The 144,179-nt window shown below is 40.9% G+C and overlaps 1 protein-coding gene and 1 long non-coding RNA gene across 7 annotated transcripts; one reads left to right on the top strand and one right to left on the bottom strand.

The window, feature by feature from the left end:
- Positions 1-50,029: 50,029 nt before the first annotated feature.
- Positions 50,030-63,359, top strand: LOC132344901 (uncharacterized). Its single transcript, XR_009493973.1, has 4 exons — positions 50,030-50,104; positions 51,707-51,864; positions 52,320-52,498; positions 63,275-63,359. It is a non-coding gene; the product is annotated as an uncharacterized lncRNA (long non-coding RNA).
- OMA1 (OMA1 zinc metallopeptidase) lies at positions 50,098-142,301 on the bottom strand. Of its 6 annotated transcripts, none has more exons than XM_024986373.2 (9): positions 142,222-142,280; positions 131,238-131,756; positions 127,745-127,973; positions 122,017-122,190; positions 121,798-121,905; positions 119,100-119,228; positions 115,314-115,388; positions 97,891-98,040; positions 50,098-51,154 (listed from the first exon to the last, which is right to left on the bottom strand). In XM_024986373.2, exons 2-9 carry the CDS (start codon positions 131,735-131,737, stop codon positions 51,137-51,139), a joined length of 1,383 nt encoding a protein of 460 aa, XP_024842141.1. In that variant the 5' UTR covers positions 131,738-131,756; positions 142,222-142,280; the 3' UTR covers positions 50,098-51,136.
- Positions 142,302-144,179: the final 1,878 nt, after the last annotated feature.

The following is a 144,179-nucleotide window of genomic DNA, read 5'->3' as shown; positions in this document are numbered from 1 at the left end:
AGGATGCCTTAGATTCCCTTAGAAATTGAAGTGTGCAGGCAACATGTGGTCAGAAAAATAAAGTGATACAATAAACATGGCATCCTCTGCAGAGTGCTGGCACCCGGTCAGTGCCAAGCTGTACAGTCAGGCCATTCAAGATGGTTGTTCTCTCGAAATTGAGCATAAGTGATGTGGATGAACCCAGAATCTGTCATACAAAATAAGTCAAAAAAAAAAAAACAAAAAATCATATAAAACAACAAAAAAGTCATATTAACATATATAGAGAGAATCTAGAATGATGGTGCTGATGAACCTATTAATATTTACAGGGCAGTAATAAAGATGCAGATATAGAGAAGGGACTTGTGGACACAGTGGGGGAAGGAGAGGGTAGGACAAACGGAGAGAGTAGCATTGACATACGGAGAAGGCAATGGCACCCCCTCCAGTACTCTTGCCTGGAGAATCCCAGGGACGGGGGAGCCTGGTGGGCTGCTGTCTACGGGGTCGCACAGAGTTGGACACAACTGAAGCAACTTAGCAGCAGCAGCAGCAGCAGCAGCAGCAGCAGCGTTGACATATACCATGTATAAAACAGCTAGTGGGCTGCTGCTGTACAGCACAGGGAGCTCAGCTTGGTGCTCTGTGATGACCTAGGGGTGTGGGAAGGGGGATAGCTGGGAGGGAGGCTCATGTGTACATATAGCTGTGTACACATATGTGTACAAGATATATGTGTACATATAGCTGATTCACATTGCTGTACAGCAGAAACTAACATGACATTGTAAAGCAATTATCCTCCAATAAAAAAAAAATTTACTCTTGTAATCTTATAATTTAGGAATAAGACATAATTATATAATTTTTTAAAAGATGGTTGTTCTCTCACTCAGTGCATTCCCCTGCTTGGCCAGGCCCCACTTCACTCACATGACTATCTAATCCACTTAATTATAGGTTTTGATTAGTCCCTGGTAACTGTGAACCCTGCTGCTGCTTCTGCTATGTCACTTCAGTCGTGTCCGACTCTGTGCGACCCCATAGACGGCAGCCCACCAGGCGCCCCCGTCCCTGGGATTCTCCAGGCAAGAACACTGGAGTGGGTTGCCATTTCCTTCTCCAGTGCATGAAAGTGAAAAGTGAAGTTGCTCAGTCGCTCAGTCGTGTCCGACTCTTCACAATCCCATGGACTGCAGCCCACTAGGCTCCTCCGTCCATGGGATTTTCCAGGCAAGAGTACTGGAGTGGGGTGCCATTGTCTTCTCCAGATAATGAAGCGTATGGCGCTGTAATGACCATTTATCATTTTGTATCCCACAGCCTCTTCCTGATGGGAAGAGCAACCCCTCGTTTTCAGATATTGTTCTAAATAATCAATCTAACTAGAGGCTGATATGTTTGGGAGTCTGCTGACCTGGCTCAATTAATTCATGAAAAGGTTGGTCTTGAATCAGGGAAAACCAATCTGACTTCTTCACTGGAACTTTTTAACCAGGGCAAAGGAACCTCTTTCCTTCCTTTTTGTAGAGACTGTGAACTAGAGATATGGGCAGCCAGAAAGTCATGGAGAAGCCAGTCCAAAAGAATGGAGCCAATAGGAAAGGCAAAGCATAACCAAGTATGGTAATGACCACCTTGCAGGTGGTTGTGAGGACAAAACAGGTAAGCCACAAGAAAAGTCTAGCACTGGGCGTGGCCCCTGCTGGCTACTCAATGAGCTGTCTTAACTAAAAGGGTACCAACTCTGAGTTTTGAATGGGAAATGAGAGGATCGGATGATTTCAATCAAAAAGGAGATGGCTTTTAGATTGGGTTTGAAGGAAGGGTTGAATTTCAACTGGGAGGGCTGGATTTTAGGAACTCTCTGGCTCCAGGAGTACCCTGGAGCAGCAGAGAGTCATGAGTAAAAGCCCCCTGGAGAGAGCCTGGCCCGCCCTGGTAAGTCAGTCTGCAAGCCCTCTTCTCCAAAGGAGTTTGCGGAAGAAGCCTGTCTGCCACACTCAGGCTGCAGCCGTGACCTTGCCAGACCCTGGGAGTGACGAGCCCGGAGTCCATGACTATTAACCTTGACACTTGTTTCTGTAGTTTATTGTGACAAGACAATGCAATGGGGTAGGGGGGAGGTAATCAAAAAGCAATTTTGTAGCAGTAAGCTTAAGTGACAAACCTTGCTTTTCCTAAATAAATCACCATTATTCCCATATGGCTCAGGACTGACAACTTGGGTTTCCTTAGTAACTGAGTACTTAGCTAAACCTTGGCCCCGTGCTAGCGACAATGAGCAGCATCTGGAGAGGAGAACTGGTTGCCAAGTCTTTCCCAGAGGCCCCCTCTTTCTTGCAGGTGAGCGAGGTGGCCATTAGCATTCTGGCTTCCACATCCTTGGCGTACACTGTTCTCTGGGGATCCCTGAGGTCTATGACACGTAGTAATTTGTCATTTTGCAGCATCATTAATTTGGTTTTTGAGAGCCATTTGCTTCATCAGTGAGTGGGTTTGAGAACTCCAGCATGCATACCTCAGCATGGCTGTTGAGGTTTACAAGGTAATGCTTGTGAACTGAATTCTAAAAATGTGCAAAATCTGGTTTCTCTGTGACTCATACTTCTAAAAAGGAAAGCCAGGAGCTAATGCTGGTGATGGGAGGGAAGAAAAAGTAATAAAGACAAGGGAAGCAATGGCTCTTAGAAAAGAAAAGCTTTGTAGCCAAAATAATGAGTTCTTGACTGACATTTGCAAACAGTATCTGGATTCACAAGCGTTTCTGAATGTATCCTTTGTGAGGGTTAAATATCGATGTTGCTTTTTAAAAGCTAGTTTCTCTACACCCTACTATATATAAAGCAGATAAATAACAAGTACCTACTGTATAGCATGGGCTTCCCTTGTGGCTCAGCTGGTAGAGAATCTGCCTGCAATGTGGCAGACCTGGGTTCAATCCCTGGGTTGGGAAAATCCCCTGGAGAAGGGAAAGGCTACCCACTCCACTATCCTGGCCTGGAGAATTCCATGGACATTGCATGGGGTCCCAAAGAGTCGGACATGACTGAGCGACTTTCACTTTCACTTTCCCAGGTGGCTCAGCGGTAAAGAATCCACCTGCAATTCAGGAGTTGTGGGTTCGATCCCTGGGTCAGGAAGATCCCCTGGAGAAGGAAATGGCAACCCACTCCAGTATTCTTACCTGGACAATCCCATGGGCAGAAGAGCTTCGAGGGCTATAATCCATGGGGTGGCAAAAGAGTCGGACACGACTTAGTGACTAAACAACAACAACTCTTTGGCAAAGGGAACTATGCTCAGTATCTTATAATAAACTATACGAGAAAAGAATTTGAAAAAAGTGTGTATAACTGAACCACTTTGCTGTACACCTGAAACGAACACAACATTGTAAATCAACTGTAGTTCAATAATAAATAAGTAAAGTTTAAAAATAGACAAAAAATAAAAGCTAGATTCTTTTTTCTTCCTGTTTTCCTCACTTCTGTGTACACACTTACTGAGCCCCTACCCAAGCCATGGGCTTTATACACACAGGCTGCACAGCCCCAGTTCTCAAGACCTGACAGCCTGGGTGGGGAGACAGGCAGGTGGACAGATGGGTTATACCTCCAGGCTGGGAACTCAGAGGTCAGTGTGACCATCCTGGCCTGTGGCTCTAGGGAAGAGCTATGGAGGGAGAGATGTTTGAGCCCAGCCCTGAGAGACAGGGGGGATTTGACATGTGGGACTATGGGCCAATGGCCTGAGGAGTGGTCTGAAGTCTAGTGGGGCTGGAGCATCAAGTCCTTGGAGGCTGCGTGTATGTGGGTTTGGGACAGACGTGGAAGGGCCTGCACTCCACACTCAGAACCCTGCCATGCCAAGATGCCTCCTCCAGGCTGCTGCCACTTACCCTCCAATCCCTGATGCTTCCTGCCTGGGGCGTTTGCTGGAATGGGCTTACCACCCCATTTCCTCCTTCATCAGCACCTACAGCTCTTGCTTTAAACTTCCCTCCCTTGGAAATGATAGACAGCCTCCCATAAACACTCCATCTAAAGTTCCTGTTACTTTTCTTCACAGCCTTTAACAACAACAACATAGAACTCTACATTTATTTTTTAGTTTACTTGTTATGTCTACCTTCTCTCCTAGATTCTAAGTTCCTGGGAAATCAGTGGAAGCTTTTCTTTTTTTGATTCAAGACTGCACCCTCAAAGAGTGTGTCTTTGCACATGGCTGATCCTCAGCAAGTGCTGGCTGAATGAGCTGAAGGAGTGAATGAATGAATGAATGAGTTTAAACTCAGTTTAGAGGTCTCCTCCTCCACCAGACTCCCTTCCAAGACTATCCCATGTGTGTTTCCTAAAGAATGTACTTACCCAATCACAGCACTTACTGATAACACAAAAGTGAAAGCATTTACTTGCTCTCACTGCCCCAGACAAGTACTCCCTAAAGGCAGAGGCCATCTCAGTCTCCCCCATCCAGTGCCTGGCAGAAACTTCTGTTAACCTGGCACTTTGCCCCCATAGTGTTGTTGTTGTTCAGTCGCTCAGTCGTGTCTGACTCTCCTTTGCGACCCCATAACAGCAGTGTTTTCCTGGGTGGCAGGAGGAAGCTGGATGTTTGACCCCATAACAGGACTGTTTTCCTGGGTGGCAGGAAGAAGCTGAATGCATTCTGTGAGCTCTAAATCGCTACCACCGTCCCCAACCTATGGGAGGAGAGGCTGAATGAAATAGGCTTCCTTTGGGGCTCCTCAGTGGGGGCTCCTGCTCTGTGATCCCAGTTCCCTTCCTGTCGATGCCATCAGGAAAGCAGGGCTGGCCCCTCCTGCTGGCTGCCAGCTCTGCCTCAGCATCCTGTCTGCCTCACAGACGCTCCTCTTTGCAAGCTGACTGGTACCCGGAGGCGATTGCCTGTGCTCCTGCGTGCGGATAATGAGGTTGTGGGCTGTGTGAGAAAGCAGAGTTTGAGCAGCCAAGAGTGCCGTCCCATGCTGCCCTCCCCCTCCCATCTCATGCTTTTTCATTTGCACCAAGGGTGCCAGCCAGACTGGAGGGCTTCTCTCAGGAAGGTGCAGGATTGCACATTTGGTGGGTACTTTACATGGAAGGTCTCAAATGCACCTCTTAACAGACAGCCACGGGAGTAAAAAGGGCAGCACAGTGAGAGAAGGGGATGTGTTGCATAGGTTGTGATTTTAAACAGGGTGGTGGGCTACTTCCCGAGAAGGTGACATTTGAGAAGGAATATCAAGGTAGCGAGGGTGTTAACCACATGAATCCCTGGCGGAAGAACATTCCAGGCAGAAGGGACAGTATTGCAAAAGCCCCAAGGTGGGAGCTTACTTGCGTGTCTGAACAACAAGGAGATCATGGAGGTTGGATGGACTGTGTGTGGGCAAGAGTCATAGAAGGTGATATCAGAGGAAAGATTGGGCCACGTAAGCCACGAAGGGATTTTAACTCTGATTGAGTGAAATGGGGTCCATGGTTGGGGTGTGAGCAGAGGAGAGACACAATCTGACTTGAATTTCTAAAGGATTGCTCTTGCTTTGGGGTCAAGTACAGACTTCAGGGGGGCAAGGAAAGGGAGAACTAGTGCAGGAGAAGCTTGACTGATCTAAGAGAGGGCAGCATGGGTGATGCTTTGGATGGGGGTGATGGATGTAGAGAAGGGGGCAAGCAGCAGATCCTGGATAAGGGAGGTAAGCCAGCAGGATGTCCTGTGGTCTTGTTGGAAGTGGGATATGAAAGGAAGATTTTTAAAAGCATAGAGGTCTCCGAGGTTTTTAAAAAGAATGAGAGCAAAAAAAAATGAAGATGCTGTGCATTGAGATGGAGGAAGCTGTAAATGAAACAGATTGAGGAGGAGGCAATATTAAGTTTTATTTTGACTTCTTGAATTTGGGATGTTTATGAATATTGGATTAGCAGAGAGAATTGAGTGGAAGATACAAATTCAAGATCCATCCCCGATACAGATGGCATTTAATGCCATAAGAGGGACTTCCCTGGTGGCTCAGATGGTAAAGAATCTGCCTGCAATGTGGGAGACCCAAGTTCAATCCCTGAGTTGGGAAGATCCCCTGGAGAAGGAAATGGCAACCCAGTCCAGGACTCTTGCCTGGAAAATCCCACGAACAGAGGAGACTGGTGGGCTATAGTCTATGGGGTCGCAAAGAGTTGGACATGACTGAGCGACTAACACACACATGCACAATGCCATAAGAATGGGTAAGTCACCAATGAACGAATGTAGGCGGAGAAAAGAAAAGTCTAGCCTGGCATTTATTAGAAGGTTGCTTTGACACCCAAGAGAAATTACACTCACTGGGAAAATTAAACAAAGTAATTAGCTTCCAATTAAAATAAATAAATTTATATTAAAAAAAAACTAGGTATACACCTACTGTGTGTGTGTGTGTGTGTGCGCATATGTGTGTGTGTGTGTGTGTGTGTGTGTGTGTGTGTGTGTGTGTGTGTGTACTCACTCATGTCCAACTCTTTTGCAACCCCATACACTGTGGCCTGCCAGGATCCTCTGTCCATGGGATTTCCCAGGCAAGAATACTGAAGTGGGTTGCCATCTCCTTCTCCATAGGATCTTCCTGACCCAGGATTGAACCTGAGTCTCCTGAACTAGCAGGTGGATTCTTTACCACTGTGTTATATGACCCAGCAACCCCACTACTGGGTATGTACCCTAAGTAAAGCATAATTGAAAAAGACACATGTACCCCAGTGTTCACTGCAGCACTATTTACAATAGCTAGGACATGGAATCGGAGAAGGCAATGGCATCCCACTCCAGTACTCTTGCCTGGCAAATCCCATGTATGGAGGAGCCTGGTAGGCTGCAGTCTATGGGGTCACGAATAGTCAGATATGACTGAGCGACTGCACTTTCACTTTTCACTTTCATGCATTGGAGAAGGAAATGGCAACCCACTCCAGTGTTCTTGCCTGGAGAATCCCAGGGACGGGGGCGCCTGGTGGGCTGCCGTCTATGGGGTAAAGATGGATAAAGAAGCTACAGTATACATATATATATATATATATATATATATGTATATATATATATATGTATATATATATATACACAATGGAATTTTACTCAGCCATACAAAGGAATGCGCTTGAATCAGTCCCAATGAGGTGGATGAGCCTAGAGTCTATTATAACATAGTGAAGTAAGTCAGAAAGAAAAACAAACACCATATATTAACACATATATATATGGAATCTAAAGGCTTTCCTGGTGGCTCAGATGGTAAAGAATCCTCCTGCAGTGCAGGAGATCAGGGTTCTATTCCTGGGTTGGGAAGATCCCCTGGAGAAGGAGATGGCAACCCACTTTAGTAGTACTGGTGAATCTATTTGCAGGGCAGCAGTGGAGATGAAGACATAAAGTACAGACGTGTGGACACAGCAGGGGAAGCAGAGCGTGGACGAATGGAGAGAGTAGCACGGAAGCATGTACACTACCGTATGGAAAACAGAGAGCCAGCAGGAGTTTGCTGTCTGACTCAGGAAACCCAGACCAGTGCTCCGTGACAACCCAGAGGGGTAACATGGGGTCGGGGTGGGAGGGAGAGGACCTACAGCTGATTTATGTTGATGTACAGCAGAAACCAACACAATATTATAAAAAAATTATCCTTCCATTAAAAATAAACTTTAAAAAATCTATTCTCTGTATGTCCTAGCCCACTCATCCTGTTCATGGGGTTCTCATAGAAAGAAATAGAGGAAAACAATAGAATAGGAAAGACTAAAGATCTCTTTAAGAGAATTAGAGATATGAAGGGAACATTTCATGCAAAGATGGGCTCAATAAAGGACAGAAATGGTATGGACCTAACAGAAGCAGAAGATATTAACAAGAGGTGGCAAGAATATACAGAGAAGGACTGCACAAAAAGATCTTGAAGACCCAGATAACCACAATGGTATGATCACTCACCTAGAGCCAGACATCCTGGAATAAGTTAAATGGGCCTTAGGAAGCATCACTAAAAACAAAGCTAGTGGAGGTGATGGAATTCCAGTTGAGCTATTTCAAATCCTAAAAATGATGCTGTGAAAGTGCCACACTCAGTATAACAGCAAAAACTGTTATATATTTGGAAAACTCGGCAGTGGCCACTTGACTGGAAAAGGTCAGTTTTCATTCTAATCCCAAAGAAAGGCAATGCCAAAGAATGTTCAAACTATCACAAAATTGCACTCATCTCACACGCTAGCAAAGTAATGCTCAACATTCTCCAAGCCAGGCTTCAATAGTACATGAACCAAGAACTTCCAGATATTCAAGATGGATTTATAAAAGGCAGAGGAATCAGAGATCAAATTACTAACATCCATTGCATCATAGAAAAAGCAAGAGAGTTCCAGAAAAACATCTACTTCTTTATTGACTATGCCAAAGCCTTTGACTGTGTGGACCACAACAAACTGTGGAAAATTCTTAAAGAGATGGGAATACCAGACCACTTTACCTGCCTCTTGAAAAATCTGTATGTAGATCAAGAAGCAACAGTTAGAACCAGACATGGAACAACAGACCGGTTCCAAATTGGGAAGGCTGTATACTGTCACCTTGCTTATGTAACTTATATGCAGAGTACATCATGTGAAATGCCAGGCTGGATGAAGCACAAGCTGGAATCAAGATTGCCAGGAAAAATATCAATAACCTCAGATATGCAGATGACACCACTCTTATGGCAGAAAGCAAAGAGGAACTAAAGAGCCTCTTGATGAATGTGAAAGAAGAGAGTGAAAAATCTGGCTTAAAACTCAACATTCAAAAAAACTAAGATCGTGGCATCCAGTCCCATCACTTCATGGCAAACAGATGGGGAAACAATGGAAACAGTGACAGACTTTCTTTTCTTGGTTTCTAAAATCACTCCAGATGGTGACTGCAGCCATGAAATTAAAAGACACTTGCTCCTTGGAAGAAAAGCTATGACAAACCTAGACAGTATTAAAAGGCAGAGACATTATTTTGCTGACAAAGGTCTGTCTAGTCAAAGCTATGGTTTTTCCAGTAGTCATGTATGGATGTGAAAGTTTGACCATAAAGAAACCTGAGTGCTGAATAATTGATACTTTTGAACTGTGGTGTTGGAGAAAATTCTTGAGAGTCCTTTGGACTGCAAGGAGATCCAACCAGTCAGCCCTAAAGGAAATCAGTCTCGAATATTCATTGGAGGACTGATGGTGAAGCTGAAGCTCCAATACTCTGGCCACCTGATGTGAAGAACTGACTCACTGGAAAAGACCCTGATGCTGGGAAATATTGAAGGCAGGAGGAGAAGGGGATGACAGAAGATGAGATGGTTGGATGGCATGACCGACTCAATGGACATGAGTTTGAGCAAGCTCCGGAAGTTGGTGATGGACAGGGAAGCCTGGTGTGTGCTGCAGTCCATGGGAATGCAAAGAGTTGGACTCAACTGAGCAACTGAACTGAACTGAGCCTACTCAGCCCTTTCTCAAACTTCTTTAAAAATAATCTAATTTCACAGTGCCTACTTTCTCCCCACCTAGCAATCTAGCTTGGACTCCAAATATCTACTGAAACTTCATGATCTCAGATCATCAAAGACTTCCAGTAAAGAACCTCAGCTTCAGTCAGCACTGTTTTATGAGCACTCCTACCTTTCAGAAACTCTCACCTCCAGAATATAGGCAATAACACATGACCACAAGCTCTTACATCTTTGAGACTTCGACCCTGTGGACTGCATCACTTTGGACCCTTGGCTTCAGACTGGGCTCTCGATGGAAGACTGCTCAGTGTTGGTTTGTTTTTTCTCTTTCTCCCTGTTTTCTTTCCATATATCTGGAAATGTCATCTTCTTCCTTCAGGCCTCATCTTCACTGAGTTCTGGTAGAGCTTTTTCTTACACTGATTCTAGCTTTTCTTTCTAAGATCTCAGTCACAGATCCCAGTCTCTGTGACTGGATCATCCTTTCCCTGTACACTGAAGGCTGGTGTTCCATCCTCACTAATTTCCTATTCTTTTCTCACACTCTAAGCTGTCAGTGACCTCTTTTATCCCCTGACTTTAACTACCACTCATATGTTATTAAATACCACACCAGTACAGCTCTTTCCCACGCCTTCCCAGGGGCGCAGTGACCTATGTGCCATGTGGGAACTCACTGGACATCTCCAATGGATGCCCCACAGATACCTCCCCATCATCATATCCAGTGGTGAGCTAAGCTTCTGCCTCCACAAAGCCACGAGAATGAGTGAGGTCATTCCCGAGAGCCTATTTTCCTTTGCTCTGTCATCCTTTCTGCCCGGATATCCTCCCTGCTGAGCCCCTTAACCTCTTTAATCCTGGCCCTCCTCCCCATCAGCCTTCTCCGCAAAGAGATAATGTTTTCCTTTTCTGCCACCATTCCCGAGTCTTCACTGACCTCAACATTGTGTCTTGTCACTGGGTGGAGAATCTTCATTATTGATGCCTCAGGCCTAACTCTGTTAATCTGTTCCATCATTTATAAGACAGCTAACCTTAGCACATCTGAGCTATTGAACAAGTATCAGAGGGAATTAGATTTGGTCCCTGACAAGCATGGATCTGTAGTCTGTGGCCTGGGCAAGGCCGCCATGGGGGAGAGAATCAGACAGCTGCCTCTGCTTCTCAAACTAGTATGGTCTTTCTCCCTGGCATAGAAGCCACTCCCAACTCCAGCCTGTTTAACTGAGGTCCTAACATTTGGCTTTCCAGTGGGAGAAAATGCACAAAATTTAGATTTGATGCATAACATTTAAATTTGGTCAGGATTTGAAGTCAGCTCTTCATCTTGGTTGTGAGATCTCAGGCAAGTCACTTCACTGCTCTGAACATGTAAAATGGGCCTAGTGTTCAATTCCTATACCCAGGTATTCCATTGAGAAAATTACACTAAATGCCAAGAATTTTACCAACATTATCTCATGTAATCCTCATGCCATACCATTAGCTAGTTATACTGAGGCACACCCAGTGGAGTTTGGGGGATGAATAAAGGGAGATAATGGAATATTATTCTTTATCCAATGGGATTCTATATAGATGTGAGAGAATGGAACCATCCCCCCAACAGAGCAGCCTAAGATTCCCAATTGGAACAACAAAAACTCAGACCACAACTCAGACCACCATATTCTTAATCTGTTGAGTCTCTCAGCTGCTGTGTATCATTCACCAGCACTCAGTTCCATGTCACAAGGATGAAGCTGGATTCTTCTTAATGGTCTCCTCTCAGCACTGAATTATACCAGAGACAGGAATTAGAAAGTCAAGAAGTATACCAACCTCTCTCAAGAAAAGGTCCAGAAATTCAAAAAAAGAAGAAACACTAGGAAGAGAAGAAGGAAAAGAAACAGTTATGAATTTTTTAATTATCTGCTGAATAATCAAATGATACCATTATAACATGTGACTCTAAAATTACTCTTGGAGATAGAGCATTTAAAGAGAAAAATGTAATGTCCATGATGTCCACAGTTCATTGTTCCTGAGTAAATGGTCCTACCCCACCCCAACCACCCACTGACACCCCAACCCACTTCCCACCCCCCTACACCTCTCCCTGCATCACCCCCTCCCCCAGCCACCAGAATCTAAGTCAGAGCACAGGGAGCCTTTGAACTATTCCTTTCCTTCATCCCCACACCCTACCAGGCACCAATTCCTGTCCATCTGGCATGTAAACTTTCTCTTCATGCCCAGCTCCATGTTCTCTCTCTGTTTCTGGGACCTCCACCACTGCCCAGTCCCTGAGTCTCCAGCCCATCCTCCAGGGAGTCTCCAGAGCTTTCCAAAACACCAAGAAGATCAACTCCTTTCCCTGTTCAGAGTCCTTCTTGTCTCTCTACTGCTCTGGATAATAGTTTTCAAACTTGAATGTGTGTAAGAATCACCAGAGAGCTTGTTAAAGATACAGGTTTAGGTCTTACCCCAGAGATTCTGAATCTGTGAGTTTAAAGAGAGCCTGGGAACCTGCATTTTTAACAAATACCCTGCCCCACTTGGCATTCTGACACATACAGTGTAAATACTACATTTTAAGACAAAGTGGGAAAGCAGGCAGACAGGCAGGCAGACGACCAGACCTGGTGTGAGAACTTGATTCATACTCCTCGGAACAATGCAGACTCCTCGCCATCTGGCCCCTGCCAGAGCCATCTTTCAAGCTGCTGTCCCTTCCCACCCTGTAGAATGTCGGTCCCTCAGTCATGCCTTGTCCTCTGTACCCTGCTTTGTTTTTCTCCAGAACACACGTCACCACCTGACACATTTACAATTATTAATGTGCTTATTTTCTGTCTTGCCTCATTGCAATAGAAGCTTCTAGTGTAAGCAGGAAAATATTTGCTTACTTTCCTATCTCTCATTACCCAGAACAGGGCTTGACACAGAGTAGGTGGTATCTATAAGTATTTGTGCAAGATAGAGCATAAAAGAAGAAACCACTGCGTCCCCTGCCCCTCACCCACACTCCCTTTGAGGAGTGGTGCCACGCCTTCAAGTCACGTGACTCTGAGGAACCTATGGGTGGCAGTGCCCTGCATTCCGCTGGGCTGAGTGAGCACATGACCAGGGCCTGGCCAATCACAGTGGCCCATCTCCATGCCCTCTGTGGTGATAATTCTAGGGGTGGGCACTTGATTCAAGCTGGTCAACTGGTGTTTTTCCCAAGAGTTATGATGAGGACGTGGACATGCAGATATCAGGGACCATATTCCCTACCATCTGCCATAGCAGAAGAGGAAGCCAAGAAGAAATAAACAGAGTCTAGAGATGAACAGAAGGAAGAGCCTGGCTATGTGGAGTCCTCAAGTCCAAGTCTTAAGGCCCTGGTGGCTGCTGTGAGTCTGTTCTGCCATTCTGGAGTCATACCCCACACCCTTTCTGGCTACAGAAGTCATTTCTCAATTTTTACTTCAACTAGTTTGAATTGTTTTCCCTTTGTCTGCAAATGACAGAGTTGCCCAATACATAGTTAATGACAATTTCTTATGAAGTGCTAGGAAGGGAAATGTAAGGTGTGTTCAGAATGAACAACTGGTGGGTCCAACCCAATCTTTTAAAAATTTTTTTCGTTGTTGTACAGCAGAAACTAACACAACATTGTAATTACCCCCCAATTAAAAAAGCAAAAAAAAACAAACAAAAACCCATACACATATATTAACAAGGAAAAGTCGAATACCTAAATAGAAAAGTAAGGAAAGTACAGCTATTTCAGTGAAAAATAAATAAAAATTAATTTTAAAATCTGAAAAAAAAGTAACAAACAAAGACCTATTGCATAGCACAGGGAACTTGTCTCAATTCTTTGCAATAACCTAGATGGAGAAAGAATTTGAAAAAGAATAGATACATGTATATGTATAACTGAGTCACTTTGCTGTACACCTGAAACTGGTTTAGTGGTGGTTTAGTCACTAAGTCGTGTCCGACTCTTGCGATCCCATGGACTATAGACTGTCAGGCTCCTCTGTCCATGGGATTCTCCAGGCAAGAATACTGGAATGGGTTGCCATTTCCTTCTCCAGGAGATCTTCCCAACCCAGGGATCGAACCCAGGTCACCTAAAACTAACACAGCATTATTAATCAACTATACGCCAATAAAAAAAAAACAAAATAGGAACAAAAGACTTTTAACACAATTTTAAATGTTACTTTACATTTAAAATATTGGCAATATTCCCTGTGTTGTACAATACATTCTTAGCCTATCTTACACCCAATAGTTTGAACCTCCCACTCCCCTACTCTCATATGGCCCCTCTCTCCCACCATGGGTAGCCACTAGTTTGAAAGTGAAAGTGTTACTTGCTCAGTCATGTTCAACTCTTTGTGACTCCATGGACTGTAGCCTACCTGGTTCCTCTGTCCATGAGATTTCCCAGGCAAGAATACTGGGGTGGGTTGCCATGTCTTTCACCAGGGCAATCTTCCCAACCCAGGGATCGAACCCAGGTCTCCTGCACTGCAGGCAGATTCTTTACCGTTTGAGCTACCCAGGAAGCCACGAGTTTATTCTCTGCCAGTCTGTTATTTTCACTAGTTTGTTGTATTTTTTAGATTCCACCAAGCTGGTCTTGAGGGTCAGACTGCTTCTCCAAGGAATGGCATCTAGCTGTAGTCTAAAGGACAAAAAGATTCAGCAAGATGAAGTAGGGAAGAGAGGGATCCCAGCAGTGAAGCAGCAGGTATGAAGGACCTTGGCTAGAAGGAGGGAGCTGAAGCATTCAGGACACCAAATATAGGTCAGTGTCATGGACACTGTTGGTCCTCCCCCCCACCCCCCACCCCCTCCACCACCCACCGCATGCTCTGGGATCCCTTCTGTTTCTATGGGATTTGCTACTAGTAGCTTACCTTATACCTGTGGCTGGAGACACCTCACCTGTGTGGAGAGCCAGTGTGCTTTAAAGTCTACATTCTCTTTTAGGTGCCCAATACCAACACCTGACTGGGGTGGAAGAACCAAAACTAGACAAACTCTAGTGATCATGCTGCTGCTGCTGCTGCTAAGTTGCTTCAGTCGTGTCTGATCATAACTATCACCAAAAAAAACCAGACATAGTGGTTACCACTGGGGAGAGAGAAGAGAGAATCAATAAAGAGGTAGGGGAGTAAGAGGTACAAACTATTATGTACAAAATAAGTATGAGGATATATTGTACAACATGGGGAATATAGTCAATATTTTATAATAAATGGAGCATAACCTTTAAAAATTGTGAATCACTATATTGTATACCTGTTACTTACATAATATTGTACAGCAACTGTAGTTGTTCGGTCACTTAGTGGTGTCTAACTCTTTGTAACCCCATGGACTGCAGCACACCAGGCTTCCCTGTCTTCACCATCTCCTAGAGTTTGCTCAAACTCGTCCATTGAGTCAGTGATGCCATCCAACCATCTCATCCACTGTTGTCCCCTTCTCCTCCTGCCTTCAATCTTTCCCAGCATCAGGGTCTTTTCCAATGAGTCAGCTCTTCTCATCAGGTGGCCAAAGGATTGGAGCTTCAGCTTCACATCAGTCCTTCCAGGGAATATTCAGGATTGATTTCCTTTAGGATTGACTGGTTGGATCTCCTTGCAGTCCAAGGGACTCTCAAGAATTTTCTCTAACACTACAGTTCAAAAGCATCAATTCTTCAGCTCAGCTTTTTTTATTGTCCAGCTCTTATATCCGTACATGACTACTGGAAAAACCATAGCTTTGACTAGATGGACCTTTGTCAGCAAAGTAATGTCTCTGCTTTTTAATATGCTGTCTAGGTTTGTCATAGCTTTTCTTCCAAGCAGTAAGTGTCTTTTAATTTCATGTCTGCAGTCACTGTCCACAGTGATTTTGGAATCCAAGAAAAACGTCTGTCACTGTTTCCATTGTTTCCTCATCTATTTGCCATGAAGTGATGGGACCAGATGCCATGATCTTTGTTTTTTGAATGTTGAGATTTAAACCAGGTTTTTCACTCTCCTTTTTCACCTTCACCAAGAGGTTCTTTAATTCCTGCTCTCTTTCTGCCATAGGGGCAATATCATCTGTATATCTGAGGTTTATTGTACCTCAATTAAAAAACAAACTAGACAAACTCTGAGGTATAAATTACACTATACTTTAGCACTTCTTGTGGGATCAGGAGTAGTCTGTGTAACTGAAATTACTTGGCTTCTTCCTGTTCCCTATCTTTTCCCCTGCTTCCTGCAGGGTTCCTCCTGGAACACTCAGAGAAGAAACCATCTGCATGTGACTCTTTGGCTCAGAAAGCACTGTGGAGAGAACCAGATCGAGACAGCCATTGTGGCTGAAGTAGAAGGAGGCTGGGAAGATGGCAGGAGGTGGAATTAGGAGGGGAGGGTCAGGGCATGAATGCTTATGAATCTGTATAGAATCCTGGCCTATATGCCAAGAACAGTGGGCCGCCACTGGAGGCTCTGTAGGTGGCAGAATGTGCATGTGGATGCTAAGCTGCTCAGTTGTGTCTGACTCTGAAACCCTGTGGACTGTAGCCCACCAGGCTCTTCTGCTCATGGAATTCTCCAGGCAAGAACACTGGAGTCTGCTGCCATGCCCTCCTCCAGGGGATCTTCCCAACCAGGGGATCCAACCCAGGTCTTCCATGTCTCCTGCATTTGCAGGTGGGTTCTTTACCCCTAGCGCCACCTGGAAAGCCCTAAGCAGCAGAGTAGCTCTTCCTACTCCCCCACTCAGTACCGTGGACCCCAAAGTTTTCACCACTTCTCAGACAGCCCTTTCACAGCCCATTTGTCAGCTTTGACTTAGGTCTTCCCTCTGCCTCTTCTACTTTCTTACTCAGTTAACTGTGATAGATCCTTCAAGACTCACTTCAAGAATTGCCTCCTCCAGGAAGTCTTCCCTGACCTTCATCAGTCACACTCAATGCCCCCAACCAGGGTTGGACTAGATGCCACTTTTCTGTGCTCCTCCAGCACCCTCTTCTTACTTTTATCATTCAGCTCCCTTTAATGAATGAATTTCTTGGGGGAACCTGCTCAAACATTTTATTACTGATGGGGCAAGTAATCAAAAAAGTTCAGTGCCCTCACCCCTAGATCCTGAGCTTCCTGAGAACTAAAATTGTCCACTTTTTTCTCCTTAAAGTTTTATTCAGTGCCTAGTCAAAATGAAAAATTGCCTACTTGCTCACTATGTGTCAGGCCACTGTCCCAAGCATTTCACATGCCTTGTAATTTATGACAATCCCTTGAGGAAGGTACATGTTATCCCTGTTTTATAAATAAGACAAGTGCGGCACAGAAAGACTAAATAATTCACCCACGAAGATCACACAGCTCGAAAACAGGATTCACAGTCAGAGGGTATTGACTCCAGAACCTGGACTTTTATATATATATATATATATTCAGTTCAGTTCAGTTCAGTCGCTCAGTCGTGTCCGACTCTTTGCGACCCCATGAATCGCAGCACGCCAGGCCTCCCTGTCCATCACCAACTCCCGGAGTTCACTCAGACTCACATCCATTGAGTCAGTGATACCATCCAGCCATCTCATCCTCTGTTGTCCCCTTCTCCTCCTGCCCCCAATGCCTCCCAGCATCAGAGTCTTTTCCAATGAGTCAACTCTTCGCATGAGGTGACCAAAGTACTGGAGTTTCAGATAATATATTATATAATATAATATATAATATATATTATTTTATATATATATATATATATATAATTTATTTATGTTGGCTCTGCTGTGTTCTCATTGCTGCGAGGGCTTTTCTCTAGTTGCTTGTGGCTAGTAGGGGCTATTCTCTAGTTGCAGTGCTCAAGCTTCTCACTGTGGTGGCTTCTCTTGTAGCAGAGCACAGGCTCTATCTAGGTGCCCAGGCTTCAGTCATGGTTTCTGGGCTCTGGAGCACAGGCTCAGGAGCTGTAGCGCCTGGCCTTAGTTGTTCCACAGCATGTGGGATCTTCCTGGTCCAGGGATCGAATCTGTGTCTCCTGTATTGGCAGGCAAATTCTTTACTGCTGAGCCACCAGGGTAGCCCCAGGACCTGACTCTTAAGTAACATGTTAAGGTCAACACACAGCACAGGCATTAAAAAGAGGTGGGCACGATGCTCATATCACTGTTATCCCACAATCTCTGCATTCCTGGCCTCTTTTTGGTCTCCTCCTTCCCCACTGGACCTCATCCTGGTCATGATGATACATGTTTCATCTCCTGCCTGCTTTTTCTCATACGCCTTACCAATCCTCCAAAGTTCCTGTGGCTCCAGCATGCCCTCACAATGGGATGATTCTTGGGATTAGATTCTCACTTAGCTCTGTGTGGTACCACGTGAGATCATTGTCTTCCTGACAAGATTTTAGAGAGGACTAGACACCTTGATGAAATTTTGGAAACCCCCAAGAGGGGTGTCAGCCATGTTTTTTTACATAGCCACGCTGCAGCAGGAATGGAAGGAGAAGAGGATTTCCTGGGAGAATACCGCAGATGCTCCCAGCTGAAATCTGAAGACTGTGAGACCCACACACAAGCCTACACCCTGGGGTCAACTTCGGAGTTTGAGGGGGTGGATGCAGGCGGAGGTGGGGTGGGCAGTTCCTTGCTCTGTTCGCTACTGCCTTATTCAGCTCTCATTAGCATCCTCCTATGTGCAGGGCACCAGGCTAGATGCTGAGTTTACAGAGATGCCTGAGAGAAGGTCAGAGGCCCCAAGGAACTCCAAGCTGAGGCAGAAATTCAGACCAGCTAGCAGACCATTTTAATAAACTGGGGTAGGCACTGTGAGAGGAAGTAGTGGAAACTTAAGAGGAAGGACCCTTGACCTGACCCAGATTGGGAGTATCAGGGAAAACCTCCTAGAAGAGGCCATAAAAAAAAAAAAAAAAAAAAAAAGGAAGGATCAGGACATTACTTCTTATTAAGCTGCATGGTTTTGGGAAAATTGCTTAACCTCTATAAGCTTGAATGATCCTATTTGTATAATGGGAGTAATTGTGTGTACAGCATGGGATTAATGAGATAATTAATGAGATAAGTATGTATCAGCCACACAGCTATCTGTTGAATTTTCACCTAGGGTCAGGCACCGTTCTTTGCATTCTTAGCCCATGTAACCCTAACAACAACTCTTTGATATAGAAACTATCATTAACACCATTTTATAGATGAGAAAGCTGAGGCATTGTCTTAGTTTGAATGAACAAACCAGATGCAGATTGACACAAAGATTCGAGTGCAAATAGTTTATGGAGAGAGGCTTCCTTGGTGGCTCAGGGGTAAAGAACCCGCCAGACAATGCAAGAGACTCGGGTTTGATCCCGAGTTAGGATCCCTAGTTGGGATCCCGAGTTGATTCCTCAGGTTGGGAAGATCCCCTGGAAGAGGGCATGGCAACCCATTCCAGTATTCTTGCCAGGGAAATCCTGTGGACAGAGGAGGCTGGCAGGCTATAGTCCATGAGGTCACAAAGAGTTGAACACAACTTAGTAACTAAACAGCAACAACACAACAAGTTTATGGAGCGGCGCAAAGAACATGATAACAGCAGAGGAAAGGAACATACCAACTACAGGTACATTATTAAGCCAGCTGCTATGGTGGTTGAATAGACCTTAATCCTGCAGAGAATTCTAAGGAATTGTGCAAAACACCTGCGTCATTATCCCAGACAATAAGCAAGGTTGGATATTTATATCCCCATATCTGTCAGTCATTGGTTAAAGGCTGCCCCCAGAAGACTTGGCCTGCAATGTACATTGATAAACTGAGTTCTGGAGGGCCAAGGATAGCTCTCCAACAAAGATGCCGATGCTGGCCACGGAAAGTTGGGTTGGAATGAGTGGGAATACAAAGCGGATGTGAGGAGATAGGCACCAAAAACTGACAATGTCTGCTATAGGTCCCAGAGGCTAAGTAACCTGCCAAGGTCACATAGCTAATAAGTAACAGAACTGAATCTGAACCCAGGCAACTTGGATCCAGAGCTCATTCTATTAACTCCACACTACACTGCTGCTCCTAGATTGTTGGTCACATGAAGTGTAGCATTTATGGTTGTCACTGCCGCCATGATTATTGTTTTTGGTCCTGCCTTTTAGAGATTAAACCCAAGGGCAAGAAGTTGCTATTAATTTTATCATGCATTTTCTTGAAAAAGTTGAGTTTGAGAATGCGGTTCTTTAGTTCAAGCCCTAACTTTGTGCTGCCTACTAGACAGATCATTTCCCCTCTCTAGCCTTGATTTCCTCATTTATAAAAGGTGTCAGATTGGATGATCTCTGTACAAGTCTCCTGTCTGACAGTCTTTACTCCTCTCATATGGCTTTTTCACAAAGTGTAGGGCACCCTAATGGTGAGGACAGGTCAGTGGGTGTCTCCAGCCTGACCATCTCCGCCCCTTCAGACAGCAAGTTCCTGATTAACTGGCACTGATGGTAATTTATGTTCCTACAAAATCCTCCTCATTGGGAACAAGAGAAAATTAAATTGCTCACTGGAGTCGGTAACAGATGGTTGGCTCCATCTTCTTCTGACTAGGACCCCCCCAGAGAGAGTAATTGAGGGCATCCTGTCATACAAAAGGGACCAGAGGGGCTGAGGGAGGCTGAAGGATGGTCGGGAGTCCTCTCCTTGGCACATATGTCATTCTGATGTCTCCCCATTTCTCAGTGAAGGAGAAAATCAAATACAACCCAGAAGGAGCTAAAACAGTTTGTAAATAGGGCACGCTGGGGTGCCTCCAGCTTTTTTTATTCCACTTTATTTTGTTTTGATGTGTATGCATGCACGCACATGTGTGTATACCCCAAAGCCAAGTTGGAGATTTCCCAAGCATCTGGCCCAGGAAACTCAACTTGGCCAGTCCCAGGGGAACCCCTGGATGGATCTAGAGGCTGACTGAGCCCTTCTTGTTCATGCCAGTGCTGGCCCCACTCCCAAAACTCCAAAATGCTAGTTTTAACTGAGAGCTGACACAAGAGTCCCTATTATTACTCAACTGAGGAAGGAGAGGGGCAATCTTTTTCAAGCAATGGTTTCCACCCAGCAACCCATTGACAACATTCATACACACAATCCCACTGGACCTTTTGAAGCTTCCATTTCCTTCCCTTGGTATCCCTTCAGGCCCTTTATGCAAATACCCATCAGAATAGAAGGATCCTCTTTTGAGACCAAAGTCCAGAGAGGCTTTTTTTTTTTTTTTTTTTTTTTGAGAGGGTGTCAAACAAGTACAATTTGGAGCATAAAAGACCTATACTGTCCTATAGACCTAGTTCTAATCCTTACTCTGCCACTAACAAGCTGTGTGGCCTTGGGCAAGTCACTTAACCTCTCTGACCTCACTCTTTTGATCTGTAAGAACATTTTATTTTGAGGATTACGGGAAACAGCATAGGTAAAGCAGCCAACAAAGATATCTGGCATACTGTAGATACTCAGTGTTTATTCAAAGAATTACAGAAGCTCAAGATAAAAACCCCCAAAACCTTTGGAGTCATCCTCCTAGATTTTCTAGTCACTAGTTAGAGACCCGCAAGGTAGACTTTAAATACACCCAGCCCCTCTCTCTTCCTGTGCCCTCCTCATGACAGTTGTGGTGGCTCAGTTCCCCATCACCTCCCACTCCCTCAACACACACATACATGCTTCTCCCATATTACCCCATGAGGCCAGTAAATAATTTAAAGACTGCTCCAATCCATAACCTAGTTTGTGCTCAACAATGCCAAATGTCCTGAAACCAGGAAGCTTCCTGTAACAGCATTCCCCATGCAGTTCATGTAACAAGATTGCTAAAGTTTTGAACAGAGGAAGAAATCACCTATAATTCTACTGCAATAATACCAAATCCTTATTTCATTAGCAAACAAGCTTTCCCATCTTTTCTAATGCTTTTCTTCACTAAAAATTCAGTAAGCCCTGGATTGGCTCCTAGAATAAACAAGTAACATTAGTGGAAAAACTGATGAAATCTGAAAAAAAAAAAAAAAAAAAGTCTGGAGTTTAGTTAATGGTAATGTACCAAAAGTTTTGACAAATATACCACAGTAAAGTAAGATGCTAAAATTAGGGAGATCTAGGTGAGGGATGGACTTACCAGGTGACTCAGTGGTAAAGAACCCACCTGCCAATGCAGGAGACATGGGTTTGATCCCTGGGTTGGGAAGATCCCCTGGAGGAGGACAAGGCAACCCACTCCAATATTCTCGCCTGGGAAATTCCACGGACAGAGAAGCCTGGTGGGCTATAGTCTATGGAGTAACAAAAGAGTTGGACATGACTTAGCGACTAAACAACAACACAAGGTGAAGTGCATGTGGGAACTTGCTGTACTATCTTTGAAAGCTTTCTTTAAAGTCATTCTGAAGTGAAGAGTTCATTTTTTAAAAGACAAGATTTAGAATAGGAGATGTCATGTGTAACACTGTAAATAAATGAACAAACATGTTTTCTCTTCTAAAAAAAAAAACCTTAATAACCAACACTTTTCATTGTTTAAACATAGCAATTATAGTTATCACTTGTTGTTCCTAAATAACAGTTCATCTCAAAATATATCATTTCCATGTTCTTCTGATTCCTGCCACCACTTTCCAGTCTCTGCCTGGAGACTGCCTATTTCACCTCTCCTGCCTCTATTTCAACACCCACGTGTCATTAAACAAACTATTAAATATCTCAGGACTTGGTTTTCTCATCTGTTGCTCAAAACTATCTTCTTTAGGAGGCAGCCTAAATGTCTGTCAACAGATGAATGGGTAAAGAAGATGTGGTACATATATATACTGGGATATTACTCAGTCATGAAAAATGAAGTAATGCCATTCACTTGGAGCAACATGGATGAAACTAGATATTATCATACTAAGTGAAGAAAGTCAAACAGAGAAAGACAAATATCATATGGTACCCGTTATATATGGAATATAAAAAAAAAGTCACAAATGAACTTATTTCCAAAATAGAAACTCACAGACACAGGAAACAAACTTACAGTTATCAAAGGGGAAAGGGGGATGGAGGTGAGGATAAATGAAGAGATGGGATTAACACATATGCACTACTATACATAAAATAGATAACAAACAAGGACCTACTGTATAGCACAGGGAACTATACTCAGTAATTTATAATAACCTGTAAGAGAAAAGAATCTGAAATAGAATACACACACACACACACACACACACACACACACACATATATATATATATATATGCATGCTGTACAACTGAAACTAACACAATATTGTAAATCAACTATATGTGTGCTTAGCCGCCCAGTCCTGTCTGACTCTGCAACCCCGGAACTGCAGCCCACCAGGCTCCTCTGTCCATGCGGATTTTCCAGGCAAGAATACTGGAGTGGGTTGCCATGCCCTCCTCCAGGGGATCTTCCCAATCCATGGATTGAACCCAGGTCTCCCACATTTCAGGCGGATTCTTTACCCACTAAGCCACCAGAGAAGCATAAATCAACTGTACTTCAGTTTAAAAAAGAAAAAAAAAAGAAATCTAAGAGATGATCACTTAAAATACCGTCAGTTGAATACACCAGAGTTACCACATTTTTTAAAAACTCATCTTCCGTGACAGCATTGGCACTATTGGTGTGGGCTGTCATACTACCCTAGAGGCAGAATAAAGCAGGAGAAATAAAAATAGCCAACCAGAACACTTACCATCTGCCAAACTACTGTAAGAGCCTTGCATGTATTACTCATTTAATCCTTGCGTCTGTACTATGAGATAGGGAGTCTCCCTTTAGAGATAAGTATACCTAGGCTCAGAGAAATAAGTATCCAGGATCATTCCTGGCTGACTTGGGCTTGAACCGGGTGGTCTGGCTCCAGACTTGCTCCTCTTAGCGCTGCAGAGCAAGGACAGTTCTAAGCTCTGTCCAGCTCTCACAGCAGCTGGGAGGTTATGGCACCAGCCAGCAAAAGGGATCTGGGAGAGGCCCCACCAGCACCCACTGTAGGGAAGACGGAGAACTGTACGCTGATTTGTACCTGTTTCTGTCCTGAATGGAAACCTATCGCTTCCAATCACATGCCATTGGTCAAAACAAGCCCTTTGGTCATGCCAAACATCCAAGGTTCTGGGCCCAGAAAGAAGAAAACTACAAGTACTGCAGAGTAACGCGAATGTCTGCTGATCATTATTAAAATAAAAGGATCTTCTTAAAAGACTAGAAGCAGTTGGTTAATACTGAAACACAAGTTGATATAATACATATTATCCCCATATAATTATTAAATAAAATAGAATTATATCAGTAGTTTTTGTTGTTATAATTTTTGTTCACAGTTTAACAAATACTTTTCTTCCTCGAATATTTACAAGCTCCACCACTTACTAACTATGTGACCTTCTACCATGGCCAACCATTCCAAGCTGCCTGGGACTGAGGGTTTCCAGTAACATTGGACTTGCAGTGCTAAAATCAGAACAGTCCCAGGCAAACCTAGACAGTTGGTCACCCTACTTTTAACAAGCCTCTTAACCTCCCTAAACCATTTTTTATATTTGTAACATGAAAGGTAATAATATTATTAAAATCTACTTTTGTAAGGTTTCAGTTCAGTCGCTCAGTCATGTCCGACTCTTTGCAACCCCATGAATCGCAGCATGCCAGGCCTCCCTGTCCATCACCAACTCCCAGAGTTCACTGAGACTCACGTCCATCGAGTCAGTGATGCCATCCAGCCATCTCATCCTCTGTCGTCCCCTTCTCCTCCTGCCCCCAATGCCTCCCAGCATCAGGGTCTTTTCCAATGAGTCAACTCTTTGCATGAGGTGGCCAAAGTACTGGAGTTTCAGCTTCAGCATCAGTCCTTCCAATGAACACCCAGGACTGATCTCCTTTAGAATGGACTGGTTGGATCTCCTTGCAGTCCAAGGGACTCTCAAGAGTCTTCTCTAACACCACAATTCAAAAGCATCAATTCTTCGGCACTCAGCTTTCTTCACAGTCCACCTCTCATATCCATACATGACCACAGGAAAAACCATAGGTATATGTAAACACAACAATTTTTTGTGCATGGTAAATTCATTACATTCTGACAATATCATGAACATTATTTCTGCTTTATAGATGAAGACCCTGAAACCCCAGCAGGTGATGAGACTCTCCCAAAAACAACGTGCAACGTTGTTCTTCAGGCTGCAGAGACCAGACACTGCCCTCATCTGGCCCTGCCCAGTGCCGCTGGGCTCTGGCCCCTCTCCGGTCTGCAGGAAGTGTTTCCCTACAACATCCGGATGGTTTCCCTCTCCATAATGTACATTCCCTGTGGTGAGCCTGCGCATGTGCTCCTGGTCTTGCGGCTGTGGAATGTATTCCTTGCTGTTGGATTTAGAAACCCGACTGTATGGCTAGTGATGCTCTCAGAAAAATCTTTCCTGGAGGAATGGGGACTTTCCTTCAGGGACTGATGAATTACAGTTCCCCTGCAGGAGTAGTAATTCCTTGCACTTAGGACGCCTGTTAACACCTAGCAAAGGTCTTCTCCAGCAATCCCTCCACTTGCCATTTCAATGACCCGTGAGAGGACAGAAGAGCTACCACCTTCTTCTTTCCTCAGGTAGGGAAATGCAAGCCCAGGGTAGTGAAGAAGTTCTAGAAGACAGCTCTCCACCCCCACCAGAGTTCTGTTTGCCACAGTTAAGATCGTCAGATAGAAACTCAAAAGTCACTTTCTGCTAAGGTGACCAAATTTTAGCAGACGTTGACATTGTTCTAATTTTCACTGCTAAAGTAACCCATCACAGAACACTCCTACTCCTGGGCAAACCAGGATGGTTGGTTGGTCCATGGCTTCTCGGATTGCCTCTCAAACCACCTCCCGTATTCTGTTGTATGAGTTTATATGCACTCCATGCTTCTCTTTTTAGTACTTATCACAGTTGTAATTACACAGCCAGTTGTGAAATGTGTTATTTTTGTCTTGTCCACTAGACTATAGCTTTAGGCAGGCAATGATCAAATCTGCATCCTTTGCTCCTAGCTCATTATGCAGAGTATTCTCTCAATAGACCTTCCTCAAATAAATGATTACATGAATGAATGAATGAGTCACTCAGTAAATGTTTGTTGTATGAAAATATCTAGTAACCACCTTTGCTCAGATTGACATTTCCCAATATGTCTTCCTTCTGGGACTCACTAATATTAGTAACCAAAAAATAAGTGTTTCCTTGGTAAAATAAGCGCCAGAACTCTGGGTTAAATAAAGTGGATCAGATTTTCTTTATTTTGCAGGGACCTTTGTATTTACCGAGTGAAGTGTATACTATGTTTTCCAGTTTAACCATGAGCTCTTTGAGCAAAGAGCATTTGGAGGACTTATGATCTGAAAAACATCTTTTGAGAAATGCTGGACCAGATAGTGTGTGGACTTGCTGCCAACTCCATTTCCAGTCTCCTCGGGAAGACTGCTGTTATTGCTGTTGTTATTGAGGCCATTGTTCCTTGTCTATGAATAAAAGAAACATGAGGATAAGCTCTGCTTCTCACAAGGCCTGACTCTCCAAACTCCCATACCTTCACCTTCCAAGGCAAACTAATGCTTTATAAAACTAAATCACCGTGATATGCTGGCTTGTTTCCCCGAAATACTCCTGAAGAATGGCAAGACTGTTTCAGCTCTTTTTCCCCAAATCCTCGTATCTCTCTGCAATCACAGACCCCGTGGCCATTTTCAGATAGTGAAAGGCAGCTCTTTGGACATCCCAGCAGATTGGAGTTGGTGACAAAACTCCCTTCATTTCACCATCTAAGAGCTGAGTGCTCAGAGATGAGGAAGCTAGACTCTTGCCTGGCTTGGCAACCTCCCTGGTCATTATTCACAGGTAATGACTGATCAGTCTCCTACAGCCTGCAGAAGAAGAAAAATAAAAGAAGGGGTTTGCTTAGCTGTCATGAATGCTAAAAGAACAGTAGCGAGAGGGGGTAGGGAGGAATAAGTAGCACCTGCTCCTGAGGGGATGAAATAATGGTGTATTTCAAAGTAAATTTAAAACTGTTTTGAAATCTATCAGCCAATGGTAGGGTACAGAGTCATTTGTCAAGATGAAAAATAAGAAGAGAGTTGATCAACTTTTCAGTCTCAGAAAGGGCACGAAGGTAGACTTTGCTGCCAGTGCCAGCTCTTTTCTACATATGTTCATGTATTAATTCCTTCTTTTATTCAACACAGATTTATTGAGAGTTGATTAGCTGTCAAGCACTATGCTAGTAGCCATAGGAGACACAAAGGTCAGCAGAAGAAACACTGCCTCTGCCTTTACAGAACCCCGAGGTCAGTGAAGGAGAGTGTAAACAATCAGGCAGGTGAACCGTGACAAGTGCAATGAAAGAAAAGGAAAGTTATATGGTGCTAGTGACTGATGCTCGGCAAGATGATATGACCTAACATGAGCAATCAGGGGAGGCTTCCTTGAGGAGGTGACGTTTGAGCTGAGCTCTAAAGGATAAGCAGAAAGTCTTTCACTTGGACTTTGTGAAATAGGCATTATAAGGCCCATATCAGCATATTTGGGGCTGTGAGTAGGAGCAAACTCAACTAAAAATAATGTAAGTGAAATGAAATTTATCTTGCATAACAAGAAGACCAGAGGAAGCACAGTTTCTGGGCTGCTCAATTAAGTGGCTTAACAGTGGCATCCAGAACTAGGTTTTTCCATCTTTCCACCTTGTTGTCTTCCTCCCGGGCTTGTGTTTGCAGACTGCACTGTGCAGCCTCATGCGGTGGCTGTCACAACTCTAGGCATCACACAAGGGGCAGCACTGGGAGACAGATGGTGAGTGTGCTCCTCCCCTGAGGCTTTTTCCACTGAAGGAATCCTTTCCCAAAGCTACCAATAGACATTGACTCATGTCTTTTTGGCCAGAATTTCATCCCATGCCCTTTCCTAAAGCAATCAAGGAATTACCACCACAATCAGTGTAGATCAAGACTTCAACTCCTACCCCGCAGAAGTCTGTGATTGTTTAATAGCTAAACAAAGACAGTGTTTATGAGCAAGGTAGAACATAAGAATTTTTCTCACAACCAGTTTTACAATTAGATTTTTGTTTTTCTTTTGGCTGCGCTGGGTCTTTGTTGCAGTGTGTCGGCTCTTGATCGTGACCCTGGGGCTTCTCTAGTTGCAGCCCTTGGGCTCTCTAGTTGTGGAGTGCAGGATCCAGGCCCGCAAGCTCAGTAGCTGCAGCGGGCAGGCTTCTCTCTAGTTGTGGCACATGTGCTTAGTTGCCCTGCAGCATGTAGGGTCTTAGTTCCCCGACACAGGGATTGAACCCATGTACCCTGCCTTGGAGGTGGATTCTTAACCACTGGACCGCCAATTGGGAAGTTGACATCTCAGAGTTAAACAACTTCTCTCCTGCAACTTTAGATTGGAGCATGGATGAATCTGATCCCGATGTCATGCTTTCCTCTCCATCCAATCATGCAGTGAAGGATGGACCAGATTCAGGGAGGCTTCATTCTGTGACGCAAGATCAGGGGCTGGTCCTGCTGTTGAGTCTGCAGGTGAAGGAGCCCCAGTTGTGGGAGGAGACAAGGGGCTGAGAGCAGAGAGGGCCCAACACGTTTTCAAGCTAGAGACTCGGAGACAGGGAACATGAGCAGAAGAAACTACTGTAACTAGAGATCCCATGAGGGTCTCAGAAATGAGACAGGAGTCACAGCTATTAGAACTGAAGTACTAGCAGATGGGCTTGCTGCTGCTGCTGCTAAGTCACTTCAGTCATGTCCGACTCTGTGTGATCCCATAGACGGCAGCCACCAGGCTCCCCCGTCCCTGGGATTCTCCAGGCAAGAACACTGGAATGGGTTGCCATTTCCTTCTCCAATGCATGAAAGGGAAAAGTGAAAGTGAAGTCGCTCAGTCGTGTCCGACTCTTAGCGACCCCATGGTCTGCAGCCTTCCAGGCTCCTCTGTCCATGGGATTTTCCAGGCAAGAGTACTGGAGTGGGGTGCCATTGCCTTCTCCAGCAGCTGGGCTTAGTGACTGAGTAAAACTCTTGTGAGCGCCCCGCACCCATTTCAGCACTAGACTGCACAGCTGCCTCAAGTGTGAGGACAGGAGGGCCAGAGGAGGACAGGGCAGGCCACAGAACAGGTCTAAGTTGAGGCGCCCACACTTGTAAAGTGGAGCAAGAAAGGGAATCCACCAGAAGAGACAGGAAAGAACGGTCAGAGAGGTAGGAAAGGAATGGGAATAGTAAAGACGGCAGAACAAGATATCCACAGGGAAGGGACAGTCACACAAGGTCTGGCATAGAGTGTGAATGGATACACTTGGATGCATCCATCAATGTATGAATGAGTACACAGATGATTGAATAAATGAGCAAATATAGGGGAAACGCCAGATAAGATGCAGATACTGTATATATCGGAATAAACAAGGGATTTCTGAGTTCCCAGGGGGTGGGATTCAGGAGAGAAGAGGGAGATGGAAGGTCATAGAAGATGACTGTGAAATCTCAGGACTTGGCACCTCTTGGATTGGATCTGATCATCAGTAGGAGTCAGGTTATATGCCTCCCCTGACCGCCCACCCCCACCACACACACATGCACGTGCATTTTCTAGATGCAGATGCAAAGGCAGGCTCTGCTGCTTCCCTGCTCTTTACAGATGACAGGTGGGCCCTCTCACAGACTACACAGGTTCCTTGGAGTGAAGAGTACATTTTTGCAAGTGACAGAATACCAAGCAGATGGAATCCACCAGGATGGGTAAGAATAGGAGAGACCACCAAATACCACTTTTCGAAACTCAAGGAGTATCTCAGAGGAGTCCTATCGTCTGATCTACCGTTATTTTCAGCCACACTGCTGTCCTAAAAACCTAGGAGTGCAAGGGTCAAAGATGAGAGACATCCTCTCTTCAAACATGACCCCTTGACTTCTCAATCCCATGCTTTATACCCATGCTGTCCTTTCAAGGTAAAGTGCCTTCTTACTCCAAATTCACACACCTTCAAGAGACAATTTCCCTAAGCCAGGGTGCCTTTCTATGAATCCCTTCATTTAAGGGATTGCTTAAATAAAGCATAGAATACAGTATTCCACAGCTGACTGCTCCCACAGTATCATAGCATCATTCCCCTCTACTTATGTGTGAAAGTGAAAGTCGCTCAGTCGTGTCTGACTCTTTGCAACCCCTTGGACTATACAGTCCATAGAAATTCTCCAGGCCAGAATACTGGAGTGGGTAGCCTTTCCCTTCGCCAGAGGATCTTCCCAACCCAGGGATCAAACCCAGGTCTCCTGCATTGTAGGTGGATTCTTTACCAGCTGAGCCACAAAGGGAAGCTCATATTTATGTTTATCTGGTAATTAATCTCCTTTTTCTCTAGCCTAAGATTATTTGGAGACAGAAACTATATTTCATGTCTGTGTGTGAATCTGCAGTCATGTCTGTATCCAGAGCAACTAACATAGCATCTAATTAATAGTAACTGCTCAAAGCAGATATACTGATTAAAACATATAATTGCTAAGCAAATGAGTAATAATGAATAAAAGAATTAACAAATGAAGGATATGTGAATGAATGAATGGGAATAAGTGCAAGAATTAGCAAATAAAAGAGCAAACGAGTGTTTTCTGGCTCTAGTCAAGATGGAGTCAAGACACCCTCCACACTGTCTTATTCCCACTGAAAGCAACTAAAAACTCTGTGGAGAGAAAGCAGGGGGGAGCCCTCTGAGGACTCTGAAAGCAAATGGTAGCAAAAGAAACAGAACTTCAAGTGATACCAAACTACTGATGAGTTTTTTATACATTTTTTTCTCCAATATTTCCTAGCCTGGACTCGAATGCAGCCTGAAATCTAGACCATGCACTGGATGAATGTGAAGCTTCTTCTAGTTCCGGTTCAAGGAGTCATGTGGCTCCAATTTTATGCATGGCAAATAAGCCATATGGTGGCTCTTTCTGTTGTTGTTGTTTAGTCACCATGGTGTGTCAGACTCTCTGCAACTCCATGGACTGCAGCATGCCAGGCTTCCCTGTCCCTCACCATCTCCCAGAGTTTGCCCAAGTTCATGTCCATTGAATTGGTGATGCCATCAAAATGTCTCATCCTCTGTCACCCTCTTCTCCTTCTGCCTTCAACCTTTCCCAGCATCAGGGTCTTTTCCAATGAGTCAGATGTTCGCATCAGGTAGCCAAAATATTGGAGCTTCAGCTTTAGCATCAGTCTTTCCAATGAGTATTTACAGTTGATTTCCTTTTAAGATTTGCTGGTTTGATCTCCGTGTTGTCCAAGGGACTCTCAAGAGTCTTCTCTAGCACCATAGTTCAAAAACATCAATCCTTTGGCACTCTGCCTTCTTCTTTATGATCCAGCTCTCACATCGGTACATGACTACTCAAAACACCATAGCCTTGACTATACGGACCTTTGTCACAATGCGATGCCTTTGCTTTTTAACACACTGCCTAGGTTTGTCATAGCTTTCCTGACAAGAAGCAATCATCTACTTTCATGGCTGCAGTCACCATCTGCAGTGATTTTGCAGCACCAAAAAGTAAAGTCAGCCACTGTTTCCCCATCTATTTGCCACGAAGTGATGGGACCAGATGCCATGATCTTAGTTTTCTTTTTTTGATACTGAGTTTTGAGCCAGCTTTTTCACTCTCCTCCTTCACCCTCATCAAGAGGCTCTTTAGTTCCTCTTTGCTGTCTGCCATTAGAATGGTACCATACGCACATCTGAGGTTGTTGATATTTCTCCCAATAATCTTGATTCCAGCTTTTAACTCATTCAGCCCAGCATTTCGCATGACGTGCTCTGCATAGTAGTTAAACAAACAGGGTGACAATAAACAGCCTTGTCACACACCTTTCTCAATCCTGAACCAGTCAGTTGTTCCATACAGGATTCTAACTGTGACTTCTTGACCTGCATATAGGTTTCTCAGGAGACAGGCAAGATGGTCTGGTATTCCCGTCTCTTTAAGAGTTTTCCGCAGTGTGTTGTGTGCTATGACTTTGACACATAGTCAAAGGCTTTAGCATAGTCAACGAAACAGAGGTAGATGTTTTCCTGGAATTCCCTTGCTTTCTCTATGATCCAGTGAGTGTTGGCAATTTGACGTCTGGTTCCTCTGCCTTTTTAAACCCAGCTTGAACATCTGGAAATTCTCGATTCACGTAAGGCTGAAGCCTAGCTTGAAGGATTTTGAGCATAACCTTACTAGCATGGGAGATGAGTGCGATAGTCCAATGGTTTGAACATTCTTTAGTATTGCCCTTCTTGGGGATTGGGATGAGCCACCACATGGCCTTATCACCTCCAAAGGTCTCTACCTACTAATACCACCACATTCATTAGGATTCCCTGGTAGCTTCCCTGGTGGCTCAGACGGTAAAGAATCTGCCTGCAATGCAAGAGACTTGGGTTTGATCCCTGGGTCAGGAAGATCCCCTGAAGAAGGAAATGGCAACCCACTCCAGCATTCTTGCTGAGAAAGTCCCATGGACAGTGGTGACTGGCGGGCTACAGTCCACGAGGTCACCAAGAGCCAGACATGACTGAGAAAACTAACACTTTCATTAGGATTCATGTACCTATTAATACAGCACCATCATTAGTATTTCAACAAATGAATTTGTTCAGAGAGTAGGGGAGAAAGAAACATTCAGACCACAGTAAATGGATACAATTTGTTTTTTAAATGAACAACAAAACCAAGTGTTGATGAGGATATGGGTGAACTAGAACTTTCATTCATTGCTGGCGGAAATGCAAAACATTACAGCCACCTCACAAAACAGTCTGCAGTTTCTTATAAAGTTAAACCTACACTTATCAATGATCCAGCAGCCCCATTCCTAAGTATTACTGTGGAGAAATAACATATTCACACAAAGCCCTGTACGTAAATTTTATAGCAGTTCTAGTCATAGTTACCAAAAATAGGAAATCATATGGATTGGATATGTGATCCATCCATACAGTGGGCTACTAGTCAGCAATCAATAACAACAAATAACAACAGCGATGAATGTCAAAGGGATATGCTACGTAAAAGAAGATGGTCTCAAAAGGTTACATACTATATGATTCAATTTATATGACATTCTGGAAAAAGCAAAAGTGCAATGACAGAGAAGTGGTTTCCAGGGGTTAGGGGTGGGAGGAAGATTTGACCACAAAGGGGCACAGGGTGCTTTTGAGGCGATGAGCTATTCTGTGTTCTGGTTATGATGGTGATTATATAAATATATACATGTATTAAAACTCCTAGAGCTGTACACCTAGAAAAAGGAAATTTATTGGACTCTATGTAACTTTATATAGCAATAATAATAATAATGGTGAATGAATATGTTCATATTCTCATGTCTTTGTTCACTCTGTCCCCATCCATAAAGGATTTTCTTCCCTCTTCTCAGCTTATGTGAACCTCTGGCCATCCCCACTAATTACCTGGAATCCCAGCTCTCAAGATGCCTCTCTAACTGCATCTCAGTGCTCCCTTGTAGCCCGAGGCATACTGCCAAAAAGACCTGGTGCAATAAGGCCCGTTGGGGTCAGCTTCTCTAGTATGCTGGTGCAAGTCCGGCCTCACCTCCCTCAGGGTGCCCTCCAGGGCTGCTACGTGTCAGCGTGGCAGCTACCCTTGGGTTCTGTTTCCATCAAGACTCTTGACTGCATGGCAGAGAGACCCACTTGAGCTAGCCTGGGGGAAAGGCATTAACCGCAGGGCTTCCCAGAGGCCTTGGAGAACCTATGAGAGAGAATTAAGCAGAGCCAGTCCCAGGGGGCCTGAGACCTGGCCTCTCTCGCAGGGCCTGCGGCTCTCTGCTTCTCTCCGTGGGTCTGCTCCATTCTCTGGACTGGCCCTGCTCTCTTCTGTTTGCACACCAGCTTGTAGGTGGCCCGCCAGTTCCTTCAGCTTCTGGTGCATGTAACCTTCCTGCTCCAGGGCCCATCACATGCTGGCAGCAGTCTCTTATGTTTCAAAGTTTGGGGAAAGCAATCAGTTTGCTCAACCCAGCTGTTTGAGTCGGCCACACAATTCCGGGCTTGGGTTATGTGTCCACCCCTGACTCAATGAGCAGCTAGGTGAAGTACAGGATCAAATGCACTGTGAGCTTCTTCTTCCAAGAGCTGTGACAAGGACAGACCCTTCTAAAGTGCTCTGATAAACCATACTGGAAAAGAATATGAAAAAGAATGTGTGAGTGTGTGTATATATATATATATACACACAGCTGAATCACTGCTGTTCAGCAGAAATTAACAACCTTATAAATCAACCATACTTTAATAAAATTAAGTTTTTTAAAAGTTCTGCTCAAATGAATTTACTGGTATGTCAGGCTGTAGACACATAGCTCCCCTTCTGCACAAAGTCAATGCCATGAGTCCAGCTACAGGGGTAACTCCTTTTGGGGAGCCTCAGTATCAAGACATTGTCCAGCTGCTGCTTGGTGATCAGAATGCCTTCCAGACAAGCCAGAGCAAGAGGAGTCAGAGACAGTGAGGTCAGGAGGCCTGCTAGTACAGGAGGCCGAGAGCAGCGGCTGCCCCAGACTCAAAGTTCACCTTGAGTGGAGGCCACACAGAGCCGCTTTGCTGACAGATGAAGGGGCTGGCGAGGGGAGGGTGCAGGAGGTGGGTCCATAGGGGCAGGCAGATGCCAGGGTGCTGGAAGAAGGGAGGAGATGAAACAGGTGTCCTAGCAGCACGCCTCTTTGCTTTCTGAGTGTCATTTGCCTTTTCCCTTCTACCTCGGGCCCCATCCTCCTCACCCAAGGCTTGATAGAGAGCCCCCCCAACTATCACCTCTGGACAGACCTTTCTGAGACATCCTGAGTGCCACCTGCTCCCAGACACAACCCTCCAGACCTGGGCAGTGACACTACAGAGCTGTCCTCTTTCTGAGGAGAGGAGATACTTTGTCACACCTCTTCCCACATTTAACTGTGTGTTTATTCTGGAAAGCGCCAGTCCCTCCCCTTCCCTAGCACCTCAGCAGCAGAGCCTACTCGGCCTTGCCCTTGTTGCCTTTGGGCCACACCTCAGCAGTGACTTGTGGCATCCTGAGCTACATTTGTGTGCTTTCTTCACCTTTGATGGTTCATGAGCTCCTCAGATGTTGCATCTTTATCTTGTGCTTCCCATCACCTAGAACAATTTTGAGTAGGGTCTGCATTTGGGCTCCTGAAGAAGTGATTCTGAGTTATGGATCTAAGGGTGAGTAGTTCATTTGGGCAGAGAAGGCAATGGCACCCCACTCCAGTACTCTTGCCTGGAAACCCCCATGGACGGAGAAGCCTGGTGGGCTGCAGTCCATGGGGTCACTAAGAATCGGACAGGACTGAGCGACTTCACTTTCACTTTTCACTTTCATGCGTTGGAGAAGGAAATGGCAACCCACTCCAGTGTTCTTGCCTGGAGAATCCCAGGGACGGAGGAGCCTCGTGGGCTGCCATCTATGGGGTTGCACAGGGTCAGACATGACTGAAGCAACTTAGCAGCAGCAGCAGTAGCAGTTCATTTGGGATGGAATTCCAGGAAACACCTGTGGGGATGGAAAAGTAAGAGAGGGAAGGATGGGGAAGCAGCCAATGAAACAGTCCATTAAAACTTAGTTACCAATAGGGACAAGTGAAGCTTAATCCTACTGGGAGAACTCTGGCAGGGAAACATGTGCTTATCAGAGTCATCCTACTGGAGGAAGCTGGTTGTGATACACCAACACCTATCTGTCATTGGGTCAGGGATGCTTCTTGCTGTTCGGTTGCTATGTCCAACTTTTTTGCAACCCCATAGACTGTAACCTGCCAGGCTCCTCTGTCCATGGGATGTCCCAAGCAAGAACACTGGAGTGGGTTGTCTTTTCCTTCTCCAGAGATCTTCCTGACCCACCGATTGAACCTGTGTCCCCTGCATTGCAGGTGGATTATTTACCAGTGAGTCAACTGGAAAGCCCAGGGCTGCTTCTAGGGGGCCTTAATTCCCTGGGATTACAGTCCACCACTAGGACAGGCAAGGCAGGCTTTGGCAGCTAGAGAAAGCCCTCAGCACAGACAGGCACTGGCCGGTGGAACTTGGTACAACTGAAGATGAAGTCACAAGGTGGTGGGGATATGGGCGATGCGACAGAGCTTAACAAATATCTACTGCATTATGAGCGATTAAGGTCACTCAGAGATCTTTAGGAATCAGCTTTTGTATCACCAAAGATTGATACACAAAAGAAGGAATGAATTTCATGATATTTAATTCTTGCCAAGGGGTCAGAGTATGGTTAGTAAATTATTCTATTTTCTCTTAACAGTTCTTCCACTGTATGTGTGAAACTAACACAATATTGTGAATCAACTATACTTCAGTACAAACTTTTTTAATAAAAAAAAAATATTTTGTAGACAAGTACATCCTCTAATGTTATATATGCCACCCAATGGGTAATTGTTTCAGAAACTGTGGTTGGGTATCTATGGGTGGGTGTCTCCTTTCTCCCCACCTCCATGGCCCCAGCATCCCTCTCAGAGCTATGGGGTCAATCAAAGCAGAGAAACATCCCCGAAGAGGTGATCCTTCTCCCAGAGGCACACAGCACAAAGACTCTGGAGTCAGACCGGCTTGGGCAGCATCCTGGCCCTGGCTCCACTCACTGTTCTCACTTTGGTTCAACAACTCACTTTTGTTGTCTATAAAATGGGCCTATCTACCTTGCTTACTTTTATGGGAATGAAATGACATAAACATATGGAAAATATTCAACATTGTGTTAATACTTTCATTTCTCAATTTTCTTTCCTTCCCCTAATCTAAGGCAACCCTATAAGAGGGTCTAATGGTGGGAGGGAAAACTAATTTCAAAAATTGGGATCTTTGGGATCCTCAGTAAGCAGATGACAGTACTGAGCACAGAGAGGTTAAGAAAAATATCCACGGTCACAGCTAATAAATGGCTCAGCTGGGATTAGAGCCCAGACAGTGTGGCTCCAGAGTCTATGTTCATATGCTCATGATGTTTTGTTTACTGTTTGAGAATGAATACTGGAAAAAGAAAGATACTAGGCTAGTGAAAGCATCCAAAATTACAATAATAATGGACGGTCCAGAGCAAAGCAGGCATTGGAGGGAGTGGAAGGGAGGCATGCACAGAAGAGACCTGGCAATGGAGGACTCTGAGGCCTAGGAAAAGGAGAAGAGAGGAGAAATCCACAAGAATTTGTATTTTCCAAGGCCGGGGCTATTTTTAGCATATGTAACTTAGGGCCAGAGAGCCAGGTTTTGGAAAAGACGATGACACAAATGGAAACCAATGTAATATTGTAAAGTAATTAGCCTCCAACTAAAATAAATAAATTTATATTAAAAAAAAGAATCCATTGAGCTACTACTCATTAAGCATCTACTAAATATGAAAACTCCCACCAAGCCTTAAATATGATTTAGAAACACCCAAGAAGTTTATTTTTTAAATCCCAGCACTTAGATCTGGACACAAACAATTAAGTCAGTATCTGTGGGGTTCAGGCTGTGGGCATTGGTCTTTTTAAAAAAGCATCCCAGGTGATTATTATATGCGGCCAGGGCTGAGACCACTGGAATTCCTTATCTCATTTAATCCCCCCGGCATCCCTATGAGGTTCTACTATTATTGTCTCAGATAGGCTAAGGAAGAACTAAGAAAAAGAGCCAAGTTTCAGACTTTATGTAGCTGTAAAGCCCATGCTTTCAGCTGCTTCGTAGGTTGAGAGGCTGAAAGAGGTCTTAAAGATTGCCATGCCCAGCCCCATTTCACAGAGAAGAAAATGGAGGTCCAGGGAGGGAGTGAGCTGCCAGAGGTCACCCACACCAGCTGTGCCACATCAGACTCCTACCTGGCTCTCCGGACCCCCAGCCCAGAACTCACTGCTCCCAGACATGCCGTGTTCTGTTTTAGACTAGAATTCTGATACAGAGAAGAAGTAGTGAGGAAAACCACCCGAGCGCTGGGTCAGACTGTCAGAGGGCGCTCCTTCACTCTCCTGTCTGCAAAGGCTGACTCCATGTTACGGGAAAGAAGCGAGAAAGGGAGCCCCAGCAGGCCACCCTGTCCCCTCCCTGCGTCTACACAACAGCCCCTGCTCCTGACAGCAAAAGCCCTTATTAAGCGTCCTGTACCATCTCATCTCCTGCCCCCGCTGAACTTATACTGCTCATGTTGTAGGGATTAGGGGGAAAAAAATCCCTCCACCCCGAGGCAGAACAATAACAACACGGATGCTGACTGGGAAGGCAGTTCGTCGTGTGGGCTTGGAAAATAATGAAGGTGACATTTAGGGGGGCCGCTCTGGCCTCCCTGTCACTGAGCCTCATCATTAATTTAACCGTCTCTGTTACAGACAAACTTTCTAGTCAGCCTTGGAGGGATGAGGAGGGGGCTTCCTGTCCTCTGTGGCCCATTAGAGATGCAGGGGGCTTCTCTCCCTCCTCCCCCAGTCACCTGAAATCTAGTCTCTGTCCGATTCTTGGCTCAAATGACATTTCTGCAGAAGAGCATAATTGGCTGCTGTGGACGAGGGGAGAAAAGGCAAAAAGTGCGTTGGCAGGAGGGCTCCGAGAAACATCTATCTTTACCCAGCACAGAGAAGCTATTCTTCAAATGCCCACAATGGGACACACATTCCTGTGTATATTCATCTGTTCAACAATTAATTACACGTGCCTCTTTGGCATCAGGCATGGTGCAAAGAGCTGAATATACCTTGCTGAGCCAAACAGGTAGAGACCCTGCCTTCCTGGAGTTTCTAATCTAGTTCTGTGCTATCCAGTATAGTGATCACGAACCACAAGTGTCTATGTATTTAAACTGATCTAAGTATAATCAAAAGTTCAATTCCTCCTTTGTACTAGCTGGGCTTCCCTTGTGGCTCAGCTGGTAAAGAATCCGCCTGCAATGTGGGAGACCTGGGTTTGATCCCTGGGTTGGAAAGATCCCCTGGACAAGGGAAAGCCTATCCACTCCAGTAATTGGGCCTAGAGAATTCCATGGACTGTATAGTCCACGGGGTCACAAAGAGTCAGACATGACCGAGTGACTTTCACTTCACATTGTACTAGTAACATTTCAGGTGTTCAGTAGTCATGTGGCTAGTAGCTACCACATTGGATAGACAGGAAACATCTCCATCTTCAGAGAAATTTCAGTTAGACAGCACTGGTCTAGTGGGACAGGCAGACACTTTATATTATTTCATCTCTCCCTCACAGAACCTTTGAGGTAAGCATAGTTTCCCCTATTTTAGAGAGGAGGAAGCAGGGACCACGTGGTCACTTGTGGAATCAAGGTTTGAACTCAGGTTTCTCCTATCCAAAATCTATAAGTAAGTAAAGGAAACAGGATCAAAGCTACAGGTAGAAAAGCAAAATGGTTCAGACCATGTGACTTGCAATACGACCTATTAAAATGTAAGTATAAATTTGGGTCATTTTTTTTTAACCTCTCTGGGCCTCAGTTTATTCATCATGTAGGGATAATAATAGGGTCACTTCATATTCTGTAGTAAGATGTTTGTGTACACATCCTGGTATGGGATAAATGCTCAGTGTTTTGGAGCCCACTCAGAGAACAATGAGTTTAGGACTATGGACACAGCTACATACACAAGTTAGGGGATACCATCTTTTAATAATCTGTATCTGACACCTACCTGATAGGTTAGTTGTGAGAAATAAATAAAATGGCATAGTTAAGTGTTCATTAAATACGAATTCCTTCCATCCCCCTGGATGATGAATCTGAGCTCTAAATGACAGAAGTACAAGTGATTTAAAACCAGAGATAAAGAAACACTCAGAAATCATTTGTTTTGGAAAATTCAAGAACAGAACAACCAGGAACAGTAAAGATGAACCCCGGATTTTGATCATTATATTATTTGTCTATGTAACAAATTACCCAAATACTCAATGCCTTAAAACAACAAAGATTCATTATCTCATAGATTCTGAGGGTCATGAATCTGAAAGCAATTTAGCTGGGTGCCTCTCGCTCGGAGTATCTAGCAAGGTGGCAGTCAAGTTGTTGGCTGGGGCTGTATTATCTGAAGGCTTGGCTGGGCAGGAGAATCAACTTGCAAGGGAATTTAGTCCCAAGACTGCTGTCAGGGGGCCTCATTTCTCTCTAGCTCTGTTTGGTCTTCTTGGGTCTTTACCACATGGGCTTCTACACAAGGCCCTATAAGAGTTCTTAAGACATGGAAGCTGGCTTTCCCCCAGAGCAACTGACCCAAGGGGTAGAAAGAGCAAGTGACAGAGAGAACCCATAGTCTGTTCACAAGGTAATCTCAAAAAGAACATACCACCACTTTTGCCATGTTCTATTCATTAGAAGCAAGTCACTAAATCCAGCCCATATTGGACTGAGAGAGGAATTAAGCTCTACAGCTTGTAAGGAGAAGCATCCAAGAATTTGTGGACATATATTAAAACCACCACAAGCACGGACTGGGCTGCATGCCCAGGTCTTCCTTTGAGCAGAGTGCCTGGATGGACCAGGAGTCAAAGACAAAAAGTCTAGGCACATAAATACCACTTTACCATCCAGGAGCTTGAGTCAGATCTGGGAAGATAGCAAAAGGCAGACGAAGAAGTTGGCAGCAGTAGGACGTATCAGTAATGTTTATGCATATGTGTGGGGCAGGGAAGGAAGGGCACATCACCTGTATTATTATAGGACATACACTAATTGTATATAAATTCTTTCTCCTAATTGGGGCACTGTGTTTGGGGAACGAGGCACCAGAAACACTTCCAAACTTGCATTGTTTTATTTCTGGCCAGAGCACCTTCCCTGAATCCATCTCCTTTCTTTCACTTGGCCCTAGGTTGAGCAGCAGAGAAGGGGATGAAAGAAATTAATATTTATTGAATAGCTGCTATGTCATTTTATTTCTCACAAATATCCTATCAGATAGGTGTCCAAGACAGATTATTAAAATGTGTGTGTGCATATGTGGTGTGTGTGCTCAGTTGTATCCAACCCTTTCATCCCCATGGACTGTAGCCTGCCGGGCTCCTCTACCCACGGTATTTCCCAGGCAGGAATACTGGAGTGGGTTGTCATTTCCTACTCCAGGAGATCTTCCTGATCCTGGGATCAATCCCACATCTCTTGTGTCCCCTGCATTGGCAGACAGATTCTTTACCACTGAGCCACCTAGATATGGTGTCCCCCAACTCATGTGTATACCTGTCCATAGTACTGAATCTCATTGTTCTCTGTGGGTGCCCCCCTGACCAGGGATCCAAACTGCAGTGCTCTCTGCATGCTCAGTTGTGTCCACGACTCTCTGCGACCCATAGACTATTGTTCTCTGAGTGGTCTCCAAAATGAGGTTGACCTATTCTAATAATTCATGGGAGTTGTGGAGGAAAACACATTGGTGGAGCCCTCTATTTATATGTTTAAACCTAAAATAAGTAAAATATTAATGTTTACTAAGCTATAATATGCCAAAGCCTTTGACTGTGTGGATCACAATAAACTGGAAAATTCTGAAAGAGATGGGAATCCCAGACCACCTGACCTACCTCTTGAGAAACCTATATGCAGGTCAGGAAGCAACAGTTAGAACTGGACATGGAACAACAGACTGGTTCCAAATAGGAAAAGGAGTACGTCAAGGCTGTATACTGTCACCCTGCTTATTTAACGTATATGCAGAGTACATCATGAGAAATGCTGGGCTGGAAGAAGCACAAGCTGGAATCAAGATTGCTGGGAGAAATATCAATAACCTCAGATATGCAGATGACACCACCCTTATGGCAGAAAGTGAAGAGGAACTCAAAAGCCTCTTGATGAAAGTGAAAGTGGAGAGTGAAAAAGTTGGCTTAAAGCTCAACATTCAGAAAACAAAGATCATGGCATCCGGTCCCATCACTTCATGGGAAATAGATGAGGAAACAGTGGAAACAGTGTCAGACTTTATTTTTCTGGGCTCCAAAATCACTGCAGATGGTGACTGCAGCCATGAAATTAAAAGACGCTTACTCCTTGGAAGGAAACCAACCTAAGATAGCATGTTAAAAAGAGGTATTACTTTGCCAACAAAGGTCCATCTAGTCAAGGCTATGGTTTTTCCAGTGGTCATGTATGGATGTGAGAGTTGGACTGTGAAGAAAGCTGAGCACTGAAGAATTGATGCTTTTGAACTGTGGTGCTGGAGAAGACTTTTGTGAGTTCCTTGGACTGCAAGGAGATCCAACCGGTCCATCTTAAAGGAGACCAGTCCTGGGTGTTCACTGGAAGGACTGATGCTGAGGCTGAAACTCCAATACTTTGGCCACCTTATGAGAAGAGTTGACTCATTGGAAAAGACCCTGATGCTGAGAGGGATTGGGGGCAGGAGGAAAAGGGGACGACAGAGGATGAGATGGCTGGATGGCATCACCGACTCGATGCACATGAGTTTGGGTGAACTCCCTGAGTTGGTGATGGACAGGGAGGCCTGGTGTGCTGCAGTTCATGGGGTCGCAAAGAGTTGGACACGACTGAGCCACTGAACTGAACTGAACTGAATATGCAGATAAGCTCTGATGCTGTTACTGGGTCTATCTGTCACCTATTCTCTACTCTCTTTTCTTTCTCTGAAGAAAAGGTAAGTGTCCCACAAGATAGAAAGGCTACCCACAGAATCCTCATTCAATTTTTACTTTTCAGCATTTAATGGTTTACTGTATGGACATGAGTATAATTAAGAGACTTTACAAATTATTGTCTGAGATACTAGAGTTGGGTGAAGATCATGAAAATCTTCTATACCAAACAGAGGCTCACTAGTTATCCCAGAGCTAAATACTTAAAAGAGTTGTGTAGAAGAGAGATGAGATAAAAATTGATGATGAAATTATTTTTAAAAAAGACAAAGGTTTGGAATTTACTGAGATTTCCTATGATGAAAACAGCTGTTGGCAGTCCCTTATAGCTAAGACAATGATTAAATTCAACCCCTGACATAAATTAAACTTTGGGTCAAACTTTTTTTTTTTTAACTTTTTGGCCACACTGCACAGCTTAAGGGGTCTTAGTTCCCCGGCCGGGGATCCAACCTGCACCCTCTGCAGAGGAATCAATGGCGTCTTTACCACTGGGCCACCGGGGAAGGCCCTGGGCCAAACGTTTACATAACTATTTCAGAAAGTGTTGCAAGATTTTCAAAATCACAATATTTTAGTGTGAGTATGTATTTCTGGGTCACTAATTATCTTTCAATTAGTGTTTATTTTTATTTCAGGCTTTCAAAACATTCCAATCTTAAAAATTTCCATTTGTGGACTTCCCACCAGAGAAGGAGGTCCAGTGGTTAAAACTCTGAAATTCCAATGAAGGGGTGCAGATTGTATCCCTAGGTAGGGAACTAAGAGCCCACATGCCACGTGGCATAGCCAAAAAAGAAAAAAATCTCCATTTGTGTTTGTCTTACACACAAAATATTAGTACACATGTAACGATACAATTTTTAAACAAAGCAATGTGTATACATTGATCCTGGATGCTCAGTTTCCAGTGCCAATCGAGGCTCATGATCAAAAAGGACTGATCTAGAGCCCAGTTATTGCCAATGTGATTTATACTTGTGCTCATTCTCCTGAAACATTTCTAAGTAAGGAACAGGCAGGATGGGTGAGAAAGGAGAGAGCAGAGATGGAGAGCAGACAAGAGATGGCCACTCTGGAGAGTCAGAGCTGCTCAGGGATTGCCAGGGAGAAAGCAAGGTTTGTTCTGAAGTTGATTTCATATAAGTACAGTAACCAAGGACGAAACTGCAACTGAACCCAGCTAAACTACTCAAGAGCTTTTTTAAAAAAATAAGTCAAAAGGTGTACATTAAAGGACACCGAGGCAGGCAAGCATCAACATGAACAAGGGTAGTACTGCCGTGAAGAGAATGAGCTCTCCCTGAGACTCAGTTATTCAGAAGGGCTCATGATTTTTCTCTGTTTTTATTTTCTATCTTGATGAGAAATGTGCTGATTCCACCCTGTCTCAGGACAAATAGAACTTTGACATATAGTTCACAATTTACGTAACTGATTGCATATACTTGTGCTGGCTACACTGTGTTTCTGACAATTACAAATACTTCTTTGCTCACTCGGTGGTGTTGTGGGGCATCCGTGATCACTCCGCTGTGCCTTGATGCTACAATTACGGGTGCTCTTTATTCCATCTGACACTGCAAGGAAGCGGACTGAGGCTCAGACAGGTTATTTGATTAAGGACACCTAAAGGGTAAAAGGCAGATCCAGGATTTGGACCCAGATCAATAAGGGAAGTACCTTAAATTTTCTCTGCCACATCTCAAGTGTCCCCAGACTGAGTCACCTCAATCCCAAGGAATCTCTGTCTATAGCAGTGTTTCAGAGGTTCAGGGTATTCTGAAGGTATTCAGAGGTTCAGGGTACCCAAAACTTCAGGGTATTCTCCAAACTTCAAAATGTCTAAAAAATGGCACGAGACAGGCTATTTACCAGTAAATACAGTGCTTGTACTGGGTAAAATCTTTCAAGGGTGGAGTCAATCAATGTATGAAAATCATGTATGGGTCATTGGTGGTCAAAATGGGGGAAGTCATTGCTTTAGATTTTTACCCAAATGGCAAGTACCCTGCATCAAGTCCCTTCAACTTCATACCGCATCTGGTGAAGCCAGACTGGCTGTTGAGCGAATGAATGCCTCAGGCTGTTGATAAGACCTTATTGTGTTCAGTTTCCTCAACTATAAAATAGGGGTGAGGACAGACATACCTCTAAGAGTTGTGGTTGGGATTTTTAAAAATCAAAACATGCAAAGTACTTAGAACAGTGCCTGACATCTAGCAGGAAATCAGTGACAGCTATCGTTATTGTTTTAGCCTCGGTTTCTGCATCAGTAAAATAGGAGAGTGCACATACTACCTACTACCCACAGGCATACTGTAAGACTCAAATGAAACGGTACAATAGTGCCTTACAAGCTACAGCGTGCTCCGAAGATGACAGAATGTGTTGTACTTTTCAGTTTTCTGACTCACACATGAAACAAGTCTGAGAACAGCACATTCCAGCCGGGAAATTAAAAGCTTTGTTCCTTTGGAGTCAGAGTGTGTCCCTGTACAGATCAATGTTGCTGAAGTGAAAAGAGAGATTTAATTACCTCCAGCCTCACCACCTTCCCTGCCGAGAGCAGCGAGCTCCTGGTGGGAGGGGAGGCTGAGTGTGGAGGTGACGGGCCATCGTGTGTACACCTGGGGAATCCTAGACCACCAGCCTGGGCTCTGTTCCTAGGGCCAGACAGCTTGACACAGGCAGAGCTGACCCCAAAGAGAAGGTGTGAACCTGTCTTTGAAAAGGCCACGAGCTGGGATGGAATCCCTCAGGGGGAGGAGGCAGTTAAGGCTGCCTTCCTCGCCCTTGCATGCCTGTGTGTGTCACCATGGAAGGGCACACAGCACTGAGTTTGCATACACTGGTATCCATGAACCCAAGGGTATGAACTCTCAGATGCATAAGGTCATATGCACACCAGAGAGTCTGTGTGTGCGTGTACCTGTGCATCTGGGCACACATTGCATGCGAAACACAAGTGGGTTTGCCTGCGGGCCCTGTGTCTGCCCCCATGGGCACACATGCATGTCTGGGTCTCTGCTCTTGGCCCAGTGGGCATGGATCCTTGTGGCCAGGTGGATCCATCTGTGTGAGATTCTGGCATCACTGTCTAGATTTGTGTTCAAGTCTGAACACAAATATATATGAGTTTGTACAGCTTTTACTGTACATCTCACTGCTACCTGGTTCTGAGACAGGGCAGGCTATGGGGCTGCTGCCCACGGGATACCTGTGGAATCGGGTCTGAGGGGCTCTGGGTGAATGCCCCAAAGCTAGGAACTGGCAGGGAGCTGTGGCTGGGAGAAAGTGAGCTCATTGCCAAAGGGGTCAAGTAAGAGTGGACCTAAATGAGAGGAGATGTGGAGCCTGGGCTGTAGGGAGGAAAGGACAAGGAAGAACACAGTGCAAGAGGGGGGAGCAGAGATCTCACTGACAAATCCACCACCAATGGGCAGGCACAGACAGAAGAGCATCTTGCTTTTTAACAGAGATGTTTCCTTAAAGGTGCCACACCCATTGCCCAGGGCACACAGTCTGAGGACTGGCGTGCATATACAGGGTGTGTTTCCACACAGGGCTTCTCTGGGGGTTGACATATGATATGATTGCATGTTGGCTTTTACTCAGGCACTGTTTAGACAGCACCTATTGCATACACGAGGTCTTTGGGAGGAATTGGAACAAAGTGGAAGCATGTCCCTTGAGCCTGAGTTTCTAAATGGAGGAGTGAAACATACAATGAAGAAAAATATAAGCAATGTAAAGAAAGTGCTCAGGCATTCTACTGTATAGATTTGTGTGCAAGTCTGAACTCCACCTTTTACTGGCTCTGTGGTCTTCAGATCAGATCAGTCCCTCAGTTGTGTCCGACTCTTTGCGACCCCATGAATCGCAGCATGCCAGGCCTCCCTGTCCATCACCAACTCCCAGAGTTCACCCACACTCACGTCCATCAAGTCAGTGATGCCATCCAGCCATCTCATCCTCTGTCGTCCGCTTCTCCTCTTGCCCCCAATCCCTCCCAGCATCAGAGTCTTTTCCAATGAGTCAACTCTTCGCATCAGGTGGCCAAAGTACTGGAGTTTCAGCTTTAGCATCATTCCTTCCAAAGAAATCCCAGGGCTGATCTCCTTCAGAATGGACTGATTGGATCTCCTTGCAGTCCAAGAGACTCTCAAGTCTCTTCTCCAACACCACAGTTCAAAAGCATCTATTCTTTGGTGCTCAGCCTTCTTCACAGTCCAACTCTCACATCCATACATGACCACAGGAAAAACCATAGCCTTGACTAGACGGACCTTTGTTGGCAAAGGAATGTCTCTGCTTTTGAATATGCTGTCTAGGTTGGTCATAACTTTCCTTGCAAGGAGTAAATGTCTTTTAATTTCATGGCTGCAGTCACCATCTGCAGTGATTTTGGAGCCCAGAAAAATAAAGTCTGACACTGTTTCCACTGTTTCCCCATCTATTTCCCATGAAGTAATGGGACCGGATGCCATGGTCTTAGTTTTCTGAATGTTGAGCTTTAAGCCAACTTTTTCACTCTCCACTTTCACTTTCATCAAGAGGCTTTTGAGTTCCTCTTCACTTTCTGCCATAAGGGTGGTGTCATCTGCATATCTGAGGTTATTGATATTTCTCCCAGTAATCTTGATTCCAGCTTGTGCTTCTTCCAGTCCAGCGTTTCTCATGATGTACTCTGCATATAAGTTAAATAAGCAGGGTGACAGTATACAGCCTTGACGTACTCCTTTTCCTATTTGGAACCAGTCTGTTGTTCCATGTCCAGTTCTAACTGTTGCTTCCTGACCTGCATACAGATTTCTCAAGAGGCAGGGCAGGTGGTCTGGTATTCCCATTTCTTGAAGAATTTTCCACAGTTTATTGTGATCCATACAGTCAAAGGCTTTGGCATAGTCAATAAAGCAGAAATAGATGTTTTTCTGGAACTCTCTTGCTTTTTCCATGATCCAGTGGATGTTGGCAATTTGATCTCTGGTTCCTCTGCCTTTTTGAAAACCAGCTTGAACATCAGGAAGTTCATGGTTCACATATTGCTGAAGCCTGGCTTAGAGAATTTTGAGCATTACTTTACTAGCGTGTGAGATGAGTGCAATTGTGCCATAGTTTGAGCATTCTTTGGCATTGCCTTTCTTTGGGATTGGAATGAAAACTGACCTTTTCCAGTCCTGTGGCCACTGCTGAGTTTTCCAAATTTGCTGGCATATTGAGTGCAGCACTTCCACAGCATCATCTTTCAGGATTTGGAATAGCTCAACTGGAATTCTATCACGTCCACTAGCTTTGTTCATAGTGACGCTTTCTAAGGCCCACTTGACTTCTCATTCCAGAATGTCTGGCTCTAGGTCAGTGATCACACCATCGTGATTATCTGGGTCGTGAAGATCTTTTTTGTACAGTTCTTCTGTGTATTCTTGCCACCTCTTCTTAATATCTTCTGCTTCTGTTAGGTCCATACCATTTCTGTCCTTTATCGAGCCCATCTTTGCATGAAATGTCCCTTTGGTATCTCTGATTTTCTTGAAGAGATCCCTAGTCTTTCCCATTCTGTTGTTTTCCTCTATTTCTCTGCATTGATCGCTGAAGAAGGCTTTCTTATCTCTTCTTGCTATTCTTTGGAACTCTGCATTCAGGTATTTATATCTTTCCTTTTCTCCTTTGCTTTTCGCTCTTCTTCTTTTCACAGCTATTTGTAAGGCCTCCCCAGACAGCCATTTTGCTTTTTTGCATTTCTTTTCCATGGGGATGGTCTTGATCCCTGTCTCCTGTACAATGTCATGAACCTCATTCCATAGTTCATCAGGCACTCTATCTATCAGATCTAGGCCCTTAAATCTATTTCTCACTTCCACTGTATAATCATAAGGGATTTGATTTAGGTCATACCTGAATGGTCTAGTGGTTTTCCCTACTTTCTTCAATTTAAGTCTGAATTTGGCAATAAGGAGTTCATGGTCTGAGCCACAGTCAGCTCCTGGTCTTGTTTTTGCTGACTGTATAGAGCTTCTCCATCTTTGGCTGCAAAGAATATAATCAATCTGATTTTGGTGTTGACCATCTGGTGATGTCCATGTATAGAGTCTTCTCTTGTGTTGTTGGAAGAGGGTGTTTGTTATGACCAGTGCATTTTCTTGGCAAAACTCTATTAGTCTTTGCCCTGCTTCATTCTGTATTCCAAGGCCAAATTTGCCTGTTACTCCAGGTGTTTCTTGACTTCCTACTTTTGCATTCCAGTCCCCTATAATGTAAAGGACATCTTTTTTGGGTGTTAGTTCTAAAAGGTCTTGTAGGTCTTCATAGAACCGTTCAACTTCAGCTTCTTCAGCGTTACTGGTTGGGGCGTAGACTTGGATTACTGTGATATTGAATGGTTTGCCTTGGAAACGAACAGAGATCATTCTGTCGTTTTTGAGATTGCATCCAAGTACTGCATTTCGGACTCTTTTGTTGACCATGATGGCTACTCCATTTCTTCTGAGGGATTCCTGCCCGCAGTAGTAGATATAATGGTCATCTGAGTTAAATTCACCCATTCCAGTCCATTTCAGTTCGCTGATTCCTAGAATGTCGACATTCCTAGAATGTCTGTGGTCTTAGGCACAGACCTCTCTGAGTTTCATTTCCCTCATCTGCAAGATGAAATAATAATACCAATTATTGTTACTAGGCTATTGTGACAGTGAAAGGAAGTAAGAAATATGAAGTCATCTAATAAAGTATACAGTACATAGCATATGTGATGAGTGGGGCTCAGTCCAGCAGGCTCCTGAGAAGGCACTGACCAGGTGACAGTCTGAGAGAGGATGTGGAGGATCCAGACCTCCACATGAGGCAGCTCCTGTCTTTAGACCTTTGTTGTTATGAGTCAGTCTCTGAGTCACATCCAACTCTTTGTGACTCCATGGACTGTAGCCCGCCAGGCTCCTCTGTCCCTGGAATTCTCCAGGCAAGAATGCTGGAGGGGGTAGCCATTCTCTTCACCAAGGGGACTTCCCAACCCAGAGATTGAACCTGGGTCTCCTGCACTGCAGGCAGATTCTTTACCATCTAAGCCTCCAGGGAAGCAGAATCAGAGGAGGATCCTAAAACCAACCCCCGGGGTCAGGAGAAGCTTTGCAGGAAGATGGGCAGAGTGAGGTGGGTGTATCTGACATAGGCCGTGGTAGGACCCACGGTGTTTCACATTTGATACAGTCCTGTCAAGGTGAGGCATTGAAATAGCCTGCAAATCAAAATGGCTCCACTACAGTTATAATGGATAACATTTATGGAGCACTTGCCATGTGCTTTCATTCATTTGCTCCTATGACACAGTGTGGGAACCCACATTTTCAGATGAGAAAACTGGGGGCTTAGGTAGCTTGGCTAAAGTGCCCAGCTGGTAAGTGTTTGAGCTGGGGGATGACTCCAAGCTGTACCCCTATGCCACCTCTGGTCAGAAATGTTTCCCCATTAAAACTCAGGACCTGAGGCCAAGAGAGAAGCCAGATTTTGGAGAGGAAGAAACCTAGAGCAGTATGGTGGCTGTAAGAATGTGCCTCTCAGATGTCCAGCCTCAGGGAGCGTAACTGACCAGTGGTCCCAGCCACTGTGCTCTGAAGTCCAGCATTGTCTTTGCACCATGCTGGTTCCTGGCAGCTCCCAGCCAGAGGCAGAACCCAGCGAGGGACACTCAGCAGGGTCATTCAGGGGAGACTCGGGCCTCCTCACCCGGGCAACTTGGGTTCAAGGACCCCCAGACAGCTTTGCCAGACTCAGGATTGTCTAAGAATTTCCACCCAACCCTCTGCCTTCCCTCTGTCCTTCACTCAGGGTCACATCAACTTCACACGCTGTAGCTCCTCCCATCTCTCCTGACTTCCCCTTCATTTTCTCTTCCTTTTCAGATTTCCTATACATTTAATCCTGTCTGTTTCTGGTTTCTGCTTCTTCTATGGACCTGGACTAATACAGATCAAGTAAGTGTAAACAGAAGCCACATGGGTGCCCAGCTGAAGTCTGTGGAGCACTGGATTCTGAGCCTGGATAGTAGAGGAAAGGGAGGACGCTCGAGTGGTCTCATGCGAAGCACTGTCACTTTGCGCTTCCTTTTTCAGGCCTCAGGGAGGGGGAAGTTCTTTCTTGAAGGAACGATCTCTCTCCCCTGCCACACGCCATCCTCTCTTCCTTCCCCTGGCTCCACCTGGTTCTCTTCTGGAGGTTACTTCCTCCAGAAAGCCTTGATGCCGTGACACGGGGTGATGTGTCACTTTCAGTGCTGCCACTGCCCCGACCTTCATCTCTCATGGACTTCATCCCACTGCCCGGGCACCTGTCCATGCCTCTGTGTTCCTGCTAGATAGGGGTGGGGGCTCCTGGGTGGTGGGTCAGAGTCTGTGCTACTTGTCACTGTATTCTGGTGCCTGGAATGTAGGAGTGGTAAATCAATGACTGAAATGATCGAACACATCAATAAGTGGATGATTGGCCTCATAGCAAACACATCACTTGCCTTGTATAAAACAGACACAGAACCTGGAGGCAGAGCACCGCAGTGGACCCTTGACACCAGAAAGACTTTCATGTGAACCTAGCTCTGCTAATTAGCAGCTGAGTGACCCCAAATTTGCTGAGCCTCAGTTTTCTCATCTGTAAAAAGGGATTGTAATGTTCAACTCTCCAAGTTGTGAAGACTGAAAATAAAACACATGAGGCATTTAACAAAGTGGCTGTCACAGTAGTAGGAAATCAGGCATCAGGCCCTCTGACCTGGCCCCCCAGGTCCTCCACTATAGATCTATCACCTCATACAGCAGTGCTCAGACAGAGGCAGAGGCTCTGCTTTCCTGACTTTCAAAACAGTTACTTACGTTCTACTATCTGCTCTACCCGCCTTCTCTCTTCCCTCGATTTTCCATCTCCTGATTAGTAAAAACATAATAAGCACATACTGCTTGTCATCAGCACTGGGGATTCAGAAATAAGCAGATGAGAATCTTCCTTCTTAGAGTTCATGGTCCAGTGAGGGTCTGGGAGAGAAAGAGAGTAGAAACAAGCATAAAAATAAAGAATTGCTACTCAGGGCAGGAAAAGCCACAATAGGCTAAGACTCAACTGCTGACATGTGATAACAAAGACCCAAGATTTTCTGAAGCAGAGCCAATTTCAAGTCATTTAATATATTTTCAAAAAAGGTAGTCTGTGGAGTATGATTTAATATGGGTTACTTTTATCATGGAATACTTTAGGCACAGGTACAAAGAGCAATCATGAACCAACCACTCAGCTTAAAACAGAACACCTGACTGCATTCTTCTTTCTTTCTCTCCCCAGTGGCAACTTCAATCCGGAAGTTTGTGCTTAATCACTCCCTAGTGTGTTCTTAGACTTTTATTATGTATGCACATATCTACAAATGATGTATTGCTTGGTTCTGCATGTTTTAAAACTTTATATAAATGTCACATCCTGTATGTATCACTCTGCAACTTTTTTGGTTGTTTTTGCTCAATACTGTACTTTTGAGATGTATCCATATTGAGGCCTTTATCTCTAATTCATTCATTTTCACTGCTCTGTAGCATTCCATTGCATGTCAATATCACAGTATTGATCTGTGTTCCTGGTGAAAAACATTTGCAATGGGGAAATAGAGTCACTCTGTCTGTCTACTAGAGACTTCCAAGAAGCAGACACCAAGATGGGATCAGATGTAAAGAGATGAATTGGAGAGACACAGGTGAGTGATGTGGGTAGGGGAGGAGGAGTAGGCAGGGACAGCCTTCAGACCACAATGCAGGTCTGACACAGGAAAGGAGAGTGGGAAGGAAGGAGGACTGAGTCAGGAAGATTTCTGACTAGCATGGCTCTAAGCAAGTCTCAGCTAGGCCAACAGGGAGTCCTCAAGCAAAGGTTGTCCATTATAGGTACCCACTGGGAGGCCAGAATGGCCCCGTCCAGCTCTAGCACTGCTGCTGTGTCCAGTCACTGGCTGGAAGCCATCCAGATGAAATGTCACACTGGATCTGAAGGTGTGGCAGCTGGGGCATCAGTCAGCTAAGCTCCACACAGCAGGTTCTCTGGAATGGGGTGCTGAATGGGTCCACAACCTCTGTGGCTGCCATATTGTGCATGAGCAGAGAACAGGCAGATTCCTACTTATTTATTCATTTGTTCATTCATTCTCTATCTTAGAAACAAATTGAGATGTTTCAGAAGGTCATCACAGAACAGTGCCATGAAAGCTGGGTCCCTAGAGGACTGTTTCAGACTTCATCACTGGGGCCAGCAGCCGCAGGAAGTCATTTTTGTCTGGTGACCACATAGAGCTCTACTGCCAGGGATCTACAGTCAAGGTCCCAAGAGTCTTCAGGGTAAGATTTTGGAGTCATACAGACCTGTTTTTATTCTTTTCTCTGCCACTTGGTCACTTGTGCAAAGACCTTTGTACCTTGCTCTAGGTCTCAAAAATGAGGGTAACCAGACCTATTTCATGGAGCTGTTATGAGGATTAAAAGAGGTGATGTAAACATAGCACCTGGCACACATAGTAGGTGATTTAAAAAACATTAGGTTCCTCACCCAACATTCTTGGATGGAACAATTTTTCTCAAACAGAACTGCTAAAACTTAGAGCCCTAGTTCTGCAAACTCCAGCTATAGCAATCAGGGTGAATCGAAATGGTCTCCATTGACCCTTCTTATTCACACCCATCACTCTTTCTAAAGCAGCATTTGTGATTAATCTCACTCTAGGGCTAAATCAGTCCCAAGAGCTTCCAAGGCACTTGATAAAGAAGCTCTCTGATTTATAGCAAACACCATTATTGAGCGGTGGCAGAGAGAGGCCATTGGGGGATTTGTCTTGCTGGAAACTCTGTCTGTTGGAGCCATTTCTTCTACTTTCCCAGATAAGAGGTCAATTTATTTCAAAATAGATAAATGGGGTCCTTTTTTTATTCCCTTGGTGGGGTTGGAAGGAGAGAGGAGTTGGATGATTTTTTAAAAATAATGAATAATAGTTAACATTTTAAATTTGGGGAACTCTTCATGGCTGACACAGACATCAGGGTTCAGCAGAAGGCTAGGCACATAGTTCAGTTCAGTTCAGTTGCTCAGTCATGTCCAACTCTTTGTGACCCCATGGACTGCAGCACACCAGGCTTCCCTGTCCATCACCAACTCCCAAAGCTTGCTCAAACTCATGTCCACCGAGTTGGTCATGCCATCCAACCATCTTATCCTCTGTCATGCCCTTCTCCTCCTGCCTTCAATCCTTCCCAGCATCAGGGTCTTTTCAATGAGTCAGTTCTTCACATCAAGTGGCCAAAGTACTGAAGTTTTAGCTTCAGCATCAGTCCTTCCAATGAACATTCAAGACTGAGTTCCTTTAGGATTGACTGGTTGGATCTCCTTGCAGTCCAAGGGACTCTCAAGAGTCTTCTCCAACACCACAGGTCAAAAGCATCAATTCTTCAATGCTCAGCTTTCTTTATAGTCAAACTCTCAGATCCATACATGACTACTGGAAAAACCATAGCTTTGACTAGATGGACATTTGTCAGCAAAGTAATGTCTCTGCTTTTTAATATGCTGTCTAGACTGGACATAGCTTTTCTTCCAGGGAATAAGCGTCTTTTAATTTCATGGTTGTAATCACTATCTATAGTGATTTGGGAGCCCAAAACAATAAAGTCTGCCACAATTTCCATTGTTCCCCCATATATTTGCCATGAAGTGATGGGCCAGATGCCATGATCTTAGTTTTCTGAATGTTGAGTTTTAAACCAGCTTCTTCACTCTCCTCTTTCACTTTCATCAAGAGGCTCTTTAGTTCTTCTTCACTTTCTGCCATGAGGGTGGTGTCATCTGTGTATCTGAGGTTATTGATATTTCTCCCAGCAATCTTGATTCCAGCTTGTGCTTCAGTCAGCCTGGCATTTTGCATGATATACTCTGCATATAACTTAAATAAGCAGAGGGACATAGTAGGTCCTCAATAAATGTTTGTGGCATATGCAGTCAACTCATGGAATCCTCACAATGCCCCTGTGAAGTGTACCAAACTCATTCTTCACATTTGACAAAAGGGGAAGCTGAGGCTCCCAAGTAAGAAATGGAAGAATTAGGACCGTGATGTAGCCTCAGACCTAACCTTGACCAGCCACCACACCACTGCCCTTGGTGGTTCAGGAGCAGAGCCATCATACCCATTCCTTGAGCACAGATGCCTAAGACACTGGCTCAGAGTGAAAGCCCAGTCAGCCAAGGCTGCAACTTATTTTTGCCTAGTCTTTGGATCCAGTTGGTTCTACTCCAGAACATATACATAGAACATTTGTCTCTCACTTGCAGTCCCACTTCTTCACTTCTGCCTACTCAGAGCCAGACTTTCCTCTCCAACAAACCTTACAAATGGTAGTCTGACAAGACTTTGCCTGAATATTTCCAGTAACCAAGAGCTCCCTCCCTGCCAGAGCTGTCCATAAGAGAGCTCCTCTTATCTGTGCCCTAGGAAGGTAATTCCCCTGGACCTTAGACTTTGCTGCAGGCATAAAAGCATAGGTGAAAGCTCAGGCAGACCTGCCCTGAAGTATGGACTTTCCATTTACTAGCTAGGTGAACTGGCAAAGTTAACTAATTTGCAAAATGCAACCAATAATATTTTATCAGTAGGATTTCATTTGGGTGCAGGTGTGAGAATGGCCACCTGATGTGAAGAGCTGACTCACTGGAAAAGATCCTGATGCTGGGGAAGATTGAAGGCAGGAGGAGAAGATGACAAAGAACGAGATGGTTGAATGGCATTACCAACTCAACAGACATGATTTGAGCAATCTCTGGGAGATGGTGAAGGACAGGGACAAGCTCTGGCAGATGGTGAAGGACAGGGAAGCCTGGCACACTGCAGTCCATGTGGTTGCAACGAGTTGGACACAACTGAGCAACTGAACAAGAGAATACTTAATTAACAGTGGCATAAACAATACATTTAATTTTTCATTTCATAAACAATTGCAAGGGAGGCAGCACTGGCACTCGCTCAGCAACACAGTGATGTTGGGCTTCAGGTTAGTATCTTCATGATTCTCTTGGCCTGCCCTCAAGTTCATTAAAAGGCCACAGCAGCAACAAGTATCATATCTTAACACAAAACTTGCAAAGCAGGGATAGAAGACACAGGTTTAAAAATAAAGCAAAGTAGATAAACAATAAGGGTCTACTGTATAGCACAGGGAACTATATTCAATATCCTGAGATAAACCATAATGGAAAGAATATACATATGTATGCATGTATTTCAGAATGTATAACTGAATCACTTTGCTGTATAGCAAAAACTAACATAACATTGTAAATCAACTATATTTCCATTGAAAATGTAAAATAAAATAAAACAACCAGACTTTTTCATGGCCTCTCTCTTATCAGGTGGAAAACATTTGCCATTCTGGAAAATATTAGACTTGTCTCTATTTCTCATTGGTCAGATCTGGTCACATGCCTACTTCTAGACCAATCACTAGCTGAGGGAGATAGTACTGCCATGATTGACTTAGACAACCATGTTTTATCTCCTTGGGCAGGGCAGATTGCCATTTAAACAAAATGAAGCTCTGCTAGCTGTTGGCTGAACAGCAACAATATTGCACTTGAGGGTAAAATGGGATATGTGCACAGTGCTTAGTAATTTCTGACATGTTTTACTCCTTGTTAACTCTTACTATTGCCTATTATGATGATAAACATTAACAAAGGTACCCAGTTTCCCTCTGACAATCTCTTCTTCCACCTAGAACTTCAGTTCACCCTTAATTATGTTCTACCTTGAGGATCATTCTTCTTGACAGAAAAGATAAAAGCATTAAAGGTAGTACTGCCTTGTTGCATTTACTCTACTGGGAGTTGTTCACATTGTAGTCTGGGCGGATGGCGCCCTCTGGAGTTGTGCAGGATATAACTTGTGTGACTGCTAGCCTTGGTCTTATTAGAAGTAAAATAGTTCTTTCTGTGTCATCTGTCTTCACCATACCATCTTCTCCCATAAGCAGTCCCCTCCTGTTCTTGGTATATTTGACCCTACAAAAACTTTAGCTTTTTTGTCTTACTCGTACGTCTCACTTAGGAATTGAGCCTGGATTAACATCTTATCAATATCTTGAGTGAAAATAGGGACAGGCAGCTCCCTTTAAGGGACAGAGTCAGTGACCAGTTGTGGTCATTGAACTTGACCATGGGACCTCTATCTGCCCTTCATACGGCAGTGGGGCTGGGGGGAAGGCAGGCTTTCCAGTTCTGCTGTCACCTTTGAAACAGTTCAAAGAGACTCATCAGCAAAGGGTAGAGAAACCAGGGCAGGTATTTCCTGAATATTACTTGATGCTATCTTGAGTAGAAAACAAAAGACTTTGTTGAAAAACCTTTCTTGTATTTGTCTCTTGATATTCTCTGCCTTACAAAAGAATCTCTTATATCATCTGAGGCCTGATAAGAAGAGTCAGATTTTGGCCCCAAACTTTCCTTTGCAAATCATCTTTGGAAGTAAGTGGACTATAAGGCATATGTTTGAGGGGTAAGAGAAAGAACAAGAATTAGAACAATGGTAATTAGTTACCATGTGCCAGGCACCTCTGCACATAACTCCACTGCCTTCTCCTGGCTGCTCTGTGAAGCAGGTATCACCAATATTTGGTGGGCGTGAAATCAGTCCTGGGAAAGTGAAGGAATTTTCTAAGGTCTGTCTGATTCAAAAGACATTTCTCCACATCACACTGTCAGTTCAGTTCAGTTCAGTTGCTCAGTCATGTCCAACTCTTTGTGACACCATGGACTGCAGCATGCCAGGCCTCCCTGTCCATCACCAACTCCCGGAGCTTCCTCAAACTCATGTCCATTGAGTCAGTGATGCCCTCCAACCATCTCATCCTCTGTCGTCCCCTTCTCCTCCTGCCTTCAATCATTCCCAGCATCAGAGTCTTTTCCAATACATCAAACTGTATTTTTGTTCATCATAAACTAGTCAGTCAAATAGCCTACCCACCCTCATCGAATGCCTTCACATGGCATTAAATCTGGAGCCCATTAGCTTGGAGGATGGGGACAGTCCAAACTGTGACTCTGGGTCAAAACACCCATGCTCTCTAGGCTCTGATTCCCATGCATTCATCTATAAAGTGAGATGATCATATCCACTTCACAGAATGGCTGCACTGATCAAATCAGCCCCTGGATGTCAAGTGCTTTTGGGTCCTGGCTTGTAAGAGGTGATTAATTATTCATCCACTAACCAATGGTGGCTCTTATTACTGCTCTGCTTAGTGGTCTTACTGTCAGTGACTGGATCTTGCTGAGCCCTGAAGTGAACTGAGAAGTGTGAAGTGAAAGTGTTAGTCACTCAGTCATGTCTGACTCTTTATGACCCCATAGCCTACCAGGCTCCTCTGTCTGTGGAATTCTCCAGGCAAGAATACTGGAGTGGGTTGCAGGGGATCTTCCCAACCCAGGGACTGAACTCTGGTCTCCTGCATTGCATGCAGATTCTTTACCATCTGAGCCATCAGGGAAGCCCCAGTGACCGGTTTCCAAAACAACCCAACCTGAATGTCCTCTGCAGAGTAAGCTGGAGCACTTCTGAGTTGGCTCCCTCAAAACTGGTTTGCCTTCCCAGCCTGTGTTCCGTGTTTCGACTCCTGACAGATTCCTTGTATTGGACAAGGCCTCTGAGTGTGACTCTGCCATCTGCTCCGGCTGTTAAATAAACTTCTGCTCCTGGACGGGCTGTCACATGTGTGTAAAAACCACTTTATGTCTGGACTCTGATTTCCAAGTTAAAATTCCCACTACATGGCTGGTTATTAGGGTCACTCCGGATCCAGATTGTATGAATCAGAGATAATAGGTTCCAGCTCCGAGGCTGCCCTGGGGCCTGATGATGGGCCTGAATGAGGGATGTTTACTTATTGTATGTGGGCATGTTTATGGCTACTCTGAGCATCAGATGATCACTTTTGTGTCACCATCATTAGAAGAGGTGGCATTATGAAGAGACAATAAGCCACTCATGCCCAGTACTACAGTTTATGAAGCCCATTTATATTTAAGTGTTGACTCATTACCTCCTCATAACAACCCCGAGAGGCAAGGGTTATTTAAACTATGCCCTGCTGTGTAACCATGGGCCAATTCCCAGTCTCTGAACTTTAGTTTTGTCATCTGCTAAGTGGGGTTGTTATAGGCATTCAATAATAATAACAGTGTTTGATAACTAACTTCCCAGTTTGGGTCTCCCCCAAAATAAGGCCAACGCAGGCACCAGGTAAAGTAGGTAGGCCTGAGGTGGTTTATCTGGCCTTGCTCTCAGGAACTCATATAAGGAAGTGGACAGAGAGAGCGGGGAGGGAGAAACCGCTGCAGTATGGATTAATGACTGGGTTAAAACTGTGATGGGGCTTGTCAGGTGGCTCAGTGGTAAAGAATCCACCTGCAATGCAGGAGACCTGGGTTCGATCCCTAGGTCGGGAAGATCCCCTGGAGAAGGGAATGACTGCGCACGCCACTATTCTTGCCTGGGAAATCCCATGGACAGAGAAGCCTGGAGGGTTACAGTCCATGGGGTTGTAAAGAGCCAGACATGATTTAGAGCTAGACATGAGCCTACACACACACATCTATAGGCTCATAAATCACACTAAAACTAAACCTGCTACAGATAGGTTTCCCTTTTCTTACCCTTGGGTAAGAACAGATGATCATCAGTTCTGGGTTGTATCACATCAGGCAATGGTCATCCTTTTGGAAATGACCTCTCCTAAATAATAAACTTATCACCCAGACTAAGATGATGCTAGAATAGGCCTGCATACAGCGTTGTTTTTTGTTTTGGGTTTTTTTTTGAAAGAGAAATGAAGCAGTTTTTAATAAAAATAATGGCATAAATTTGGTTTTATATCTTGGAATACAAAAATAAATTGTAGGTGTTTTAAATACAAAACGATAAAAAGCCAGCCCGAAACTGCATGCAGCATTTTGGATAATGTACAAAGCAGAGACACATAACTATATTTAAAACCCATAATAACTGCGGGAAGTAGGCAGGGAAAATGTTATCATCCTATTTTCCTAAAGAAAAAATAAGATTAGTCATGTTCTTGATTTTTCTCAAGGTATTCTAACATCAGAGGGGAACAGTTGTGGAAAAAATTAAATTCAACTTGCCTTTCTGCAAAAATGATACTTAAAAAATATATCCTTATATACGGAACAACAGACCTGTCTACCGTCAGTAGACTGTCCATCATCCCTAACCTACAGAAATATGGCTATAATTTAATATACTGGTCAATGTTAATACATGTTAATTTTACTTTATTTCATCTTCTGGAGAAAAAAAAGTGAATCTGACTGTAAACCTCCTGGGAAGAGGTCCCAGGCCCCTTGTGGCCTGTAAAGATGTTACTGGAATCTTTCAAAGAACTTAACTAAAAATTTTATATTTTCTCTCATATAATTAGGCCACACAGACTAATTAAAATCACAAATCTTTCTTTTGGCTGGAATTTGGTAACACCAGAGATCACATGATGATCAGCAGTCCTGATTGGTCATTAATGACATCACAGAAACTCTGAGACCTGGAAGCAGAACCACACTGTGACTTATGCCCCTTACCCAACTATCTCAGCTCCTAAGCAGCCAGTGCAGCAAGAGACCCTGGTCATGGGTTGAGACATTCCAACCCTTCAAGACAGAGAGAACTTGGTGCAAACATCCATGCACACAGAACCAGATCATGTAAAAAGAATTCTTGGTGATTTAAAAGCTAGAGCCACTGGCCTACTCTGGAGGGCTATGGGTTTTCTGATGGAAATTAGGGGGCCAAGGAGTAAGCGGGGATGCCCTGATAGTGCTTTATTTCCACAGTGAAATGAGATATCAGATCAGATCAGTCACTCAGTCGTGTCCGACTCTTTGCGACCCCATGAATCGCAGCACACCAGGCCTCCCTGTCCATCACCAACTCCCAGAGTTCACCCACACTCACGTCCATCGAGTCAGTGATGCCATCCAGCCATCTCATCCTCTGTCGTCCCCTTCTCCTCCTGCCCCCAATCCCTCCCAGCATCAGAGTCTTTTCCAATGAGTCAACTCTTCGCATGAGGTGGCCAAAGTACTGGAGTTTCAGCTTCAGCATCATTCCTTCCAAAGAAATCCCAGGGCTGATCTCCTTCAGAATGGACTGGTTGGCTCTCCTTGCAGTCCAAGGGACTCTCAAGAGTCTTCTCCAACACCACAGTTCAAAAGCATCAATTCTTCGGCGCTCAGCTTTCTTCACAGTCCAACTCTCACATCCATACATGACCACAGGAAAAACCATAGCCCTGACTAGACGAACCTTTGTTGGCAAAGTAATGTCTCTGCTTTTGAATATGCTATCTAGGTTGGTCATAACTTTCCTTCCAAGGAGTAAGGGTCTTTTAATTTCATGGCTGCGGTCACCATCTGTAGTGATTTTGGAGCCCAGAAAAATAAAGTCTTACACTGTTTCCACTGTTTCCCCATCTATTTCCCATGAAGTGATGGGACCGGATGCCATGATCTTCATTTTCTGAATGTTGAGCTTTAAGCCAACTTTTTCACTCTCCACTTTCACTTTCATCAAGAGGCTTTTGAGTTCCTCTTCACTTTCTGCCATAAGGGTGGTGTCATCTGCATATCTGAGGTTATTGATATTTCTCCTGGCAATCTTGATTCCAGCTTGTGTTTCTTCCAGTCCAGCGTTTCTCATGATGTACTCTGCATATAAGTTAAATAAGCAGGGTGACAATATACAGCCTTGACGAACTCCTTTTCCTATTTGGAACCAGTCTGTTGTTCCATGTCCAGTTCTAACTGTTGCTTCCTGACCTGCGTACAAATTTCTCAAGAGGCAGATCAGGTGGTCTGGTATTCCCATCTCTTGAAAAATTTCCACAGTTTATTGTGATCCACACAGTCAAAGGCTTTGGCATAGTCAATAAAGCAGAAATAAATAAATAAATAAAGGAGAAATTATATATATATATATATTTATATATATATATATATATATGTTTTTACCACAGATTAAGGAACTCTCTGCTGCTGCTGCTAAGTCACTTCAGTCGTGTCCAACTCTGTGTGACCCCACAGATGGCAGCCTACCAGGCTCCTCCGTCCCTGGGATTCTCCAGGCAAGAACGCTGGAGTGGGTTGCCATTTCCTTCTCCAATGCATGAAAGTGAAAAGTGAAAGTGAAGTCACTCAGTCGTGTCTGACTCTTCACGACCCCATGGACTGCAGCCTACCAGGCTCCTCCATCCATGGGATCTTCCAGGCAAGAGTACTGGAGTGGGTTGCCATTGCCTTCTCCAAAGGAACTCTCTAGGTTTCAATAAAAATACATTATACAGATGCTGGAGAAGGTGTAGAGAAAAGGGAACCCTCCTATACTGTTGGTGGGAATTTAAGTTTGTTCAGCCATTATGAAAAACAGTAGAGAGGTTCCTCAGAAAACTAAAAATAGAATTACTACATGATCCACCAATCCCACAACTGGGCATATATCCAGACAAAACTCTAATTTGAAAAGATACATACAACCTAATGTTCGCAGTGACACTATTCACAATATCAAAGATATGGAAACAACCTACATGTCCATCGACAGACAAATGGATAAAGAAGATATGGTACACAAATACAATGAATAGTACTCAGACATAAAAAAGAACAAAATAATGCCATTTGCAGCAACACGGATGCAATGAGATTATCATTCTAAGTGAAGTAATCAGAAAAAGACATACCATACGAAATCACTCATATACGGAACCTAAAATATGACACAAATGAACCAATCTATGGAAGAGAAACAGATTCACAGACATAAAGAGCAGACTTGCGGCTGCCAAGGAGGGAGATGGGGGAGGGATGGACCAGGAACTTGGGGTTGAAAGATGCAAACTACTGCACTTAGGATGGATAAGCAAGGTCCTATTATATAGCACACGGAACTACATTCAATATCCTGAGACAAACCATAATGGTGATGCATATAAAAAAGAATTTGTGTGAATATATGTGTGTGTGTATACATATATATAAAACTGAGTCTCTTTGCTATACAGCAGAATTAACACAGCATTGTAAACCAAGTGTATTTCAATTTAAAAAATGTTATATTATAGAACAATTACCAGGAATTTTATCTTCATGTATATGAATATGCTTAAAATAGATATTTTTACCACATGCCATAGAGCATTAAAATGAGTGCTTTTAAGAAAGGGAAGAGAAGGTATTGGCCCTGCTGTTCGCAAGTGAGGAGTGAAAGGAAAGGAACCCTGTGCATTTCCACTTCCTTTATGAGATTTGCCAGTTGAAGTAGTAAATGGATGAGGAGCACAGACTCTGGAATCAGAAGATGAAGGCTTGGATCTCAGTTCTGCCATTACTTGCTGAGCAGTGCTGGGCAGTTGCTTAGTATCTTTGAGCTTCAGTTTTGAGATATAAAAAATGGAGGTAAGGCCTGCCTCTCCAAAGAGAGTGGAGTTACAGTGTGGTGTTACTGTTGAATGAGCACAGGATTATAAATCAACGAATCTTTTCCTTCTGATCCCAGTTCAGCCATTCACTTGGATAACTTGCCTAATTCCTTCAAGCTTTAGTTTTATCCCCTATGAGCAAAACTCACTTGTTCTTCCAATCTCATAGGTTGATTTTGAGGATATAATTCAGGTCAGGCCAAAAAAAAAATATATATAAATGATAAAGCAAACATTTCAACACAAACCCACTATCATATCAACATAAAATTTCGCTACAGTGTTTTTGTCCAGATTATCATTTCAGACCAATCTTCAAAGGATCGTGTTTCCTTACTTGCTCAGAGGCAAAGGTAACAGGTTTCTTTATTCATCACTCAATAGACCCTACGGTTGCATGTCCCCACCATGTCATAGAGCTCTGTTTGGGTGCTGTTGACTGTACCCATCCTTGGCTCCTGCCAGTCAGGACAATCCCATCCTCTACCATGGTGATGGTGACTGCTTCTGGGATGCTCTTTAGAGGCTGCACTTAGAAATGAAGGCTTTGTTTCAAAAGTTGCAAAGTGAGTCACTCTTCCTATCTAGATGTGAAGTAAACCTGGCAGCTGCCTACAGCCATCTTGATTATCATCAGAAGAGAGAGAAGCCAGAGCTGAGAAAAATCACAAAGAGCCATCGCTCTGCTGATATCATGATCCTTTGGACTGAATTGTGTCCAGAGCTAGTGCACTTCTGGGCTTGCTGGCTGAGACAATAAATTTTCTTGATTGAGTTTGAGTTGGTTTTTCTGTTCTTGCAAGTAAAATAATCTTAAGAAATATACCATGTGACCTTGAGTAAGTTTCATTAACCCCCTGAACGTCAGTTTCCTGATCTATAATAGGGGATAATATAATATCTATCATATAGAGGGTTACAGTGAGGTTCAATAGTGCTTGAAAAATGCTTAGCACAGTGCTTAGTACAAAGTAAGAATTCAATAAATTGTGGCTATTTTTATTATGTTTGGAGCTCTAGACATTGTGCTAAATGCTTTCAGTACATCATTTCCCTTAATCATCATGTTAACCTATAAAGTGGGATTTACTATCTCCATTTATAAATGAAGAAATGAGGGTTAGAGGGTTTAGGGGACTTGTCCAGGGTCCCATGACTACCAAAAGGCAGAGATTTCACCAAATATCATTACTTTTTCTTTTTTCTAATCTTTCGACCAGATGATATTGTACATTATCATCAAAATGCAAATGTGCTAAAAATGATTAGGTATTAGAGATATAGCAGTAAATATACATCTTTCTTTGAGCTTAGTTTTAGAGGGTATAGTATTAAAACTATTGGATTATAAAAGAAATTAAATTGAATTTGTGCTCTTGATTAACCAGCATGATTTTCCAGCCAACAGCATCTAAATCCTCCAAGCACATAAAAAGCACTGAAAGTAAGTTATGCAACTAAATGCAGGACATAGAGAGGTCGTTTCCATGTACAACTTAAAGCATATGTACACATATTATGTTCCAATTACTATTTAATTTCTCCTAAAACCCTGAGCTGAAATGTAACATTTCTTTTACATTTATTGATTCTAGTTTTTAAAAAAATCTTTTTCATGTACACTATAAAATTATCATCTCTATATTGTCTCTGCTCTTTCTGACAAGATGTAAACTTGTGTATGTTTTCTAGGAAGTCTGAACAATACAATTAGATGTGAGAATAGAAGAAAAACAAATAGACTAGGGTCTTCACTACATAATTTTCTTAGGAAATGTACAGGGAAATCTAAAACTGCATTTTACTGTTGACCTGTAGGGGATCTTCTCCAGATGCCGCTACATGGCATGGAGTGACAGCACTCCAACCACTAAGGGAGGAAAGACCAACCAAAGGGAGAATGGTTAATCCAAACCTCTGCCTTACAAGTGTTGTCTTGTGGGCAGATGAGGGAATTCCTTCTGAGCAATAAATAGAAAGCCTCGAAAAACATAAATACACTCTGGACTGGTCTTCTTAACAACTAGGTCAATATTTTGTCAAAGAAAATGTAACTGCATCCAAACATATCCCCGGTGAGAAGTAACAGAGTTTCACAGGCAGGGCGAGAGGTTTCACTTCCGTCCTGCCTCATTCCAGGTTTTTCACATGAGGCCTGATAGAAACGTCTGAGAGGAGGACCTGGAAAACAGTCTTATAGATGATACAAGTGATCCTTGATTTTAAGCTTAGATGGTTTTTTACCGGTATCAAAGTCATACATGAGGAAGCTGACAAGCAACCTAGAATAGTTGGTTCCTTTTGGTAGTTTTTAGAAAGCTGAGGGTGTGGAAGTGGACATATTTGTAGTCAGGCAGGTCAGCCTTGCTCCTTCTAGGTGAGAGACACTGAGTGTATCATTGAACCTCTGCAAGCCTGTTTCTCATCATAAAATGAAAATGCAGGCATGCCTCATATCACTGCGCTTCACTTTATTGCACTTTGCATTATCATGTCTTTTACAAACTGAAGGTTTGTGGCAAGACTGTGTCACACTGTCCCAACAGCATTATTTTTTAATTAAGGTGTGTACATTGTTTCTTACACATGATGTTATGGCATATGTAATAGACTACAGTACAATATAAACGTAAGTTTTATATGCACTGGGAAGCCAAAAAAAATTGCGACTCATTTGACTGTGATATTCACTTTCTTGTGGTGGTCTGGAACCGATCCTGCAGTATCTCTGAGGTATGCCTGTAATAAGAACTACTTCACAGGGTTGTGTGATGAATGGGCACAGGTAAAAGGTAGCTTATTTTCCCTTTAATTTTCTATAAAACTATTTATTTGATTTAATGTGTTATAAGAAAAATGTCCCTCTTAATATAACCTCAACATCACTAGACTTCACCAGTTTGGGAGTACAAATCATACAAAAACAATAATACATTTTTACAACCTATTTCTACATGTAGGGAATATAGTAATTTCTGGGTATCACTAGGGATGTGTCTTGTGCTTCTTTCATCTTCATCCAGATCTTTTTCTATGTCTGCTGCCAGAAAGATCAACTTGGGGACTACATCTCGCCCCTGCCTGCGTCTCTGTGATACCTCAGTGAGAACAGGTTGGCTGTGCTCTCTGAGAACCCCCGAGGTACTGAGACTATAATATCACCAACAAGCTCAGATGACACAACTTCCTGCTATGGCTTCAGTGCACCAGAAGCATACCATGTCTGCAGAGAAGATCCTTCTCCCCATTTTCTCACTTGATCACTTAGACCTCAAACAGCACTACTTGTGTCTGCCTATGGAAAGAGCTTCTTCAGCTTCTTCTTAATCACTCATGGCCCACAGATGAGGATCAGGAAACTCTCTAGTCAAAGGTGCCTACTCCACACAATTGCAGTCCTACTGCAAACCAATTTCTGCATATTTCAGACCATCAATTTCCTAGTTCATTGCAACCACCCAGACTCTTAAATTCAGTTTAGGCTCAGCTGGAACCCTCTAGATGATAACAATTATTTTACGTTCTGATATTCTGATTTTTCACCCACTAGAGGTTTTCCCCCAAAATCAAAAGTATAAGACACAGTAAAATGTGTAAAACAGGGGTGGTCCTAAGATGGCGGAGGAATAGGATGGGGAGACCACTTTCTCCCCCACAAATTCATCGAAAGAAAATTTGAACTCAGAAAATTCCACAAAACAACTTCTGAATGCTGGCAGAGGACATGAGGTGCCCAGAAAGGCAGCCCATTGTCTTTGAAAAGGAGGTAGGACAAAATATAAAAGATAAAAAGACAGACAAAAGAGGTAGAGATGAAGATCCATCCAGGGAAGGGAGTCTTAAAAGAGAAGTTTCCAAACACCAGGAAACACTCATTGGCGGGTCTGTGGGGAGTTTTGGAATCTCAGTTCAGTTCAGTTCAGTCACCCAGTTGTGTCCGACTCTTTGCGACCCCATGAATCGCAGCACGCCAGGCCTCCCTGTCCATCACCAATTCCCAGAGTTCACTCAAACTCATGTCCACTGAGTCAGTGATGCCATCCAGCCATCTCATCCTCTGTCATCCCTTTTTCCTCCTGCCCCCAATACTTTCCAGCATCAGAGTCTTTTCCAATGAGTCAACTCTTCACATGAGGTGGCCAAAGTACTGGAGTTTCAGCGTTAGCATTATTCCTTCCAAAGAACACCCAGGGCTGACCTCCTTTAGAACGGACTGGTTGGACCTCCTTGCAGTCCAAGGGACTCTCAAGAGTCTTCTCCAACACCACAGTTCAAAAGCATCTATTTTTTGGTGCTCAGCTTTCTTCACAGTCCAACTCCCACATCCATACATGACCACTGGAAAAACCATGGCCTTGACTAGACGGACCCTTGTTGGCAAAGTAATGTCTCTGCTTTTGAATATGCTATCTAGGTTGGTCATAACTTTCCTTCCAAGGAGTAAGCGTCTTTTAATTTCATGGCTGCAGTCACCATCTGCAGTGATTTTGGAGCCCAGAAAAATAAAGTCTGACACTATTTCCACTGTTTCCCCATCCATTTGCCATGAAGTGATGGGACCAGATGCCATGATCTTCATTTTCTGAATGTTGAGCTTTACGCCAACTTTTTCACTCTCCACTTTCACTTTCATCAAGAGGCTTTTGTTTTTTTTTTTTAATATGAGGTACTTTGTGTTTTTTTTTTAAATTTTATTTTATTTTTAAACTTTACATAATTGTATTAGTTTTGCCAAATATCAAAATGAATCCGCCACAGAAGAGGCTTTTGAGTTCCTCTTCACTTTCTGCCATAAGGGTGGTGTTATCTGCATATCTGAGGTGATTGATATTTCTCCTGACAATCTTGATTCCAGCTTGTGCTTCTTCCAGCCCAGCGTTTCTCATGATGTACTCTGCAGATAAGTTAAATAAGCAGGGTGACAGTATACAGCCTTGACATACTCCTTTTCCTATTTGGAACCAGTCTGTTGTTCCATGTCCTGTTCTAACTGTTACTTCCTGACCTGCATATAGGTTTCTCAAGAGGCAGGTCAGGTGGTCTGCTATTCCCATCTCTTGAAGAATTTTCCACAGTTTATTGTGATCCACATAGTCAAAGCCTTTGGCATAGTCAATAAATCAGAAATAGATGTTTTTCTGGAGCTCTCTTGCTTTTTTGATGATCCAGCGGATGTTGGCAATTTGATCTCTGGTTCCTCTGCCTTTTCTAAAACCAGTTTGAACATCAGGAAGTTCACGGTTCACGTATTGCTGAAGCCTGGCTTGGAGAATTTTGAGCATTACTTTACTAGCATGTGAGTTGAGTGCAATTGTGCAGTAGTTTGAGCATTCTTTGGTATTGCCTTTCTTTGGGATTGGAATGAAAACTGACCTTTTCCAGTCCTGTGGCCACTACTGAGTTTTCCCACGGCAACATAACTGGGAGGAAAAATAAATAAATAAAACCCACAGATTACATGCCTAATGGCAACTCCCAGTGCTCACATCCGCCAAGCAGGGGCTGAACAGGGAGGCATGGGCTACATTGTTTAGGGTAAGGACTGAGCCTGAATGTTCTGAGGGCAATCTGAGGGAACTAATGTAAGATAGCAACCCAAACTGTGGGATAGCCAGAGAGAGAGAAAAAAGAGAGAGAGAGAGAGAGAGAGAGAACTATCTTGCAAAAAGCCCTAACCTAAGGCACTGCCAGGCCCGCTCACAGAACAAAGGACTGAGCGAATAACAGAGGAGAGCTAGCTGGCTGTGGACTGGCCCATCCCCCACTGGAGACAGGGAGGCAGGAGGGGGCAGCCAGAGCCAGAAAGGGGCAATCTCAGCCCCAGAGACAGCATCTTCTAACAAATTGCAAGCAGGCTCCCAGTTGCTAACCAAGACTTCTTGGGATTCTGGGTGGTTGACATCTGCCAGGACGGTCGCCACCAGAGATCAGCTCCCCAGGAGACGCACGGCACACCTGAGATGGGCGCACCCGCTGCCACCCGGGAAACCGAGCTGCTGGGATCAGGGAGGTGATAAGACGCCCCGCCCCACCTGGGGAGACTGGCTCGCCAAGCACCTGGTCACCTGAGCTGCTCAGACCTGGGAAGGGCACAAAATGCAGACCCAACCGAGTCTGCGCCTTTGTGGAGTACCCGAGAACCTGAACCTGAGCAGCTTAGACCTGGGAAGCGCGTACAACCCAGGGCCCACCTCTGACAGTTCCTGGCAGAGCAACCTAGAGCCTGAGAAGTGTAGACTGGGAAAGCGCATGCACCATGAGCGGGAGCAAACCCAGTGTGGCCCAGGCACTGTGAGCACTGCCCACACACGCCAGTGATATTTGTTTGCAGTGTTTCTCCCTCCCCACAGCATGACTGCACAAGTGAGCCTAAGTGACCACCTTCGCCCCCTTGTGTCAGGGCAGAAATTAGACACTGAAGAGACCAGCAAACAGAAGAAGCTAAAATAAACAGAGGGAATCACTTTGGAAATGACAGGTGCAACAGATTAAAACCTCTAGTTAGCACCGACTACATTGGAAGGGGCCTATAGATCTTGAGAAGTATAAGCCAGATCAAGGAAATATCTGAAACTGAACTGACCACACACTACCTGCAACAGCTCCAGAGCTGTTTACTATTATCACTTTTTAAATTTTTAAAAAATGAAAAAAAAAATTTTAAGTCCTCTTTTACTCCTTTAATTTTCATTTTTATAACATTCTACTGCAAAAAAAAAAAAAGACCCTATTTTTAAAGCAAACTTCATATATATATATTTTATAATTTTTGTGACTTTGGGTTTTTTTTAATATTGTATTTTTGAGAGTCTAACCACTACTCTAGATTTTTAATCTTTGCTTTTTAGTATTTGTTATCAATTTTGTACCTTTAAGAACCCAATCTTCAGTACCCATTTTAACTTGGGAGTGTGATTACTGGCTTGATTGCCCTCTCCCCCTTTTGACTCTCCTTTTTCTCCACCAGGTCGCCTCTATCTCCTCCCTCCCCCTTCTCTTCTTAGCATACTCTGTGAATTTCTTTGTGTGTTCTGGACTGCGGAGAACACTTAGGGAACTGATTACTGGCTGGATCTGTCTCTCTCCTTTTGATTCCCCCTTTTCTCCTCCTGGTCGCCTCTGTCTCCTTCATTCCTCTTCTCTTCTCTGTGTAACTTTGTGAACCTGTCTGAGGGGTACAGACTGTGGAGAGCACATAGGGAATTGATTACTGGCTAGCTTGCTCTCTCCCCTTTTGATTCCCCCTCTTCTTCTCCTGGTCACTTCTATCTCCCTCCTCCCTCTTCTCTTCTCCATGTAACTCTGTGAACCTCTCCAGGTGTCCCTCACTGTGGAGAAGCTTTTCATCATTAACCTAGATGTTTCACCACTGGTGCTGTATAGATGGCGAAGTCTTAAGGCTACTATAAGAATAAGACTGAAAACCAGAGGCAGGAGGCTGAAGTCCAAAATCTGAGAACACCAAAGAACTCCTGACTCCAGGGAATGTTAATTGATAAGAGATCATCCAAAAGCCTCCATACCTACACTGAAACCAAGCACCACCCAAGAGCCAACAAGTTCCAGAGCAAGACATACCAGGAAAATTCTCCAGCAATGCAGGAACATAGCCCTGAGCTTCAATATACAGGCTGCCCAAAGTCACACCAAACCCATAGACATCTCAAAACTCACTACTGGACACTTCATTGCACTCCAGAGAGAAGAAATCCAGCTCCACCCACCAGAACACCGATGCAAGCTTCCCTACCAGGAAACCTTGACAAGTCACTCATCCAAACCCACCCACAGCGTGTAACCTCCACAATAAAGAGGAACCACAAACTGCCAGAATACAGAAAGGCCACCCCAAACACAGCAATCTAAACTGTGAAAAGGCAGAGAAATACTCAGCAGGTAAAGGAACAGGATAAGTACCCACCAAACCAAACAAAAGAGGAAGAGATAGGGAGTCTACCTGAAAAAGAATTCAGAACAATGATAGTAAAAATGATCTAAAATCTTGAAAACAAAATGGAGTTACAGATAAACAGCCTGGAGACAAGGATTGAGAAGATGCAAGAAATGCATAACAAGGACCTAGAAGAAATAAAACAGAGTCAATAATGAATAATTCAATAAATGAGATCAAAAACACTCTGGAGGGAACCAACAGTAGAATAACAGAGGCAGAAGATAGGATAAGTGAAGTAGAAGATAGAACGGTAGAAATAAATGAAGCAGAGAGGAAAAAAGAAAAAAGAATTAAAAGAAATGAGGACAATCTCAGAGACCTCTGGGACAATGTTAAATGCCTCAACATTCGAATCACAGGAGTCCCAGAAGAAGAAGACAAAAAGAAAGACCATGAGAAAATACTTGAGGAGATAATAGTTGAAAACTTCCCTAAAATGGGGAAGGAAACAGTCACCCAAGTCCAAGAAACCCAGAGAGTCCCAAACAGGATAAACCCAAGGCGAAACACCCCAAGATGCATATTAATCAAATTAAAAAAGATCAAACACAAAGAACAAATATTAAAACAGCAAGGGAAAAACAACAAATAACACACAAGGGGATTCCCATAAGGATAACAGCTGATCTTTCAATAGAAACACTTCAGGCTAGAAGGGAATGGCAGGACATACTTAAAGCGATGAAAGACAAAAACCTACAACCCAGATTACTGTACCCAGCAAGGATCTCATTCAAATATGAAGGAGAAATCAAAAGCTTTACAGACAAGCAAAAGCTGAGAGAATTCAGCACCACCAAACCAGCTCTTCAACAAATATGAAAGGATCTTCTCTAGACAGGAAACACAGAAAGGGTGTATAAACTCGAACCCAAAACAACAAAGTAAATGGCAATGGGGCCATACTTATCAATAATTATCTTAAATGTAAATGGGTTGAATGCCCCAACCAAAAGACAAAGACTGGCTGAATCGATACCAAAACAAGACCCCTATATATATATTGTCTACAAGAGACCCACCTCAAAACAAGGGACACACACAGACTGAAAGTGAAGGGCTGGAAAAAGATATTCCACACAAATAGAGACCAAAAGAAAGGAGGAGTAGCAATACTCATATCAGATAAAATAGACTTTAAAATAAAGGTTCTGAAAAGAGACAAAGAAGGACACTACATAATGAGCAAAGGATCAATCCAAGAAGAAGATATAACAATTATAAATATATATGACCCAACATAGGAGCACCACAATATGTAAGGCAAATGCTAACAAGTATGAAAGGGGAAATTAACAATAACACAATAATAGTGGGAGATTTTAATACCCCACTCACACCTATGAATAGATCAACTGAACAGAAAATTAATAAGGAAACACAAACTTTAAATGATACAATGGACCAGTTAGACCTAATTGATATCTATAGGACATTTCACCCCAAAACAATGAATTTCACCTTTTTCTCAAGTGCACATGGAACCTTCTCCAGGATAGATCACATCCTGGGCCATAAAGCTAGCCTTGAAATTAAAAAAAACTGAAATCATTCCACGCATCTTTTCTGACCACAATGCAGTAAGATTAGATGTCAATTACAGGAGAAAAGCTATTAAAAATTCCAACATATGGAGGCTGAACAACACGCTACTGGATAACCAACAAATCACAGAAGAAATCAAAATATGGATAGAAACGAATGAAAATGAAAACACGACAACCCAAAACCCATGGGACACTGTAAAAGCAGTGATAAGGGGAAGGTTCATAGCAATACAGGCTTACCTCAAGAAACAAGAAAAAAGTCAAATAAATAACCTAACTCTACACCTAAAGCAACTAGAAAAGGAAGAAATGAAGAACCCCAGGGTTAGTAGAAGAAAAGAAATCTTAAAAATTAGGGCAGAAATAAATGAAAAAGAAACATAGGAGACCACAGCAAAAATCAACAAAGCTTAAAGCTGGTTCTTTGAGAAGATAAATAAAATTGACAAACCATTAGCCAGATTCATCAAGAAACAAAGGAAGAAGAATCAAATCAACAAAATTAGAAATGAAAAAGGAGAAATCACAACAGACAACACAGAAATACAAAGGATCATAAGAGACTACTATCAGCAACTATATGCCAATAAAATGGACAACTTAGAAGAAATAGACAAATTTTTAGAAAAGTATAACTTTCCAAAACTGAACCTGGAAGAAATAGAAAATCTTAACAGACCCATCACAAGCACGGAAATTGAAACTGTAATCAGAAATCTTCCAGCAAACAAAAGCCCAGGACCAGAAGGCTTCACAGCTGAATTCTACCAAAAAATTTAGAGAAGAGCTAACACCTACCCTACTCAAACTTTTCCAGAAAATTGCAGAGGAAGATAAACTTCCAAACTCATTCTATGAGGCCACCATCACCCTAATACCAAAACCAGACAAAGATGCCACAAAAAAAACAAAACTACAGGCCAATATCACTGATGAAAAAAGATGCAAAAATCCTTAATAAAATTCTAGCAAACAGAATCCAACAACATATTAAAAAGATCATACATTATGACCAAGTGGGTTTTATCCCAGGGATGCAAGTATTCTTAAATATCTGCAAATCAATCACTGTAATACACCACATTAACAAATTGAAAGATAAAAACCATATGATTATCTCAATAGATGCAGAGAAAGCCTTTGACAAAATTCAACATCCATTTATGATAAAAAAAAAAAAACCCTCCAGAAAGCAGGAATAGAAGGAACAATCCTCAACATAATAAAAGCTATATGAGAAACCCACAGCAAATATTATCCTCAATGATGAAAAACTGAAAGAATTTCCCCTAAAGTCAGGAACAAGATAAGTGTGCCCACTCTCACCACTACTATTCAACATAGTTTTGGAAGTTTTGGCCGCAGCAATCAGAGCAGAAAAAGAAATAAAAGGTATCCAGATGGGAAAAGAAGAAGTAAAACTCTCACTGTTTGCAGATGACATGATCCTCTACATAGAAAACCCTAAAGACTCCACCAGAAAATTACCAGAGCTAATCAATGAATATAGTAAAGTTGCAGGATATAAAACCAACACACAGAAATTCCTTGCATTCCTATACACTAACAATGAGAAAACAGAAAGAGAAATTAAGGAAACAATTCCATTCACCATTTAAATGAAAAGAATAAAATACTTAGGAATATATCTACCTAAAAAAACAAAAGACCTATATACAGAAAACTATAAAACACTGATGAAAGAAATCAAAGAGGACACAAATAGATGGAGAAATATACCATGTTCATGCATTGGAAGAATCAATATAGTGAAAATGAGTATAGTACCCAAAGCAATCTATAGATTCAATGCAATCCCTATCAAGCTACCAATGGTATTTTTCACAGAACTAGAACAAATAATGTCACAATTTGTATGGAAATACAAAAAACCTCGAAGAGCCGAAGCAATCTTGAGAAAGAAGAATGGAACTGGAGGAATCAACCTGCCTGACTTCAGGCTATACTACAAAGCTACACTCATCAAGACAGTACGGAACTGGCACAAAGACAGAAATATAGAACAATGGAAGAAAATAAAAAGCCCAGAGATAAATCCACACACCTATGGACACCTTATCTTTGACAAAGGAGGCAAGAATATACAATGGAGAAAAGACAATCTCTTTAACAAGAGGTGCTGGGAAAACTGGTCAACCACTTGTAAAAGAATGAAACTAGAACACTTACTAACACCATACACAAAAATAAACTCAAATGGATTAAAGATCTAAATGTACGATCAGAAACTATAAAACTCCTAGAGGAAAATACAGGCAAAACACTCCCTGACATAAATCACAGTAGGATCCTCTATGACCCACCTCCCAGTTCAGTTCAGTTCAGTTGCTCAGTCGTGTCCGACTCTTTGCGACCCCACGAATCAGCACGCCAGGCCTCCCTGTCCATCACCAACTCCCGGAGTTCACTCAGACTCACGTCCATTGAGTCAGTGATGCCATCCAGCCATCTCATCCTCTGTCGTACCCTTCTCTTGCCCCCAATCCCTCCCAGCATCAGAGTCTTTTCCAATGAGTCAACTTTTGCATGAGGCGGTCAAAGTACTGGAGTTTCAGTTTTAGCATCATTCCTTCCAAAGAAATCCCAGGGCTGATCTCCTTCAGAATGGACTGGTTGGATCTCCTTGCAATCCAAGGGACTCTCAAGAGTCTTCTCCAACACCACAGTTCAAAAGTTATGTTAATAAAAACAAAAATAAACAAATGGGACCTAATTAAACTCAAAAGCTTTTGCACAACGAAGGAAACTATAAGCAAAGTGAAAGACAGTCTTCAGAATGGGAGAAAATAATAGCAAACGAAGCAACTGACAAAGAATTAATCTCAAAAATATACAAGCAACTCCTGCAGCTCAATTCCAGAAAAATAAATGACCCAGTCAAAAAAATGGGCCAAAGAACTAAACAGACATTTCTCCGAAGAAGACATACAGATGGTTAACAAACACATGAAAAGATGCTCAACGTCACTCATTATCAGAGAAATGCAAATCAAAACCACAATGAGGTACCATCTCATGCTGGTCAGAATGGCTGCTATCCAAAAGTCTACAAACAATAAATTCTGGAGATGGAATGGAAAAAAGGGAAATTTGCATCCCACTGTTGGTGGGAATGCAAACTAGTACAGTCACTCTGGAGAACAGTGTGGAGATTTCTTAAAAAACTGGAAATAGAACTGCCATCTGACCCAGCAATCCCATTGCTGGGCATACACACTGAGGAAACCAGAACTGAAAGAGACACGTGTACCCCAATATTCATCACAGCACTGTTTATAATAGCCAGGACATAGAAGCAACCTAGATGTCCATCAGCAGACGAATGGATAAGAAAGCTGTGGTACATATACACAATGGAATATTGCTCAGCCATTGAAAAGAATACATTTGAGTCAGTTCTGGATGAAACTGGAGCCTATATACAGAGTGAAGTAAGCCAGAAAGAAAAACACCAATACAGTATACTAACAGATATATATGGAATTTAGAAAGATGGTAACGATAACCCTATATGCGAGACAGCAAACGAGACACAGATGTATAGAACAGTCTTTTGGACTCTGTGGGAGAAGGCGAGGGTGGGATGATTTGAGAGAATAGCACTGAAACATGTATATTATCATATGTGAAACAGATCGCCAGTCCAGGTTTGATGCATGAGACAGGGTGCTCAGGGCTGGTGCACTGGGATGACCCAGAGGGATGGGATGGGAAAGGAGGTGGGAGGGGGGTTCAGGATGGGGAACACATGTACATCCATGGCTGATTCATGTTAATGTATGGCAAAACCACTACAATATTGTAAAGTAATTAGCCTCCAATTAAAATAAATAAAAAATAAATAAAATGTATTTTTGTTACAGAATTAAAAAAAAAAAAAGGAGTTAGGCATGATTAAAAGTGAAGTTCTTGATTTATCAAGAAGTAAAATGTAGCAGTGATCTTCAACCAGAAAGTAAATTATTTATCACTAGATGGCACTGTACTGGATAATTTAAAAAAATTTTTTAGCTCAAGGTTCAACTTACTTATCAAATTAAAAGAATTCTTTCTTTCAACAGAAGAAGGTAAGATTACATTACTATTTTAAGTTATCTCATGGCTTTGAAAATAAAAGATATGGTTTAATGGAAAACAAAACAATGACATAATCAAGTTAAACTATTTTTAAACTATTCTGATATCTTAAATAACTCTTCTGATATTTTCTAAGCAGAAATAATGATGAATGTCTCTTGTTTACAACACAACAAACAAGTATAGGAACAGAACATGTGCAGATTTGTACTGTAGCAATTTGACCTAGGTGGAACTACATGTCCCAGAATCCCTGGTCACAAATGGCTCCAGGCAGATTTGGCCAAAACAGGAATTCACTTCAGATGCCAGAGGAGGAACTGAAGCAGCCATAGGATTTCTCTTCTTGGTTAGATGTGGTCACAGATACTGACATTGCCAGTTCCAGCCCATCCTAACACCCCTCTGGTCCATGTCTAGCTCTTTTTTTCTCAAACACTGAACCAACTGACCAATAAAGAACACAGGTTCACACCAGACAGCTGGCAGATGACACTGAAGTGGCGTTCTAGAAGTATTTAATTATGGACGAATGTTTAGTAAGCTATAATAATGAAGTAAATGAGTTAAGCTCCTCCTCACACAGTAGCTTCAATGTGTTGATAATGTTCTATCAATTTATAGATTTATAGGGTATTTGTATACCCTTTTCCATGTATCAAACATTACATAGCATTTTTTTAAAGGGCAATCAGTGATATTAAACATCTGGAGATATTCAAATAAGTTGAGACCACAATGTCTGAACAAAACAGTGAGCTAAGAAATCCATCTCCACCATTTCTTTAATATTTACCAAATTATCATTCAGCAGTATCATTCACTGTGCATGAAAACCCTCCACCTATAGTCAGCTATCTTTAATAGTCAACCAAACTCCTGCATTTGATAGCTAACCACCAAGATAATTTCTTAGTCTGTTTTATTTTCAGAACTGAAAAAGTAGATCTAGTGCTGGAACCAATGACAAGGATACACAACAGGCTCAATATTCTGTGTTAAAAAGAGTTCATCAGTTAAATTATCTTCATACTGGTATCAGCCTGATTCAACTCCCTTAACATCTGAGTTACCACAAGGTAATGAAACAAAACATCAAAGAAAATAAGAAATATAACTGCTAGTTCACTTTTGTGGATTAAAAAAAATCAAGATTCAAAAAAAAGTATAATACAAATTTATTCTGTGGCATTTTCCTCATTAAAGATATTTTTAAATTGATTAAATATATCAACATTTCATGAAAAATAAATACCTAGTATAAGAATTTAGATAATACCTGTAATATACATGATTTGACCCTGAGTATCCATTTTTTTCCTTTCAAACATCATTTTTTAAAAAATAACATGAAAATGATAAGGACTGCTGCATTCTTCATGTATCCTGTGTCTCATAAATTTTAATTCAGCTGCCAGTTCTTTTGTCCACTATGCATGTTAATGGTATTTGCTTCTGGTTTTGGATGGGAAGAGCATCCATTTTCTGTTTAACAGTGATATTTAGGTCTTCTTTCTCTGCTTCAAGAAAATTCTTCATGCTGAGTTTGAATAGTAATCGAGGGTCTGGTCCAGAAAGTGGTGGGCAATTACAGGTCTCTCTAATTTTGAGAGCCTATAAAGAAAGAATACAATACAAAATATATACACACATATAAATTAATTAAAACAATGAAAAATAAGAATACATTCTATATTTCTGCAATAAAGGGATCTTAAATACAATATGTAAAAGAGAACATATGTAAATTCATAGTAAATAGTCGTATTTACATGATTTATCCATACAATAAGGTATTTGCAAAAAACAACTGTATCTGCAATGACTGCCCACTGTTCTACTGGGGATAAACAAGGCTTCTTGAAGGTATCTCTACGACTTGTCAAACTCAAGCCAATCCTGAGAATAATATTCCAATCAAAAAGATCTGAAGACTCAGATTTTTTTCGAGAGAGAAAAAAAAAAAGATGTGAACACACTGAAAGAAGATATACATAAGTGGGACAGTCTGGGGTAGAAATGATGCTAATAACCTAGACAAGTAAGCAAATCAAAATCATGACACCTTTTAACTCCAGGGAAAATAAAATGCTGCAGGAAAAAGAAAAGTAAGCACAGTATACAAACGGCTCAGCTGTGATTAGTGTTTACAGTGTTTAAAAAAATCGATCTTTATCTAACCAAAAGGGGGAGAGCTATATTCATGCCTGTGTATGCACAGGATGTGACAGTGTGCCGGGAGCCAGCACGGGAGTTCCCACCCATGACAAGGTCATGCAGGAGCGCCCTGATGGGCAAGGCGAGTCAGGGCTCAAGAGCGCCCCCGCCTGGACCAGCCTGAGCATCTACCCCAAAACCAAAATCTGTCTGTTTTACTATTTCACGAGTTTGACCAACTCTTCTGACGTTAACGGGGGGCTATCCCTGACCACCTTTCTCTGTAAGAAAATCAACTTAAAACTCTAGTTAATAAGTCTCCTGGGCATAATAGGACTATTTCAACTCAAACCCCTCTGATGACTTTCTAGATTGCCTGACAGGTTTGTTTGGACTCCTGCAGCTACACATGTGATTGTTCACAGCCTCCCAATCACAAGAGGCACAGGAAGCTTAAGATATTCTAACAATGCAGAGCTTCTTAGAGAGTTAAAATTGTTAGAATAGAACTAGTACAGGATTTCTTTGTTGAGCTAATGCTTGCTTCCAAGTTTCCATATCCCTTACCTACTGTGTCCCTGGGAGTGTATTGATTAATATAGTTGGTGTATAGAAATGTAAGTAGTAGCTTTAATGTTTGTAACCTTGGACCCTTGAGTTAATTCTTTTCTTGTTATAGCCCACCACACTTTTGCCCTATAGGAATGCAACTTTAATGCTTTCAGAGGGTGGCACCTGACTTTAGAATAATCACCTTTAGAGACAAATAAGTTTTCTGAAGAAAGGGTCATAAAATGTTAACAGGCCTCCTGGCCAGAAGATGATGTAAATCACCTAAAGCTTTTGCACATGATAAGTTTGCAGAAAGAAAGCCTGGCTTCGATAAGGATCAAGGACTGCTGACCTTGCATGACTCTGCTGCTGAGTCACTTCAGTCGTGTCCGACTCTGTGCGACCCCATAGACGGCAGCCCACTAGGCTCCCCCGTCCCTGGGATTCTCCAGGCAAGAACACTGGAGTGGGTTGCCATTTCCTTCTCCAATGCATGAAAGTGAAAAGTGAAAGTGAAGTCGCTCAGTCGTGTCCGACTCTCAGCAACCCCATGGACAGCAGCCTACCAGGCTCCTCCGTCCAGTGGATTTTCCACGTAAGAGTAGTGGAGTAGGGTGCCATTGCCTTCTCCGTGCATGACTCTACCCCCCCGCCCCACCCCATTATCTTCTATGCACAACTTAAGGTATAAAAGCTACTTTGGAAAATAAAGTTGCGGGCCTTGCTCACTGAAGCTTGGTCTCCCCATGTCGTTCTTTCTCTTTCCTTTTCCTTTTCAGGCTGATCCCCTGAGGCGCAGGGGCCCTCTGCGTTCACTTTCCTGCCTTGGGCTTCTAAGACCCACTAGAGAAGGTGCCTAAGGTGGGGCACCTTCCGTGATTCGAGAGGGTGCCTGCAGCCTACGTGAACAGAGCAAGTCCCGTGCTGGGGCTTTATTGGCTTTCTGCGTAAACCAAGGAGTATCGGCCTCTCTTCTCTCCTCTATTTTCTTAACTGCAGAATTTTTTCCTTATCTCTTTCTCTATTTCTATCCTTTTTGCCAACGCAGTCCTCTCGAGGGAATCCCTGGATCCAACTGGGGTTGGACCCCAGTAATTCTCATCCTCCATGGGGAGAAAAGAAACATATAATACCCAATACTGAAAAGTTAGGAAATAGCCATATAAGCATGTTACATGGACATGGTAGGAAATACTGAAAGAACCACTTTATAGAGGTGCAGTTACCCTTGAAATTGGAAGCAGGATAGGGAGACTGCTGCTTCACATACTAGCCTCAGAGAACTACGTGCTTCTTTAAAGCGGGTACATGAACGACTTTAAAACATGAAAACCAAAATAGAAATTTTTTAAGAGAAGAAAGTCTTGATTCTTAAGGGATTTTGAAAAAAACATATTTGAGGGAAAAAATTAGTTTAGTCTTTTACCGCTTCTAAATCTTGGATAGTGATGCACATTAAGGGAAGAGAAGCAGGGAAGGGGATGTGAGAATACCTTAGAGGAAACGGAGTAGCCCCCATAGTCAGTGAAAGAGTCTGAAATGCAGTACTTGGGTACAATCTCAAAAATGACAGAATTATCTCTGTTCATTTCCAAGGCAAACCATTCAATATCACAGTAATCCCAGTCTATGCCCCAACCAGTAATGCTGAAGAAGCTGAAGTTGAACGGTTCTGTGAAGACCTAACAGAACTTCTAGAAATAACACTCAAAAAAGATGTCCTTTTCATTAAAGGGGACTGGAATGCAAAAGTAGGAAGTCAAGAAACCTGGAGTAACAGGCAAATTTGGCCTTTGCATACAAAACGAAGCAGGGAAAAGGCTAACAGAGTTTTGCCAAGAGAATGCACTGGTCATAGCAAACACCTTCTTCCAACACTACAAGAGATGACTCTACACATGGATATCACAAGATGGTCAATAATGAAATCAGATTAATTATATTCTTTGTAGCCAAAGATGGAGACGCTCTATACAGTCAGTAAAAACAAGACTGAGAGTTGCCTGTGCCTCAGAACTCCTTATTGCAAAATTCTGACTTAAATTGAAGAAAGTAGGGAAAACCACTAGACCATTCAGGTATGACCTAAATCAAATCCTTTCTGATTTTACAGTGGAAGTGACAAACAGATTCAATGGATTGTATCTGATAGACAGAGTGCCTGAAAAACTATGGACAGAGGTTCATAACATTGTACAGGAGGCAGTGGTCAAGACCATCCCCACGAAAAAGAAATACAAAAAGGCAAAATGGTTGTCTGAGGAGGCCTTACAAATAGCTGAGAAAAAGAGAGAAGCTAAAGGCAAAGGGCTTCCCTAGTGGGTCAGACGGTAAAGCGTCTGTCTGCAATGCAGGAGACCTGGGTTCGATCCCTGGGTTGGGAAGATCCCCTGGAGAAGGAAATGGCAGCCCACTCCAGTATTCTTGCCTGAAAAATCCCATGGACTGTGGAGCCTGGTAGGTTACCTTCCATGGGGTCGCAAAGAGTCAGACACAACTGAGCGACTTCACTTTCACTTTAAAGGCAAAGGATAAAAGGAAAGATATACCTATTTGAATGCAGAGTTCCAAAGAATAGCAAGGAGAGATAAGAAAGACTTCCTCAGTGATCAATGCAAAGAAACAGAGGAAAACAATAAAATGAAAAAGACTAGAGATCTCTTCAAGAAAATAAGAGATACCAAGGGAGGAGCCTGGTAAGCTGCAGTCCATGGGGTCGCTAAGAGTCGGACTCGACTGAGCGTCTTCACTTTCATTTTTTCACTTTAATGCATTGGAGAAGGAAATGGCAACCTACTCCAGTGTTCTTGCCTGGAGAATCCCAGGGGCAGGAGAGCCTGGTGGGCTGATGTCTATGGGGTCACACAGAGTCGGACATGACTGAAGTGACTTAGCAGTAGCAGCAAGGGAACTTTTCATACAAAGATGGGCACAATAAAGGACAGAAATGGTATGGACTTTACAGAAGCAGAAGATATTAACAAGAGATGGCAAGAATACACAGAAGAACTATACCAAAAAGATCTTCATGACCCAGATAACCACAATGGTGCGATCACTCACCTAGAGCCAGACATCCTGGAATCCGAAGTCAAGTGGGCCTTAGGAAGCATCACTACAAACAAAGCTAGTGGAGGTGATGGAATTCCAATTGAGCTATTTCAAATCCTTAAAGATGATGCTGTGAAAGTGCTGCACTCAATATGCCAGCACATTTGGAAAACTCAGCAGTGGCCACAGGATTGGAAAAGGTCAGTTTTCATTCCAATCCCAATGAAAGGCAATACCAAAGAATGCTCAAACTACTGCACAATTGCACTCAACTCACATGCTAGTAAAGTAATGCTCAAAATTCTCCAAGCCAGGCTTCAGCAATATGTGAACCGTGAACTTCCTGATGTTCAAGCTGGTTTTAGAAAAGTTAGAGGAACCAGAGATCAAAATGCCGACATCCGCTGGATCATGGAAAAAGCAAGACAGTTCCAGAAAAACATCTATTTCTGCTTTATTGACTATGCCAAAGCCTTTGACTGTGTGGATCACAATAAACTGGAAAATTCTTCAAGAGATGGGAATACCAGACCACCTGCCCTGCCTCTTGAGAAATCTGTATGCAGGTCAGGAAGCAACAGTTAGAACTGGACATGGAACAACAGACTGGTTCCAAATAGGAAAAGGAGTACGTCAAGGCTGTATATTGTCACCCTGCTTATTTAACTCATATGCAGAGTACATCATGAGAAACGCTGGACTGAAAGAAACACAAGCTGGAATCAAGATTGCTGGGAGAAATATCAATAACCTCAGATATGCAGATGTCACCACCCTTATGGCAGAAAGTGAAGAGGAACTCAAAAGCCTCTTGATGAAAGTGAAAAAGTTGGAGAGTGAAAAAGTTGGCTTAAAGCTCAATATTCAGAAAATGAAGATCATGGCATCCAGTCTCATCAGTTCATGGGAAATAGATGGGGAAACAGTGGAAACAGTGTCAGACTTTATTTTTCTGGGCTCCAAAATCACTGCAGATGGTGACTGCAGCCATGAAATTAAAAGACGCTTACTCCTTGGAAGGAAAGTTATGACCAACCTAGATAGCATATTCAAAAACAGAGACATTACTTTGCCAACAAGGGTCCATCTAGTTAAGACTATGGTTTTTCCTGTGGTCATGTATGGATGTGAGAGTTGAACTGTGAAGAAGGCTGAGAGCCGAAGAATTGATGCTTTTGAACTGTGGTGTTGGAGAAGACTCTTGAGAGTCCCTTGGACTGCAAGGAGATCCAATCAGTCCATTCTGAAGGACATCAGCCCTGGGATTTCTTTGGAAGGAATGATGCTAAAGCTGAAACTCCAGTACTTTGGCCACCTTGTACGAAGAGTTGACTCATTGGAAAAGACTCTGATGCTGGGAGGGATTGGGGGCAAGAGGAGAAGGGGACGACAGAGGATGAGATGGCTGGATGGCATCACTGATTCGATGGACGTGAGTCTGAGTGAACTCCGGGAGTTGGTGTTGGACAGGGAGGCCTGGCGTGCTGCGATTCATGGGGTCGCAAAGAGTCGGACACGACTGAGCGACTGAACTGAACTGAAAATCACTGCAGATGATGACGGCAGCCATGAAATTAAAAGATGCTTGCTCCTTGGAAGAAAAGTTATGATCAACCTAGACAGAATATTAAAAAGCAGAGACATTACTTTGCCAACAAATGTCTGTCTAGTGAAATCTCTGATTTTTCCAGTAGTCATGTATGGATGTGAGAGTTGGACTATAAAAAAAAAAAGCTGAGTGCCGAAGAATTGATGCTTTTGAACTGTGGTGTTGAAGACTTTTGAGAGTCCTTTGGACTGCAAGGAGATCCAACCAGTCAATCCTAAATAAAATCAGTCCTGAATGTTCATTGGAAGAACTGATGCTGAAGCTGAAACTCCAATACTTTGGTCACCTGATGCAAAGAACTGACTCACTGGAAAAAACTCTGACGCTGGGAAAGGTTGAAGGCAGGAGGAGAAGGGGACGATAGAAGATGAGGACTGGATGGCATCACCTACTCCATGGACATGAGTTTGCGTAAGCTCCGGGAGTTGGTGATGGACAGGGAGGCCTGGCGTGCTGCAGTCCATGGGGTCGCTAAGTGTGGGACATGACTGAGGGACTAAACTGAACATTTCACTAGGTCTCACTGAAAAAATAATGACCTGGAGGGGTGGAGGGAAGACGTAGAGGACAGGACCTGAGGGAAGAAGTAACTCGGGTATCCAGAAGAAGATACTTCCAAAATGCTGCAGTGAGTGCCAGAACCTGAGATGGGAGAGTCATGTTCCGGACAGTGTGGAAGCCAGGACAGCTGCAGCAGAGTGGGTATGTGGCAGGTGCAGATCGTGTGGGATCTCACAGGTCAGGGAAGGGATCTGGGTCTTACTCTGAGTGCGCCTGTTTCTGACATTTGTGGGGTCCATGGCAAGAATGCAAACGGAGGCTCAGACACCATATATTTAAATATCTAAAATGACTACATAAAAAATGTTCTGTTCTACTTTGAGGAACAGACAATCAAAATGACGCTGATGGCCAAACACAAAATTAGCATCCTTGAATTCACTGTAAGGTTGCAGGGAGCCTACCCTGGCTGCTGCCACTGGCCTGCTGTCCACTCCCTTCTCCCACCACAACCGCCCACCTGGCACTAGGAGGGACCTTGTGTGAGCATGTCCAAGGGAAGAGGTCCACACAGGCCCTGGAAACAGGCTCCAAAGGATCTGGGTGGGGAATTCCATTATGCCAAATGATGACAGCATAGGTTCTTAAAAGGGACTATTCCCTTAGGTCTCACAGGAGAGGAGGGAATACAACCAGAGGCAAGTCAGAAAAGGGTCTTTCCAATTGGCTGAGGTCAGGGCAAGAGCTTGGGTCTAGGACTCTGAATGAGGCTGTGAGTTACCAAAATAAAGAGGAAAAAGCACTGAAGTGAAATTCTTTGGTGACAGAGGTCTTGTCTGATTTTCTTTGTATCTCACAATATGACAGAATGTGATATGTACTCAGTGTTAAGTAAATGTTTGTTAAACTGAACTGAAAAAAGAAAAACAATGTTTCCCAGCTACAGCACTAAAGTAAACAGAAATTCAGACCCTCAGCCAAATGGTGACCTACTGTCCAAACAAGGATACCTCTGAGAGTGAAAGGAAATGCTATTAAAATAAGACTTACACCAAGACATCAGGCACAACCTGAGACTGTCCTGGCAAAACTGGGACATGCTACTCTTGCTTTAACTCCTTTATAACCAGGCTGATGTTCTTTCCCAAGTGAGAAGCCATCCTGTCACGGCTGCTACATCACACGCCCAAGGCGTTCCTGGGTGTCCGTAAAGGCCCAAGTGTGGGGTTCAGCAGGTAACAGGGGGTACAGCTGAGTTTAACAATAAGAGATGTGAAAAAGCAAACAAAGAGAGGAGAATACCATCTCCAATAGTCTTTTATATTCAGTAAAAGCTCTTCTCTTTCCTTTCGTCAATACTTTTGCCTTCAACAGAAACTTAGAACCCAATACTGAGTAAAGTGCTAGGTACACCCGAATCAGAACAAACAGTCATGATCCCTGCCCTCAAGCAATTCACTTTGCATTTCCCCATTACTGGGCTTGTGAATAGTTTCCATAGTTTTGTTTTATGTGGCTTTTATAAGTTACCCTGCTATGAAAATCTTTGTTTAAAAAAAAAAAAAAAAGATGTTATTTTCTAACCTCCAGTTGGGAAGGAAAATTCCCCAAAATAAAATGATCTGATCAAAAGCATAAGAACAGAGTGTAATTCTTGTGATATAGGACCAGACTGCTTTCACTAGGAAGGGTTTATCACCCTATAATATCATCATCATGCAATCATATCTGACCTAATCCATGTAAGAGTGCATGATTTCTATCAAGATAACCACATAATTTCAAACCTCAGAATTCTTAGAAATCATGCATTAAATTTTACAGAGAAGAAAATTGAACCCTAGAGAGGTTAAGTGACTGGCAGGAAACAAAACACTGCCTAGTATTTGTTTATTTATTTGTAATTGCCAAAACTTGGAAGCAACCAGGATGTTCTTTGGTAGGTGAACGCATAAATAATCTGTGCTACAAGCAGACAACAGAATATTACTCAGCACTAATAAGAAAAATTTTCAAGCCATAAAAAGCGACGGAGAAACCTTAAATGCGTGTTTTTAAGAGGAAAAAAAAAAGCCAATCTGTAAAGGCTGCATAGTGTGTGATTCCAGTGATATATGTGACATTCAGAAAAAGGCACAACTATCGAGACACTAAAAAGATCCTTGTCTGTTAGGGGGTAGGAGGGAGACAAGGATGAACAGACGAGCAAAGAGTATTTTTAGGGTAATGAAACCTACACTACGTAGTACTATAAGGATAAATACGGCATTATACATTTGTCAGAACACCACCAAATGTACAACTAAGAGTGAACCCCAATGTAAACTGTGGACTTTGGGCTATAATAATGGTGGCAATGTACATTCATCTATAATAACAAATGTACCACTCTGGTGCAGGATTTTGATAGAGGGGAAGGATGTGCCCACATGGAAGCAAGAGGTAGATAGGAAATTGTACCTTCCATTTAATTTTGTTATGAACCTAAGATCTGTCTTAAAAACAAAACTATCTTTTTCAAAAGCTGGCATGGAAGTAATCCCAGGTGGCACTAGTGGTAAAGAACCCGTTTGCCAATGCAGGAGACATAAGAGACGAGGTTCGATCCCTGGATTGGGAAGATCTCCTGGAGAAGGGCATGGCAACCCACTCCAGTACCCTTGCCTGCAGAAACCCAGGGACAGGGGCATATGACGGGCTACAGTCTACAGGACCTCAAAGAGTCAGGTATGACTAAAGCCACTTAGCACAGCACAGCACATGGAAAAGCAAAAAGGTTTAGAAAAAAGGAATTGGAACCCACTTTTGTTGTTTTTGTTTTTTATACTTCTGCATTACATGTACTAATGTGGTTTCTTTTTCTCTCTCTTTTTTTTTTTTGCACATTATGTTTCCTGAGTAATCCTTTACTGAATAAAACGTACTTTGGCAACATCTGAACTACATTTCCTTAACTGCTAGAAAAACTATATATACTTCATAAAGGTTTATATTAGTATTTCTTCACATGTCAACTGTTTTTCTCCTCTACCTATCAAGCAGAATCCTGTTACAGACCATGTATATTTTCATCAAGTCTTCATCTGTTTTGCATAGTAAGATTTTTATCACATATGTTGGTAAAACATTCTTTTTTTCACTTTACTTTCCACATTTATTTCATTATGCTTTGTGGTACCATCTTTTATTTTTTATAAATTCAAATCTATCTTATTAAATATGCCTTCCTCTCTTTTAAAGTAAGCAATGCTTTCCTACTATATAACTAGAATATGCTTTTTCCCTTACTTTGTTTTCTGTATTTAACTCCATGCACTGCACATAATAGTACTTAATAAATGCATGCTGAATTTTAAACAAACATTTATAGAACACAAGCTATGAATAAATCATTATGATAAATGTCATAGGAAAAACATTCTTAAGAGTTTTTACAGCCTAAGAGAAAGCAGGAATGCATTCACATAAGAATATACAGTTCTAAGAATCCCATGGAAGACGTAGCATTAAATATGGGATTAGCCAGCCTAAAGATTCCCACTAGGAGTGAAAGAAACTAACATTTACCATTCATTTTCTATGTGTCTTGCACTGTGCCAGGTGTTCTATCTAAATTGGGGTTATGATATGAACTACTTTGAAATCCTGGGCTCAGTGTTAAATACTTATCATTAAAGTATCTTATAGTGGAGGGAGGGAAGGAGAAAGTTTCCCTTTCTTAGGCCAAGAGGGAAGGAGGCATGATCTCCGCACAAATACATAAAACATTCATTAAACATCCAGGAGAGACTGCTATCTCAGTTTCCTTCTCCAGGGGATCTTCCTGACCCAGGGATCAAACCCACATCTCTTTATGTCTCTTGTACTGGCAGGCAGGCTCTTTACTACTAGCCCCACCAGGGCTTCTCCAGTGGCTCAGATGACAAAGAATCCACCTGCAACGCAGGAGACCCAGATTCGATCCCTGGGTTGAGAAGATCCTCTGGAGAAGGGAATGGCTACCCACTGCAGTATTCTTGCCTGGAGAACCCCATGGACAGAGAAGCCTGGTGGGCTAGAGTCCACAGGGTCACAAAGAATTGGACACAACTGAACAACTGAGCACTCACGCAGTAAAGAAGAAAATAAACATTCATTCCCAAGCATTTAGTTTCTAATGTCCATTAAATCTTCTTTTTGTACTATTCAACTCAATTCTCTGTTAATTTCTTTACATGATCTTTGGTTTTCTAAGAAGAGCAGAGTGCAAGCTATAATCACAATCCTATATATTGCTAAATAGCAAGCTAAACTATATATTTTATCTAATTCTCAAGCATCAGTGGATTTGGAAAGTTCACCACTGCTACTGAGTACTTCACTGACACTTCGTTGTATGTGTTTCATTTATTAAGGGATCTTTCATCATAAAAGGGGTTTCCCAGGTAGTGCAGTGGTAGAGAAGCTGTCTGTCAATGCAGAACACGCGGATTTGATCCCTGGGTCAGGAAGATCCCATGGAGTAGGAAATGGCAACCCACTCCAGTATTCTTGTCTGGAAAATTCCATGGACAGAGGAGCCTGGTAGGCTACAGTCTATGAAGTCAAAAAGAGTCAGACAAGACTGAGTGACTGAGCACACACCATCTTAAAAGCAATGAAAGTTGGTTTGGTTAGATACCATAGCAAAATGTATTCGTTCCATTGGTTTTTGGTTGGTTGGTTTTGTTCCATTCCCCTTTAAACTCTTACACTTCTCCAAAGTCTGAAAAGTAAGATCCAAAGTTTCTTTAAGTGTTTTTAAAATTTCTCTTTATACCACGGCATCTCGTAAAAGCCTATCTTTGCAATGAAGGGCAAACATTTGATAAATGTATGTATCTAGGTATGTTCATGTCATGTTTCTCTTGCATGATGCTCTGGGATTCTTCTAAAAACTTTTCCTGAGAAATGTTATCTAAATTAAAAATGTGACATAGAAACTAGTCAAAGAAATGTCTTCTGTCTTGTCAAAAGACCAAACAAATGACCCTTATCACTGTTACATGCAGCTTGGATTTCCTTGTGTCTTCAATATGCTTCCATTTTCTTAAACACCTTTTTTAGCTTCAGATGTTTTAATTTGGTTGTGCTATGTATGTTGCTCTATCTCTGAGCATCAGTAAGTCTTTGCTCTGGAGCATCAATTCTGTTCTTTCCAATAGCTACTCTGCAGTATTCACAAGTGAAGTAACTTTTTGAAGTGGGTGTGTCTTACATTTGTAAAGTCATTCTTTCTTCTTCCTGTCACTTTCAATGTAGCTGAATCAGCCTTATCATGCAGCTTTACATGGTGCTGCCTCTGCATGTGCAACTAATTTGGGCAACTAAACTAAGTTGTGTCCAACTCTTTTGTGACCCCATGGACTGTAGCACTCCAGGCTCCTCTGCCCCTGGGATTTCCCAGGCAAGAATACTGGAGTGGGTTGCCATTTCCTCCTCTAGGGGATGTTCCTGCTCCAGGGATCAAACCCAAGTCTCCTGCATTGGCAGGCAGATTATTTACCACTTGAGCCACCAGGAAAGCATCTCTGATGAAGCAAATTTTTTAAATTAGCTTGAGATTTGCCTTTTTTTTTTTTTAGTTTTTCTATTATTTAAAGCTTATCTTATTCGAGGAAAATGGGCATTTGGGGGGCTTTGGTTTTTGTCGTTAATGCTAGATTTAGTTGAGATGAAGATCTTTGTGGTATTATTATTTGAGGACTCTCAGACACTACCTATTTATTAAATATCAATACAATTATCTGTGACCAACTTTCCTTTCAACTCTTATGCACTAATCATCATTGTGATTTAAAAAAAAAAAAAAAAAAACCTCACTTACCTACGTCTTAAATCTACTCTTAAATAGGAGAAAAATGTGCCTGCAACATCTTTTGTTCCATTAGAGCTGACTTGGCTGGTCGGAGTTCCTTCTTCACTGTTCTACTTAGGTAGATTCCTCCTAAAGACACACGGGGCTTATCTGCTGGCTTAGACAGTAAAGAATCTGCCTGCAATGCAGGAGACCTGGGTTCAATCCCTAAATTGGGCATATGCCCTGGAGAAGGAAATGGCTACCCACTCTTGTACTGTTGCCTGGAGAATTCCATGGACAGAGGAGCCTGGCGGGCTACAGTCCATAAAGTCACAAAGAGTCGAACACGACTGAAGCGACTAACACTTTCACTTTCTGAAGACACAATCAGCTTAGCCTTTTAAGAGAGAGGAGGATATTTCTTCAATTAAAGACACTTCTCAGGTTGCTGAAGAACTGGATCTTTGGCAGAGTGCCGTCTCACCACCTCACAATCACTTGCTGGCTATGAGGGGGAAAACCACATCCCCAAAGGAGGGGTTACGGTATCACCCTCCAAACCCTCTGATCAAATGTGACATCACTGAACATGGAGCAGCCAGATTAAGAGACTCCTGATGTGAAGCCATATGAAGCTTAACTGCACCACCTATAAAATATTCTTGCCAAAAGTTAACTTCCACTTATAGGCATACAGAGAAAGAGGCTGGTCAAGGCCACAAAGAAGTAATCAGATAAATCCAGAATGTGGGTCTAGATTTATTCAACACATCAATAACATGTTTAAAAACAAACAAAGGGCAGGGAGACTGTTCTAAAATCACAGACTTAAGGGACAAAGCAGGGAAATGCTATATGGATTTGTTGGATTTGAATAAACTAATTATAGAACTATATTTTGGGATGATATTTGAGTATACAAAGGATATTTAACTTTATTAAGGGGAAATTACTTAGTTTTCTTAGCTATGATGGTGGTATGATTACAGAAGAAAACAGTACTAGTTTCTAAAATGAATATGGAAGTATTAGGAGGGAAAGCCCTCATGTATAAGTTTTGCATTAAAATACTTCAGGGGAAAGAAATAAGAGAAGGGGCAAATGAAGCAAATGTATAAAAAACTTACTACTACTGAATGTGACTGAAAATGGGGGTTCATTAAATTATTCAAATTATTCTCTATCTTTATATATGTTTTAACATTTTTACCATCAAAAATAAAACTAAAAATCTTTTCTTAAAAAAAAAAACAACCTTACTTTTCCTTTGTCATTTTTACACTTCTATAACTTCAACCTTGATTTTACATCAATATCTTTTAATTCTAAATGGCTCATGAGAGGTTTAAATGTTTTTCCTGAAATATGAAAGCAGTCCCTTTACACCCTCTGAATTTCCAACTCTTTACCTTAATTTCTGAAGGTAAGCATATACTTTTCAAAAGATCTAAAATTTTAGTATCAATAACCTCAGTGCAAAAACTCACTAGAAATAAATTTAAGAGAAAATAATAAGAATAGTAGGTTACCACTTCAAGGAATAGGAAATACACCAGAAAACACAATACAATGTGTGGCTACTTAAAAACAACCAAAAAACTTGTTTTTATTAGTCTGACAGGATGATCTGATCTGGTGTCTACTTGAAAGGTTAACAGGAGACAATAGGAAACAAAGAGAAAAGCTGTGAAAGACTCTGAAACGGGCAGTAAACAGTCATTCGGTGCCCTGTCAAGTGCATCCTTGGGTATTATCTCTGTCTTTCACAGCCTTAGAGCTACTTTACCACACTGTAAGTTGTAGAAAACTTACAACACTGTAAATGACACTTGGCCACAGAAAAGGAAATGAATGATATCTGGTACTACATATCAAGTAAAACAGCAATTACATATGCATAAAAAATAAACTAAGTTCAAAAGAGAAAAAGGAAAAAGAACAGGAAAAAAATTAATGCCAAAGAAGCCTCATGGTTAGGCTAAAAGCCTCCTTTGAAAACAGAAACCAAGACATTTCAAGGGGAAAAAAAAAATCACCTCCATTTTTTAAACATGTTTTTCTAAAGATATCATTACTTTTCTCCCCTTTCCTCCTAAAAGCAATTTTTTTCTAATAGCCCATTCATTTCAGCCTCAAGTAGATACACATCAAATGCACCATAATATTTTTTTAAGGTTTTAAGACAATGGTACTGTCAGGCTTACTGGTTTTATATGATTCAGAGGCCAATTCAATTACAGTAGCTGCTATGATATTTGCCTTTTCCTCAACACTCTTCATGTCAGACAAAATGAAATTCTGTGAGGTGAACAGTGTGTTTGTGTACATTGGCCAACAACGACATTTCACTTCAATGTTAAACACTCTCATATTTTCTCCTTATGCGATGTATAATATTAATGATTTATGCATTTACTTTGTCCAATTATAAATATGTAAGAATGATTTACACGTGAGTTAAAACCCCCAGCTTCCTGAAAGTTTAAAGAATCTGAAGTAAAATGAGATTAAAATGAATGCATTTATGGTCTGCCACTGAGTGATTCTTGTACCTAAAAATTAAATGTAGTAAATTTGAAACTCAAGATTTAAAAAACAGTTTACAAATAAAGCTGACATTGAAAGTTCTAAGAGTATTAAAAAATAAATCCTATTCAAAATTATGATTATAATAACATAACCCCAGACAAACAGTAATTCCAAATTAAATGCCTTCCCTTTTTACTCTATTATTCTCTATCCCCTTCCCCATGCCAAGGAAAGGATGACAGAGTTGGTAAGAGAAGAAATATAAAAAATTTAGTATCAATGTTTTCAGTTGTAAAATAAATCCGCCAAGTAAATTTCAACCCCAGGTTATTATACAATTTTTCTTATTAACATCTATTCATATAGTATAATGATACTTACAGAAAAAATTAAATAAGGTTATCTCTTTCAAGGATTATGTATGGTATATATAAATTTAAAATTTGAATATAATTTTAAAATTGTCATACTATTAAACATCAACAGGTTGATATAACATCTGTTCTTCAATTTTTCACCCAAGTTGTTATGGTAACGGAATATGTGGGATATGTGTTTCCTAAATTTAACTGATTATTTCAAGTAAATAAAATTATAACATACCGTATCATTAACTACAAATAATATCATTACTATAACTCTTTATTTATCCTTTTTAAATACTAGTGGATCACAGGACTATATTTAACTAGGCATTTACACATGCATTATCTCAGAATTCACATTTTTTTAAAAAGCAAGGATATTTTTTTCCAATTTGGAGGCTTGATTTAGAAACAAAACAAAAAAAGGAATTGGCTTATTTTCTGAACAATATACTAAACTAAAACACTCCAAAATTACATGATTATACTGTTTTATAGGAGCTGTAGATTACACTCTTTTCAAATACAACACAGATCCTGTTATTCCTCTAGTCCTCAGCTCAAAACACTCCACTGAGGCTCTCTTCAGTCATGTCCGACTCTGTGTGACCCTATGGACTGTAGCCCACCAGGCTCCTCAGTCCATGGAATTCTCCAGGCAAGAATACTGGAGTGTGTTGCCATGCCCTCCTCCAGGAAATCTTTCTGACCCAGGGGTGAAACCTGAGTCCTCTACAACTCCTGCACTGCAGGCAGATTCTGTATCACTGAGCCACCAAGGAAGCCCCCACTGCTGCTCCATCTCTGAGTAAAACCTAGGCCCCCCCCTCTTTTTTTTGGTGGGCCTATAAAACCTGCTCCCTCCACCTTCCCTTGTTTAACCCCAAGCAGTTACATTGGTTTCTTTGCTGGTCCTCAAATATAGCTGGCTCACTCCTGCTCAAGGACTTGTACTTACTATTCCCTCTGCCTGGACAGCTCCTCCTCCCAGGAAGCTACATGGCTCACTCTTTCCCTTATTTCAAGTCTTCCTTCAAATACCTTCTTCCCAGTAAAACCTTCTCTGACCCAATCCCATTTCAAACAGCTATTCCAGCAACCATGACTACCTCTGCTCACACATTACCTATCTGCTATGGAATGAACTGTGTCATCTGGGAATGTGTATGCTGAAGCTCTAATTCCCATTGTGACAGTATTTAGAGATGGGGCCTCTGGGAGGTAATGTTTAGATGAGGTCATGAGGGTATGACCCTTGTGACGGAACAGTGCCTCCTAAGAAGAGGAAGAGACACAAAAGCAATCACTCTTTCTATACCACGCGGGACACAGCGAGAAGACAGCTACATACAAGACACGAAGAGAGACCTCACCAGAAACTGAACCGGCCAGAACCTTACTATTGAACTTCCAGCCCTCAGAATTGAGAAAAGTGTATTTCTGCTGCTTATGGCAGAACCCTGATCTTGTACTTTTAGCCTTCAAATCTGTGAATAAATTAATTTCTGTTGCTTAAGCTACCAAGTCTATGGATTTTGTTATGGCAGCCCAAGATAATACACAATTCCTCCTTCTTTATTTTCCTCCCTTACATTTATTACTAACATACAATATACTGGTGATTTATTCTGTATATTACTAATTTATTCTATTCACTGTCTCTCACCCTTTACTGCCAAATAAACTTCCTGAGGGCAGGGGGTTTTGTCTATTTTGGTCACAACACCTACAATACCTATAATCTAGCACGTAAGAGGTAATCAATAAATATTTGTTGAAAAATGCTCAAATATAGATTTAAAACATCATAAACATTAATATGCTATGGTAAGACAATACACTTCTCTAATGATCTACAGGAAAACAATAAAAAAGAAAAATATACAATCTTCAAAAACTTAAATTTTAAAACATCAAAGTTACCAAGATTTGTATTCTCAGAGGACCAAAGAACCTCATTTTCCTGACTTTCTTGGTCTTTTCCTACGAACCTAATCTACTACAGGCTCTTCCTCCTACCAATTAAGCATGGACTCTACCTAACACAGCTAAGTGTCCAAGAGCACGTCCTGTGCTTACCTCCTAAGTGAACTCACTCACTCTCACCACTTCAACTACCAGCATTTCCTGGTGATTCTGAAATCCTCATCTCTGACCGAGACACCTCTGCACACTGGTGCCCAACCACCCTTTAGATGTACATCACTGTCTGAAATGGCAGAGGACAGGAGCTTTAGGTGCAACCCAACACTGTCCTCACTTTAGTAGGAAAGAAACCTTAAAGAAAATCTAACCCAAAAAAGATAGTCTCTAAGACGACACAGACTCACATAATTCCAGATACTGCCTGAGGAATCGTTTTCTTTCATTACAGAAATTAGACCTATGATAGTAGGGAATTCCGATCTCTGAATTATGACTATGTATTCTAATTAACAATATACTCTTCTACTATCAGTTTCACTTCAATCACTGAATTACTCCCAATATTGTAGTAGAGTTTTATTACCTTCAAATTGAATTTAATCACTTGGGGGGAAAAATACAAGAAATTGTATGAGGTTTTCAAATTAAGCTTCCGAACTAGAATAGTTTATTTTTAGAAGAAAAATATCTCTTAATTTTTTCTTCGTCACTGGCTTCCAAATAACATATCTGTTTCTCCAACCATTTTTTTTTTCATACTCACTACTCAATTTATTATTATTTTAAAGACTTCTCTAAAGAACATTTACTACTTCTTTAAAGATCATTAGTTATCTGATGATGAAACAAAAACCCGGAATTTAGGACAGGCTTCAGATAAAAGTTAGGTAGAACTCATTATCCAGTTTAAGCAAACCATGTATTTTTAGAATTTCATTAAGCAAAAAGCAAAGGAAATTCTAAGAGAAAACCATATGGTTATTATGGATTTAGAGATAGGTTAAGCCATTCCCAGGGTAGTATGAGGTTCCTGGGTCTGGGGTGCCACTAAGAAGACTCTCAGAGTCAGCGCTCTTCAATACAAATCAGCTACTTATGAAACTGACTGTCCCAGTCCCATGTTGTCTCTCAAGGGGAATAACTACTACACGTTATATCAAGTAAATTTCACTGCTCTTTCTTTCTCACGTATTTTTCCTTAAAGTTAAGAGTATAAATGAAATGTATTTAGGATAGGTCTCAATAACCTATGTCTGGCTGACCCGGTGCTCACAAAAGGCATAAAGTAAGCTCAAAAAATCAACAAATCCAGTCATCATTCTTTTCAAAATACATCCAAAATCTGACCATTTCTCTCCCGCTCTTCTGCCTCCATCATCTCTAACCAGGATTACTGCAAGAGCCTCTTAAATAGGCTTCCTGATTCCACCCTTGCTCCCCTATAGTCCACAAAAGAGACCCGGTGATCACTATAAAACACTTGAGCCAGATCAAGCCTCCTCTGCTCAAAGCCCTCGCTTAGCTTCCCATATCACTTGAAATAAGAATCAAGACCTTACAGTGGTTTAGAAGACGTCTCACACCTCAACCATTCTCCCCTCCCTTACTCCATTCAGCCCCAGCGTCTTGCTATTCCTTGAATATACCAAGCAAGCACAGTCTCACTTCCGGTCCTGGGCATCAGCTGCTTCCTCAGCCTAGAAGACTCTTCCTCCAGATATCCACAGGACTTGCTCCCCTGCTTCTTTCCAAATTCTGTGTATTAAGGTCTTCCTTGACAAATGAACACTGACTAGTATACCTTCTGTTGCCCAGGCCTCTCTCCCACCTTTCATCCGCTTTGTTTTTCTGCAACGTGCTTATAACTGCTTGACATACTATATGTATGTTTGTTGGCTTGTTTATTATTTGCATTCCTTAACTAGAATGTTAGCTCTAAGAAAACAAGAGGCTGCTTTGTTCCTTGCTCACTCCCCGGCACAATACAACACAGAACAGTACATTAGCAATGAATATTAATAAATGTTGATCATATGAATAAATGAATGAATCTTGTGGTAGTTTCTTACCACAAATAAGAGGCTTACCCCCAAAATACGGTTATTATTATTACACCAAGTAATAAGGTTATTCTTCCTTCACAATGTATACCATTGTATTCTACTTTTCTTATGATAAATAATATTCCTTATTATATTAAGAATCATTTTTTACTTATTTTAGCATCTTAAAATATCAAGACTATGTATTATTTCTTTTGCATCTTTCTTATAGCAGGTACTCAATGTTTGTTCTTCTGAATTTGAAGTCATATTTAAAGAGATGTTTATAATATATCTGTATCTGTTGTGTTATCCCTTTAGCAATTAGCCCAAGACTAATTCTTAAATTGGTAACGAATATTCTGCTTTTAAGCACATGAGGCAGAAGAGAGGATGCAGGCTGCCTTAGAGACGACTAACATTCATTTTGTACCTATGTGGAAAGCACTTCTGAATATGTTAAATCAAAAGAGTTTTAGAAGAGAGTGAATACTACTTGGGAGAAAGCTGTTTCAGCTTGATCCATTAATGAATTCTACAAAGGAAAAAAAAAAAGAGCACACAGCACACACTTTATTCTATCTTTTAAGAGAACTAACCAGAAAGCAAACTAATCTGAAGGTTTTTTTTTTTTCCTAAAAAACAAAACAAAACAAATTCCAGCATCACTACTGGAATTAATACTCAACCCAAAATTTCACATAATTCATTAACTGGTATTTTTAATGATAAGCTGAAATCACTAAGATTATGATCAGTATGATGAAAAACATACCTTGACTTTTAGACTTTCACAGAATCAGTTAAAACTAAAAAGTATGATACTAAAAGTGCTAAACCTTGACTATCATGAAAAGTCAACTATACATACCAATTTATTCACCAGGATTTGTGGACTAGCAGGATTTTTTACTTTTCAGTGAAATCCTTTGAAAACTAATGGTAATAAAAATGGTTGACAGGCTAGTGCTCTTTTTCTAGGCACAGGAAGTAACAGTATTAAAAATAAATGATAGCATAACAATAAAGTCTTGCCTTATGCAGTGTTAGCTCACCTGAGGTATGAGCCTATCCAAGTGCTCAGCTCGATTGCCATGAGAAGGGTGTGTAGACAACCATTCTGGCAACTTGGGATGACCATGGAGGCTTTCTGCAAATTCCATCTGCTGCCAAAACACTGAACTGGCTCTGACGTCCACACAGGCCTAAAACCAAAATTAATAAAAGCACAACGTAAGCTTAGTAATGAGGACATTATTTTTAAATTACCTTTATGTCATTACATTTCTTAAAAATATTTACCATTATCATTTTAATAAAAGTAAAACGCGCTCATTGCTTAAAAAAAAAACAACAACAACTCTCAATAATATGGTAAAGCATCCTCCTCCCTCTCCCTCCCACTAGACAACGTCACAATAATCCCACTCCCAAGAAGTGTGATGGATATTAAGAATGTATATTGAGGGCAAAAATCTTCCATACAAATTAAAATTTTTTAGGTTTTCATAAAAAGATTTTAAAATCTAATCTGTTAACAAACTATAATAAAGAAAGTTTACTCTTCATCTATACTACCAGAATAATTAGAAGACCTCAAATAAAGACAGTTACACTTTTATGTGAAATTCCAATTTTATTTGCATTATATCTTACTACAAAAATGGTTCTGCGTTTTAGAATATAAGATTAAAGTGCTGACTCCAGAAAAAATTTAGTGTTTTTATGCTGTTTGATTCCACCCACTATTAGCATTCATTTACATTTAAAATCAGTCATTCCCTCTTGGAAATCTTTTTTAAAGGATATTAAACCTACACTATAGGTTTTATTTGTTGACATTTTTTTGGCCAAAGCTTAACTTCCTCCTTTACAAATTTCTTTTATTGTATTTATTCTTAAGAAGGATTTCACAAGTTTGAAATCAGAGATATTACTCTATGATTTCTTTTTAATACATCTGTTTACATTTACCTCGTCAATTCACTTGAAGTGAACATTTATCAACGTATGAGTAATGTATTTTTTAAATTTATTTACTTTTTAGTTGAAGGATAATTGCTTTACAGAATTTTGTTGTTTTCTGTTAAAGACAGTTATAGTTTTAATGTACACATCAATTTGTCTACTTTTCCTTGAACTTACTGAAGAACATTTGAATTAAGCCATTCAAAATACCTTACAAAAAAATGAATCTTTAAAAAAAAAGATGGGGTATACAGATTTTGTGTATGTGTGTGTACAATTCCATCATATACTCATATATATATACTTATCTATTCATAGATCATTTCTGGAAAGCTATTTAAAAAACATTAATAGTAGCTACCCTAAGAGATAAATGGGGTGTTTGATGGTGGAGGAGGTTATTTCTGAAATGTATTAAAATATATTTATTTTATACTAAAATTTATTTTCTAAATCCTACATAAAGTGATTTAGTAAGTATTATTATAAACCTATTCAATTTTTTCACACTTCTTATTTTTCCTATAAAAAGTGGCTGGGAAAAAAGTAGTTATATTCCCAACCAGTTTTACTTTTGATTAAAACAATTTTTTAAATTACACTGTATTGACTAAAATGTGCTATCAAAAGCCTTAATGTGCTATCAGCCTTAAAACAGTGCAACTGTGACAAACAAAAAGACAAATAAAGAATACTGTACGCTAATTTAGACAGTCAACAACTATGCCACATCATTTTTAATAAACACCATTAAAGCCATTTTTAAATACTCAGAAAATGAAAAGAAAAAATGATTTGAAATTCAAGTAAGTTTTATTCAATGTTTAAAGCAACACCATTCTTTTTTTATTGTGGTAAAATACATATAACAAAGTTGACCATCTTAACCACTTTTAACTATACAGCTCAGTGGTACTGAAAACATTCACACTACTGTACAGTCATCTGTACCCATAACTAGACTCATAACTCTTCATCTAGTGAAACTGAAACTCTGTACCTATTAAACAACCCTCCATTCTTCCCTCCCCTCAGCCCCAGGCAACTACTATAACAATTCCTGTCTTTATGACTTTGACTACTCTTAAAATACCTCAAATAAATGGATCACACAGTATTTGTCTTTTTACACCTGGCATTTCACTGGGCATAATGTCCTCAAGATTCATCCATGTTATAGCATACTATAGAATTTTCTGCCTTTTTAAAAAGGCTGGATGACATCTCATTGTATGTATGTACCACATTTTGTTTATCCATTCAACAGTCAGTGGGAACTTGGGTCGCTTCCACATTAGCTATTGTGAAAATATTGCTATGAACATGGGTGTACAAATACCTTTTCAAGACCAAGCTTTCAATCTCCCAGGGAATACACCCATAAGTGGAGTTGCTGGATCATATGGTGATTTTAATTTAAAATTTTTTCAGAAACCAACATTTCATTTCCATGGTGTCTGGACCATTTTACACTTCCATTCAATTTCTTCATATCCTCGCCAGCACCTGTTATTTTATGTTATTTTGATAATAGCTTTGCTAATGAATGGTAAGTAGTATCTCATTGTAGTTTTAACTTGCAGTTCCCTAATTATCAGTGGTGTTGAACATCTTTCCATGTGCTTATTGGCAATTCACACAGTTCTTCTCTGGAGAAATGTCTATTCAAGTCTTTTGCCCATTTTTGAATTAGGTTTTTATTGTTGAATTTTAGAAGTTCTCTATATATTCGGATATTAATCCCTTATCAGATACATGATTTGCAAATATTTCCTGCCATTCTGTGAGTTGTCTCTTTTTACTCTGGAGATAGGGCTTCTCTGGTGGCTCAGGTGGTAAAGAATCTGCTTGAGCCCCAGGTTCAATGCCTAGGTTGGGAAGATCCCCTGAAGAAGGAAATGGCAACCCACTCCAGTATTCTAGCCTGGAAAATCCCACAGACAGAGGGGCCTGGTGGGCTACAGCCCATAGGGTCACAAAGAGTTGGACACAACAGAGCAACTAACACTCTGTGAATGGTGTCTTTTGATGCAATTTTTTTTTTAATTTTCATGAAGTCCAATTTGTCTACTTTTTCTCTTGTCAATTGTGCCTTTGGAGTTACATCTAAGAAATCATTACCAAAACGAATGCTGTGAAGGGTTTTGCCCTGTGCTTTTTTCCTAAGAGTTTTTGTTTTAGGTCTTACACTTAGGTCCGAGTTAGTTTTTGTATACAGTATTAATAAAGGTCCAGCTCCACTCTTTTGTGGAGAAATCTGTACGCAGGTCAAGAAGCAACAGTTAGAACTGGACATGGAACAATGGACTGATTTCAAATTTGGAAAGGAATACATCAAAGCTGTATATTGTCACCCTGCTTATTTAATTTATATGTAGAGTACATTATGCTTCATGCTGGATTTGATGAAGCACAAGCTGGAATCAAGACTGCAGGGAGAAATACCAATTACCTCAGATATGCAGATGACAGCACCCTTATGGCAGAAAGTGAAGAGGAACTAAAGAGCCTCTTGATGAAAGTGAAAGAGGAGAGTGAAAAAGTTGGCTTAAAACTCAACATTCAGAAAAGTAAGATCATGGCATCTGAACCCATTTGCCAATTCATGACAAATAGATGGGAAAACAATGGAAACAGTGACAGACTTTATTTTCTTAGGCTCCAAAATCACTACAGATGGTGACTGCAGCCATGAAATTAAAAGACGCTTGCTCCTTGGAATAAAAGCTATGACAAGCCTAGACAGCATATTAAAAAGCAGAGACGTTACTTTACCGACAAAGGTCCGTACAGTCAAAGCTATGGTTTTTCCTGTGGTCATGTATGGATGTGAGAGTCGGACTACAAAGAGAGCTGAGTGATAAAGAACTGATGCTTTTGAACTGTGGTATTGGCGAAGACTCTTGAGAGTCCCTTGGACTGCAAGGAGATCAAACCAGTCCATTCTAAAGGAAATCAGTCCTGAATATTCACTGGAAGGACTGATGCTGAAGCTGAAACTCCAATACTTTGGCCACCTGATGCGAAGAATTGACTCATTGGAAAAGACCCTGATGCTGGGAAAGATTGAAGGCGAAAGGAAAAGGGAATGACAGAGGATGAGACGGTTGGATGGCATCACCGACTCTATGGACATGAGTTTGAGCAAGCTCCAGGAGTTGGTGATGGACAGGGAAGCCTGGTGTGATGCAGTCCACGGGGTCGCAGAGAGTCAGATGTGACTGAACTGAACTGATCCTCTTTTTTTAAGAATTATTTCCTGAAAAGATTGTCCTTTACCCATTTTCCACTTTTGGCAAAAAATCATTTGACCATATGCATGACGGTTTAATTCTGGGCTATCTACTCTATTCTATTGGTCTATAAGTCTTTCATACTAACACCACACTGCTTGGATTACTGCACACTTGTAGAGTAAGTTCTGAAATCAGGAAACATGAGTCTTCAAGTTTTGTTCTTTTTCGAGATTGTTTTGGCTACTCAGGTTCCTCAAGATTGTATATGAATTTTAGGATAGGTTTTTCTCTTTTTTCGGCCATGCCATGTGGCACGTGGAACTTCCCTGATCAGGGACTGAATCTGAAACCCCTGCAGTGGAAATGTGGACTCTTAGCCACTGGATCACCAGGGAAGTCTCTAGGATGGGTTCTTTTATTTCTCAAAAAAAAGAAAGATCACTGGCATTTTACAGAGATTACACTGAATTTGTAGATTGGTTTGGGTACTGACATTTTAGCAATATTGAGTTTCACAATCCATAAGTACAGGATGTTTTTCCATTCATTCATGTCATCTTTAAGTTGTTCCAGAAATGTTTTGTAGTTTTCACTGTACAAGCCTTTTCCCTCCTTAGTTAATTCCCAAGTCTTTTACTCTTATGGGTGCTATTACAAATGGAATTATTTTTGTAGTTTTCATTTTTAGATTATTCACTGTTCATGAATAGAAATACAACTGATTAGTGTGTGCTGATTTTGTAGCCTGCTACTTATTAGTTTAAACAGCTTTTTTGGTAGAGTCTTTAGGATTTTCTACACACATATCATCTTACTTCTTCTTTTCTAATTGGATGCTTTTTATTTCTTTTTCTTGCTCTGGCTAAACGTTCTACTACTACTATGTTGAGTGGAAGTGAAACTGGGCATCCCTGTCTTGTTCTTGATCTTAAAGGAAGTTTTCAGTCTTTGCTGCTGTGTTTTTCATGTATGGTTTTCATTGCAGTGATACAGTTTTCTTTTTGTCTCTATTTTGTTGCCTGTTCCTTATCTTGAAAGGGTGCTGAATTTTGTCAGATGTTTTTTCTGTATTAGTTAAGATAATCACACAGCTTTTTTCCTTCATTTTGTTGATAATAGCATATCATTGATTAATTTTTGTATATTGACCCATTCTTGTATTCCAGGGATAAATCTCATTTTGCCACAGTGTATAATCCTTGTAATAGGCTTCTGAATTCTATTTGCTAGTATTCTTTTGAGAATCTTTGCACTGATGTTCATAGTAGTAGCTAGTAGCTCAGTCGTGTCCGACTCTTTGCGACCCCATGGACTGTAGCCTATCAGGCTCCTCCGTCCATGGGATTTTCCAGGCAAGACTGCTGGAGTAGATTGCTATTTCCTTCTCCAGGGGATCTTCCCGACCCAGGAATCGAACCCGGGTCTCCCACATTGCAGGCAGATGCTTTACCTTCTGAGCCACCAGGGAATCCTTCTTTTCTTGTTCATCTTTGTCTGGCTTTGATATTAGGATTATATGGGTTTCACAGACAAGGAAGTATTCCCTCCTCTTCAATCTTATTAGGAAATTTGAGAAGTAATGATATTAATTCTTTAAATATTTGGCAGAATTCTTCAGTGATGCTATCAGATCCAAGACTTCACTCTGTTGGAAGATTCTGATCATTGACTCAATCTAATTACTAGTTATGTGTACTAAGTCACTTCAGTCATGTCCAACTATTTGCGACCCCATGGACTGTAGCCCACCAGGACCCTTTGTCTATGGGATTTTCTGGGCAAGAATATTCGAACAGGTTGCTATGCCCTCCTCCAGGGAATGTCCCCAATTCAGAGGTCGAACTTGTGTCTCTTACGTCTCCTGCAATGGCAGGCAGGTTCTTTACCACTAGCACCAGTAGTTACAGGTCTATTCAGATTTTCTATTTCTCCATGATTTAGTCTTGGTAGGTTTTGTGTTTCTAGGGATTTGTCCATTTCATCTAGGCTATCCAATCTGGGGCAAACAATTGTTCACAGCACACTATTATAATCTTTTTATTTCTACAAAATCAGTAAAAGTGTCCCCAACTTCATTTCTGATTTTAGTAATCTGAGTCATCTTTATATTTTTATTAGTCCAGCTAGTTCATGATTTGTCAATTTTGTTTATCTTTTCAGAGAACAAAATTTTGGTTTTGTTGATTTTTCTCTGTTGTTCTTCTATTCTCTATTTAATTTATCCCCACTCTAATCTTTTTTAAATTTCCTTCTACTAGCTCTGAGTTTAGTCTATTCTTTTTCTAGCTAAGTTGTAAAGTTAAGTTGTATATTTGAGAGCTAACTTTGGGTATATTGTTTTCATTTTCATTCATCTCTATATTTATTAATTTCCCTTGTGATTTCTTCTTTAAATTCTTTGACTGTTTAAAAGTATACTGTTTAGTAGAGGTCTAACACTATGCTACTAAACAACCAATGGATCACTGAAGAAATCACAGAGGAAATCAAAAAATATCTAGAGATAAGTGAAAATGAAAATACAATGGACCAAAACCCATGGGACACAGCAAAAGCAGTTCTAACAGGGCCATTTATAGTGATACACACTTACCTCAAGAAACAAGAAAACTCTCAAATAAACAACTCTGACTTACACATAAAGAAACCAGAGAAAGGGGAATAAAATCCAAAACCCAAAATTAGTAGAAGGAAAGAAACAGCAACAAAACAAAAACCAATGGGGAAAAAAAAAAAATCAATGAAACTAAGAGCTGCTTCTTTGAAAAAATTAACAAACTGATCAACCTTTAGCCAGACTCAAGAAAAAAAAGGGGGGGGAGAGGACTCAAATCAATAAAATTAGAAATGAAAAAGGGGAAGCTACAACCAATATCACAGAAATACAAATGATCATAAGAGACTACTACAAACAAGTATATGCCAATAAAATGGACAACCTGGAAGAAATGAACAAATTCTTAGAAAGGTACAATTTCCCAAGATTGAACCAGGAAGAAACAGAAAATATATTACCAGTAATGAAATTGAATTAATAATTTAAAAACGCCCAACAAACAGAAGTCCAGAACCAGAGGGCTTCACAGGTGAATTCTACCAAAAACATAGAGAAGAGTTAACACTTATACTTCTGAAACTATGCCCAAAAACCGAAGAGGAAGGAACACCTCCTAATTCATTCTGTAAGGCCAGCATCACCCTGACACCAAAAACTAGATGAAGATCTCACATATACACAAAAATTACAGGCCAATGTCACTGATGAACATGATGCGAAAATCCTCAACAGAATACTAGCAAACTGAATCCGACAATACATTAAAAAGATCATTTACCATGACCAAGTGGGATTTATCCCAGGGATGCAAGGATTTTTCAATGTCCACAAATAAATCAATGGGATACACCACATAAACAACAACAACAAAAATCCCAGTGCCCTGGGGCAGTAGGAGGTGAACCACACATGTAGTGCTCCTACATTTCTAGGAGCTGCCCAAGGGACTAGCCACTGTCACATCTATCTAAGGCACTGATAGACTCTAGAGTACTTTAGATGCCTGGGGAGCACGGGGACCAAAGACAGATTCAGACTAGCCTGAATGTTTGAGAGGTTACCTAAGTCTCTGGCTGGGCTGATCAGCAAAGATCTCCTCCTGTTTGAGGCCAGTCTGTGAAGACTGAAAGCAGTGGTTGTTTTTTCCATTGTGAAGATACCAATACCATAAGTCAAGAGAAATGAAGAAATGGGGAAATGAGTCCTGAAGGAACAAGCTAAATCTCCAGAAATCAACCCTAATGACGATTTACCTGATAGAGAATTCAAACCAGCCATTATAAAGCTGCTCATCGAGGTCAGGAGAAATGCATGAATTGCAGCCAAGAGATAGAAATTACTAGAGTACCAAACAAAAATCTTGGAACTGAAGAATACTATAAATAAACTGACAAATTTCAGTAGAGGGATTCAACATCAGACTAGATCCAGAAAGGATCAGTGAACTCGAAGACAAGGCATTAGAAATCATCTCATGAAGAAGGCTTAAGGAATTTATGCAATATTACCCATCAGCAGACCAATTTATACATTACAGAAGTCCCAGAGGAAGAGAGAAAGAGAAATGCGGCAGAAGAAAAGTATCTCTAAATCTTAGTCTTTCTATTCATCTAGACTCTCCAACCAAACTCCTGCCAGATACCACGTTCTCTAAGAGGTAAATTCTGACACTAGCAGTTCTGAATTTTTCTTTGGAATGGCAACAACACCCTACACTTATCTGAGTCATTCTGGCATTCTCCCCTGTATTCTACATAGACATGTGGTAGATAAAACAGCCATCTGAGATAACACTATAAAGAACTGTAGCAGAAGGGTAACTGGATTCTTAGATGTAGAAGAATACACTGAGGCTATAATAAAATTAAATTTAAAGGAACTGAAAACATATATAAAAATGGTCATTTTACGGACAACAGGACAGATGTCCAAAACTGTTCCTAGCAGGTTAAAGTATTGGGTTGACCAAAAAGTTTGTTCGAGTTATTCCATACCATCTTACAGAGCAAAACTTTTGGCCAAACCAATATTATCAAAAAATTCCATTTCAGAAGTAGGAGGAGAAAACTTTATTATCTGTGAGCCCTTTGACAAGTTACTTGCTTTCTCCATCCCTCAGTTTCATCCATAAAAATGAGAGATTAATTGTACTTCACAGGGTTGCTATGAAGATTAAAAGAGGTAGCATATTTAAAAACACTCAGAACATGAGCAATACATAAAGAAATGTGAACTATTATTATCACTGTTGTCAAAAATCATCATCATTGTTACCATCACTACCATTACCATCATCATCTACCAGGATGTCTCAGTTTATTTCAGTCTCTTACAGGTTCCTTTTGCCAATATCGTACCACTTGTTAAAGCTCACCTTATAACCCACTTCTTGTTTAAACAATATTCTCCAGTCAATAATTAAAAACTGCTCTTTTACAACCAACTAAATGTGACATAGTCCTGAGATGGTTATTGCTAAACTATTCTCAATATGTGCCAATCCCACTCACTTAAAAAGAAAAACAATGACTTATCAAAACCAATTTTATGTACCCTAACAAAGAGGAAAAATGACAACTTCCATTATTCTATAATTCATTTCATTTTAAAGTTTTCTGCATTTTTGATTGCCAACATGTCAGTTCTACATAATTTTAATAAATTTTCATGCATTTATTTATCTATCCTAAAATGTTTTATCATAAGATTCAAAAACTTGTGCTGAAATCAGAGCAACTAAAAAAAAATTAAATGAAATCACAACAGCTTGTCTCTTTTCTCTAGGTGAAACAATCAGGTTCAAAATAAGATGTAATCTATAACACGTGCATTAGGGGAGCTGACTTCATGGCACACCTAGTAAATGAGACGTTCTCATTTATTATTTTTTCTTTCTTAAATAAATCACTAAAAACATAAGACTTTAACACAAATAGGACACAAAGATAGTCAGTTCGCTATGTAAAAGGCCAGATTACCAACCTGGAAAACTGAGACCTGAATTCTAGCCCTGGCTCTTGCTGTAGTACTAACTGCGTGCTAAGTCACTTCAGTTGTATCCAACTCTACGACTCTATGGACTCCAGCACACCAGGCTCCTCTGCCCACGGGATTCTCCAGCAAGAATACTGGAGTGGGTTGCCATGGCCCTGATCTTCCCGACCCAGGCACGGAACCTGCGTGTGCTTCATCTCTTGCACTGATAGGCGGGTTCTTCACCACTAGAGCCACCTGGGAAGCGCATAACAAGGGAACCCACTCCATTATTCTTGCCTGAACAACTGGATAGAGGAGCCTGGTGGGCTACAGTCCATAGGATTGCAGAGTTGGACACAACTGAAACGACTTAGCACGCACACACATACGTATGTTACTGGACAAATCACTGCACCTCTTTGGGCCCTAATTTTCTAATCTGTAAAAGGAGAAGATGGATCAGATTATCTCCAGTTTTCCTTCCTGCTTCAAAAATCTGGGATTCTATAACTTATCATTTTACAGAGAGTTCAGATTTTTTAATTTTCTCACTCCTGCTATGAAAGGAAGTTTTGCTTATTACCTATTGATATTTCCCCCACTAGATGGTGCTATGTGCACAGTTCTTCAGATCACTTGAAGCAATCAGCCAACTATGTTTCTTAAGAGGGGCACTTTCAAGATTTGGGGGCTGGACAATACCTCATTCTGGAGAGCTCTCTGGGCCACTACAGGGTATTTAAGATCCATGCCCACTGCATGCCCACTAAACATCAGCAATCCTACCTCCACAGTCAGTATGACAATCAAAAATAATCAAGAGGCTGTCCCCCAGCTTAGCACAAACAAAAGAAAACTAGTTTTCTTTCTCATATTTAAGAAACAGATACTCAAAAAATATATGAACATGGTACAGCTTTTTGTGAAATCAAATAAACAAGAGTCATTTCTGTAAATGACGGTAAAGTGTCAAATTCTTTTTACAGGGACAAATGAATAAACACACAACAAAATCAGGCTATCTTTTTGTCAGCTGGACAGTTAGCTGTTACTCTGTGCTTAGGACACCTTAGTTCTATCCGTTTTTACAACTGTATTTGTCATTCTGGTTATTTATATAGTGATAATTTAAAACTTTTTAATTTTTATAAAAATTAAATGAAAAATTAAAACTATAAGAATGCAAATATAAAAAACAAACTCACTCACAGCCAATAGCAGAGTAGACAAAGAGTGTCTCTAGAAGAGAGAAGCTGCTTACCATGAAAGAGGCATCTCGAGTAACTTGATTCTAATGGATTTTCCATATTTCTATTTAGCCCTTGGCCTTAAAAGCTCATAAATCCAATGGGACAGCACATGACCAATAGATCCATCTTTCAGGAACAGTTTCCATTAACCAAGCTCACTAGACAGACGTAAAATCAGAATGCCAACCTATTAGGTGACAGCAGTAACTATCACTACCCAAACCACAAGGGCACAGGGCATGTGTGTCCTCAAGTCAGCATGTTCTCTCCCTCGCAGGCAAGGCAGTCCAGGCAAAGGAAGTCCGACTACAATCAGAAGGTTGCTTGATAAGGAAAGGATTAGGAATAAGAGAATTACGTGATCTGACTATTAAGTGGCAAGAAGTCAACGGAGTCTGATGCATCAGTGTCCAAAAAGAGGACACACGCCACAAATAAGAGTCAAGTTCCGGATACTCAAACTGACCATCGAGGATCAGTTCAGTTCAGTTGCTCAGTCATGTCTGACTCTTTGCGACCCCGTGGACTGCAGCATGCCTCCCTGTCCATCAACAACTCCTGGAATTTACTCAAACTCATGTCCATTGAGTCAGTGATGCCATCCAACCATCTGACTCTCTAAGTTATCCCCTTCTCCTCCTGCCTTCAATTTTTACCAGCATCAAGGTCTTTTCCAATGAGTCAGTTCTTCACATTAGATGGCCAAAGTATTGACAGTTTCAGCTTCACCATCAGTACTTCCAATGAATATTCAGGACTGATTTCCTTTAGGTTGGACTGATCGGATCTCCTTGCTGTCCCAGGGACGCTCAAGAGTCTTCTTCAACACCACAGTTCAAAAGCATCCATTCTTCAGCGCTCAGCTTTCTTTATAGTCCAACTCTCACATCCATAAATGACTACTAGAAAAACCATAGCTTTGACTACCCGAACCTTTGCTGACAAAGTAATGTCTCTGTTTTTTAATACACTGTCTAGGTTGGTCATAACTTTTCTTTCAAGGAGCAAGTGTCTTTTAATTTCATGGCTGCAATCACCATCTGCAGTGAGTTTAGAGCCCCCCAAAATAAAGTCTGTCACTGTTTCCACTGTTGCCCCATCTATTTCCCATGAAGTGATGGGACCAGATACCATGATCTTCGTTTTCTGAATGTTGAGTTTTAAGCCAATTTTTTCACTCTCCTCTTTCACTTTCATCAAGAGGCTCTTTAGTTCCTCTTCTCTTTCTGCCATAATGGTGGTGTCATCTGCATATCTGAGGTTATTGATATTTCTCCCGGCAATCTTGATTCCAACTTGTGCTTCATCCAGTCCTGCATTTCTCATGATGTACTCTGCATAGAAGTTAAATAAGCAGGATGACAATATACAGCCTTGATGAACTCCTTTCCCAATTTAGAACCAGTCTGTTGTTCCATGTCTAGTTCTAACTGTTGCCTCTTGACCTGCATAAGATTTCTCAGGAGGCAGATCAGGTGGTCTGGTATTCCCATCTCTTTAAGAATTTTCCAGTCTGTTGTGATCCACACAGTCAAAGGCCTTGGCATAGTCAATAAAGCAGAAGGAGATGTTTTTCTGGAACTCCCTTGTTTTTTCAATGATCCAACGGATGTTGGCAATTTGATCTCTGGTTCCTCTGCCTTTTCTAAAACCAGCTTGAACATCTGGAAGTTCATGGTTCACATACTGCTGAAGCCTGGCTTGGAGAAATTTGACCATTACTTTGCTATCATGTGAGATGAGTGTAATTGTGTGGTAGTTTGAGCATTCTTTGGCATTGTCTTTCCTTGGAATTGGAATGAAAACTGACCTTTTCCAATTCTGTGACCACTGCTGAGTTTTCCAAATATGCTGGCATAGTGAGTGCAGCACTTTCACAGCATTATCTTTTAGGATTTAAAATAGCTCAACTGGAATTCCATCACCTTCACTACCTCTGTTCATAGTGATGCTTCCTAAGGCCCACTTGACTTTGCGTTCCAGGATGTCTGGGTCTAGGTGAGTGATCACACCATCGTGATTATCTGTGTCGTGGCGATCTTTTTTGCATAGTTCTTCTGCTAATTCTTGCCACCTCTTCTTAATATCTTCTGCTTCTGTTAGGTCCCTACTATTTCTGTCCTTTACTGTACCTATCTTTGCATGAAATGTTCCCTTGGTATCTCTAATTTTCTTGAAGAGATCTCTAGTCTTTCCTATTCTATTGTTTTCCTCTATTTCTTTGCATTGATCACTAAAGAAGGCTTTCTTATCTCTCCTTGCTATTCTTTGGAACTCTGCGTTCAAATGGGCATATCTTTCCTTTTCTCCTTTGCCTTTCACTTCTCTCCTTTTCTCAGCTATTTGTAAGGCCTCCTCAGACAACAGTTTTGCCTCTTTGCATTTCTTTTTCTTGAGGATAGTCTTGATCACAGCCTCCTGTACAATGTCATGAACCTCCATCCATAGTTCTTCAGGCACTCTATCAGATCTAATCCCTTGAATCTATTTGTCACTTCCACTGCATAATCACAAAGGATTTGATTAGGTCATACCTGAATGGTCTAGTGGTTTTCCCTACTTTCTTCAATTTAAGTCTGAATTTGGCAATAAGGTGTTCATGATCTAAGCCACAGTCAGCTCCCAATCTTGTTTTTACTGACTGTATAGAGCTTCTCCACCTTTGACTGCAAAGAATATGATCAATCTGATCATTTAAAATGCTAAGCAAAGTATAAAAATATAATAAATATTAAATGGCAGATAATGGTGTTACTATCTATAAAGGTGACACAGAATAAAGTGGTAGTATGAACATAATTGAGGTTTTCATACTTATTTCTCCCTTTGGAAGGAAAAGAAATACTTGTATTCAGAGATGGCATTTTTATATCCTAAGTGCTCCATAATAAAGATATTACTTCATCACTATGGATTCATCACTTAACATCTGCAGCAATACTGTTTTCTCCTTTGAACTAAATAAACAAACCATAATATCACAACTGGTAAAAGGTCACTAGTCCACAACACAAAGAAAGTGAAATCATAGTTTTATCTACCCAGATATACTCTTTAAAATATATATAATATGGATTGCATATCATAAATAATCAAAGGAATATCAATATTTCTTTAATAACTTCTCTAGTTTAATTCCTTTTTTTTAATAAAACAGGAAATTTAACTTACCAAATGACCTCAAAAAACAAAACTGACATTTGATTACTCAAAGTAGTAATTTCCAAATCTGACTGGATATCAGAATCACTTGCAGCTCCTAAAGACACTCCAGACTCAGACCTTGGTCACCTAGCTACTGATTCTGAATTTCCAAGGGGGGAGGCTAGAATATGTATTTTTAAAATCTACTCATCAAAAGTAGATTGCCTTTTACACAATAAAAGGCAAGCCACAAAAGAAGAAATTGTTTTTAAAAGAGCCAATGAAAATAAAACATTATGCTCAGCTTTACTGCTAAGCAAGAAAATTCAAGTTTTAAAAGCAATTTTTGAGATCTCATTTTTTGTCCAAATTAACAAAAAAGGTATTAAGAACAGTGCTGTTGAGGGGAGTTTAAAAAGGCATTCTGGTTTTGTCACTGGTAAGACTTGCTAGTAACATTCTGAAATAATTGAGAGTGTCTTTTAAAGTAAACATTGAAATGCCAGCAACCCCACCCTATAGCTATAAAAGCCCAAGGAGCGGAAGGATATGTGTATAACGTTGTCAATTTCAGAATTATTGCAATAAAAACCGTAACAACAACAAAAACTAGAAGTACCTCCAGAAGTTCATCAATAAGCATATAGTTAAATGAGTTATCCAAATTACAGAATATTAGATAGCTATTTAAAAGACTGCATTAGGGAGTTCCTCTCCTAACAGTGATAGAGACAAGTAGCTTATTATAGCAGACCAAAGTTTCCATCAAAAGTGATTAGAAAATTTGGATAAAACATAAATAACACTTGTTCAAAGGTACTGGAGAGTTATCAAGTCAACCAAGACTAGAAAAGCCAAAATCCCAGAAAGAAGGAAAGCTCACTGAGGTGAGTCTGATCCTCTGTTTCACAATTCCAACCAGCAAATCTTATTAAATTTTAAGCAGTGAAGAGCAAGAGACTAAGAATATATGCAGAAATCAAAAGAAACCCAAGCAGAAGGAGGTAGAAGAGCCTTTGACTGTCTATCAGGACTAGAGAGTCAAAACTTAGAAATCAGACATTTCTCCAAAGAAGACACAGGGATGGCCAAGAAGCTCATAAAAAGATGTTAGATATTATTCACTATAACAGAAATGAAAATCAAAACTACTTTTAGGCATTATCTCACAGCAATTGTAACAGCCATCATCAGAAAAACTACAAACAATAAACGCTGGAGAGGGTGTGGAGAAAAGGGAACCACGCTGCACTGCTGTGGGAATGTAAACTGATACAGTCAGTGTGGAGAACAGCATGGAGATCCTTAACAAGTTACACCTAACACCACCATGGTGGTGCTTCAGTCGCGAAGTTGTGTCCGACTCTTGCGACCCCGTGGAATGTAGCCTGCCAAGCTCCTCTGTCCATAGGATTTCCCAGGCAAGAATACCAGAATGAGTTGCCATTTTCTTCTCCAAAAACCACCATATGATCCAGTATTCCCACTACTGGGCATGTTGTTGTTGTTAGTTGCTAAGTCATGTCCAGCTCTTTGTGGCCCCATGGACTGCAGCATGCCAGGCTCCTCTGTCATCCACTATCTCCCAGAATTTGCTCAAATTTATGTCTATTGAATCAGTGATGCTATCTAACCTTCTTATCCTCTGCTGCCCCCTTCTCCTGCCTTCCATCTTTCCCAGCATCAGTATCTTTTCCAATGAGTAGGCTCTTCACATCAGGTAGCCAAAGGATTGGAGCTTCAGCTTCAGCATCAAGAAATGAGATGTCGAAATTTATTACACTGTTATAATGAAAAGGTGGTATTGGCTCAAAGATAAATACCGAACCCGTGGAATACAACAGGGAGTCCAAAAACAGACTCACATATAGCCTCCCACATTCATGACACAGAAATTGAAGTTTAGTGGAGAAAAGAAAATCTGCAATAATCAGTGCTGAGTCTATTAGATATCCACATGGGGAAAAAATTATCTTGACCTCTTCCTTATATTTAAAAAAACAAGAAAACTTCTTGGAAATAAAACAAGAACAACTTATTGAAATAAGCAAATATTTCTGAGCCAGAACACAGAAGGCACTTACCTAGAGGGAAAATTTCACAGACCATAGTACATTAAAATTGGGAAATTCTTGAAAGAGTTAACCTGTGGCCCACTATTTGAGAACCCCTTAATCTATGAGGTCTGAGAATTCATTTAATCCTGTTTATGCAACATTCAAAGAACATAGCTTTTTTGGATTTATTGAATTTTTTGAACTTTGAATTTTAATCTCGATTTATGAAATTAAATACATAAAACTCATAATGAGAAATTCAGGTAAGAGTGATTTTCAATAGTTAGGATTTCTGATAACTACTGAAAACTCAACAAAGAATCAAATACAATTTGAATTTAACATTTGAAGTGGCACTGTTTTCACCAATTTTTAAAAATGCAGTTTTACTTCTAATGTTAAATCCTACTAATACACATTTATCACACATGATAAAAAACAGTAGCCAGGCATAAAAGTAGCTTCAAATAAACCCAACATAAACCAAAATAAGACCCCAGAGCTGCTCTCTGTGGCTAGCAAAAATAAGTCATCTGCTATAACAAAAATTATAACCTAAAAGATACAAAGTAATAAGACTGTTCTTCTACCATTTATTTAAATGGTAAAAATTCAGTTTGTTCAGCTGAGATTATAGCTACAACAAGATAAACCCTTTTCCAAGTGGGGAAGAACAGTTGTACATCATCTTATTCAGAAAGCCTCCTTAGATCAGCAAAACAAGGGAAAAGAGTCAAATAAAGATAGCAATAGCTTCCAGAGAGGACAGACTTAAAAAGATAATTGATGACGGGCTTCCCTGGTGGCTCAGTGGTAAAGAATCCACCTGCTAATGCAGGAGACATGGGCTTGATCCCTGGTCCAGGAAGAAGACCCTCCCCGCACCCGCCCCCCCATGCTGCAGAGAGACTAAGCCTGTGCACCGTAACTGCTGAGCCTGTGCTCTTGAGCCCAGGAGCCACAACTACTGAGCCCACATGTGGCAATTTACTGAAGCCCATGTGCCCTAGAGACCGTGTTCCACAAGAGAAGCCACTGCAATGAGAAGCCCACGCAGCACAATTACAGGGTAGCCCCCACTCGCCACAACTAGAGAAAAGCCCATGCAGCAAAAAAGATCCAGAACAGCCAAGAATAAATAAATAAAATTATTTTTAGAAAGGTATTAGTGAAAAATTATATATAGTCAAACTCTCATTCTACGCCCACGCCAAACCTCGTTAAGACAACATACAATTGTATTTTGTTATATGAAGGAGATAGTGTATTTTCAACTTCTAAACTTTTTACCTTGGCAGCAAGCTGTAGTCCAATTCTGTCAGCTTCAGCCTCCAGCGTTCTACTATATGGTCTATCAAACAAAAACTAAGAAATAAGAAAGAAAGGTTCCATTCAGGCTATTTATTTCATTTAAAAAAGCAACAAAATGAGATTTTTAAAATAAATTTCATGGATTATCTAGGATATAGTTCTTATGCTATGATTAACATTTAAAGCACACCATGGTATAAAACAATACAACCTTTATTTCCCCCATCAGAGATTAATATTTTAAAAATAAGGAACAAATAGGAAAAAACCATGCCTACAAATTTTGGGAGAGTCCATAGTATCAGAGTCCTTTTATTTTTTTCTGATTATAATCTCCACTTACTATGTAGAGGATTCCCTGAGAAAGTTTATTGACATAGGTTTTTTAATTATGGCCAAGAAACATCCTGATCTTTCAGTCTTAAAAGAAAATTGAAAAACTGCAGCTATATACTAGCCAGTGACACTACTAGGAGATTTATTTCAGTTAGAAAATTAACCACATAGCACAATGTTCTTTCTTTGATGTATTATCTTAATTTCTTATTTGTTTTCTAAGTATTGATTAGTTAGGAAAATGAACCTTTCTTCCAACTTCAATAAAAAAATACAAATAGATATTGTAACTTTAATTTTCCTAATTACTTGTATTTATGTGAATGCTTTCCAGTTAAATACTAATTTTCAGTAAGTACTAAAACTTTGTAGAAGATGGATAGGCAGGACTTTTTGAGAAAAGAGCTATTAATTGGGGAAGCAATTAATTACCTGTCAGTGACGGCTAGAAATAACTAAGTCGATCTAGTCCACAGTACATGACCATTAGGTATGACTTGCTTCCTTCTCGATCATGTCTGTTTCAGATTGCTGAGCTGTATTATATACTGGCTTCATCACCAAAAGCTGTTCCACAGGTGTCCCCACAAACTGACTGGCACTAATAGTATAACTACTATAAACTGATGAAAAACACTGGCTTTGAAAGGAGAGAAACATGTTCAAGCCTGAGTGCTTATTAACTATTACCTCTGGGCTGTATTTTTCCACCCTTCTAAGCCCAATAGTACCATATGTAAAATGAAGCAGTGACTTCATATAGTGGCAAAGTATAGCAGTACTTCATATAGTACCAAACTCCTAGAGTTGCAGAGGGTTAAAATGAGCAAGTAATAACTCCTATTTGTTGAGTCCTTACTTTATACCAGGTGCTGGGCTAAATGCTTTCAACCGGTGGTTATCAACAGAATGTGATTTTTATCCCTTGGGGACATTTGGAAATGTCTGGTGATATTTTTGACTGTCACAGCTGCAGCTAGGGGTGGGAAGAAGTGGGGAGAGCTACTGGCATCTAGTGGGTGAAGTGAAGTCACTCAGTCCTGTCCGACTCTTTGCGACCCCATGGACTGCAGCCTGCCAGGCTCCTCTGTCCATGAGATTTTCCAGGCAACAATACTGGAGTGGGCTGCCATTTCCTTCTCCAGGGGATCTTCCCAACCCAAGGATCAAACCCAGGTCTCCCGCATCGTAGGCCGATGCTTTTACCATCTGAGCCACCAGGGAAGTCCCTATCTAGTGGGTAGAGGCATCTAAATGTGTGGAGGCTACTAAACTTTCTGCAATGCAGAGGACAATTCCCCACAACAAAGAATTATCTTGTCAATTCTTTGTTAATTCAAAATGTGAATAGTGCTTATATTGAGAAATACTGCTTTAAATGTTATCATTAAACCTTCAGTAATGCTTTGAGTTAGCCACTACTACTATCTGAACTTACAGATAAAGAAACTGAGACCTATAACAAGTGCAGCCATCTGTTGAAGTTCTACAGAATTTAAATCTAATAGAGATTAAATTCAAACATAGATCCATCTGATGAGAGCCTGTATTCTTAGCCCCTGTACAAAATTAAGTTACAGTGTTTATCGTGGTGCCTACCATATAGTATGTACTCAATACATGCTAGCTACTGTATTACTAATAGCTCTCAAAACCTTAACTGGTAGCGCTCTATGAGGGCTGCTACACTATATCCAAATGGTTAAGTGAGAGCCCCTCCTTCTTCCTTCCTCTCTTCCTTTCTCTGACAAAAGAATGTCAGCATTTCCCCCTCAATAACTTCACTATCAGAATCCTCTCTGCCCTCCCATCACCATGAGCAAGACTTCTAGAGAAAGAAGCATTTCCTCATCACCAAAATTATTGGGAGGGGGCCTTGATTCAGAGAAAAAAAATAGAGGAAAAAAAAAAGAGTTCAAACAGAAGTAATCCTTACTTGAGTTTCAGTGTAATTATTAAAGAATTATACTCAAGCAACAGGATCATCAAGCATTTCAACAGAGAAACAGCTTCCAATTATCTTCCTTATGACTTAATCTTCTGATTCCATTACACAAAATGCTATCTACTGATAAATGGTGGAAAACCTGCATTACCTTCTTTGACTTCCCAGCACATGAACGATAAAAATAAAATTCAAAATATGAGATTCTGTAACTTAAGCAATAACCATTTTTTCTCTTTCCCTTTAAGAACTTTTATTTCAATACAAATGAAACCAAATGATACAATAACACTGAATAAAAGATTTAGTTATTCAATTTCCAAAGCAATTTGTCTCAAAGAATTTTACAGATTAGATTTAAACAGCACCCAGATGGCACTCTGATGGGTGCTCCACAAATCACTGAATATACACAAATAACAGATTGTTCCTAAATAACCAAACCTCCCAGGACAAGATGTAAAGATGTAAAATAAAATAATCACAGCCAGCAAAGCAAATATTAAGACTGCAAGACCTCCTTTCAGTAGTGTACTGTTTTGAGCAAGATGGAGGACCCCACAAATTTTATCAGATGACTATCATTATGCATAAAGCAAAAGTTAACAAACACCTATTAAAACTGTCCTTTCAATATTTACCAGGTAATACTAGCTTAGCTGGAATGAGGTGGTGGGAGAAATTAGGCAGCTTCTGCCAACCCTGTATCCATAAAAGTTTACAGGTTTTAAGAGCTCCCCAAGAGTGCTGATGAACCTATTTGCAGGAAAGGAATGAAGACAGAAAAGGACTTCTGGACACAGGTGGGGAAGCAGAGGGTGGGAAGAGTTGAGAAAGTGGCACTGACATATATATACTACCACGTGTAAAACAGATAACGAAGCTGCTATACAATACAAGGAGCCCAGCCTGGTGTTCTGTGATGACCTAGAGGGGTGCGATGGGTGGGAGAGGGAGGCTCAAGACGGATAGGATATACGTATAATTATGGCTGATTCACGCTGTCGTACAGGAGAGACCAACACAACACTGTAAAGCAATTATCCTCCAAAAAAAAAAAAGTTCCCCATCGAAATGTAAACATTTGGGGAAAGGAAGAGTCATCCAGTGAGTACACCACTGTCACTATGAGAGACAAAAGGAACATCTGAAGGTAAACAACAGAAGGAAAGAAAGGGTTGTGACTGGGTTTTCTCTCTGTAGCAACAATAAAGATGCCAAAAAAATTATGTTCGCCAGAAGCTGCCAAGCCCTTCCTACCCATCCATCTCCATTATTTAAGAGAAGTAGTATTTTCTAATTTAAATGCCTATTATTAAGGGTATCCACTACAAATGAGAAAATGTAAGACACTAAAACATAGTAGCCATGTGTCATGGTAAGGATAAAATATGAAAAGATTTCTGATTTTTTTTTCTTTACAGTAATATTAAAATATCCGCACCACAAGCTATTGCAAATTCAAGTTTTTGTCTCGGACTTACCTCCTGCAGTTTAGACTGTATCCACTGGCCCAAAAGTGCCAAACTATCTCGAGGACAAATGGCCCAAATCGTCGTAAGAAAAATCAGACCTAGGAAATCCAGTAAATGAACCAAGCTAGCCTTTTCTGCCTGAGAAAAATCAAAACAATAAATTATACTTAATAAATTCAGACAGGCTTACATTTTCTAGTTCACTGTGTGTAACCACATTAAATAATTACATGTGTTTAACTGAACTTCACCAAGTAAGACTGCAAGTTCTCTTCCTTCTGTGAGCTTTATCCTTCCTGTCTCTTGCTTACACATTATGTATTCATTTACTCATACAACTAATATCTGCTTCAACTATTACCACTATTCAGATATAATGACAGGTTCATTAACCTACAGAGTCTTATATTAACAAGCATACTAATTTTGTAAAATATGTACAATCGTTTCCTATTTTATAGATAAACTAGGATGAAGAGAGGTTAAAAGAGTTGCCCAAATTCACATAGCTGCTAGTAAAAAGAACAAGGAATCAAACCCAGGAAGTTAGTTTCTAATATTGTCGCTAAATCTTTTTTAAAAATCAAATAAATGTGTTTATTATGCTTTTACTTTTAGACAGAGACCAAACACTATTGAACATATGAAGAAGTTAAAACAAGAACAATTCAGGAAAATATTGGAAATTATTTTAAATAAAAATCTTTTGATTTCATGAGCTAATATATGAAAAGTCAAGCAAGTTTGAAATTTTATCAGTCTGATATTGCCCACCAAGAAATTTAGTTACAAGATTTTTTTGTATTTACTTATAGCAGTAACCAAAAAAAGTTCTAAAGTGGTTGTTTTGAATAGCGATATCTAAATATAAGTTTAAGGCACTGGACTGTTCACCGCTCCCCACTATTGTTGATTAATAAATGTTACTGTCAGGCTGACACTGACAATACAGGAAACATTACTTGAGTGTATGAAACATGGCTGACAACTAAAAATAACCACCTAGAATACTTCTTAATACAAACTGCCCTCACTAAGCAATTTTTGCTTCATTATAAGAACTGAGAGTCATGAAAAACAATTACGGAATTATTTTAGCACTAGAAAATACAAGTCCAAGTGATGAAGTCATTATAGAAGAGAAAATCCTTGTAATTACTAAAGAATATAATTGCTATTACATAATCTTAGAAAACTAAAAAAAAATTTTTAAATCCATATTTGTGGAATAACAAAAACAACATAAAAGGCGAGATCAAATAAAAATGGAGACTCCTGAAAGAGAAAACATAGTACAGACAATGGCTAAGACGCCTAACAAAGAAATATTAATAACTATTTCCTATTTTTGAGCCTGCTATTTGCTTTTTATGTCTCATCTAATTTTTGTTCTTGCAGAGACAGAGATGACAACATTATGCTGAATAACACATTGATCTAGATCCAGGAAAATTAATGTACTGAAATGAATACCTTTTAAAAGCTAAAAATGACCAAAATTGATTTTGCAGTTATGAAACCATTTCTAGAAAGATATAATGCATTTCAACTGTTTAGATTGATTCTTGCATGTATCTGTTTAAGGAAAAAAATTTTTTTTAATTTTCCTATAACTCAGAAGAAATAAAGGTAATAATTACTATTTGTACTCCAGAAGAGCACAACTTTGGCCTACCTCATCTTATTAATATTCTAAGGAAAAGACAGAATTTGAGATGACTTTTAGAAGGATTAATAACATTATCTTTTCCACTTGAAGTTAATATTACTTGCATTTCTGATACAACATTTTACAATCCTTTCAGTATTTACCTTTGTGCTTTTAATTAGAAAATATACCTTTTCTACTCATGCGGACAAATGAGCCATGTACATTTTTAGTGCATCAAAATAAAAATATGAATAAACAAATATTTTTCTAGATTCATACCAAGTCAAACAGATGTGTATATTCACATGAGCATTAATCAACCTGAATTGTATGATAAATTGACCTGAAAACCACCAGGTAACTGTGGTAACAGAAAGCAGTGCTGGACTTGCAAAGACAAAGCCTTGATTAAAGTTCCAATTCTGCCAGTTTGTCAGATTAGTCATTTCATTTAAGGTCTTTTTAAATGTTACTGTTCTTGTATATAACATAAGGATATTAAATACCTACCTCATGAGGACAGTATTAAAATTATTAATGAGAAGGTATATATTAAAAAGCTCAGTAAACTGTAAAATAGCAAGGTATCATTATTACTTTGCATTCATTATATACAGCATATCATTCTAGACATTTTCCAAGATGCTCTAAGTTATTCTCTGAGAATGAATAAAAAAGCAAGAAAACTGATTTACCACTTAAATAGTAATATCACTTTCCTACAGTTAATTTTCTGACTAGATTGTAAGTATGTTAATAATTATGGAAAGTTTAAAATCTAATTTGAAATAATTAGAGGTTGAGAATAATTACTTCTTACCAAAAAAGACAGGTGATAAAAACCGTATTTAAGAGAAACACTAATTATTCAGAATCAAACACTAAAGATCATAGAAATTCTCAAAATTAGCCAGTCATATTTTTTGAGGCAACAGAGTAAGTCAATTACTAAAAACTAAAATACCATCAATTTAAAAAAACTGAAAAGATTCAGTTCTCTAAAAGATGACTCCAAAGGAGTATTTCAATAACTGAACATTCACTTCAGATACTTACAGCATGCTCAAGTACTGCATGTGCTATTTCATGGCCCAGAAGGAAGGAAAGCTGATGAATATCAGTCACACTATTTAAAAGTCCAGTGAAGACGAACACTTGTCCATTCTGCACCATAATGAAAATAATGCAAGCAATGAGAACACCATTTTAAAAAAACAAACAAACAAGGACACTAAATTTAACAATTAAAAATTAGGCTGGGTAACATTTACTTACTGGAAGTACAAAGGCATTTATATCTGGGGAATCAACCACATGAATAATCCAATTGATCTCAGAGATCCCTGGAATATCTTGATTGCATTCAATTAAATGATGAACCACTGCTTTAACAGCCACATATCGGGCGTCTTTCTCAGTTAGCATATCATTTTTAAATTCTTCCATCCACTGAAAGGTTAAAAAGAAAAGTAGTCTCTAAGAGAGTGCTAGCTCTACAAAACGTTTATACTGCTTTTATTGTTGTTTGTTTAGTCACTAAGTTGTACCCGACTCTTGGCGACCCCATGGATTGTAGCCCACCAGGCTCCTCTGTCCATAGGATTTCCCAGGCAAGAACACTGGAGGGGGTTGTCATTTCCTTCTCCAGGGGATCTTTTCAACCCAGAGATGGAACCCTCATCTCCTGCAATGGCAGGTGGATTCTTTACCACTGAGCCACTGCTGCTGCTACTAAGCACCATCAGTCGTGTCCAACTCTGTGCTATCCCATAGATGGCAGCCCACCAGGCTCCCCCGTCCCTGGGATTCTCCAGGCAAGAACACTGGAGTGGGTTGCCATTTCCTTCTCGAGGAGATCTTTTCAACCCAGAGATGGAACCCTCATCTCCTGCAATGGCAGGTGGATTCTCTACCACTGAGCCACTAGGGAAGCCTTTATTTTAAGGAGTGATTTATATGCACTATGTTGTTGAATACTTTAATTTTTAAATATGGAAAAATCTGCATATAGTAAATACTCAAATTTTTCAAATTTGAATTATTTATGCAAAGGCAAAAATTTGGCTTTTCACAAATGGAGTAAGTTCTAATAACTTAAGATTTTTCCTATAAATTGGTTGAAATAAAAATTTCATTCATCTTTTCTATTAGCTTATAAACAAATAAAATGCTTAAATATTATTTCTACTTTCCTAAATATTTTAGAAAACAAAGCATTTCCTAGAGAACATAAAGATTTTATATAAGAAAGCAAAACACAAAAGAAATTACTATATAGCAGAAACTAACACAACACTGTAAACCAACTATACTCCGATAAAAATTAATGAAAACTTTCTTTCACAACATAAAATGCCCTATGCTTAATAAGAAAGCTAAACTTCTACCAGAAAAAGGACAACATTTCATTAATTTTAAAGTGTCTTATTCACACCGACTGAAAGGAAATTACTGGAACTGTAGAACTAATGAGCATATCATTTTCTTTTTACTGTGTTAAGACTAACCACCATACAAAGACATTTTTTCTGAAGCTATATGCATGAGAGATTCTTCCAAGTATACTTTGAAAAATTTTGCTGTTCCAGTCGCTCAGTTATCTCTGACTCTGTGACCCCACGGACTGCAGTACACCAGGCTTCCCTGTCCTTCACAATCCCAGAGCTTGCTCAAAATCATGTCCATTCAGTCGGTGATACCATCCAACCATCTCATCCTCTGTAGTCCCCTTTTCCTCCTGCCTTCCATCTTTCCCAGCATTAAGTCTTTTCCAGTGAGTCGGCTCTTCGCATCAGGTGACCAAAGTATTGGAGCTTCAGCATCAGTCCTTCCAATGAATACTCAGAATTGATTTCCTTTAGGATTGACTGGTCTGATCTCCTTGCAATCCAAGGGACTCTCAAGAGTCTTCTCCAACACCAGAGTTCAAAAGCATCACTTCTTTGGCACTTAGCTTCTTTATGGTCCAACTCTCACATCCACACATGACTACTGGAAAATTCATAACTTTGACTATACGGACTTTAGTCAGCAAAGTGATGTCTCTGCTTTTTAATGTGCTGTTTAGGTTGGTCATAGCTTTTCTTCTAAGGAGCAAGTGTCTTTTAATTTCATGGCTGCAGTCACCATCTGCAGTGATTTTAGAGCCAAAGAAAATAAAGTCTGTCACCGTTTCCTTTGTTTCCCCATTTATTTGCCATGAAGTGACGGGACCAGATGCCATGATCTTAGTGTTTTAAATGTTTCAAGTCGGCTTTTTCACTCTCCTCTATCACTTTCATCAAGAAACTCTTTAGTTCCTCTTTGCTTTCTGCCACAAGGGTGGTGTCATCTGCATATTTGAAGTTACTGATATTTCTCCCAGCAATCTGGATTTCAGCCTGTTTTGTCTACTCCAGAATTTCTCATGATGTACTCTGCATAGAAGTTAAATAAGCCAGGTGATAATACACAACCTTGACGAACTCCTTTCCCAATTTGGAACCAGTCTGCTGTTCCATGTCTGGTTCTAACTGTTGCTTTTGATCTGCATACAGATTTCTCAGGAGGTAGGTACGGTGGTCTGGCATCCCATTTAAGAATTTTCCAGTTTGTTGTGATTCACACAGTCAAAGGCTTTAGAGTAGTCAATGAAGCAGAAGATGTTTTTCTGGAACTCTCTTGCTTTTTCGATGATCCAACAGATGTTGGCAATTTGATTTCTGGTTCCTCTGCCTTTTCTAAAACCATCTGGGAGTTCTCGGTTCATGTACTTGAAGCCTAGCTTGGAGAATTTTGAGCATTACTTCACTAACATGTGAAATGAGTGTGATTGTGTGGTAGTTTGACCATCTTTTGGTATTGTCTTTCTTTTGGATTAGAATAAAAACTGACTTTTTCCAGTCCTGTGGCCACTGCTGAGTTTTCCAAATTTGCTGGCATACTGAGTACAACACTTTCACAGCATCATCTTTTAGGATTTGAAATAGCTCAACTGGAATTCCATCACCTCCACTAGCTTTGTTCATAGTGATGCTTCCTAACACCCACTTGACTTTAGACTCCAGGATGGCTGGTTCTAGGTGAGAGATCACACCATCATGGTTATCTGGGTCATGAAGATCTTTTTTGTATAGTTCTTCTATGTATTCTTACCACCTCTTCTTAATATCTTCTGCTTCTGTTAGGTCCATGCCATTTTTGTTCTTTATTGTGCCCAGCTTTGCATGAGATGTTCCCCTGGTATCTCTAATTTTCTTGACGAGATCTCTAGTTTTTCCTATTCTATTGTTTTCCTCTATTTCTTTGCATTGATTGCTGAGGAAGGCTTTCTTATCTCTCCTTTCTATTCTTTGGAACTCTGCATTCAGAGGGGTATATCTTTCCTTTTCTCTTTTGTCTTTCGCTTTTCTTCTTTCCTCAGCTATTTGTACTGAGAAGGCAATGGCACCCCACTCCAGTACTCTTGCCTGGAAAATCTCATGGACGGAGGAGCCTGGTGGGCTGCAGTCCATGGGGTCGCTAAGAGTCGGACACGACTCAGCGACTTCACTTTCACTTTTCACTTTCATGCATTGGAGAAGGAAATGGCAACCCATTCCAGTGTTCTTGCCTGGAGAATCCCAGGGACGGGGAAGCCTGGTGGGCTGCCGTCTATGGGGTTGCACAGAGTTGGACACGATTGAAGCGACTTAGCAGCAGCAGCTATTTGTAAAGTTCCTCAGACATCCATTTGAAAATTAAGGATGTTCTGAAACTACTAAATTTCCAAAAAATGTGTAATTTCTTTCATATATGAATTAAGAAGTCTGTAACCTTGATAATACATTACAAACAAGATTTTACAGAATATGAATTTTAAAATCTTTACATAGTATTTTCTAAAAGCACAAGTCACCAATGTAAACTGTCTTAAAAGAACACTACTGAAGTAGATACAACAAGATTATATGTAATTACAGTACTTTATAATAATCCCATAAGAACATGTGCTTGAATTTTCATATCAAGCAGGTATTACATGCATAGGCTAAAAATAAGTTAAAAATATATGTACATGTATGTAATTTTTTTAACTTCTTAGTGATATAAATGGTAGAACATACACTAATTTAACACTAGGCCTTTATCAACCTTAATAAAACACTTTTGTCAAACTTGCTTCTGACTATTCTAAGAAACATCTCAAATCTCTGTATAAGCTGTATAAAAGAGATTGGTCTTATCTTTATATATCTTATCTTATATATCTTTTATATATCAATAAAAATATATAAATATTTTAATATATCAATAAAAATATTGATATATAAAAATCTAACCACAGCAAAGTTGTCAAGTGAGGCTATAAATTCAACAAATATTAATTAAGCATATATAGCACACGTTGGAGATATTGTGGGTTCAGTTCCAGTTCTCAATATCTTTGCTGAGATATTCACCACAAAGTGCATGTCTTAGTAAAGTGAGTCACAAGAATTTTCGGTTTCCCACTGTTTATTGTGTGCATGCACACACCTTAAAGAACACTTCATAGCTTAAAAAAAATGTTAAGCATCACCTAGGCCTTGGGAGAGACATAATCTCTTTTGCCTAACAAATAATAATGAAAAGACTCAAAATACTGCCTCACTGAAAAGTGACACAAATAGGAAGTGAGCAAATGATGCTGGAAAAATGGAGCCGACAGACTTGCTTGACACAAGGTTGCCACAAACCTCCTAAGTTTAAAAATGCAGTATCTGCAAAGTGTAATAAAGCAAATAACAATAAAATGAAGTGTGTATACCGTATGTGTGCTAAGCATGAGGGACAGAAAGATGATCTGCCCTCAAGGAACTCACTAAGGGTGTAAGATGTTCACTTGAGTTACTATACTTTCCAAGGAGTTAAGGCTTCTGAAATCCAACTTTATTTTGTATTCAAAGAATATAATTTTTAAAAATCTTTTAAAAAGAACATAATAAACTGTGGCAACCTGGTGGCCCAGTGATTGAGAGTCTGCCTGCCAATTGCAGGGGACATGGGTTCGATCCCTGGTCTGGAAAGATTCCATACACTACGAGGCAGCTAAGCCCATGGCCACAACTACAGAAGCCTGTGCTCTAGAGTCCAGGAGCTGCAACTATTGAGCCCACACAGCAACCGCTGAAGCCTGTGCACCCACAGCCTGTGCTCCACAACCAGAGAAGCCACCTCAGTGGGAAGCCTGCACACTGCAACTAGAGCGTAGCTCCCACTTGCTGCAACTGGAGAAAGCCCTCACGCGGCAGTGAAGGCCCAGGGAAACCAATAAATGAATAGATTTTTTTTTTTAATGAAAAAGAAAATATATACATAAACTGCCCCAATTGATGTTTAGGGGATGGGGAACTATGTTATTCTACTTAATTTTCAAGATACAAAAATTCAAATTATAGATCTATTTGTTAAAAAAAAATACATAGTAAGCATACTTTGTACTCTGTACCAGTACTTAAAATAAAATGATAAACAGAACAAACAGGCTCTTTGAACCCCTGGAGTTAGTCTAGCAAGGGAGACAGATCAGCAAATAGATAATTATGCAAATAATTATGATGCTTCTACCCTCATAAGTGGTTTTTAAAAGGAAAGTACAGTATGCAAAGAGAAAATAAAAGTAGGATACCTAGCCCCAATATAGTCAAGCAGTGATCAAGCTACAAATGACTGATTCATAATGCAGTCTGTTATGAAGGATGCCCCCCAGGGCCTAACACAGCCTCACTGCTTAACCCAGTCGGGATAATCGAGGAAGGCTTTCCTGAGAAAGTGACATTTAAGGTGACATGTTGCAATCAGGAATTGGCTAGGTGGTTGTGAGGAAAGGCAATGTAGATGGCAGGAATACAAAGCATGAAAGGTCTGAGACTTTTTGGAAAAAAGGCTAATTCCCCATCAGAAATTAAAATTAAAAAGTAGTGCATTGTTCATGTTTAAGAAACTTTCCTGCTTTGAATATTATATCAAGCAATCTAATTAAAAAATGAGTCTTTCTACTTACTGCTTCATATTCCAGTTCTGATAAAAGTCTGAAATGTTCTTTCCCCAATATCAGTAGCTTGCTCCTTCCTGTGACTGGACTCACTTCCAGATGTGTAAAATAAAACACTACAAAAAGCAATCCAAAACTACTCAAGCCAAGGAAGAGCTTCCATTTATTCTTCCTTAAACTTTCTTTAAATAGTTCCTTCTTGTTAGGAGGAAGTGCCTGCCACCATTTTCTTATGCCCCTAGAGCAAAAAGAAAAATTCTGATAACAAAAAGTTCTGATAACAAAATCAGTACATACCACCAAAACTTTATGCTTATGCTAAAATTTTGTCATCAAAGGCTTGAATTTTTATATATGTCTGTATAGATGGGGTTTTTTTCCAGTTTATAAAATTCTTAGCCGAATGATAAAAAAGCAATCAATTATACAGAGCTATAGTTAAAAATTCTAATGTTCATTTGAATTTTCTTCTTCGGTTATTTTAAACGAGCTAAGTGAGAAGTTGTTTTACTCTACCATTAGTTCACATTTATTGACTAATGAGCACATTCAAGGTACTCTTCTAATTGCTGTACATATGTCATCTCATTTAATCTTCATAATAACCCTGTTACAGAAGAGAAAACTGAGGCATAGAGAAGTTAAACAACTTATCCAAGGTCACAGAGTTAATAAGAGGAAAATCAGGAAGGCAATGTGATAATAGGGATGAACTGCGCAAATAAACAACTGAAGGCTTATGGTACAATGAATCTTCACCTTTAACCACCAGTCCCCCCACTGCTCATCAGACATCAGACATCTGGCACAATCTGCCAGTACTTCAGTCAGATGCAAGGGAAACTATCTCAGCACTGATTTTAGAAACAAATATTGCACAGTAGCAGAAACTCCACTAAGCTACAGAGAACACGACAAAGGAGAGGTAATAAGAGCACAGGCACTGTAAACACAGAAATCAGAGATTTTATGATAACATCTGAGGAGGTCCAACTCTACCAGGCAACAACGTTCTCTGCTGCTTCCTAGGATTCACAGACATTGTGACAACCAGTAATGTTTTCAGTAGCTTCCCGGGTGGCCCAGTGGTACAGAACCTGCCTGCCAAAGTAGGAGACCCAGATTCAATCCCTGGGTTTGGAAAATCCCCTGGAGAAGGAAATGGCAATCCACTCCAATACTCTTGCCTGGGAAAACCCATGGACATAGGGGCCTGGCGGGCTACAATCAACAGGGTCACAGAGTTGGACACGACTTAGCAACTAAAATAATAATGCTGTTTTCAGTACCTGAACAAAAAATTTCCCCCATGAGTTCATCTGTGAAATTACAACAAATATTTAAAATATATACATCATTCTCTAGACAAAATTTATTCTATAAAACAATTTCTTTAAGTTATTTTAGTCCTGCTAAGTGATATACCTAAAAGGCCCTTAAAGTGTTTCAACCTAAAAAGACTTAGATCAAGCTATGAAGTATACTTATTTCCAATTTAAAAATTTATGACACCATTATTTAAAATGTATGAAAACATAACCTAAAACAAAATGTCAGGTGATTTATAATAGTAATAACAAAAAGTTAAATAATTTAAAAGGAGGAAAAAGATCTATCAGCCCAAGAGCCTGGGCTGAGTTGTGACAAAGATTCTCTCCTGGACCAAACTCTACTTAGACGCCCATGAATGTTTTGACTTCGGGACTCCTGTGTTCATCTCTGCACAGGTCAGTTAAGTCAGAATCCCTTATCCTCCATATCTGATTACTCGTGATATCTAACCTGCTACTTATCATTCATCATCTCCAAGGTCTGCTGCTGCTGCTGTTGCTAAGTTGCTTCAGTCATGTCTGACTCTGTGCAACCCCATACACAGGCAGCCTACCAGGCTCCCCAGTCCCTGGGATTCTCCAGGCAAGAACACTGGAGTGGGTTGCCATTTCCTTCTCCAATGCATGAAAGCGAAAAGTGAAAGTGAAGTCGTTCAGTCATGTCCGACTCTTAGCGACCCCATGGACTGCAGCCTATCAGGCTCCTCCGTCCATGGATTTTCCAGGTAAGAGTACTGGAGTGGGGTGCCATTGCCTTCTCCAGTATCCCCCAGGTCAGTGGTCCCCAACCCTTCTGGCACCAGGGACTGGTTTTGTGGAAGACAATTTTTCCATGGACCTGGGGTGGTGGTGAGGGAATGGTTTCGGGATGATTCTTATAAGGAACACGCAACCTAGATCCCTCACATGCCCAGTTCACAGTAGGGCTCATGCTCCTATGAGAATCTAATCCTGCTGCTGATCCGAGAATCTAATCCTGCTGCTGATCCAATAAGAGGCAAAGCTCAAGCAGTAATGCACATGATGGGGAGCAGCTGTTAAACACAGATAAAGCTTTGCTTGTTCACCCACTGCTCACCTCTTGCTGTGAAGTTGTGTTTCTGAACAGGCCATGGATAGGCACCATGGTTGGGTGGTATCTGATCACTCTCACCTGTTTCGGCAGTAACTCTGGTAGACCAGATTGAGTAGAATCCCTCCTGGCTCCTGATGTTTCCTCTGTAGTTTTCCATCTACCAACCACCACACTACCTGCACAGCCCATGGTGTATTCAAAACTGACTCTGGTTCTATACTGAGGTCTCTTTTCTCCTACCACAAAAGTTCTGAATAAAAGCTGGTTTTACTTCTTTGACTACTGCCTAACCCTAGCTTTCTTCGAAGTCATACTTAAATTGAGAGCTAAATTAACTGTGTATTTTCTGAGTGCCAAAGCTTAGTCATAAAGAACACAATAAATTAGAGTACAAGTTCTCGATTTTGGATAAAAAGAAAACTGGGTGGATAATTATGGAAGTAAAAAAGCTAGAAGGCACTTCATAGCTATCAAATATGAAATAAGTTTATAGGGAGACAATGCTTAACTTTACCTTTCTTCAATCTTCATGGAGCAAATAAGAGAAAACAAGATTAATTATGAGGGAGGAGTTTTAAGTTAAATACGAAGCATTATTTAGCTTTAAAAACATTAAATGCTATAAAGGATCAGCAAAAGAAAATAAAGATTTGTTGGAAACAGAATAGAAAAATAAACAAATACTAATTAAGAGTTAACTTGGCTAGGAGTTCTTTCTTAAATGAGCAAAGTTCTTCAGTTTCATGATTCATTGCCTCAAATTTCATGAACTAAAAAGGAATGTTTTAAGTACAGTTCTTACACATGAACTGTAATAAATATTTTTGATTTTTGTAATTATAAGATCTTTAAAACAGTGTCTAGATAATATATATAAGAATAATTCTCACAGATCACATTTCTGTATTATATATGCAGCAAATGATTTCAAGATTATTAAGGCATATATATACATACATATATATATATATATACACACCAACTATTTAGAAACTGAACTGAGCTAATCATGGGAGGGAAATCTACCAATTTTTCTTTAAAAGTACAGTTTTACAAACTTTTAATATAAAAGCTTATATTTTGAAAAGCATTTTACCTGCCCACAATGATTGCAAGCAGTTTCTGCGCTGGCTTAAGAATCATCAACAACAGAGGAGCAGGAGCAGCTTGGCACCGTGGAGAAGTGTGGAAACTCCTGATGTCTCTTGTGGGTAAACAGTTCAAGGGATGCGACATTGAATGAGCAGGAACTACGGGAACATTCTTCATCGGTAGCTGTCTTGAAAAAGAGTCAGTCCATGCAGTACATTTTCGGCTAATCATCCAAATTTCCTTACTTCTGGAACTCAAAAGGCAGCCTTTTCTTTTGGTATTAAAAGTCCTATAGAAGAGAAAGTTTTCAGGCAAAGGAGTCCATCTATCACCGTGATTTACTCCCAGGCCCAGAGATTTATTTACTATATGGTTAATTTTCACTTGATGAAAGTCTCGTGAGGTTACAGCTTGTGTGTTACATTTTCTCCAGTTGGTCAGTAAATTAAATCGGAAGAAAAAACAGTTTCTAGCAGCAGACTGCAGTCCATAGATGAAGCTCATTTTTGTTTTACTTGATTATCTGGAACACAAAATATAAACTATAAATAATCCCAGCAAAATATTTATTACCAAACTGGAAATATAACACATTGAAAAGTTCTTCCTTCAACACGTCTCCAACCAAATTACCTTGGGTTTCTACTCACCACTCACGCAGCAATTCCTCTTAACAACAAAAACCAAAGAGGTTTTACTAACTTTTTTAAACTCAGCAACATGTACCTCCAATGTCCAACAAATCTGACCTTTTTGCTTCTTTTCATTTTTTTAATTTTAGTTGAAAGAAGTCTATTTTTATTTTAACAGCTAAATTATTTGGGGAACAAGAAATAGATTAAACAAAAACAAGACTGAAAGTAAGAAAGTGAAAGTCGCTCAGTCGTGTCCAGCTATTTGCAAATCCATGGACTGTACACGGTCCATGGAATTCTTCAGACCAGAAAACTGGAATGGGTAGCCTTTCCTTTCTTCATGGGATCTTTCCAACCCAGGGATTGAACCTAGGTCTCCCACATTGCAGGGGGATTCTTTAACAGCTGAGCCACCAGGGAAAGTTTCAGTAATTGGTAGTAACCAGGTCAAAGAGCATTTAATGGAATACTAAAGTCTAACACAAAATGTATTTTTTAAAATACCAATTTGTTCCTTTCAAATATTATGCTGACACTTCTGATTCAGGTCAAGACAGAGGGAAAGGGACTTATCTTCTCACTGAAAACAACTGAAAGAACAGAATATGAAGACCTAAATAGACATTTTTCCAAAGAAGACATACAGATGGCCAACAAGCACATGAAAAGGTACTCAACACTGAAAATTATTATTGTTGTTGTTCACTCAGTCACGTCCAACTCTTTGTGACCTCAGGGACTGCAGCATGCCAGGCCTCCCTGCCCGTCACCATCTCCCAAAGTTTGCCCAAGTTCAAGTCCATTGTATTGGTGCTGCCATCCAGCCATCTCACCCTCTGACACCCTCTTTCCCTTCTACCCTCAATCTTTCCCGGCATCAGGGACTTTCCAATGAGTCAGCTGTTCACATCAGATGACCAAAATACTGCAGCTTTAGTATCAGTCCTTTCAACAAGGACCAATTATTATAGAAATGCAAATCAAAACTTCAATGAAGTATCACCATTCACTGCTCAGAATGACTATAATTAAGAAGTTCACAAACAATAAATGCTGGAGACAGTGTGGAGAAAAGGGAACCCTCCTACACTGTTGGTGGGAATATAAATGTTACAGTCACTATGGGAAAGAGTATGGAGCTTCCTTAAACTAAAAATAGAGCTACCATATGATCCAGCAATTCCACTCCTGGCTATTTATCCAGAAAAGAAAAAACTCTAATTGAAAAAAGATACATGCACCCCAGTGCCCACAGCAGCACTATTTACAACAGCCAAGTCATGGAAACAACCCAAGTGCCCATCAACAGATAACTGGCTTAAGAAGATGTGGTATATATATGTATACACAATGAAATACTACTCAGCCATAAAACAGAATGAAATACTGCCATTTGCAGCAACATGGATGAACCTAGAGAATATTAGTGAAATAAGTCACACAGAGAAAGATAAATATTACATAACATCACATATATTCAGAATCTTAAAAAAACAATACAGATGAGTCTATATACAAAACAAAAACATATTCACAGACACAGGAAACAAACTGAAGATTATTGGGGAGAGGAAAGGGGAGGAATAAATTATCAGTATGGGATTAACAGTTATAAACTGCCATACATAAAACAGATAATCAACAAAGACTTGCTATATAGTGCAAGAAATTACATTCAATATCTTGTAATAAACTACAATGGAAGGTAATCTGAAAAAAAATATATATATATATATAACTGAACCACTTTGCTGTATACCTGAAACTGACACAATATTGTAAATCAACTATACCTCAATAATTTTTAAAAAGAGTAAATAAAACAAAGGTTTCATGATAAATGCTGGGCTGGATGAAGCACAAGCTGGAATCAAGATTGCCAGGAGAAATATCAATAACCTCAGATATGCAGATGACACCACCCTTATGGCAGAAAGTGAAGAGGAACTAAAAAGCCTCTTGATGAAAGTGAAAAAGGAGAGTGAATAAGTTGGCTTAAACTCAACATTCAGAAAACTAAGATCATGGCATCCAGTCCCATCACTTCATGGGAAATAGATGGGGAAACAGTGGAACACTTTATTTTTCTGGGCTCCAAAATCACCGCAGATGGTGACTGCAGCCATGAAATTAAAAGACGCTTACTCTTTGGAAGGAAAGTTATGACACCTAGACAGCATATTAAAAAGCAGAGACATTACTTTGTCAACAAAGTTCTGTCTAGTCAAGGCTATCTTTCCAGTGGTCATGTATGTGAGAGTTGGACTGTGAAGAAAGCTGAGCGCCGAAGAACTGATGCTTTTGAACTGTGGTGTTGGAGAAGACTCTTGAGAGTCCCTTGGACTGCAAGGAGATCCAACCAGTCTATCCTAAACCAGATCAGTCCTGGGTGTTCATTGGAAGGACTGATGTTGAAGCTGAAATTTCAATACTTTGGCCACCTGATGCGAAGAACTGACTCATTTGAAAAGACCCTGATGCTGGGAAAAGATTGAGGGCGGGAGGAGAAAGGGACGACAGAGGATGAGATGGCTGGATGGTATCACTGACTCAATGGACATGGGTGTGGGTGGACTCTGGGAGTTGGTGATGGACAGGGAGGCCTGGCATGCTGCCGTTCATGGGGTAGCAAAGAGTCGGACACGACTGAGTGACCGAACTGAAAACAAAGGTTGCACCATATGGACATTAGGCAATGAAGACCAGTCATCCCTGAGAGACAGGGAGAAAACAGATAAAGGAACCTCATGGCCACCCCAATCTCCTGCCTGGAGAGTTTTCAGGCCACTACGCAAAAAGGTAAAACCTAGCGCAGCCCAATGGTCCTCCAAAATCAAAGAGATGAAGATGGGAATTCAAGGATATTAAAGTAGTTATATACACTGCACATGTGTTAAATCTTAAAGGAAAGTTTGAGCATGTTATATAGAGACAAAGAATATAATTTTTCAAAAGACTGATATTGAATTTCCAGATAGGAAAACTATTAATACAATGTCTTAAATAAAAATTACCCTGGATGAGACTAACAGCAAATTAGACACTGTAGAAATAAAGACTTATGAACCTGAAATAACAATAAAACCCATCGAAAATCAAATGCAGAGAAAAAATAAACTGTAAGAAATGCATAAAGCATCAATGAGGTGTGGGATAACTCAAAAGGAGTAAATGGACTCCAAGAAAAGTGGGAAGGGATAGCACACAGGGAAAAACACTTGAAAAATAATGGCCAGAATTTTCTAGAGAATAGCAAGGAGAGATAAGAAAGCCTTCCTCAGTGATCAATGCAAAGAAATAGAGGAAAGCAGTAGAATGGGAAAGACTAGAGATCTCTTCAAGAAATTCTAAGAGATACCAAGGGAACATTTCATGCAAAGATGAGCTCAATAAAGGACAGAAATGGTATGGACCTAACAGAAATAGAAGATATTAAGAAGAGGTGGCAAGAATATAAAGAAGAACTATACAAAAAAGATCTTCACAACCCAGATAATCACGATGGTATGATCACTCACCTAGCCAGACATCCTAGAATGTGAAGTCAAGTGGGCCTTAGGAAGCATCAGTATGAAAAAAGCTAGTGGAGGTGATGGAATTCCAGTTGAGCTATTTCAAACCCTAAAAGATGATGCTGTGAAAGTGCTGCACTCAATATGCCAGCAAATTTGGAAAACTCAGCAGTGGCCACAGGACTGGAAAAGGTCAGCTTTCATTCCAATCCCAAAGAAAGGCAATGCCAAAGAATGCTCTAACTACTGCACAATTGCACTCATCTCACACGCTAGTAAAGTAATGCTCAAAATTCTCCAAGCCAGGCTTCAGCAGTACGTGAACCGTGAACTTTCAGATGTTCAAGCTGGTTTTAGAAAAGGCAGAGGAACCAGAGATCAAATTGCCAACATCTGTGGCATCATCGAAAAAGCAAGAGAGTTCCAGAAAAACATCCCTTTCTGCTTTATTGACTATGCCAAAGCCTTTGACTGTGTGGATCACAACAAACTGTGGAAAATTCTGAAAGAGATGGTAATACCAGACCACCTGACCTGCCTCTTGAGAAATCTGTATGCGGGTCAGGAAGCAACAGTTAGAACCAGACATGGAACAATAGACTGGTTCCAAACAGGGAAAGGAGTACATCAAGGCTGTATATTGTCACCCTGCTTATTTAACTTATATGCAGAGTACATCATGAGAAATGTCTTGGTGGATGAAGCACAAGCTGGAATCAAGACTGCCAGGAAAAATATCAATAACCTCATATATGAAGATGACACCACACTTATGGCAGAAAGCAAAGAAGAACCAAAGAGCCTCTTGACGAAACTGAAAGAGGAGAGTGAAAAAGTTGGCTTAAAACTCAACATTCAGAAATCTAAGATCATGGCATCTGGCCCCATCACTTCATGGCAAACAGATGGGGAAACAATGGAAACAGTGACTGACTTTATTTTGGGGGGCTCCAAAATCACTGCATGTGATGACTGCAGCCATGAAATTAAAAGACACTTGCTCCTTGGAAGAAAAGTTATGACCAACCTAGACAGCATATTTAAAAGCAGACACATTACTTTGCCAACAAAGGTCTGTCTAGTCAAGGCTATGGTTTTTCCAGTAGTCACGTCTGGGTGTGAGAGTTGGACTATAAAGAAAGCTGAGTGCTGAAGAATTGGTGCTTTTGAACTGTGGTGTTGGAGAAGACCTTTGAGAGTAACTTGGATTGCAAGGAGATCCAACCAGTCCATCCTAAAGGAAATCAGTCCTGAATATTCACTGGAAGGACTGATGCTGAAGCTGAAACTCCAATACTTTGGCTACCTGATGCGAAGAAGTGACTCATTTGAAAAGACCCTGATGCTGGGAAAGGCTGAAGGTGGGAGGAGAAGGGGACAACAGAGGATGAGATGGTTGGATGGTATCACTGACTCAATGGACATGAGTTTGAGTAAACTCCAGGAGTTGTTGATGGACAGGGAGGCCTGGTGTGCTGCAGTCCATGGGGTCTCAAAGTCAGACACGACTGAGCGACTAAAGTGACTGACTGACTGAAAATTTTCCAAATTTGATGAAAATTGTAAACCTGCAAATCAAGAAGTTTAACAAATCACACACACTGGAAACCCAAACAAAATTACTCCAAGGTATATAAAATTTCTTAAAACCAATGAAAGAGAAAATCTTAAATTTGACACCTTAGATTAAATGGACACATTCCCTGAAAAACACAAATTACCAGAGCTCACTCAAGAAGAAATAAATAACCTAAAGAACCTTATACACGATCTTTAAATTGAGTTTGTAGTTGAAAACCTTCCCACAATGAAAGTTTCAGAACGAAAAGGCTTCACTGGGGAATTCTACTAAATATTTAAAGAAGAAATAACAATTCTATATAAACTCTTTCAGGAAATTAAAAAGGAATACTTTGCAACCCATTCCTTAAGACCAGCATCACCTGATAACAAAGACAGAAAAAAAAAAGGATAATTACAAAAAGACCACAAAATAATAACCCTCATGAGTATAGATACAAAAATTCTTAATATTTTAGGAATTCTAACTCAACAATATATTAAAAAGACAATACATCATGACCAAGCAACATCTGTCCCAGGAATGTAAGGCTGAATAAAAATTCATACATCAAAGTAATTCACCCTAACTGAAAAAACACCACGTGATCATCTCAGAAGACACAGAAAAAGCATTTGATAAAACCCAACAACCAGGAGCTTCCCTGGTGGCTCAGTGATAAGGAATTCATCTGCCAACACAGGAGACATGGGTTCAATACCTTACCCAGAAGGATCCCACATGCCAAGGAGCAACAGAGGCTGCGTGCCGCAACTTCTGAGCCTGTGCTCTAGAGCCTGGGAGCCGCAACTTCTGAGCCTGTGCTCCAGAGCCTGGGAGCCGCAACTTCTGAGCCTGTGCTCCAGAGCCTGGGAGCCGCAACACTGAGCCTGCAGGCCCTAGAGCCCGTGCTCTGCAACAGAAGAAGCCACTGCAATGAGAAGCCCACACACTGCAACAAGAGAAGAGCCAGCCCTTGTTCACTGCAACTAGAATAAAACAACAAAGATCCAACACAGCCCCCAAAAAGGTCAACAACCAATCTTTTAAAAACACTCAGTAAACTAAGATATTTACAGGTATCTATATCCAACAGTGGAGAAGGCAATGGCACCCCACTCCAGTACTCTTGCCTGGAGAATCCCAGGGACGGGGGAGCCCGGTGGGCTGCCGTCTCTGGGGTCTCAAGAGTCGGACACAACTGAAGTGACAGCAGCAGCAGCAGCATATCCAACAGTATGTTTGCTGGTAAAGGATATACTTTCCTCCTAAGATCACGACCAAGGAAAAGATGTCCACTCCCACCACTTCTATTCATTTTACTGGAGATGTTGGTGAGTGTGATTGAATTGAGTAAATATGTACATAAATGGCATCCAGATAAGAAATATATATCATCTTTATTCCTAGATAACATGACTGTCTATCCAAAATATCCAAAGAAATCTAGAAACCAAACCAAAAAAATAAATAAATAAAATAACTATTAGAATGAGCTTAAGGTGGCAGAATACAAGAGCAGTACACAAAAACAATTTTATTTCTCCATACTAGCAAGTGAGAGAAGCCAGACCCATACACAGGAAAAAACACTACTCTCCCTCCAAAAAACATACTCTATGATTCCAGCTTTATAATATTAACTGTAGAAAATGCAGACTAATTTATAGTTACAGAGAAATCAGAGGTTGGAGAGGTAAAGAGGGGCAAGAGGAGGAATTACAAAGTTTGGGGGACAATTAAAATGCTCACTATTGTGATTGTGTTGCTGATTTCATAAATATACACTAAGTCCAAACATATGCAGTTTAAATATGTCCAATTTACTGTGTATAAACTATACATTTAAGATATTTTTTAAAAGATACTAAAAAGAGGCAACCAAACACAATGTGTAAACTCTGATTAGATCCTACTTTGAAAGAAAAAAATTAGCCTTAGAAGACAATTGGAACTACTGGAATAATCTGAATATGAATTTGCTTTTAGATTCTTTTAGGTAAGTACTGCTTATTTTCTTAGTTGACAAAAGATGTGGTTATGGAGGTGAGTATCTTATACCTGAAATACTTGCTGAACACTCTCTTCATCATGAATGAAACTTCCAAATTTTATAATAAAATTACCTACATACATACACACAGGACATAAAGCTGATATACTAAAAATGGTAGCAATCTTTGTGTAAAGTGGTGGTTATATACGTGCCATTAAATTTGTTTTTCAGTTTTCTTTAGTGTTTCAAAATCTTCATAATAAAAAGTGCATCTTCTGCATTGGCAGGCAGGTTCTTTACCAGCTGAGCCACTGGGGAAGCCCAATAAAACTTGAAGGTAAAAATACATAAATCTAATTCATCTAGGTTAATATACTATTATCTGGAAAGATGCTTCAGAACATCAATTTTCATAAATAGTATTATCTATATATCAAACTATTTGAATACTGTTCAACATTTTTACATACTTTATACATTCTGCCCTTGCATTAATGTATAATCTGAATAAAGAGCATGCTAAGCAAGTGTTAACTTCTAGTTAACCCTTTTTGAATTCCTACCAATTCTAAATCAGTAGAGTTGAAGCTGATATTGTATATAATAGTTTAACATTAATAACAAGATATTTTCTAGTTTTCTTCTCCTTTGAACCTAGCTGAAAAGTGGTAAAATATTTTAGGCCTGGAAATCATTTTAAAATTAGTATTTGGGTAGCTAGGAAGATTCTTCATTGGCTAGGTGGTATGTGAGTTATGGACACAGCATAAAATTCAATCCCTGACCTCACAGAGGTTATAATCTAGTTGGAACTGGGGGGAAAGTACTTTAGTAAGACTATTAAAGGACAGTAAAACATGGCCTTAAGTGCCATACACTGTATGAATTTTAAAAAAGAAAGTATATCTTTGAGTAGCAAAATAGTTCAGGAAGGCAATTATTATGCACACCATTTGGGCAGATGCATAAAAAAAAATTTAAGATTTCAAATATGAAAGTGTACTTAAGGTTTATATATAGAACGTCTTCTACCAAAAGTCCAAACTGCAAAAACAAACATTCTCTTTTCATTACTCTGGGGGACCAGTTTCAGTCACTTATCAACCACACTCCCTTTTTCTAAGTACACTCTACAGCCTAAATTTGGGGCATAGGCCTAGACTGCCATGTTTGTCCCTTTTGATTCTGACCTCTGAATTATTTATTATTCATTCATACATTAAATATTTAATAAGTGCCTGCTACATGCCATACCACATACCTTTCTGAATGCCAGGGATACCACAGAAAACAAACCAGACAAAAATCACTACCTAATTTGCAAAAATAGTAAAGCTTAAAATATGGCAGTATACACAAATATAAATAAATCTAAAGGAATATACACCAAAGCATTCACAGTGGTTATCTGGAGCGGCAGGATGATGGTTTTAAGGATTCAGCATTCCCATCTTCTGTATTTCTGTGCTATTTACATTTTTACAGAATGTGTGACTACTGTTGTAAGCCTCAAGCCAATAAAGCCAACTGTATTTGTAATTTTCATTGGTTTCCATGCACTTCAATAAACTCCTACATACTGTAGACCAAACCCTGCAAATTACCACTTCCCACTATTTCTCCAGGCACCTTCCCCACCCTTTCTTCACCAACTCCTAAGTTCCAGACCCACGGATTTACTTACACCTCTCAGCGGAAAGAAAGAAAAAAACCTCTCATCTCTGTCTGCGCGTATCTATTTACACTGCTTAGCTCTGCTCATATGTCAAGCAAACTCCTGCTCATCACTCTCGACTTCCGTGAAATGTAAAGTGTTCTACTGACACAGAAGGTATAAGCAAAAGCCCAACACCATACCTATTACACATACAAGCAAAAACACTATCATTTATATCACCGACAAGTGTCACTTAGAACAGAAATAGTGCCTGATAGTTTGTAATCCCTGCTTTATCCTTAAAGGATAGAGAATGGGAGAAGGAGTCTATTTATACATTTTCAAAGAACCAATGACTAGACTACACAGAGCAGAAGAATCCGGGCTTACATATCCTCTTCAAAGAACAGCAGCAGGTCAACAAACATAGCTGGCAAACTTCTAGGATTATTAAATTAACGATGTGAGGAAATTAAACAATTTGGATTGTTAGCTTCTAAGAACATTTCAGATCCTTAATTCTTTAAGTACCATCTCAGAATGCGCAAGTACAGCCCTCACTGGCACTCACAGCTGAAGCCTAGAAGACAGTTTTAACAACTCTGCTGAAAATGACTATTTCTTCTCTAGTTTCTATGGCAACAGCTGTCGGATCGGCAAAAATAGGACATGTACTTTAAAATAATCATTCAAGCAAAGTACACACATGATGGAAGGCTTAAAAAAATAATAATAAATAGGAAGGCAACAGACTTGGTTCTTAGGCTTCCAAATGTCAGCCTACATCCTTTCACCACAGCTGAGAATGATGGATACGAACCCAAATCCCTTTTAGTGAGGATTTGGTTGCTTTGGTTGGAGTCACTATAGCTGATCAATCCCTGAATTCTCAATGCAAGTATTTTCATTTCCCTGGACTAAAATTTCTCATGCACATTGTTAACTGTTGTTCCACATTACACAAACAAGAGACATTATTTAAAGAGCACAAAAAGTGATTTTTGTAGACAAGTTCATGAAGAAATTGTTTCAATACCCTACAGCTGTTCAGACAGGGAATTTCCTATTTTTCACTGGGGTCTAGGTAGGAAAACTTTTCTCTACTTTAAGAGTGAGGAAGTACAAGAGGTTTGAGTCTCAAGATGCCTAAATCGGTTGGAATCAGTTTTCCACGGGAGAAGGTGTTACTGTGAGCCATATTACGTTAATTAGAAACACAACTTTTAAAAAGGGACGCCTAAACGAGAACGCTGGGAGAGGGAGGTCATCTTGCCGGAAATACAGCCACCTGTCTATTTGAACTCCCGCGCTACACGGTAGCGCCCTGGAGTCCCTGCAATTCACACCAAAAGGGGACCAGGCGGGAGAAGGAGGCTTTACTCCCACGTCGTCCTTTCCCCCTCGCCCCTCTTCCCCGACTCCACACGCCGCCCCCTCTATTCCCGCCCGGGCGCCCTGTCGTCCCTCCCCTACCCCAGGCCTCGCCATCCCCACCCCGCCGGGTACACAGGGTCCTTGCTCCGCACCCCAGCGCCCCTGAAAGCTCTCTCCGGCCCAACTCCAGTACTCTGTCCCCTCCCCGGGGCCCGGCCCACTCTATAGCAAAGGCGTCCCCACCAGGACAGACCCCAGCAGTAGCAAAAGCGAAGAGTCCGCCGACTCGACCTATGCGCACGCGCACACCTCGCCAGAGAAGCCCGGCCTCTTCACTTCCTGCCCTCGGCAAGGACCGGGACGCCTTTTGCTCCGCCCACACCGGGCAGTCAACACACCCGCCCAGATCGTCCTCCCAGAGGGCCGGGGTCCCGTGTGAACTATGGCGCTCTAGTGCCCCCGCGTGGCTGGAGGAGGGACGTGACTATGGGCTAGGCCGCTTGCCTAGGAACATCTTCACTAGTGTGATCCAGTCAAGGGTGTGCCTGCTGTAGATACGGCCTGCTGTGCTGGCCGAAAGGAAAGTGATTCGAAGGCTACCATAACGCTAAGGTTTCTTGGTTCAGAAGTTGCACTGATAGAAGTAGTCTTCGGAGTGTGAGATCTGTCTGCTTTCACATGGCACGTTTTCAGGAAGATGAGGGATAACCTGCGGCATCTGGAAGTTAGTTGAAAATAACTGGCTACAAAGTGATGTGTATAGTAGACTTCAAGATACCAGATAGTGATATACTTTAATTACAAATTTAGTCTGTTATATTCTATGCACAGTGAAGAACATCTTAAAGGATAGAAACACTATTTTTAGGTATCACTTTTAGAGCATTTTAAAATAATTTTTTCTTTTATCTTGCTTGTCTGTATTGTGTAGTTTGCCTTTTGCTTCAAAGGAACTATGTTGGCATATCTCTAACCACTGGTTCCCTGAAAATTGAAGTGGCAGTTCCCTGAATCTTCACGGATTTATCTCCCACCCTCTGAAGGGCATGTTTTCTACCAAGGAAATATCCTTCCAATATACTAGCCACCTCTTGCTCATTCTGCCTGATCAGCATCATGTCATCAGTGAAACAGGTGTTCTGTGTTCTGTGGCATGCCCAAGTGGTCCAGATTCTGTATTATGTTGGTCACAAAGCTGACACGATGGCTGTGATCAGGGCTCCTACATGGTTAGGTCTGCAGTAGTTTGTAAGCCATCCTCCTGGTTTCTGAAGAGGGCTGACAGGCAAACTAAATGGAAACGTGACCACTTAAGGGGTGACCATTCCTGCATCCTTTAGGCTGTTCATGGCAGCATTAATTCCACCGTCACCTCCACATCCCCTTGGATGAAATATTGATTTTATTTTATTTTTTCAACTTGATAGAGAAGGGATAGTTTCAAAGGTGTTCACTTGGACTTCCCCACATGAGAACTAAAGGCCAAGAACCTAATGTGCAGGCTTGCTCCAACTGCCCAATTTATATTCCCAATTGTGAATTCAAGAGTGGGGAAATGGGTGGGTCTGTAGGCCCAGGGACCATTGTAAGCTCTGTGTTATCAAGGACTCTGCTCATTACCTGACACTCAGAAGTCCCCTTTCTTACAGAGGAGCCATGGTGGTACTTTGTATTTCTGGGTAACAAGATCCTTTCAAATCCTGAGAAATATCTGGATGTTCTTCTTTCCCCAGTATACTTGTCTCAGTGTTGCAGGGTCCTTCTTCCTAGGGACCTAGCCACCTCCTTTGATCAATGGGTTCCATGGTCTAGGTCTGAAAATTTACTCAGATATGAGAGGTAAGAAAGGAACATGACTTTTTATTTGGATAACCACACTGAGACTCCTCTTCCTCCATTCTTGTGTTTTTCTGGTCATAGATATTAAGCAGAAACCAGTTGGCTAGAATATTTAGAAAATATTCTAAAATATTTTCTGAATGATTAGGCCCGTGGGGCTTTTACAAACACATGCATATGCCCTTCTTGTGGTAAGGACCACCAAGATAACTGTGGTCCCAACAGTTCTGAGTAGCCCATCCTTTCCTGACTCAGTTAAGTGTTACTTTTGATACATACTAAATTTTCATAAATACCTGCATCTGTTTCTGGACTTTCTCTTGGTGCCTTTGTCTGTCTGTTCTGGCACTAGTATACAATTCTAATTATTCT

The sequence above is a fragment of the Bos taurus genome, chromosome 3 (assembly GCF_002263795.3).
Source record: "Bos taurus isolate L1 Dominette 01449 registration number 42190680 breed Hereford chromosome 3, ARS-UCD2.0, whole genome shotgun sequence".
Taxonomy (NCBI): Eukaryota; Metazoa; Chordata; class Mammalia; order Artiodactyla; family Bovidae; genus Bos; species Bos taurus.
The sequence above is the reverse complement of the archived record's forward strand: the minus strand, read 5'-3'. Positions and strand labels throughout refer to the sequence as shown.

What these genes read in the sequence shown, in the direction of transcription:
- OMA1 (XM_024986367.2), bottom strand. Translation starts at nt 131,737, where the DNA reads ATGAGCTTCATCTATGGACTGCAGTCTGCTGCTAGAAACTGTTTTTTC. An exon ending in TACAGTCTAAACTGCAGGAG is followed by an intron (nt 115,389 to 119,099) that starts GTAAGTCCGAGA and finishes CTTATTTCTTAG; the next exon opens with TTTTTGTTTGATAGACCATA. An exon ending in TGGATAGGCTCATACCTCAG is followed by an intron (nt 77,900 to 97,890) that starts GTGAGCTAACAC and finishes CTTTCTTTATAG; the next exon opens with GCTCTCAAAATTAGAGAGAC.